The sequence below is a fragment of the Schistosoma haematobium genome, chromosome 3 (assembly GCF_000699445.3).
Source record: "Schistosoma haematobium chromosome 3, whole genome shotgun sequence".
NCBI lineage: Eukaryota > Metazoa > Platyhelminthes > Trematoda > Strigeidida > Schistosomatidae > Schistosoma > Schistosoma haematobium.
In genome coordinates this window covers 45,960,599-46,104,777 of record NC_067198.1, presented here as the reverse complement: position 1 = coordinate 46,104,777, position 144,179 = coordinate 45,960,599, and the positions used below count along the sequence as shown (strand labels likewise).

At 37.4% G+C, this 144,179-nt stretch overlaps 4 protein-coding genes across 5 annotated transcripts; 3 read left to right on the top strand and 1 right to left on the bottom strand.

Moving 5' to 3' along the window:
* The first annotated feature begins 15,738 nt into the window (after nt 1-15,738).
* MS3_00005897 (uncharacterized protein) lies at nt 15,739-50,652 on the top strand. The gene is made up of 13 exons (XM_051213991.1): nt 15,739-15,807; nt 19,481-19,618; nt 20,039-20,292; nt 21,711-22,119; nt 25,566-26,427; nt 30,043-30,873; nt 31,598-31,679; nt 39,682-40,532; nt 40,819-40,947; nt 42,321-42,416; nt 43,119-43,274; nt 45,421-45,507; nt 46,582-50,652. Exons 6-13 carry the CDS (start codon nt 30,157-30,159, stop codon nt 46,972-46,974), a joined length of 2,511 nt encoding a protein of 836 aa, XP_051070011.1. The 5' UTR covers nt 15,739-15,807; nt 19,481-19,618; nt 20,039-20,292; nt 21,711-22,119; nt 25,566-26,427; nt 30,043-30,156; the 3' UTR covers nt 46,975-50,652.
* Nucleotides 50,653-71,499: 20,847 nt separating this feature from the next.
* On the top strand, nt 71,500-84,545 carry MCM9 (DNA helicase mcm9). The gene is made up of 5 exons (XM_012945361.2): nt 71,500-71,543; nt 75,696-76,782; nt 77,907-78,481; nt 80,889-81,143; nt 83,151-84,545. Exons 2-5 carry the CDS (start codon nt 75,759-75,761, stop codon nt 84,057-84,059), a joined length of 2,763 nt encoding a protein of 920 aa, XP_012800815.1. The 5' UTR covers nt 71,500-71,543; nt 75,696-75,758; the 3' UTR covers nt 84,060-84,545.
* Nucleotides 84,546-87,129: 2,584 nt separating this feature from the next.
* LAMC1_29 (Laminin subunit gamma-1) lies at nt 87,130-105,869 on the bottom strand. 2 transcript variants are annotated; one of them, XM_051213987.1, is made up of 8 exons: nt 105,833-105,869; nt 105,634-105,798; nt 103,272-103,768; nt 99,988-100,227; nt 96,381-96,466; nt 94,410-94,501; nt 91,133-91,515; nt 87,130-87,668 (listed from the first exon to the last, which is right to left on the bottom strand). In XM_051213987.1, the coding sequence occupies exons 1-8, from the start codon at nt 105,844-105,846 to the stop codon at nt 87,601-87,603; spliced, it is 1,545 nt and encodes a 514-aa protein (XP_051070009.1). In that variant the 5' UTR covers nt 105,847-105,869; the 3' UTR covers nt 87,130-87,600. The 2 variants fall into 2 exon arrangements, with proteins under 2 accessions (XP_051070009.1, XP_051070010.1); XM_051213988.1 differs by lacking the exons at nt 91,133-91,515; nt 94,410-94,501; nt 96,381-96,466; ... (2 more) ...; nt 105,634-105,798; nt 105,833-105,869 and adding an exon at nt 89,199-90,679.
* Nucleotides 105,870-113,123: 7,254 nt separating this feature from the next.
* MS3_00010679 (uncharacterized protein) lies at nt 113,124-118,386 on the top strand (the record flags this gene model as incomplete). Its single annotated transcript, XM_051219077.1, has 3 exons — nt 113,124-113,331; nt 113,368-113,525; nt 118,177-118,386. 3 exons carry the CDS (start codon nt 113,124-113,126, stop codon nt 118,384-118,386), a joined length of 576 nt encoding a protein of 191 aa, XP_051070008.1.
* Nucleotides 118,387-144,179: the final 25,793 nt, after the last annotated feature.

Genomic DNA, 144,179 nt, shown 5'->3' with positions numbered 1-144,179 from the left:
CAGTGAGTAATGCTCATGTGATTATCAGGGAGAACATAAGTTGTAACCAAGGACAGTACACTTCCAACTCATGTCTATGATGATGGCTTGAAACAGTCAGTGTTGGGCTAAATTCGACATTGATGTTTTCAGTCTGCAGGAGATTTGCTCGACTGCTTATACTGATTATTTGCATGCGTGATTGTGTCGCTAAACCTCCAATTAGACTGACAAAGATTTGCGATACTTACTGGATGAGCAACTGATAGAGAAAAATACTGTAATCATCTGCAATGGATGAAGATACCGAGAAAACAACATTGTTTATTGATAATTATAAGTCAATTTGTTGACCGATTTTGTTTATAGTTTCATCAATTTTATCAGTCATATTACGTGATTGTCAAGTCACGACAATGCTTTATGACGATATCCTAAAACTAGCTATAGTGTTGATTGAGGGTTAGCCAGTGGAAAAATAGGTGATTCGGAATTATCAGAAATTTATAACATTAAAGAATCCGAGCTGTCTAATTATATTATAAATCTCAATTCAAAAATATACGTCTAGTGTTAACTTTAGTAGTAGGTTACGGAGTTTTGATCTTAAATATTTGTTTAGCCAGAGAGTTTAGTTATTATACTAATGTAGTATGATAGTACTTACATAGAGATATAATGCAACGCATCTACGGGCCAGGTTAACATGCAGATTGTTAAGGTGCATAACAAATTAAAAATAGTAAACGTGGCCAAAATGAAAAAAATATTTTTGAAGTTCAGATGACTTATGGAATTTCAGTTAGGAATATGACGAGTTACTAACCTTCCACAAGCTGCTGTCGTTAACCTAGCGATATGTATAAATGTGTAACATAGGCAACTACAAATAAGAAATGTTTTTAAATAACACACTTTCTTAATAGTATGTGGCAGTATAAAAGTATTAAATATTTCTAACAAAAAGCCTTGAGAGTGGCTCGTATTAATTATATACAACCAGACTAACAAAAAAATTTATGTAAGATGAGAAGTGCTCAAATCATAATAAATCAACCAGGAAAGGGAAAACTTAAAACTCGCCTGGAATATTTTCGATGATTAGACTATTCAGTAGACAACATATATAACGCCATTCGTGAGGAGTAGCAATGATCCAAAAGCATCCAGAATAAAATATGCAGTATGGCAATTAATTCCAGGGTGCTTGATTCTGTACACACACATATGCTCATCTAAAAACAGTCAGAATAAATAAACCAATAAGTGACAAGGTTAAAAATGGGTCTAAGAAATATTAAAAGATCGGCTTGTCTGGAAGCTAGGATAAGCTACGTGGATTTAAAATGGCAAACGACTTAAAATTATCCCCTACATCTGCAGGTACTTTTGATCTTTAAGAGTGCACCACCTTTCGTGGGCTACTAATATGTTTTTGAGACATGAATAACCTATTCTAAAGCCGTGCTGCTTTTCAGAAAAATCCGGTTTACGTCGAGATAATTATACAAATCCTTCTCAATAATCTTTCATAAATTTTTGACAATCACGTTGGCCGGGCTTGCCGGTCGATTGTTCTTAGGTTTATGTCTCGTACCTGGTTTGAAGACAGGACTCACTATAGCATTCTTCCAGTCTTATGGTAATCGACCATGGGTTACAGATAAGTTGGAACATATAACTAGGGGATTCGCGACAAAATTTGCTAATCTTTCAAGTAACCTAGGATGCATTTCACTGAGTCCCATGGATTTGCCTATATTGAGCTTATTTGTCAGACCAAAGACACCGAGTTCTTTAATGGTCACATTGTCCAGTGTTTGTGGGAGGGGGTTTGAATGAACTGAATGGGAGGGCATCTCCAAGGTATGTACATTGCTAAATTTGGGAATACCTGAGCTTTACCATGATCGTTCCTCACTAGTGACGCAGTACTACTCTGTCCGCATAGTGCCGGAATATTTCTTCCCTTTGTTCTTTGGTTTATGTACGAGTAATAATAATAATAATTTATTCTCAAATAACAGTTTGTTACATGAGGCATGCCAGTTTACAGGCAAGATCAAATTGATATAAATGACACAATATACATAAGAGTGTAGGGTGTTCTATAAATTCCTTAACATATTTTTCTCCGTATAACTTTCTAGGCTTGAGGAGGGTCGAGGTAGAAATATTTCGAGCTTCCCAGTGATGAGACTTTGTCTCGTTAATAGCCAGTAACCTCCTCACCGAACCACAGTAGGGAGATTCCCAGACCCCTTGGTGTAATCCAAGTGATATCTACCTTCCATAGCTTGTTGAATAGGCTTCAAGCATTTGTGTAACAAAGCCGGAGCCCATATAAATGGATTCGTGCCGTATTCAAAGTGGCTTCAGCATCATTCTCTGTCAATGCCTCATCACCCGAAAATTTACAATTCCAAGGTCCCTCTAGCTAGCATCTAATTTTAGTTTTAGTTCGTTTTCAATTTCTCGTATTTTTGTTACGTCTATGAGTGGCAAGTCTTTAAGGACAAGAACTCATAAACTTCTTAGTTTCTGTTCATTCTGTAGAATTGCGTCTCTTTCACTGAGAAATTTAAATACTGCTTCTAGTAACCAGGTTTGATTCTGTTTCAAGTCCATTTAGCGACCTAGTCAAAAAACCGTTAGCAAGGTGACTTCAGAGACATGTAGAGGCATCAGCTTGCTGAGTAGCTCTTTTATCGATCCAGTGTCATTTTCAAAACGAGTTCTGGGCTCTGAGCTTCCACTCTCCTTGACTCTGTGGAAGACAATTGAGCTGCCATTATGACCAATCTTCAATTTCTTATCTACTGTTTGAGGGATTGGTTTCTGTTTACCGACATCAATTAGTTTGTACCAATTCATCAACTTTTATTACAGTAGCAGTTACAGTCAGTTACAGCAATTACACACAATGTGGGATCCTGGATGATCGTCAATGATTCGGGTGGTCATGTTGTTGTTTTGTCTGCTAGAAATAGACATAGCCTTGTGATTAGATTTTAGGGGGATTTCTTGCTCGCTGCCATTAAGAGGACGGGGACAGGAGAAAATTCTTCTCTTGAGCTTTAATTCGTAACAGATCACTTTATAGGCCGTCCTTTCTTCGTTGGATTATGTAAGTCAGGTAACTCAGCTTATTTGAGGTAACTTCACATCGATTTGTGTATCGACCTAGCGAACACCATTTAACATCTCTCAGTCGCGTTTACTAATACTCCTTTTAGTAACATTCATCATTGCAATGTCTATAGATAGCAAGCTGTTTGCGTCCGAGAAGCACTGCTGATACAACCACACAAAAATATTTTTACTTAACTGTTTGATGGACTCAGGCGTTAGATTCTCGGAAACTTTGTGGTAAAATCCTATGCACTTGTCACACTTCATGCCATTTTTCACAGGTATCAAAAGCCTGAGTGTTAACAATTGATTTTTTGTATTGTCCAGTCCTAAATCAGAAGTTTTCAAAAAGAAACCAGACAGAAACAATACACAGGGATAAGAAAAACTAATGGCCAGGAACAGTGAAAAACTAAATTGTTAGAACCAAAAGTGCAAACAGATATAAAAAGTACCAATGTATTTGAAAGTAAAGATGACAAATTACTTTCGAAAAAAGGATACTCTTGGCGAACACTTTAACTGAATTAAATTCACTCGAAGTGAAAACAGTAGCTGTAAGATCCAAACTATGGTTTGGACTGCTGGACAGCCGTCTGGATGAGTTAGATACGCGCCCTCGTCCGTTTGAAACCAAAACAAAGCAGTTGGGTAAGATGACGGTTCTATAATTTATCACAAATTTAAGTGTACATTATTACCTAAACAAATATAACCACTCAGCTGTCCAACCAATAATTGTTCAATTGATCAAATCTAAATTACAATAAATAAGAAAGTTGATAAAGGATGCAAGAAAATTACCAATCACCACAAATAAATGTTATTCTATCCTGTCTGGATAGATCACGTACAGATCCGTTCAAAAGGTAATAATTGGTCGCTCTATAACACAGAGTGTTTTCAATTCTGGAAGAGTGCTTCAATTCACAACCAAAATTCACAATTCCAGTCAACACAGGTCAAGCAATCAAAAGCAGGGACGAACCAAAATGGCTGCCGCCCAGACTTAGTATAAAGTAAAACAACATAAGTACAGTTCGGGAAGAAACACGGGGGATTAGTAAAGGTGTAGTAAAAACGAAAACTATAATAAATACAAATATTAACAATCCAAATGTAGTCAAAAAGTTAACAATGTACAACTAAGAGGATCAATAGGACAAAGTGCAAGTATATACATGGAGGGATTTTCACAAACACACAAGGCATTCAAAATGGATCTTACAGTAGTCTTTATGCAAAAAAACGATAAAAACAATAAGATTAACTCAGAGGGGCAATATGACACTGATATTTTTTACATAGCGCGTGTGATAAGATGCTTATCTTCAGATTGTAGATTCGCGTAGTGGTCGGCATTCGTTCGAAATGCATGCACCTTCTAACTCATCACCACGACCTAGACAAAGAAGGCTACATCGGTAATCTATGCATACCTTATTTCGAACGAATTTATGCTTCGAGTCTAAATATTTCCACTGCCAGTCTGGTTTTGGGGTTTGTGAAGTAAATGGTGAGCTTAAGAACACCCCCGCTAAAACCGTGCACAACCATCCTTGCATAGAGGGATTTATTTATGAAGATCCTTCGAGACGATAGTTGACATAGAATGAACGATTATACATAAGACAGACAGCACTGGACATCTGGTTTCTCGGATGTTCCACACGCGACTTCCAAGGACGATGTTGCCAAAATGCCGTCCAAGTTGTATTCAGGTTATTAAGCGCGAATTTTGATTGATCGAGTTTAAACACTAGAAATACCAACGGGATTTTATCACGCGTCCAAACAAACACTGAAGTAAAAGTATTCAAAGAAAATGGGGACATGTCTATGACTAGCTTCTGTCGTAGGGAGAAAATAGCTATCTACCACCCATCTTCATAACTCGTATGTATTCACTTGATTTATAAAACCAGTAAAGTTGGGTAAGTACCGAATAATAACAAATTTATCCTAAAGCTTTTCACTGTCTCAGCCAGTGGTTACACGTACGTTTGTTATGGATACGGTAGCGACTAAATTTTTTACAGTGCAGCCTACTCACAGTCAATGCCCACATAATACTGCATTCACCTTAGGCGCATTTTTCAGAAAGGTAATCGTTAACCGTGCAAATTATTTGCTGCAGTTCAGAAATACCGATATTTGCAAATGCATGGACACGTCCTATATAAACCAGGCAATCTGGCATGTAAGTTTCGCTTTTTCACAATCAATCGGATTCAGATTTACTCATAAGTGCGAGTGCATGAGAACCTACTTTCCACTGGCCTTCGATTACATAAGAGATCACTGGATTAACAAAAATTCAATGTGTGCTCTCTATTATTAGCGACATGTACTAAGCCTGAACAACCACACAAACGATCGTGTGGAAAGTGCTAATAAACGCTCGAAAGGGTGTCACAGAAAGGGTGATTCTTTTTACTTCCACATAACTTCCTTTATATAGCCATCAACTAGTTCTTACAGCGTTACGAAAGGGAGAGTGTATTGTGCGTTCTTGTGTTACTGTGTGGCTGTGAAACATGGGGATGATTATCTACGTCTATTGTTAGTAGGTACCTATTACCGGGTTGAGGTCTGCTTAGTTAGTCATCTGGACCATTTACCGAATGTTGCAACCTTGAACTCGGTGTATCAACTTTTAGGCGAAATTCAATAATAATAAATTACTTAGAAATCACACAGGGGTTAATTTTCATCATCATTATGCTGACTTTGCTAAGCCTTTGTTTTAGTATACAAGAGTGAGACTGGATGTTTGGCATCAGTTAGCCTTATTATTCGAAAAAGCATTGACTCACGTATTTTATCCGTTCTCTTTGGTCAAAGATCAGAGCCTATACATATTTTTCTCTCTTAGTGGTTTGCTATTCTCAACTTAACAGCCCTTTCTTCATCTTTGCTTCTGTAGGTTTGTCCATATAATGAGTTTTGAATAATTTCTCTTCACTTGAAAATTCAGTAGGACTCATTTATCACTTATACCTATAATCATTAACATAGAGGACATGTATTAGCTACCTGATTCTCGAATATTTGTTCATTGGATGATAAATAGGAGTGAGTAATTGCCAGTTATTCATGAGATAATGTTAAATGGATGTGCATTTTCCGACATATATCAATCGCTTACCATCCCATCCATCATTTGCGTAACGAATATCGGAATTCATGTAAAAGTGATTATATTGAATTAGTAATTATTTACAACAATATGAGTATAGACTTCCCACTGAGTGTTCAGACACTGGATATCCAATCACGTTTTGTGCGAAAATCACACTTATTTCCCCTTGATTAGTTATATGAACCAACTTCAAAAAACTTCCAAGTCTGCTTAAAAGGAAAATACATGATTGGTAAGTCAGTACAATGAAACTATACAGAAAACCGGATATATCCATATTGATGTACATAACTCCTGTTCCCGTGACTGATCTTTACATTGGGAATCCTTGCATTATAGAGAAGTAGGTATTCATAGGTCTAGAATTTGTTTGAGAAGTCTGTCGCATTCCAAAGATAAAGCGGCTACACTGATTTAATTCAGCTGATTTCAAACAACTGCAACTTATCTTTGAAACTGAGTCTCGTTCCATAGTTCATATAATTTCTTTCAAGCGTCAGCGTTAATGAAAGATCATTCATTTAAGTGGGTATTCTGACTGGCCTTATAAAAGTAATAATTTCTTCCAGTGACTATCATTGCAAAAAAATCAGCAACATGAAAGCTAACACACCATACAACAATAGGTAACTCTGAAGTGTTTGCTTAGTTCCTTGTACATAATTTAGCAAAAAAACGTGGGCTTACAGGGAGTACAAAATTGGTCTCAAACTGTATCTAAACAAGCAAACATTAGATATTGAAACAGACAAACTTCCGGAAAAAATGCCACCAGTCATTTGAAAAAGGGTCCGATAAGGCAACTAATTAATTCGTATTGATTCAGTGTCTTTACATACACGATAATGTCAATATACTCTTGAAAATTCATAGTGCGTCATTCATCACTGACAACTCGAGTTCTGCATTATAACACTATTTAAAAGGACAGTGGTATTGTTTCTTGTTGAGTTAATTAACTGTTTTGATGGTAAATTACGCATCAAAACTAATGTTTACACTTTAATTGAATATACTCCAGTTAAAGTGTTATTGTATTGAGTGTTTCGATTTCGCTTTTGTGTATTTATTGCATCGAAGCATACTTTGTCGACTTTTACTTGATTTATTTAGTTAGGGTTTGAGAATTGTTTTACATATCCTGTTCGTGTCACCATTGTAGTTGATTTTCAAGATGGCAAGCTCTGCTCATAGATGTGGTCAACCATATTGCTTATTCCCCGTGAAGGAAGGGATGCAATGTGATGAGTGTAATAAGTGGTTCCATAAGATGTGCACCCGATTAAGCCCCACTGCATATAAAAGGTGCTGAAAGCCCAATTCTCACTGGCTTTGTATTTTTTGTTGCTCGAGCAAAACATCACTCATCCAGGAAGCAATTAGCCTCCTGGTGTTGGCTAATAAGGAGGTCGACGAGGGCTGTACTGGTAATATTGGTACTGATGGCGAAGATTGCATCAGTGTCGTAAGTGCTGTCACGGTGCAAGCCAAGCATCTAACTGTGAAACCCGCAATTGAACCTTCTACCCCGAAACAATCAATGAGTGACACCTCATCTGATATCGGTGGCCATGTTTCTACAGCAACGACTAATGATCCAGACAAAATAATTAATGTCTCGAGTAGTTCTAATGTAGATGCTACGATTGATGGAAAATGGATGACGCGGAAACACAGAAGAGTAGGAAAGATAGCTAAAACTAATGACCGTTTACTTGATAAGTCCTTGATGGACTCTCAGACCACTCCGCCAAAGTCCCAACGTATAGCCTCGTCAAACCTTGTTATGAGTCACTAGCTCGACTCCTGTGACTCCGTTACAATAAAAACTAATCGTAAGATGCCAGTAGTTAATACACAGGATCTAACGTCACGATAGAAAGCTGTGAACACGGTTTCAAAAGAAGCCAAACCCCTTCCTAGTTTAATTACTTGCAATTTAGAGGAGTCGAAAGACAATGACCCTGCTAAGAGACATGCACACGATCTGCTATTAGTGAAATATGTGATAAGAAATGTGCTACCTGAAGAGGTTTCAGGGGTACATACCACGGAAGTTATACGACTCGGTAAATGGGTTGGGGGCGAGACCCAACCAAGAAGGATCTTGAAGCTGGTTCTCGGGAATTTTGAAGAAAGAGATATAGTATTGAAAAACGCACGAAAAACCCGTGATTCAAATATTCGTATCCAACCAGATCGGCCGCTTGAGGATAGAACCAAGTGGAAGAATGCTCTTACGGAGTTGATGACTCGCAAATTAAATGGCGAAAATAACCTTACCATTAAAGGTTTTCGGGTAGTCAGGTCTTGGAAGCCAATGCTTCCGAGGCCTGTATGGATAGAACGAATGATTACCAAAACACCTTAAGTGTGTGCTACACGAACGCCCGTAGTCTTAGAAATAAAACATCCGAGACAAGTCTGATGATGGATGAATTAAGTCCCGATATAATTGTTGTTACAGAAACTTGGTTCACCAAAGATATAGAATGTTCTCCCATCATCGCAGGCTATATCTGTATTAGAAGTGATAGAGTTTTAAGTCGCAAGGAGGGAGGCATAATGTTATACGTTAGGGATCACTTTCGTATACAATCAACAATATCGGAGGCTCATGTTAGTGGTACATGTGAGGTAGCATGTTGTAAGATTAAATCCAGAGATGGGTTAGTGACTATAAGTGGAACATGCCGTAGTTCGTGTTGTCTTGCTGACGACTTTATCTTAAGACACATCTGTCCTTGGAGTATGGCAGAATGTTGTCTCGTCATTGGGACTTCAGTGCACCGCATATCAACTGGATAGAGCTTACAGCTCCAGGCGGAGGTTTCGATAGAGACCTTTTATCTACCGTTATTCAGTGTGCACTTGTACAATGTATCACAAAACCGACATATATTGATTTCAATCATGATCCGTCACTGCCGGACCTCGCTCTCACCCACCACTGTGAGGATGTCTTCGATATTCAGCACCTTCCCCCACTAGTGAACAGTGATCACGTTGTACTTCACTTTAAGATTAGGACACATGGTATACAATTCGTATCTGCTCCACCCCGTCCCAATTTCTGGCGAGCTAATATTCCGGCAATCAGATACTGTGCTATCTCGACTGATTGGTCGGTCGATGCGGGTGAATCGACCGAAGACGAATGGAATACGTTTAAGGCTACAGTCGAGTCCGAAACGTCGCCCTTTATCCCATGGTCAGCATGTAAGCTATCGCATTGCCCTCCATGGATTAATAAACAAACCCGAAAGCTGTTAAAGCGTGGGAAACACTTCTGGGACTTGTTCTTGTTAACAGGTCATGCACCATTTAAGTGTGAGTACCAAAACTTCCGGAATATTTGTAAGAAAACCATAGCTAAATCCCGTACTACTTACGAATGACAGTTATTATATGATAGCCGTACTTTTCCAAAACGACTGTTTTCGTATGTTAAACGGCGAATGAAACGTAGTGATGGTATTCACCCGTTACTGTTACACTAAAATTCAGATTGACTAGCTGAATCAGATCGGGCAAAAGCTGAGATTTTTTCAAACTATTTTAGCGAAGTCTACTCTACGTTTATTGTAACAAATACTTGTCCCACTCACACCGAGATATCAGCCATTGAATATGTACAGGTGACTGAGGAAACTGTTCTTCCGTTGATAACTAACCTCAAACCTGGTAAGATACCGGGCCCTGACGGGTTACATCCACGGTTGCTGTCATCTCTTGCGGACATTATTTCAAAACCGCTCGCGACACTCTTCAACATGTCCCTTTCACGCGCTCAACTCCCTAGAGATTGGAAGGACGCTATAGTTAGTCCTATATTTTAGGACGGTCAGAGACAGATCGTATCTAACTAACGGCCTGTCAGTCTAACTAGCATTGTCGTTAAGTTACTTGAAAAGGTAATTCGGGTTAGGTTGCTGAGCCCATAGATTCACACAACCTGTTAGCTCCTGAGCAACATGAATTTCGCAACAAGCGTTCATGCTTGACTAACTTACTTATTGCGAGAGAGGATTGGAAAGCAACCCTAGATAACGGTCTGTCTGTCGATGTGATATTCATAGATTTTACCAAAGTATTTTTCAAGGTTTCACACTTAGGTCTTATGCAGAAGCTCACGAGCTTAGGAATAATAGATACTGTACAGGAGTGGATGGGAAACTTTTTATATGACCGCAGACAGAGAGTGAGGGTCAACGGAACGCTATCCGATTGGAAGCCGGTCAAAAGTCGTGTACCTCAAGGCACCATCTTAGGCCCTCTGTTCTTCCTTCTCTACGTTAATGAGTTACCGCTGTTGCTTAGATCGTCTACGTTATTGTTTGCGGATGACGTAAAAATCCGGAGAACAATAAAAAGTGAAACTGATCATCTGGATATCTAAGCTGACTTAGACGATTTGGTTAGATAGACTCGAGGTTGGGGCTTAGAAATCAATTTTAGGAAGAGTGTGATGATGCACATCGGTCACGGTAATAGTTACCGTTACACTATTGAGGGTAAACCTCTTCCATGCGTTCAAGAACATAAAGACTTAGGAGTATTAATAAGTCATGATTTAAAAACAATTACGAATTGCAAAGCAGCCACTGTCAAAGGTTTTCGTGCGTTATGGTCACTTCGTCGAGCGTTCAAATCTTTTGACGAGGAAACGTTTCGAAGTTTATATCTATGGTATTCTAATTATCGTATGAACTAGGAATTCCAGGATTAACGCAATTGAATTAAGAAAACACAGGCACAAACGAATGTATTGTATTTAGAATTCGAAATCAAGCATTCAACCAGTACAAAGGTATCATTAGTTCATTCAAACACCACATCCACCACAGCTTAAATTGGAGTCTAGGTGTTTGTAATCAATCGTACGTCTTCTCAAATTCATCCTGAGTCTGTCTGACATTGTATTGGATAAGGATTCTGTATTATCTAGAATATGCTCATTAGCATTAGAATTAACAATCGAAATTGGAACTGACTCATCTGGTTCCTGAAATTGTATTTGATCTACATGTCGACTGTGTATACTTAAGTCATCGATGTCTAGAATTCGCACCATCGATTTTCCGACATTCTTCAGAACAATACCCGTAGATGGTCGAAGATCATTTCCTCGACAGTATGTAACTTCTGCAGACTCCAAACATCTCATATTCGACCGAAGAATTCTTCCTTTCAATAGCTTCGCTGGAGTCTCCTTCGTCACCGAATGTTTGGCATTTCTATATTGCAATAGAAAGGTATCTACTCCTCTCTCCAGCTCATTAAATGTTGAGGGGGCTATAGAATCAATAGCAGTCTTTAATGTCCTAACAAAATTCTCTGCCTGACCATTAGAACACGGATGTCTGGGAGCAATAAATAGATGTTTACACCCTATACCGTTCAACCAGGTAGTGACCGCATCTGCAGCAAAATGTGAGCCATTATCAGTCACCAACACCAAAGGAACCCCTTCTCGACTAAACACCTTTCTTCATGCTTGTATTGTGAAATCAGAATTTGAAGTTGTAAAAAAAACTTCAGGCCACTTTGAAAAAGAATCAATGACTACTAGTGCGTAGTATTTACCAAGAAATGGTCCACACTAGTCAGCATGAATCCTCTGCCAGGCCTCAGACGATACTGGCCATGGCACCCACTTCGGAGGATGATTTTTCAAGTGATGACATTTCTCACAATTGTTTGCCGTACGACATATATCTGCATTTATCTCTGGCCACCAGCATGTGAGCCTTGCCAAGGACTTCATTTTCTCAACACCTAAATGACCACTATGAAGATCTTCAAGAACAGATTTACGCAATGAAGGAGGAATGACAACACGATCATTTAAACACAGAATACCATCAGCTGTAGTAGATAGCTCATCCCGCTTTGAAAAATAGATAGGAAATCTCCGTTTCAAATTAGCATTCCAACCTTTCCTTATAGCACTGAGTATACATCCAAAATATCTACGAGTTTCTCTAATGACATCTGAACGTCTCACTGGTAAAGGTTGCACTAACAAACAATCCGAAGTATTAATAGGTTTATCTTGTAATGACTGTCGAGAAATGTAATCAACATGTTGAATCTGTTTGGCACTTCTGTGCTGAACCGTATAGTCATATGCACTCAAAGCAATACTCCATCGCTGAACCATAGCTGCTGAGGAACGTGCTAAGGATTTTTCGGGATGATAAATAAACTTTAAAGCTTCATGATCAGTAACAATAGTGAATTTCTTTCCGAATAAATATTTATGAAGTCTTTTAACAGCCCAAAACACAGCTAATGCTTCTCGCTGAGTCTGTGAATAACCTTGTTCAGTAACAGTAAGTTTGAGTGAAACACAAATAACTGGTCTACCTTCCTGTTCCCAAACTGCACCAATTCCCACAGGTGATGCATCAGTAATAAGCACAGAATGTACATTAGGGGAGTACGTTCGAAGAACAGCATCACTTTGAAGAAACTTCAGCAGACTTCGTAAGCATGACTCTTGTTCCTCACTCCATTTGAATGAATTGGATGTTAAAATATTAAATAAACAATTTGCACGACAAGAAAAATTAGGAATAAAACGGGAATAGTATTGAAGAGCACCCACTAGTGAACGTAATTCTGTAAGATTTTTCGGAGACGGTGCATTAGTCAGTGGAGCTAGTCGTTTCATATCTGGTCTAAAACCATTACCATCAACTAGGTATCCAAGGCATTCAAAACTAGATACACAAAATGAACACTTATTTGGATTCACTGTAATATTCTTCTCAATTAAACGACGCAATAAAGCAATAAGTCTCTGGTCATGAACTACCTTATTAGAGCCATGAACAATGAGATCATCTTGATAAACTTCAACACCTTCAAGATCACTAACTACTTTATTCATAACTTCCTGAAATATGGCTGGAGAACAACTTAGACCAAATGGAAGGAAATCGTATTTGAACAGACCAGAAGGAGTGTTAATTGTCGTCAAAATAGATGAAGATTCATCTAAAGGAATTTGAAGATAAGCATCTTTTAGGTCAACTTTCGAGAACACTTTAGAACCATGAAGTCGATTTAGAATATCTTCAGCTTCTACCGTCGTGCATGTTTGCTTCAACAAACGGGAATTCAGAGTTAATCTATAGTCACCACAAATTCTAGGGGTCTTGCCGTCGGACTTCAGTGGCGTAACGATAGGAGTACCCCATGCTGAAGACTGAATTGGTTTAATTATGCTTTTCACACACAAATCGTTTAATGTCTTATGTACTGCTTCTCGAAGACCATAAGGAATTATTCGTCTTTTAAGAAAGACGGGATCACCCTGTACTTGAAGTTTTATAGGCTTAATTTTCATACCTCCACTGCACTTAGCACACATAGCTATCAAATCTCTAAGTAAAGTATCAGAATTTTCTTTAGAAACTAAGAAAGACAACTCCACCTTAAGCCTTTTCAAATTCTTTAAACCCAGTATTGACAGTCCTGTTTCGCTAACTAGAAATTCACAAGGTATGTATGAAGAATTATCATCTCTGATTAGCAATTCACGACATCCTCGTATGGGCAGTCTGTGTCCAGTAATCCCCAGTATTGATACTTCAGTGGGTCGTACAACAACGTTAGGATCTAAAGCTTTCAAGTTCTTGAATGAAATAATGGACTCTATACTGCCTGTGTCCAGAATAAAGTCATGAAATGAACCAAGCGATGTATATAGTCGCTTCTGAATATGAGCATTACCTTTCGAAATAGTAGACAAAGACAAATGATCACTAGAAACATCCGAATTATTGAAATTTAAATTACAAGATTTAGTACAGCTTGAAGCGAAATGGACAGTAGCTTTGCATACTGACTGAATGTGTCCTACCTTACCACATTTAAAACATTTGGCATTACGAAATACACATGAATTGCGAGCATGAAACTTTCCACATGATAAACATTTACCAAACTTCATCTCACCTTTGTGATTTACTTTGTAATTCCTCGTTGAAACACCTTTCATATTTACACGAGAATAGGAATCACTGTTAAATGAACGCAAGTTTGATTGACCCTGAGATTGTAGTTCATCACGACGACTAAGCAAAGTATTAGAAATCTTCATCGACTGGATATCAAGTTCATTGACTGCTTCGTAGTTAATACATGCAGTTCTAGCATCTTGAAAGGAAGAGTTTGGCATTCTTAACAGCTCTCTTTCCAAACTCGGTATGTTAATTCCTGCAATTAATCGATCTCTCAGTTGCACACGAAGTTGATCACCGAAATTACACTTGGCAGCTTGTTTCTGTAATTCAAGGATGAATTCCCGAGCCTTTTGGTCATTTTGACGAACCATCTTATGAAACTTCGCCCTTTCACGGCATTCAAAACTGGTGCATTTTACATGACTTAATAATAGCTCTTTAAGCGTTGCATAAGGGAGTGAGATGGGTTTTTCTGGATATGCCAAAGTTTTTTATAAGCTGTACGCTTCTCTCCCAATGAATGTCAGAAAATGTGCCACAATTTTATCACCTTTAACATCTTTCTTGGTCATGCTCCAGATTTCGAACCTTTCCAAGTAATCCTCAAAAGCTTCAGGAGTTGAATGAATATCTAACTTTTCCATTGCAGGATCCTGCTCGCGACGCCAATATGGTACTCTAATTGTCGTATGAACTAGGAATTCCAGGATTAACGCAATTGAATTAAGAAAACACAGGCACAAACGAATGTATTGTATTTAGAATTCGAAATCAAGCATTCAACCAGTACAAAGGTATCATTAGTTCATTCAAACACCACAACATCCCACCTATGTAAGACCACATTTAGAGTACTGTATTCAAGCAGCTAGCCCCATGTCTGGTAAAAGATACTAACTCCCTTGAGCGTGTCCAGCTTGTGGGAACGAAATTAGTGAAGGGTCTTTCTAGACTCCCTTACGATGAGCGTTTAAAACGCCTAAATCTTTTCCTCTTTTCGTATCGTAGGACGCGAGGTGACCTTATACTGGCATTTCGTACCCTTAATTATGATTTCTGTGGTAATATGTCTCATCTTTTTGCTCCCTCCAGCACTAATAATCTTCGAGGTCATAGCAAGAAGGTTCATAAACCGCGATCTAATAAACTTTAAGTGGGGTCCCGTTTTTCTCATCGAGTAGTCAATGATTGGAATGCCTTACCCGAACAAGTGGTATCAGCCCCATCAGTGAATATTTTCAAGGAGAAACTGGACCTTCACTGGAAAGTAATGTGTCAGGATTAACACAGGTTCACCAACCTACTATCCTTATTACTGGAGACTGAAGACTGACTGATTGGTTAGACAGCATGATATAACTATTACCATAAGAATGGGAATTACTTTGATGCTTTAGGGGTCCTCTAAATATTCAGCCAAACGGCTGAGAATACAATGCAAGTCACTTAAGACTTTATTAAACATATAGTCCCCAGAAATCCATACCCAACTTTGAGGTTGTTGAACTTTTAACACGTTCTGAGCGGCTTCTTTGAAGGTCGTGATGAGAGACGAAAGAAAAAGGGTTAAGGATCAGGAAGGTCAGTACTACTAGAGGGTCCTGATATAACTGTGCTCATGTCCAGTCACTGAGATCTTATGCAAATAGATTATAATCTCTTATGTAAACCTGTGTTCTGTCTCATGATGCTGTTGTGTTTTAAAGGTTGAATTCGGACTAATATTTAGGAATTGACTAGTTACGTGGATGTATTATGCGTCTCAGTATCACTTCACGTTAAGTATCAATGATAGTGGTAATTACGACCGACTTAATACGTTTTAGATTTCTACTTTATGATAACACTACCATCAGTGACCGTTAAAATCAGACTTGGAGCTCACGGTATATTTTTTGGGCTCTGATAAGCTTATGTGTGCCGGAATCTTCTTTTTATTGTGCATTAAGCACTTGATTAATTATTGGATGCGAATAGATTTTTTGGATGGTGCAGTACGTACAAACCGTTTTAGTCCTATATTCGTTTACTTGTACGCAAACATTGGTACAAAGTGGCACCACCATGTATGTGCGCCACACAAAATTTTTGTGAGAGCTGGAATACCTCGCGGTTGTCCAAACAAGTATGTGGTTTTCTTGGGGAGCCACCCCCGAGCCTTTGACTTGGAGATTGATCCTCAAGTCATTGAGACAACGTTAGTATATGTAGTCCCATGGTAGTCGGTGGCCAATAATAGGTTCGTAAAACATTTGTTCCCTCATGAACCTGAGACCCACGTGGACCGTTGGTTAAGAGTCAGGGTTTTCCAACTCTCTTAGGTGGATTCTTCGTACCCACCAAACCGGTTTAAGGTCTGGACATTCACTTTTCGTACTCTGAATTTCGTAAACAACACCCCCGCCGTGAGAAAGAAATGAGTAGGACTTCCTTGCCAGTCGCTATGTACGAGTGAACATATGAGAGCCTCTTGAGAGGAGGCGAACTCTCCCTGCCCTAGGCTGTACTGAAGGGGGCTTTAATCCTAAAAGCTAACCTATGTTCTCTTGTGTCCCTAAATGCCCTGGTATGTCCAAGAGTGGGGTGAGCCCTCCCTCTCGAAATGCTCTCACATGGCCACGCCCACACAGCCTCTGCCAGGGAAGTTCTAATCACTGCCTTCTCGTGGCGGGGGTGTTTTATACGAGATTGAGAGGACGGAAAGCGAATGTCCGGCGCTTTAACCGGATCCCAAACCAACGGTGCACATGGGCTCCAGTATCCTGCGGGAACAAATGGCGTATGAACCAATCGTTGGTCACCGGCTACCATGGGATTGCATCTCCTTACGATGCTCCACTGCCTTGTGGATCAGACCTTCAGGTCGAAGGCTCCGGGTGTGGTCCCCTAATAAAACCACCTGCTCCGGTTTGGGCACCCGGACAGTATCACAGCCCTCACGCATATCAAACGAGATCTGTGTGGCGCATATGTATTTGGTGCCTCCTTGTACCAATATCTATGTGTTCAAATAAAATAACTAATAATAAATGTTCTCTTATGACCATCTGCAAACATTAGTGACACAATATATTGGCTGATTTTTTTCTGTGTTCTGTTACACATATTGGTAGTCTGGATGTTTACTGATGTCAGTGGGAAATCTTTAGTATCCTGTGGTATCAATGTAAGTTCGACTGTAAATAATGGTTGACTTGTATCAGTGTTTTACATAACATGGTTACTGGTATTTTAACGAAGGGTCCTTAATAGACGTCTGTGTTTATGTTATTTGTACGTTTTCTTCGATTGAATGACGCAGAATGCTTCTCAGTAATGTAAGCCTCTTTTTTCTAGCACATCTACCAGTAGTGGTTTCTAAATGGGATCGACTAACAGCACGATGTCATCAGAAATATAGTGCGGATGTTTTTGGCGAAACGTTGCTTAGTTAACCTTGAAATGGACAAGCTAACAGGCTATCGATAAATCTACTCATTGATTGTTGGTATAGGTCATGACCTAAAACATATCATACAGTTTGGCATGTACAATCCATGGTATTGTTGTCTGGGAACACTATGCACTGTTGCGTTAAATCAGTACCAGTGACTTACTCTTTCCAATACTTGTGTCGCTCTAGATAATGCACATGCCACTAGTCTTGCTTTGACTTTGCTTATTTATCCGTGTGATTTTACATGAATACGTGACAATTGGAGTTGATATAGCACTGAATCGAATAATATGTTGTTTACTAGTTAGAACAAGTGCCTGTTTGAAACTGTTTGTGCTTTCAGACCTTTTCTGTGATATTCATTTTTGGAGATGTAATTGACCAGTAAATTCTTGAGTTTAGTAAGTAACCAGTGTATAGAGATGGGATGTCAAGGAAAACTAGCAATCAGAAATGATAGACACTGTATCAAACAAACAATGAGTTGGAGTAAACTCCAGTTTCCATTGCATCCTGTACGTTTAAGTTGTGTTGGTCGCAAGAAGAATGAATTGTGTTCATTACGTATACTTTGAACTGAGTCTTATAACTAGATATCATTTGATGCTTTCGTGATATTGGTTTACTAATATTTCATTAATGTTGAAACTTAAATAGAGCAAGAACAAAGATTGGTGCAGTGCTATCGCAAGACATCTCCTTGATACAGGACATAAAGCTGATATACTGAAGTCCTTCAAGGTGATTAACAAACAATCAAACTCGAACCTTTTGAAATTCGCTGAAGCGTTAGCAATCAAACGTTTAAAACCAGATCTATGTATACAAAAAGAGACAGTAATAAATCTTTCCTTACCCTGGTAACAATAACCCCCACTCTTTCTATTAATTTGCTCCTATTTATTTATTTATTACGTCATTATTCCAACTCTTTCTGAAATATAAATTACATCATATATAACTGATTGATTTCAATTCATATTTTCTTTATTACCATTAATCTATTTTCATGAGTTCTAATCATTCGCTGAGATTTTACAAATATATTCTTCTTTTTAATGTCTCAAATTAACTCGGCGCCCAAATATTGTGAAACTATTCGTTCAAATTTAGACGAAAGTTCTTATTTATTGTTCTAATCACTATTTCAATGTTCCAGAACTTCCCCTCTCTAACTTTATTTATTTATTCGAATCAAACATTTTATGAGCTCATTAACTCTATCTGAATCTTTGCTTGCTACATCATCATACACATGTATTGATCCTTAATCACACTTATGTATAAAGATGTCAATATCTGTAATAATTTGAATTTCAAATAATTTAGGTTGTAAGCAGCTGATGAGAACCTAACGAAATAAAATGAATTCATATTATTCTGCACCAATCTTTGTTCTTGCTCTATTTAAGATAATAAAGGGAACTATGTGTATGAAATGTTGAAACTGTTTCTTACTGGGTTGGGCAGTTTACCAACGGTAAACCGACAAGTGTATCTAAATTTTATCAACTGGCTCATAGGCTACTTACATCTGTGGTACATTTTTCTAACATATCCGACTATTTGAATTGATGGATCGTTTGTGTGAAATGGTTTTTACAAACTCCAAACGAAATTATTACTGGCCTATTAATTTATCTAATGAGTGTATTGCTTAGCTGAGTTATTGTCTATCCACTAGGGACTAAAGTAATTTCTGGTTTTTGCGTACATTGAACTCATCGTTAGTACAAATCATGCTTGAGACCATGCATTATTCTAATCCCTACTTTAAAAGTATTTGCTCACACACTAATTGTCATGCTATACTTTCAGGATCCGAGAAACGTGATAGTAGACGTCCTTTAACTGTTCGAGATGTGAGTTTAATTCGCTTGGCAAAGAATGGGGATTTGGATTCAATCAAACAAATGATAAAGGAAGGAGTAAACATAAACGAGCAAGATGAAACAGGTAAGGAAGTGTATCGATGGAAAAGAGGGAATTGTGTTGTATATCACTGAAAACGTGTGCTTGTGTTTCTGTATGGGACTTAAAGTTATACAGGATAAATTGTGTATTTTATATTGTTGTAAATCAGTGTATAGACAGAATAAAACAAACGTTTAGAGCGGATCAACTTAATTGGCTGTTTTTATTGTCTATTAATCTACGATTTGTGCGTGCTATGGTTAAGGTTATTTGTCCCACAGCTTGACCTTTTAGACGTGGAATTTACCACTTAAAAGTAGAACTCCTTAGTATCTCAATGTAAATAGTTGGCTTTGATCATTAATCTCAGTCCACCGGACTTTTGTTTCGATCACTGATGCATGTTCGTATTTCATTTCATCACAGGGGCTGTTCTTCATGCATTTCCACTTAAATTTGTAGGTTGGACTGTATTGCACGAAGCATGTGTGCGGAACCTTCCACGTATGGTTGATTATTTGCTACGACATGGAGCTGATCCTAGTATCTCAAACATAAGCGGTGAAATGGCACTTCATTGTGCTGCGCGAGTAGGATGTCTGCGTATTGTTCGAGCGCTCATATACTACAACGCCGACCCTTTGGTGTCGAACCATAGGGGTGAGAAACCTTTGGACTTGTGTCATGACCCTGAGGTATCCAGTTTTCTCAAACAAGTATGTTTTGGATGTAATTTTTAAAGGTTACATTTTGTAGAAAGGATTGTGTCGTAGGAATATCAGGAGCTTATCAAGCAGACCAGTTTCTTGAAAGAATTGTACCTTTGAGTATTTTTTAAGACACTCCAAAAACTTATGGTGATACTTTTATGCTATGACAACTTGGGCCGGTATATATCTGTTACAGGCCCTACGTTGATGCTTACTGATTGACATCCTTATTTGTGTAGCCTTTACACTTAAGATGAGGCCAGATCATGGTCACTTAAGGGACTATGTTATCAGGCGAATGCGGAACTACAGTTCGATGATGGCAAGGAGGCAGTTGTGAGGTTGGATTTTTGTATCCATTCGTTGTATCACAGAAAGGTGCATGAGTGTGTTCAACATTTGGAAAATTCATTGTCTCTCAAATTTGAACCTTTATCTTTCGACACGATCGTTGCCTATATTTTGCCAACTTGTTTTCACTTAACGGGATGTACATTTGATAGATGGTTGCTTAATTTGGTTGGTCGTGTCAACCTATTTAATTATGGTCAACTAAACAGTACTTTGTAAATGTGGTAACTGTATTATGTGAATTAAAGTGATTTCCCTCTTTGTCGAGTATAATTTTTATTTCCCGATTGTTTATTTGATCATAGGTATATACGTCATCGCTGTCGTTAATGGAGAACATTGAGTGAGTGGTGGTGATGTTGCATTTAGCGTACTAAGTAAAAGTGTTGCATAGGTTGGTGAGATTATGAACTTTCACTGGCTGTGAGAGGGTTGGTGCATATGTAACGCTTGATCAGCCACTGACTACACCAGTGTTCCATGGAGGTTAGTATATATATAGGATAGAAACAGGTTAGGAGCAACTAAATCGATTTATAAGGTCAACTCATGAAGTCAATGGCTATTAATCTGAGCCATTCAGGCTCCTTGATTGTTGTTCGTGAGACAACTGTAGTCTGTCTATGTTGTTTGTTAACTAGGTGATGAGTTGAAATTAGTTGTAATGATGAATGTGTACACATTTCTCAACATCTTGTAAGTGTTGGACATTCAAGTATTATTTTGTATCCTTCATTCGCTTTTGGTGATTTGCTTGTCTTCCTCTTCGTTTATTGTGACTTATTCTCATCTAAATCTTGAGTTTCAGTTTTGATGCTTTCCGCCTTTGATTTGATTAATTCTTTTCTTAACGTACTTTATGTATTTGGTTTCTACTACTATTAATATTATTATTTCGACTCTGTTTTTCGTCTTTTGAACTTCCTGTCCCTACACTGATGTAAAATTTGGCAACTTAAACCAATAGTCATTCGAGTCAGTTCATACGCCATATACATATAATCTCTTCACTAATTGGTCAAGTTTTACTATTTCCTGGATATACTTTATTGTTATTGTGTTTATATTTTCAGCATACTGAAACTAACCAATCACACATGTTAACATCGTCTGGTTCTGGGAAATCATCACATTCGAAAGTTCGCCAACATGCACACGGTACAAAACATCTGATGTCTTCTTTTTCTGGTACGACAATATCCAGTTCTACTGAATATTATGGTGGTGGGGGTAAAGATAACAGTAGTATAGCAAGTCCATCAAATGTTTGTTCAGACTCAGAAGATGATGGTCATTCGCATTCAGGTTTGAGTGTAACTACCAATACATCTCACCATAATATTAGTCCTATTAATACTAACCAGCAGTTAGATTTGAATTGCTTATCATCTACCGGTCATCATAACCATCCAACATCTAGCCCATCATTGTCGTCTGTACCCAAATCCGTAACTGATGTGCACATCTCTTCAGCAAAGTCATGTGAGTGTTTTTCACGCATGTATGCTTCTACATATCCCCCTCTTATTACAAACTGTTTGGCTTATCCTTTGTTGTAAACTTTATGCAATATTATGGTGTACTATTCCAGTAATTATTCACAGATCTCAATGCTTGTCTGTGTTATATATAGTGAATTTTGCAATAGCTATCAAAATCAACTGACAGACTGCTCAGATTGTATATGAGAATATATAGATTTGCTCATCGTTGTATAGATGCAAGTGTCTCACTTGATTATCAAATGTTATGCTTCACTCACCAATTTTCGAAGTGATTAATGAAGTGGAGGTTTGTGATGTGTAGCTCCAAATATGTTGGTGTTGGAAAAAAACAACGAAATGAGCTCTGTTCAGTGTATTTTTCACTTGATTGTGATTGTGACTATCACCATTATCAGATAATGCCTAATGAATGTATTATGAGTGATAAGTAACTAGGTTCCCCTTAATTATGACCTTACAAAACTGTCTATTTGTTATCCGCTGAGTTTTGTGAAAGGTAGGTGGGGACTTATGTGATTGCCGTGTATACCTTACTAGTTGTTAGCATAGTGGAATGTGATAGACATGTTTATTGCGGGAATTATATGTCTGTGGTGATAAAAGCTCAAGGTAGGGAGAATGCTTCAAAAGAAAGAATAAGATAGTAAAATGTCGAGTATGAATTGATGCTAAGAGTTAAGATGTCGTGGAAAACGAGAGATGAATGCATCTATACTAGTTTGTTGAGATGAAAGGGATGTTTCGTAACCGGCAGGTCTACTATATGAATCAAAAGTCCATCGGCTAGTGGCTTCTTATCACACAATCGGATTGTCATGGTGTCAGATTTGACCTATGTCATCTCTTACGTATTTGTCTAGTTAACGTTACCCAGCAGTCAGCTAAAATTAATGCTTGTTCTACATTTTGGGAATATTGCTTATCTTTATTTTTTAGTGAATGGAATACATTCATTGAGACATTAAATAATAAAGGTTGATTCAGCGAAGAGTTCTCTTTTGGCGAATTCATTTTTCAAAGCTGTACAGTCGCATATATATATATACTTATTTTTCAAGATGATAATAATGACAATAATAGTGATAATAAACTTTTGTTAAATATAATAGCAGTGAGATAGAATAAACAAAGGTATTTAAAAAAAATTTAATACTGGAAATCAATAGTTTTATTGTTAAGGGTTCAAATATTCATCATAAAGATAGATAGGAAAATTATCATTGGGAAAGGATGGCTTAGTGTGATAAGATCAAATGTAATCAGAAGGATCATAGAAGCAGAAATAAACCAGTCGGGGGTAGAAGGTTCATGGAAAAGATGGAAGGGGAAGCAGATGGTTGTAAAGGAAGGAAAGTATGGAGAAGAGAAAAAATGAGACATATTAAGACCATGTAGAGGAAGAGGTTGTACCAATCTACTTTGGACACAATTCTGGTTTGCTCAGATGTATGACTATTGGTTCGGCAATTTTAAGAAGATGCAATATAACTGCTTTTGACAGCCTTCTACTTATCTTGTAGATGACTTTTAACACAGAGTCTGTCTTGATTGAATGACCTGTGTTCACAAGGTTTTCGATTATTGAGCCGTTTCTTCCTCTTCTTAGCCACGCTAGGGAATGTTCTTGAATTCTTTTGTATAAAGTACTCATCGAACGACCTATATACCTGGCTCCATACGAGTAGGTGAATTGGTAAATGCACATCAGATGAGATAATTTATCTTTAAGATTATTGATGGACAACGATCGGCTGGAGAACACGATTCGCAATGTTGCTGCGAATAACGCTCTTTTGAAGACTCAGAAATTCTCTTCTTTAGGACGTTTGTAGTTTTATCACCCTTAAAATCGATGTTCATGTGGTGTTTTCTTTTCGACTAATGTTATTTATGTTTTAGGTGGTTTAGGTTTTATGTTCTCGTCAATAAATATCGAAGGACACCCATTTTTTGATAAGTATTTCCTGCTTCTATGATCCTCCTGATTACATCTGATTTTATCACACTAAGCCATCCTTTCCCAATGATAATTTTCCTATCTATCTTTATGATGAATATTTGAACCCTTAACAATAAAACTATTGGTTTCCAGTATTAAATTTTTTTAAATACCTTTGTTTATTCTATCTCACTGCTATTATATTTAACAAAAGTTTATTATCACTATTATTGTCATTATTATCATCTTGAAAAATAAGTATATATATATATGCGACTGTACAGCTTTGAAAAATGAATTCGCCAAAAGAGAACTCTTCGCTGAATCAACCTTTATTATTTAATGTCTTAATTTGTTCAGCTGACTTAAGTTCAATGTTTTCATTTGCATTAATGTCATATTTCGTGTGGTATGTAAGCAACCAATGAGGATCACGAGATGTTTTGTGTATATATTTCCCCATGTTTGTATGTCATTTGAACATTAGTGTTTACTGTTAACAAATGCTAAGTTATCATCAGTCGTGGCATTTGCCTTCATTAATCTCTTGTCTGTGAAACGCGCATGTGTGCGCGTGCATAAACAAGCAGCCAACTAGTCTAGATGTTTGTACAAATGGGTGACTAGATGAGGTTGTCATTTGTTACCATGTGTTTATGCTTGTCTGTCATTGTTTGTAGTAGGTACGAAGCATGGGTTGGCTATTTGGTGTTTGTGTTGTTGTATTTGCTTGTATATCTGTATATGTCTGTTGCAGTCGACTTATCATTCGTAATGGTAATGGTAGTAGTAGTAGTAGTAGTAGTAAGTAATAGTATATTTCTATCTGGTATGGGTTGTGTGTTGTGTTTAGCAGTCATAGGTACACTAACTCATCTGTCGGTCAGGGGTTTAGAAAGTTTCTTTCGCTTTTATTGTAGTAACAGTCAAGTGTACATACTTGTGATGCACTTGCGCATGCAGGTATGAGCTTACGTAGAGACGATGGCGAGGAGAGGGAGGGGACGATGAAGGTAAACACTCACTACCAGCAGTTGCATACAAACAATTTTTATGTCAATAAATAAGCAAATAAGAGTCTTCGCATTAGTTTTTAAATAGTTTCGGTGTTTTTGCATATGTCTACTGTAGTAGTAACGTTGGTGTGAGCGTGTAAATGACCATATTGTTCATCCTATGGAGTACTTTTTTCATGACAAGTCAAATGTGAAGTTATTTGGAAAAATACGATCATAATTGTTGTTATTGCTATTTTTGTGGTTTCCACATTGAAAATATTTTCACTATAACACTGATCGAGTGTGTGATCACTTACTTACTAGAAGAGACAAAAGGTGGGACATATATATGTGTTTGTGCACGACAGTAGTACATAAATAATACTACCAATAATAACAGTAACATACAAGTTGTTTGTTGAGATAGTTAAACTGCTAATTGTGATCTCTGTCTTTATGTACGTGCTCATGTTTGTCTCTATCTAGTGAAGAAAGATCCCTACGCGTTTGAAGATGATGAGAATGATGAGACGGTGAACAATTCTGGGAACTCACTACTTCATTCTGCGTCTGGTGTTAATAATAGTAACAATACCAATACACAGGCGACAGGACATATTGGAGTTCATTCTGGTTGTGGTGTTAGTGCTGGTGCTCCAGCCAATTTGAATAAGTCAACTTTTTCCAATTCTACCATTTCTTCTTCTTCTACTACTACTATTACCACCACCACCACCACCATTACTACTACTACTTCTGTCAATACAAATACGAATACTAGTCCAAATAGTAATATCAGTCTTGGTAGTATTGATTCACTTTCAAAGCACACACGCCAACTGTCTTCTTCCAATTTGTCAACAACTGTGGAGTGTGGAAATACCACTTTGGATAGTAATAACGATAATACATTGACGACATTGACTGGTACAATCAATAGTGCTCTTACTACAACTACTGCTCCCAATAATAGTAGCAATTACACAACTAGTAACAACAACTGTGCTAGTATTGGTGGGCCTCCACTTCGGCTTCGTTTTGCAAAAGAAGCCGGTCAATATACTTTGATGGAACATCAACAACAACAGATTGATTTATCCCTTTCGAATTGTGATGCAAATCTTGTTCCTTCATCATATGGAATTATTTGCACAACAACTGAAGCATCTCATGTCACTGTCATTAGTAATAGTGACAACGATAACAAGAACATGAATTTTCAAATGGATATTGATAATAATAATAATAGTAGCGATAATGTCAGTAATGAGCATAACTCCAATATGGGTACATCGATGACGATAAAAGTGAGCCAATCACCGTATCAGGTGATGAAGAATTGAATCATGTAAGTCAATTATTATGACAATAATTGTAACTGTTCTTGAGTGCTTATTTTGTTCAACCTACTAACCAGCTGATTAATACTGTGTTGGGTGGATTTGCTGATTAAATTTTGTGGATTGTAGGTTGATATAAAACAGCTAGATGTGTGTGTGTGCAGGGTAGTCAAATGTAGACATTATCTTATTTATTTATTTATTTAATAGTGATGTCATGTTAGTCAGAGTTTTATGCTTGAGATTTCTATGACAATGGGCGTGAATATTTGGTCATAGATTTGTTGTTGAATGTTGTATTTGTCTGGTAAAGAAATAGTTTAACTTCACTGTTTAATTGATGTCGAAATATGAACATGTGGTAGTTGTAATTTCGTGGTAATGAAGTGATTTGAATGGTGGGATGTTGGTGACTAGTGAACTACTTATTAAAGACTGATCTCTCAATAGTTCATTCAGAACGATTGCTGATAACTTTTTCGTCTTCTGTTGTGGTATTAGTTATTGATTGACATGTGAATGTGTGTGTGTGTGTGTGTTAATTTGGCTGTTCTCCTGACTGCTTAATCACCGTTTCCAGTTTGTTACTTTGTTTGTTTTTCTGTCTAATGTGTGAGCTCTGTCGTTGAAGTACTACTATGGGAGTGTTAATGTGTGTATATATATTTGTGTGTGTTTGACCGATTTAGTGTGTTCTGTTTGTCAGTTCAGTTGTTTGTAATTGAGTAACTTTTTCTTATTGACATGCGTACAATGACTGACATTGGTTATGTGAGAATCCGTTTTCGGATTTTCGACATTGTTGAGTTACGAGTTTGTGAACCTGGATGTTGGTCAGGTTATTATTCTAGGTTTAAACATTCACTTTTCAACCGATTTCGGGTATGTTGAAAGCGGATAAATGGTAAAGCCAGCAGTCAAACACACAGCGAAAGTGTGAATCACGAAGCCGAGCTCATGATTATGTACTTTTTGACCGGTGACTTGTATCCCATCTTAATTTTGTAACCATTAATTTATAGTTCATACTTGTACCCCCATCTCCCTATCTTGTTATTGTGAGTTAAAAACAGTAACTGAGCTTAGTTGTTTTGAGGATAGAATAGCAGATGCTAAAACACTCGTTCTGTTATATATCAAGTATCTGTTGTCCGTTTGTCTCGTGACTGCACTTTCTGTAGATAGTAAATTGTCAGAAGTGTATGTAGTAGTGTCCGTGAGTGAGAACGAAAGCCTTAGATCAGGAAATGTATCGTTGCTTTGTATGTATGTACATAAGTATGTGTTTTTGCACAATGTTTGGTTAATTAACAACTCAGTTGTTCTAATTGTCTTTGTTTCACCTGTTGGGTTTTAATAAACTATTTAGATTGAGAATTGTAGGATTGCTTAAATATGAGTGATTGTTTTGGATTGTGTATTGTGAATATTGGAGTTGTACTGTCTGAGTAGTCTAAGTGTCGCGGTGTGCAATTGTGAGCCGACGAACTGGAATTTGCTTATTCTGTAATTTAGTGCAAACACAAGTGATTAATATTGCTCGTTATTTGTGGAGATGAAGAATTTGACAGGAAGTGAAACCTCTGTGACTGCATTCTGTGTCTATTGGTTGTTTCGATCAGTTGGATGTGTATCTACACATGAATATTTCCCTTTATTGCACATTCTACTGTTGTGGTTATTGCTCAGTACTCTAATTGTAAGATGATGAGCAGTGGGGGTATTTATCTAAGGAATATTTTCGACAGTATATTCATCATTGTCACCATGGGTTACTGTTTTCGTCCTGATTCTTCGTATGATTACTATTATTGGGATGCTACTAGTATTTTTAGTAAGAGGGGTATTGTGAAGTGATGTATCAAAGGGCGAATAACCTCAATACTAACAATAACACTGGTAAATTGAGTCAATCAGAAATCGGCCAAATGATAAGTACATTTGATTAAACAGGAAACGGCTTTTATTACTAAGAGATGTGATATACTCTAGTGGTGTCTTGATTTTGTGAGGAATAAATATATGCTGAGGAGTCTCACAACAAGACGAATCGGCCGTCCAGTGCTTCCAGGTTTTCCATGGTGGTCTAGCTTCAATTGACTCGTGATCTCAACTATTGGAATAAATATGTTTATGTATGAATGTGTACACACACGGTCGATTCGGTGTGGTCAATAAACTTCCTTTTTAGTGTCAGTGTTTTCACTGGAGTATATATATTACTACCATTGAAGTAACTACTATGGATTTGATGACCATTTTATTGTGTTAATGAGGTGTGGCAACTTGCATATATGTGCCTGGTCCTATGTTGCAGCTGACTGACCGGTTGAGCTGGTATACGAAAAGTTTGTGTATCAGTATCAACTATCGGACACCTCATGTCACAATAAACATACTATTTCAAGTTCTGACTAGTGTTGCCACTAAGTGTTAATGAATGAATGGGAATGTGATAAGGTTGATAAGAATATGTGACAGCTCATGTTTACCGTCGTTGTCGGGAAAATGATTATACTTTCCTACCCTGATAGAGTTGTGTATATGTGTGTGTTAGGTATTTTAATGGGGTTCTAAATGTAGCATTTCTACAATATTGACTAGAATGAATGTAAGGGAAAGGAGTTTATGTCTTTAAATTGATTGTCTGAGTTGGTAAATATATTTTGTGATCGTTGTTTGTTTTGTAGAGAATTTGTTATGAGATTGTGTGTATTTGTATTTTGTGGTCCTGCAGATTTGGAACGTTGGTGTAGTGATTGAGGTGTTCGACTTTCAGCCACTAAATGACAGTTTCAAACCGTGCTCCACCTATTTGGGTTTGGGCTACTGGATAGTACATTGGCCGTCACTCTAAGAGTGTGTCTCATAATCAAGTACATGGCGAATGAGCTGATGTATAGATGTTAGTCCTACAAAGGAATTCGCTTCCATTTCGTCATGCTATATCAGTCAGTCAATCAGTGCTGTTAGAGGTATGAGGGCGGTTATCACTTCCCGGTTGCCCACACCGTGGAAGGGTTGTTCTGGAGGTACCTGAAAAGGAAATTGGATTAGAGGTGGTCTTAGTGAACTGAGAGCGTGACCGCAGTGCCCAAGGGACAACTGCTTGAGGTCGGTCACACACGACGTTTTTATGGGTAATTTTTGTGTTAGCTCCGTACTTGTTGAGACCTTACCACCGGAGACGGATATCCGTGGGATAAGGTGAGGTGTGCATTTTTAGGGTCGACCTTTTCTAACCCCACCCCTCCTTGTGGGAAGGCAGCATCGCTGTTGTGCTGGTTGTCTGAAGGAAACACCTTACTGCTGCCACACCTCTGTACAATCAGCAGTACGACTTTACCTTCGGACCTTGGGTTTGTTGCCTTTCGTCTTACCACTCTTCAACCGACCTGTCTGACATGGTAGGACCTTGAGGAACGATTGTTCCAGCCAGTATAGCTCGGTTGCTTCATCACGATAGGCGAGCGCGACCACCACTTCAAGGTAGCAACAATGGTCGGGCCACGTTCTATAGTTTAGACAGTTTCCTACTGAATTTTGAAGTATGATGATTATTTTGTTGTTTGTATTCACGTGTGTCTACGGGCTTTTTCTTTTCTGTTAATTCTCTGTGACAGGTGTCTACATCATGCCATTCAGAGTCATCAGGAGGCGAAGAAATCTCGGCACAGAAGGTTCCTCCTTTACGCATAAAATTTGCTTCGGGTACTTCTGGAGATGAGTCATCATCAATGACGTCGTCGTGCATGTCAGTCGGAGCAACTGGTGGTGGATCGGCAATTCATGCTATTAATAATGTGGAGAATAATTGGACTAATGAGTCGAATATGAATGATAAATGCGACGTGAAACCCCGTGTATCTGATGATGGTTTGATGACTGTGAATAACAAAAGTGATGGTAAGGAGGTTGGAGTCACTGTCTCTTCTCTGGTTTCGACGAGTGTCGTTTCATTGAATGCTCCAGTTCCTGACAAAGTTTCATGTTCAAGCGTGGAGAATATCGGCGACGGTAACAGCGGCAGTAGTACTACTACCACCATTACTGCTACCGGCACTACCGAAACTGTGCACGATCAATATTCTAGCTATCATGAGAAGTTATCTAAGTCTTGTGATCATGTTGTTGCAACGAATGTACACCATGACGAATCGAGTACAGAGTTGTCCATATCTTGTACTCCCCCATCAACATGTATCACTAGTGCTGGGATGAACACTAGTGTGAATATTACGAGTGGTGTTAACACTGTTGAGATGAATAGCAATCGTAGTAATGCAAGTAATGCTAATCGGGTGAAGATGGATAATACGCTGGAGACGAGTGAGTGTCATGGAAAGAGTGGCAATAATAATAGTAATAATAATAATAACAACAACAACCACACGCACAATCGAAGTAATAATAATAGTAATAATACGAATAATGGTAATCGAGAAGTGTCAAAAGTGAGTTTACGTGTTTTTGTATGTTTGTTGATGTACGTAGTTGTATTAGTCACTTGAATGTTGTAATTGTGACTGAACGTACTGAAGTGTGGTTCGATGTAGCTATTGATGAGAAAGTAGATGATGGTATTTGATCAGAATAACTTTCGGGAGAAATTTATGCATTCTAAATGTGTAAGTGTTTTAGTTGGTTTTTGGTAGGTTTTGATTATGAATCTGAAGCATAATGCTGGTGTGTTTTCTAAAAAGCTGAGATGAATTGATGTGATTCGGTGCGGGATGAGGGTTACATTAATAATTGGATGCGGCGAACAGTCATCACGCAGATCGTATGATTGCGTCCTTTATTTTCATAGTCCAGCATTGGTCAACAATATATTGATATTGTTGTTGCTTAGGATGGACTGTTGAGTTGTATGGAAGATTTCCGACTTCATCAAAAGTTAAATTTTTAATGCATGTGTGATAAATTCAGACAGACTGTAGTGGTTTGAATGTTGTGTTGATGTGTTGATAACTGTTATCATTGTTCGTGTCCTGTGTTGATTTTGACTGTTAATGGAATGAACCTGTTGTATATTTTGTGGTTGACTGAACTCTCTCTGCCCCCTTCATTCGGTGATGAACTCGATTGAAGGTGAAATTCCACTTTGATTTGTTACATTTAGTATGAATCTGTTTCAATTTGTCTGATTATTTCGTTCTTCATGTATTGATGTTGTAGGATACTCATCGACATCGTAGTGGGCGTACATTACGTTCACATACAGCTGCTCAACGTGAAAAAGAAGAAAAGGAACGTCACAGTAAGCATTTTGTTAGTTCAGTGTTTGTAATGTTTTGATTCCGATTCCTGTTTACTGACAGGAAACAGTTTGTGACGAATTGTAGAAGAAATTGGTGTTGATTTGATGAGGTAGAAAGAGGAGTGTGATGGAAGATTTTTGTATGTGTCATTAGTACTATAAAGTTTGGGACTTATGAATTACCCTGTATTAAGTTGGTGAGACGCGACAGCAAAGAAGTGATCGTCTAGTAACTAGATTATATTCATAGTTTTGCTTTTATTGGTGTTGATTCAGTCAGTCAGTCAATCAGTCAGCTACAATGTAGAACCAGGCACATATATGCATCGGTCCAAGTTGCCATACCTCATTAACACAACAAGATGGACACCGGATTCATAAAAGTAGTTAATTCAGAGGTGGTAATATATAAAAGAAAGATTGCATATAAGGATATAGTACAGGAAGAAAGAATTAGTTCGTAGAAAGAAAGATATGAAGCAATTTTAATCTCTTAGTTTAAGGGAAGATAGAGAGTGTATACACCGACGCCACTGTGACCGATTCTGAGCCTTGTCACCAAGAGTCTCCAACCATTGGTTACGATAGTCACGCGGACCCCAACCAAGTAGTCTGCATTTACCAACATGGCTCAGAATACAAGTTAGTGACTTCAAGCACTGATGCCACGTTTTGGTTTGGCCACCCCTAACTTTCTTCCAACCATCCCAAACACCGGTTAGCATTGTACATCGTGGTAATCGGTGTTCGGATATACGTAACACGTGGCCCAACCATCTCAGTCGATGGAGATTCACAACCTCATCAACTGATTTACCATCATTCCCTAATACCCTGCGTCTAACCTCACTATTACTTACCCAGTGATCCCAACAGACGCCAGCAATATTTCTAAGGCATCTGTGGTCAAATACTAGTAGCTTACGATTGTCTTCTACTCTTAATGGTCATGTTTCGCTGCCGTAAATTAAAACAGAACGGACTGCCGCGCAGTATACTCGTCCTTTTATTGATAGACGGATATCTCGCTTTCGCCACAGGTGAGGTAATTTGGCAAAAGTCAAGCGAGCTTTTTGAATCCGTGCTGAGATTTCGTCAGACACCAACCTATTTGGGCTGATCAGACTTCCAAGATAGGTGAAGTTGTCAACACGTTCGACTACTTCACTCCCTATCCTTAGTTCAGGTGTTGACGCAGACCAGTCCTGAAGCAACAACTTGCATTTAGTGGGGGAGCAACGCATCCCAAAAATCCTGGCATTGTTGCTCAGTGCTACCAAAAGACTCTGCATTTTATCAGCGTCCTCACCAAACAGGACTATATCATCTGCGTATTCTAAGTCGATAAGTGGACCCCCTGGAAGGAGATCAATACTCGAGAATTCAGTAGACGACAATGTTATTTCCATCAATAGGTGTATGATGAAGTTAAACAAAAATGGACAAAGTGGACAGCCTTGAAGGACACCACTTAAGGTTGCAAAAGCAGATGACAGTTCGCCATAAGCTCTGACTCGACTAGTAGTGTTCGAGTAAAGAGCCTTCACAAGGTTTATGTATTTCTGAGGTACGCCTTTCAACGACAGACGCTGCCACAGAATCTCGCGGCCTACAGATTCAAATGCTGCTTTTAAGTCAAAAGAGACCACCATTGTCGGATGACGATAAGTATGCCTATGTTCTAGAACCTGACGAATGGTGAATATGCGATCGATGCAGCCACGACCAGGTCTGAAGCCAGCTTGATTCTCTCGTGTTTGCAGTTCACGAGTCTTAGTTAGGCGTCTGATAATTATCGAGGCTAGTATTTTAGATACTATATTAGTTAAACTAATCCCTCTATGGTTGTCACAGGATGATTTTAACCCTCTCTTATATATTGGGACGATAAGTGATTGTGACCAGTCAGATGGAATAACGTCTAATTGCCAGATCTTAGCTAAAATATTAATCAACCTAATTGCTAAAATTAACTCCGCCTGTAGCTCTTCTAGAGTTACTGCCGGTCCCAAGCCCGGGTAAAGGAGGAGGGTTGGGCATGGGGTTAGCGTCCCCATCCCGTAGAAAACTAACTCGCTAAAAAAACGCTTACCAGAAAAAATAATTCAAACCATTTTAACTCTGCCCTGAGAGTTAGAAGGTCTTCATTTAGAAGAATTATGACGCTTCATGGTGAAAGCCGAATTCCTTCGGAAGCCACGAGGCCGATGCCCCTTCTAACAACCAGAGCAAAAATTTTTATAGGTACATGGAACGTTAGAACAATGTGGGAAACCGGGAAGTCCAGCCAAATAGCAACGGAAATGAGGAGATACAACTTGGCAGTACTGGGAATCAGCGAAACCCACTGGACTCAAGCTGGACAGAAAAGGCTAGCTACGGGAGAGATGCTGCTATACTCCGGTCACGAAGAGGAAAATGCTCCACACACACAGGGAGTTGCTCTAATGCTGTCCAAAGTAGCACGAAATGCACTTGTAGGATGGGAATCCCACGGATCCAGAATCATCAAAGCATCATTCAAAACAAAGAAGGAGGGGATCTTAATGAATATTATCCAATGTTATGCACCCACCAATGATAGCAACGACGACATTAAAGATCAATTCTACGAGCGGCTGCAGTCAATCATAGAGAAATGCTCAAGAAAGGACCTCACCATTCTGATGGGAGATCTAAATGCCAAGGTCGGAATAGACAACACTGGATATGAAGATATTATGGGACAACATGGACTGGGACAGAGAAACGAAAATGGAGAAAGATTTGCAAATCTATGTGCATTCAGCAAATCGGTCATAGGAGGCACAATATTTCCACACAAACGTATACACAAGGCTACATGGATCTCACCGGACCACACTACAGAGAACCAAATAGACCATATTTGCATCAAAAAAAAATTCCGAAGGACAATGGAAGATGTGAGAACCAGGAGAGGAGCTGACGTAGCTTCAGATCACCACCTAGTTGTAGCCAATTTAAAACTGAAGCTAAAAAAGAACTGGACAAGTGGACAAACAGCAATACAAAGGTTCAATACAGCCTTCCTTCGAGATACTGACAAACTCAATGAATTCAAGATAGCTCTCAACAACAGGTTCCAAGCCTTTCAAGATCTACTGAAGGAAGAAGAAACCACCATGGAGGACAACTGGAAAGGCATCAAAGAAACATTGACTTCAACGTGTCAAGAGGTTCTGGGCCTAAAGAAACACCATCATAAGGAATGGATCTCTATAGAAACACTGGACAAGATCAAAGAAAGGAAGAACAAGAAGACAGCAATTAACAACAGCCGAACACGAGCAGAGAAAGTCCAAGCACAAGCTGAATACATAGAAGCAAACAAGCAAGTGAAGAGGAGCATTAGAGCCGACAGGAAGAAATACGTGGAAGAATTAGCAACGACGGCAGAAAAAGCTGCTAGAGAAGGAAATATGAAACAGCTCTACGATACAACGAAGAAACTATCAGGGAAATACAGTAAACCAGAGAGGCCGGTCAAAGACAAAGAAGGCAAGCCAATCACTGAAATTCAACAACAGCGAAACAGATGGGTAGAATACTTCGAGGAACTCCTGAATAGGCCGGCTCCAATGAATCCACCGAACATCGAAGCAGCACACACAGATCTTCCTATAGATGTCAATCCACCAACGACGGAAGAAATTAGAATGGCCGTCAGACAAATCAAGAACGGGAAAGCAGCAGGACCCGACAACATACCAGCTGAAGCACTGAAATCAGACGTCGAAGTAACCACAAGCATGCTTTACCCTCTATTCAAAAAGATTTGGGAGGAGGAACAAGTGCCGATGGACTGGAAAGAAGGACACCTCATCAAGATTCCAAAGAAAGGAGATCTGAGCAAATGTGAAAACTACAGAGGCATTACACTACTGTCAATACCAGGGAAAGTCTTCAACAGGGTGTTGCTGAACCGGATGAAGGATGCAGTAGATGCCCAACTTCGAGATCAACAAGCTGGATTCCGTAAGGATCGGTCGTGCACAGACCAAATTGCAACACTACGGATCATCGTCGAACAATCAGTTGAGTGGAACTCGTCACTATACATCAACTTCATTGATTATGAAAAGGCATTCGACAGTGTAGATAGGAGGACATTATGGAAACTTCTTCGACACTACGGAGTTCCTGAGAAGATTGTCAATATTATCCGGAACTCATACGACGGACTACAGTGCAAAGTAGTGCATGGAGGACAGCTGACAGATGCATTCCAAGTAAGGACTGGAGTCAGACAAGGCTGTTTACTCTCTCCCTTCCTCTTTCTTCTGGTGGTCGACTGGATTATGAAGACCTCGACATCTGAAGGAAAACACGGAATACAATGGACAGCTCAGAACCAATTAGACCATCTGGACTTCGCAGATGACCTAGCCCTCCTATCACGTACACGTGAACAGATTCAGATAAAGATAGCCAATGTAGCAGCAGTCTCTGCATCAGTAGGCCTCAGCATACACAAAGGGAAAACCAAGGTCCTCAAATTCAAAGCGGAGAACAGCAATCCAATCACCCTTGATGGCGAAACTCTGGAAGATGTAGAATCCTTCACATATCTGGGAAGCATCGTCGATAGACATGGAGGTTCAGATGCAGACGTAAAGGCGAGGATTGGCAAAGCAAGGGCCGCATTCCTACAATTGAAGAACATATGGAACTCAAAACAACTTTCAACCAATATCAAAGTGAGAATCTTCAATATGAACGTCAAGGCAATTCTACTGTATGGAGCTGAAACTTGGAGAACTACAACAACCACAATCAAGAAAGTACAAGTATTTATAAATAGCTGTCTACGCAAGATACTCAACATCCATTGGCCGGATACCATCAGCAATAGCCTTCTGTGGGAGAGAACAAACCAACTTCCAGCTGAAGAGGAAATTAGGAAAAGACGATGGAAATGGATAGGACATACATTACGCAAATCGTCAAACTGCATCACGAGGCAAGCTCTAACTTGGAATCCTGAAGGGAAGCGGAAAAGAGGAAGGCCAAAGAACACATTACGTCGGATAATAGAAGCAGATATGAAAAGGATGAATTACAACTGGAAGGAGCTGGAAAGGATTGCCCAGGACAGGGTTGGATGGAGAATGCTGGTGAGCGACCTATGCTCCTTCACGAGGAGTAACAGGTGTAAGTAAGTAAGTAATTGCTAAAATTGGACCACCATCCTTAAAGACCTCTGAAGCCGATCCATCTGGACCAGCTGCCCTTCCTCGTTTCATATTAGCTATAGCCTTTTGAATTTCAGCTAGAGTTGGGGGACCTACTTCAATGTTCCATTCACACTGTCTGGGAATGGAGGGTAGTTGTAGAGTAGCTGAAGGCCAGCTGAACTGTTCTCTGGAATGTTTCACCCATCGTTTTAAACGTCTGGACTGGGAGCAGATGAGAGTGTCGTCTTTTTCCGAAATATTGTGACTTACACTTGACTTATTAATTCCAGTTTCTTTTATTAGTCTGTAGAGCTGTCTTGTGTTCCCTATAGCCGCCGCCTTTTCCATCTCTTTTGCTTTCGTTATCCACCACTGCTCACGGTCATTCCTTATACTTTTGGTTAACCTAGATCTGATTTGTTGTCGCTCTTCATCGTGTTCAGAGCCTGATGGGATGAGTTTACGAGAATCCATCAGTGCAATAGACCTAGAGGAAATCCATTGGTTCTTTGTAACTCTGTGGTTTAAATCACTGATAGATGTCACTGCTGTTTCCACAGCTGTTTGTATATCTTTCCAAGCAACATCTGGGTCAGCCTCGTTTTCAGAACTACCTAATTGTGACCTCAGTTGTTCCTGGAACCTACTTTTGGTTTTCTCGCTAATCAATTCAGTTCTAATGGGTCTTTTTAGTGGGTCTTTTTTGCGTCCAGTGAGGCGCAAGTGGATGCGTGCCCGTATTAGGACGTGGTCGGAGTCCAAGCAGGTACTCCAGAATGAGCGACAATCTTCAACCGACCCTCTCCAAGTATGACTGATGGCAATATGGTCTATTTGAGTTCATCGTTGGTTTGGTGTAGGGGTCGCTATGTTAGACGATGTCTCTCCTTATGCTTAAAATTTGTGTTTGCTAAAAATAAACGATTGTCTGAGCACAGTTGCAGCAGACGATCACCATTGTCTGTTCGTTGTGCCGGAATACTAAAATACCCACCTAAATGCTTTTCTGTTTGGTTTAAACTACCTATCTGGGCATTAAAGTCACCGGCTACGGGTACTATGTCTGAACGTTTAGCTTTCTTAAGAAGTTCAGATAGCTTTCTGTAAAATTCATCTTTCATTTCATGTGAGCTGCAGTCGGTGGGAGCGTAGGCAGAAACGACCAAAAGGCAACGACGTGTGTCCCTATCCTTCCGAGTTCTTGCGGAGCCGTTTAGCCGAACAGCACATAAACGACTGTTAACGGGGATCCACTCTAACAGTGCTTGTTCCGCCCTCATGCTTAGTGCTATTCCTACTCGTGCCAGTCCACGAGAGCTGGCCATCGGGTCACCAGATACACGGAAGGTGTATCTCGTTGGCTCTCCGTTTTGCCGAGGTGAGGTCAAGTGAATGACCGCACTGGGACCCTGTATGCGTGTTTCAGAGACACAGCGTACATCAATGGTACGAGATTCTAGGGTTCTAGCCAAGGAAGCCTGTTGATCGATTTGACATAGGGTGCGTACGTTGAAGGCTCCAATATGTAGTTTGGAGCGAGGTTTCAGTAGATCTGGGACAGTGTTTTGAGCGCTAGAATCGTTGGCTATGGTGACACTTGAGGGGGAAGTCGAAAAATGAAGTTTAAAGGTGAAAGTCGATGTAAGAGGAGTAATAGGAAGTGAAGACGGAGGTTGATTATGAATACAATGGTCTTGAGTGCTGTTGGAGGTATGAGGGCGGTTATCACTTCCCGGTTGCCCACACCGTGGAAGGTTTGTTCTGGAGGTACCTGAAAAGGAAATTGGATTAGAGGTGGTCTTAGTGAACTGAGAGCGTGACCGCAGTGCCCAAGGGACAACTGCTTGAGGTCGGTCACACACGACGTTTTTATGGGTAATTTTTGTGTTAGCTCCGTACTTGTTGAGACCTTACCACCGGAGACGGATATCCGTGGGATAAGGTGAGGTGTGCATTTTTAGGGTCGACCTTTTCTAACCCCACCCCTCCTTGTGGGAAGGCAGCATCGCTGTTGTGCTAGTTGTCTGAAGGAAACACCTTACTGCTGCCACACCTCTGTACAATCAGCAGTACGACTTTACCTTCGGACCTTGGGTTTGTTGCCTTTCGTCTTACCACTCTTCAACTGACTTGTCTGACATGGTAGGACCTTGAGGAACGATTGTTCCAGCCAGTATAGCTCGGTTGCTTCATTACGATAGGCGAGCGCGACCACCACTTCAAGGTAGCAACAATGGTCGTGTTGATTGATTGATGTTTGTAGTGTAATGGATGGATGAATGGTTCAATTTTGTAATAATCTCGAGTTTAATACATGCACATTGGTCTGTTGCCAAAAGGGTTTAATTTCTATTTGATTATGTGAATATGTGAAAAATGTATAACTCAGTCAGTTGGTCAGCCAATCTTTGGTACTATAGGGCATTAGAAAATGCATCGTCATCATCATCACACATAATGACACAAGAATATTGTGAGAATAAATTGCCAAGGTAAAAATAATGTAATTGAAGTGGTGAAATACTACAGAAAGGTAGCTCACATAAAACCGAAAGTGAGTAAGACTTTATTTTTCTTGAACATTTCATTTTGGTGTTTATTGGAAAGAAACAAGTGATTGATGGGAAGCTTGGTAACAGCTTCGATTCTATGTTAGGAAGTCGTACATCGTTTATGGAAGCATTCTGGAGTATAAAACTCATCTGTGAATAGTGATCATAAAGTCAGTGAGATTGTGGTGATGTTTTCTATCAGTTTTGTAGAATGTAATTGATGTACGTTGATGACACTATTTTTTCTCTATTTAGCGGATGACGCTACTCCGATTAAGAAGCGTAAACTTCGTTCTCGTTCGGATACTGTGACAAATCATGAGAATATCAGTCACCAGAGTCGTAGTGGTGGTGGAATTGGGACAGCAAATGCAAATAATTCACCTGTAACAACTGTTCATGCTGGTTCGTCAACTGAATCTTCTAATGTGTCGTTGTCTTCAAATGCTGTTGCAAACATGGATGTGATTGAAGATACACATGGTTGTTCAACTGTGACTGCTTCTTCTCAAAGTGACAGTTATATGGATAATGAAGAGAAGAAGGTGTCTGTCGGGAGCTCTCAGTCTACAGTGCTGACGGATAAAGATAGTACTGATGTGCATATGACTTGTGTTTCTGAAATGGAAGGAGGATATTCTGTTACATCGTCTACCACCACTTCTTCTTCTACTAATACTACTGCTACTACTACCACTCATACTCATACTCCTACTCCTACTAATACTACTACTACTACTACTACCACTACTGACAATGATAACAGCAACAAAATGGAAGTGGATGTGAAACCAGAGATGTGTGGAACTGCTGTGTCAGTTGTGACATTGAATATGGATGGATCGAATGATGTGAATGTCGTGTCATCAGTCTCCGAAGTAGGAGTGACGACGGTGGTAACAACAACAGTAGGTGTAGCAGGAATAGCAACATCAACTCCATCATCATCGTCATTAGCGGAACAGATAAGTGGATGCTATAGTGAAGCAGATTGTGATATGAGTTATTTATTTTGTCCCTCTGCTCCTGGAGATGAAGATCGTAAAGATGTTGAGTTGTTGAAATTTCAAAATCCATATGACAAAGCTGCTGAACTGAACAAGAATGTAAGTGGTTTCAGTCAGTTAGTATTATTGATAATGAATGTTGACTGGTTGGTTGGTTGTTGAATGGGGATACATTTAAGTAGTATTGTATTATCAGTAGTAGTATTTGTAATAGTGTAATGTTTGCTGGGGAAGTGTTAACAGAAATATTGTAATGATTGCTTTGTTTTGAGTGAAATATATTTGGATAAATTTAACTCCTTATGTATGACTTAGCTGTACTAATGAGATTTGTAAATTCTTTGCATGGCTTGTTTTGATGCAATCAACTACACTACTACAACAGTTGCGTGAACTTGTCAATAATCTGGTGAAGGTCCATCCGAAAGCACCTTGTGGTTATCAAGATTACCTGTTGGTTACTCGTAATTACCTATTGGCTAATCAACTCTCATTTGCTACATATGTGAAACGTGTAAGTTTTTTAGTTATTTTCTGCATTGTTTTTTAGTAATGAGTGAATGTTGTGTAGTGATAGTGGCAGTATTGGTTGTATTTAAACGATAATTATTGGCTTTGTAGTAGTTGTAAATACTATTTTGTTTGATGAAGGTGATTTATAATGTTAATTTGTTGAATATGGTGTGATATTTGGCGACTTGAGTTTCTCATTGTCATTCGTAAGTGTTTATTGTTCGATCTAATTTGTTTTTCTACCTGAAGTGTGTATGTTTGTGTTTTTTAAAACTGGTTCATAATAAAGACGGACTACCTGAATTCACCACATCCATGTGTATTTACCAGTTCAACTACTTCTGTGAAACCAGTTATGTAGGGTGTACAATTCGGCAAGTCCGTTATCGTATTGCAGAGGACGGTACGTGTTGGTTGAGCAAAGGACAGATAAGAATAGTTAAGAGTTCTACTCCCGCTGACTTTGTGGACACATGTCATCAAATTAACTTGAATAAAACTTTTAAGGTTATCTACTATATTCCATCAAATTTACCATATGGTTTACGAGTTCGTCTGTTGCATATCACTGAAGCCATCGGAATCCATGTTTATAAACTAAACCTTTACATCCGAAAGAGATTTGTGCAACCATTCTCACCACTTTGTCTATCGGTATAGGAGTGAATTTGTAGCTGAACTTTTTTGTAACCCTTTCCTTCAAAAATATTTGAACTATTTTCCAATTTCTTCCACTTTTGTATTTTTACATATTCTCAACAATCGTCTCTAGATTCTTACATAACTACAATGATACTGACCTTTCATCAAAATATTCTGTTAGTCCCCTCTTTTTGTATATTGTGCATTGCAGTAACTGTTCAAATTTTCGATTGGTTACTTTGATTACTATGATCTCCTTCCTTTCAATTACTCAATATTATTTTATAATTAATGTGTCATTATACAATTATTCTGTAACATAACTACTCAACGAGTACTATTTCATTATTGTAAGTGATATATATTAGTGTAGAGCCATGATGAGAATCTAATTAAAAACAGAGGTTTGTGTGGAGGTCCCAACTACGTTGATGATATGTGACTAATTGATCATTCCAGTGAGCTGTATGACCTGTTGTGTGATTGCACTCACTCATGGATGAGTGTCTACACTGTTAACTATTAGGGTGACCTTGATTGTCAAGTTATGTACTAGAATGAGTAAGTGAAGACTGAAACATTGTGATGTTTTACGATTTAGTGGTTATTCCAGCCATGAATGAGATGTGTAAACATTGAGGCAGTTTATTCTATGAGTCATTTAGGACGTTGTTTGTTTTTTTGTGAGTTGTTTATTAATCGATTTGTTTGTCTTATTTGTTTATCATGTAGTCAGCACCGAGTCATTTGGAAGCGACGTTTGTGGAATTATTCAATGAACAAGAAGAAGAACGCTATGCTCAGGCATTGAAACACCAATCAGAACGAGTAAGTGTTGGTATTTACTGTGTTGGATGCGTATTTTGTGTGTGGGCATGATTAGAAATAGAGTGATTGAAAGTGAAATATTTTGTCAATACTTAGTAGTAGGGATTTAAGCATTGTGTTGTGTGTGTGGATTTGAATGACGACAGAGTTGTTAAAGTAAAAGATATGACATATAGTAAGCGTGACTTGGAGATCGTTGACGACGAGAGCAGTAGGGAATAAACTGTCCACGAAACACGCGTCCTAGATTCCACTGCTAGCCACTGTCCATCATTGCTTACAAAAAGCTTGTGAATTAAAGCAATATCGAGGCATACGCACGGTATGCGCATATGCCAATAACAGGCTGATCAGTTGCAGTCTCAAACCTCAATAGGAAGATATAAGCCAAACAATACCAAGTGAATTTAAACTGTTCACTGTTGTAAAAATGGTTTTGATGAATGTGAAATGTTTTATTTTGTTGTATGGACAAGAGAATAGACTGTATTTGTATGTCAATGATGGGTAAATTGGTACGGAATTAACGTAATGTTGATATTTGTGGATTATTTTGCCAACGTTTTTTCATTTGAATTGTAATTTTCATAATCATTAGTTGATTTCAGATCTGTATGCTTATGGTAATGACAAATGTTTGTATGAAATACACTGAATGTTTATTTCAGCTGACTTTTTCTAGCCTTTTATTATTGTTTGAAGGAACACTTACAACTGGGCGCAGAACAAGCTGTTTTACGTGCTCAAACACGTGGTGCTTTAGCAGTGGCCAATCAATCGAAACCATATTCGTTTTGTTCAATATTATCCTATAATGATTTGACGTATATTCCACCAGTTGGGAAATTAGAGAATCGAGTGAGTAATAGTAGTATATTTGTTTTCTCTTCTTTTTATTTGTTTATGTTTATGTAATTCGAGTTTATGAAACGAATCAGTGATGTGTTGTCATATTAGTCGGAAATGTGAATATGAATATTGGAAGGTGATGAGATGTTGTCAATCCTTTATATTTATCATCTGTTCGTGATATGGTTTATGTTAGTTTTGTATGTATGCAGTGTGTGTGTGTGTGTGTTGTGAAGCCAAGATTTATGTGTTGGTGCTGGGAGTTTGTAAAGAATGTTTTCAAAGTGATCGACTTGTGTTGAGTAGGTTTGTTTAGTTTTCCGTGTATTGTTTTGTAAAGCTGAGTTCGTATGTCACTTGGTTTTTGGAGTTTTCTGTATGTTTCTTAACTTCGTTGTTATCGTTACTACTGTTGACATAATGTATTGTGAGATTGTGGTCTTTTAATGAGATAAAGATCCTTATTCCACTGCAAAACGGAGAACGATTTTGTTGAAATGCTGCTCTCCACTGTTTAAAATATGTGTAGGCGCATATGTTGTGTTTGTCGACTCATATGTACATTTGTGGTGTATGCTACTTATGTCGACAGACGTAATTAGTGTGTTGTAACAACATTCAGATATGAAATGTCTGATAGCAGAAGGTAGGGAAGATTGAACTGAAGAACTGAAGAGAAAGAGAAATATGGAGGAATTGGGAAGTGGAACAATCATGAAGGATGTAGAGGCTGATTGATGGAGTATTCGCAAATGAACTATTTGATATGGTGGAGAAATGTATGGTTTTCACATTTCACGAAAGAACTCTGTAATTTTACATTAGACAATAAATTGGTGTTCCCCACTGTGTAGATGGCTCTCGGTGAACTCAAGGAAGCCGAAGACATTCCATCTAATCGTCTTTTGGAAGAACATTCTAGGATGTCGACGTGTGGCTTCCCGACTGAACAAATGCTAAAAACCACTGCATGCGGATTGGATGATTTTAGTGATTATTTTCTTTTTCACTAAGAACTATGAATACCCGAGTGTTTCGTACCATATTTGATTGGTTGTAAGAAACTGTTCATGTGGAAGATATTGCATCATATATTTTTCTAACTATTATATTGTAATAATGATTATTAGCACCACAGAAGGAATAGCTAAGCACAATAGTGCGCCATAAATTGGGCTACATAAAGCGTATTAAACATTTTTATGAAGCATTCGAGGAGGAAAAATTTGATACCATGATGATGCTGATCGATAATTGAGAACCATCATGGTGTATTTTTTGAGCAGTACATTCGGATTCGTTTATCCGGTTGAATTTTCTGTTTACTAATCTTGTTTCTTGTGAAATTGTGTAATTGTTAATGAGTAGTAGTCGTATTAGTAGTTACAAAGTATGCTTCAATGTGAACAATCGCGAATAGTGTTGTCTTTGTGACTTCTACTTGTTGCTATGAGTGGTTGTTTTGTTTTGAATTTTATCGTCAACTGTGTGTTGTGTTGTTGTGTATGACTGTTGTTGATGTTCTTTGGCTATGTAGTTAGTTGAATTGAGTAATTTTCACAACTGGATTTTGTTGTGTATTATGGTTTTCTAAACGTAATTTTGTTTTGCTGCTGTCCGAGCAAGTTAATTGTTCACTGTATTCGATTGTACATGTTGTGAATGAGAAGAAGAATGCTGATGGTTTGTTGAACGTTGTTTTGTTGAGATTAAATCTTTTGGATTGTTGATATGGGGATCAGCTCACTCCGTGTAGTAGTGCAGTATGAGACATCTGATGGTAGAGAGTATTACCTACCTACTGTACGAGCTAATTCTCCTATGTATTATGAACAACGGTTTGGCTGAAGACAGCGTGCATGAGTGTGCATACTTAGTTGGTGATTTACAGTGTTATTGTAGTTGTATATTTGTAGTGGTGGTGGTGGTGGTGGTGTGGATGTTGCATAAAAGCAACATTGTTTATTTGTTTGAAATTTGCTTGTCGATTGTTTGAACTGTGGGCTTTATCAGTTGTGTGCAATTGAAGCAGATGAAATAGTATTTATGATTGTAAGTTGCTATTCATCATAGGTACCTTTTTACATTGTTGTATTATCTGTTTATATATGTACATATTCTGTAATTTTGTGTGTATGTTTTGGTGTGTTTACAGGAAGAAGAGAATATACGCGATCGTTTCACCCCTCGTACATTTATCGGTTGGCTTCAAGACATTATCGATACATTTCAGAATGAAAAGGTGAGCTGAAGCATCATTTGATAGTCATTTATTTGGGGGTTGTGAAGTTACCTGATAATTCTGAACGTTTTGAAGTCAAACTGATGGTTGGTTGATTAATATGGTTGAAGTTGTTTTGCGGTGAAATAAGAACATGAAGGAATTTGTCAGGTACGATGAATGAATGGGAATATTGATATAAACGACAAAGTCAAGCATCTTGACAATGAAATGAGACTATGTAAATGAGCATTTACCATATAAACAGTGTTAACCTATAAGTAAATAAGGTGTTTTCTTGTAATGATGGACAGTGTCGGAAATCTGATTTTGATACACGACGTGGTACATACTAACTCTCGACCTGCCTACTTAAGCGAAAAAACATGATTGGACGGGAAAGTATTTTGCCCTTACTTACTTACTAACGCCTGTTACTCCTCGTGAAGGGGCATAGGCCGCTCACCAGCATTCTCCATCCAACCCTGTCCTGTGCAATCCTTTCCAGCTCCTTCCAGTTGTTATTCATCCTTTCCATATCTGCTTTTATTTCCCGACGTAATGCGTTCTTTGGCCTTCCTCTTTTCCGCCTCCCTTCAGGATTCCAAGTTAGGGCTTACTTAAGCGAAAATACATGATTGGACGGGAAAGTACTTTGCCCTACCGAATGATATGCACAAATACTCACTTTTATATATCCCGTAGAAAATCAATCCATTTCTTAACGAGTGATATATACTAGTCCTCCATATTAGTTCTGAATATGATTGAATGAGCTTTTGGGTTGGCCACTTCTGATTGGCTCACTATGTCACTTGGCAGATGAAAGGTTAATTCAGTCAGTAAGAATACTTTATGGATGAAATTTCTACACTCTGTTAACTGAGTCTAGGGGTAGAATTTTACGACTCTGTGACTGGGGTGTTACAGATGTCGGATGAAGCTTGGTTGTGTATGTGAAGACGTTGCGGATCGATCGGTGCGTGTGTACTGTAGAGAGTGTAACAACAACACTAAGTGCGTTATTTTATATCTGTTCATGGTGTCCTCCTCTCACTCTCATCTGTGTTTTTGCTTGTACATTTTTGTATTTAGAAGAAATTACTCTGTCGACAACTTCATGAGGCTGAGTCACTAATGATGGTGCAGAAACTTGATTGGGAAATGAAAACGCGTGAAACATTGGCGTCGAATATCGATTGTATTGGTGTTGTGGATGTATTCAAAGACATTCCAGCTAATTATGTTCCACTAATCCCAGTGCCTAATGATTTTCCACTATTCGCTCATGATCCGGTACATCGAACGACAACGACTACTACAACAACAGCTGCGCCGGTGGCGGCGGCGACAACAGCGACGACAATGTCAACCACACCGAGTACTCCGATCCCCATCACCCCTACTACCAACACCAACACACACACTGCCGTCAATCATAGCCCAACGGTATCAGCAACGACAACTACGCTGACTAACAACTCATGATTGATATGATGAAGGGGACTTGTTGTTTTCATTTTCTTAGTGATGACATTTATGCATTTTGTCATACTTCTCCTTTCTTAGCTTTGATTTGATTTTGCCTTCTCATCTCAACAAAAACAGCCGGCAAACTACTGACATTCTACTTCTTCATCCTCCTCATCACATTGACTTTGTGTTTGTGTGTGTCTGTTTGTTTGTGTACATACTTTGTGTGCTGATGGATTGACTAATTTTTTAATGATTTTCTGTTGTCATTATCTTTGTCCTCGTCAGTATTTATGGGATATTAATATGTCTACTGAATGTGTATCTGGTAGATTGATGATGATGAACAGTTCGTGTATATGTGTGTGTGTTGGAGTTTTATTTCTGTGTTGTGGTGAAACTGTCTTTATGATGTAATTTGCCAGTGTCAGTATGACTGGTAACAATAATCTTTGTTAATTTTACTATGATTTGTATAGCTTCTTTATTTATGTATTCAGCCACTTATTTGCGTAATTAATTAAATGCATATGTTTATGTACCTGAATTATGTAAGTAAATATATTTATTTTTTCTTTGGAATAGTGGGGTTTTCCCCTCATCTAAATGATACAGTATGGTGTCCAAGTTTGAAAATGTAGCGGATTTGAAATCCTACGATTTTCTCTCAAATTGTTTTAATATCGCTGTTTATTTGGGTGTTTGTCATCGTTAGACAAAACTGTTGGTACTAAGCCGTGGGAAATGTTTGAGGGTATGCTTGTACGTGACTGTAGTGTCCAGTATCGGTATACACATTTGATTAAGACGTTTGTGCAAGCGTCTGGGATTTTCTAGATGTCCACAAACCAAACTTCTAGACAATAATATTTGGTGTGTTGTTGTGTTTCAGATTGGTGTTTCTCCTTGTTGATATTGTTGTTAAGATGGAATTTATTTTAGGGGGAATGATTTTTCAGTTGACGAGTATAGGAAGAGTGACTTAGAAACGTGCATGTTTTGATAACTAATCATTAAAATTAATATTCAAGACTTTAGAAGGATGTAATAAAATGAAATAGCCGTTCGTTACAATAAAGTGTTAGCTGCATGAAAGAATGATGGATTTCATGTGTCTCCTTTGCCCACAGATTTCACTTTCGAGAAGATGGATTGCTTGTGCTTCTGCAGTGTTTATGTTAATAATTAACGCTGATATCGAGCCAAATCTTTTGGCAGTTCAGATAATTTGAAAGAACATACCAAGTAAGGCGATGTGACTGAAGTTCACAGATTGTTTTAATATTGAAGTGTTGATTGTTTTACGTTAACCTTCCGTAAGCTACTCAGGATTATGTTTGGAGATAGGTGTGGGGAGCGCTTGCTTTGTGTGGTCGATGTAACCTGTTTCATAAGAGCAGGTGAATTTCTAAACAGATTGACGTGACCCAATACGAGGATTTATCCTTGACACATCGACGGATGATGGGACGGTTGGAAAAGACAATTCGAAGCTTGGTGGTATGAAAAGCTTTCCCGGAGATTTCTGTAGGTGATTCATCAAAATTTCCACAGTGATGTTTCCCTTGAACTTGATTTTCATGGAGAGTTCCCAGGAACGGTGTGAGGTCTTGTAGATTGTAATCTAGGTCTGATGTACCGGTCAACAAAGCTGAATGGATAGCCGTTCTTAAGAAATATTTGTCGAGTTTGGCTAGTTTATCGTCTATCATATTATCCGAGCATTTTCACTTAACCGTTGATGATAAAGATTGAATTAGTTTTCTCTTTCTATTTAAAGGGATCCAGCCGTAACTATTGGTATATAATCCATTCCAAGTTGGTTTTCGTTATATCGACCTTCCGTAATGTACCATCTTGTCTTCTATTTAATGAAACATCGAGGAAATGAAATTTTGATTCGAATGTAAATTTGATGTATTTAGGGCAACTACTGAATGTTATTTTATTTATTTATTTTAACACATAGATATTGTACAATGAGGCACCAAATACATATACGCCACACAAATCTCATTCGATATGTGTGAGGGCTGTGACACTGCCCGGGTGCCCAAACGGAACCAGGTGGTTTTCTTAGGGGGCCGCTCCCCGAGCCTTCGACCTGAAGGTCTGATCCACAAGACAGTGGAGCATCGTAAGGAGATGCAGTCTTATGATAGCCGGTGACCAACGGTTGGTTCATACACCATTTGTTCCGTCGGGATACTGGAGCCCATGTGCACCGTTGGTTTGGGAGCCGGTTAAAGCGCCGGACATTCTCTCTTCTTCCTCTCATTTTCGTAAACTACACCCCCGCTACGAGAAGGCAGTGAGTAGGACTTCCCTGGCAGAGGTTGTGTGCGTGTGTTCATGTGAGAGCATGTCGAGATGGAGGGATCACCCCACTCTTGGCCATACCAGGTCATTTGGGGGCCTTATCTAGGGATTCTCATCAGCCCTACTGGTCTGGTGTGTGACGAAATCTCAGCATGGATACAGAAGGCTCAACTATTGAATGAGAGAGAAAGAGAGTCCTGTTTGCATTACATATAATTGTCATGTTGTACGTGATATTGTCTAGTCATATGTGTCCGTATTTATTTACACTGTGAAGTTGCTTTTTTCATAGATCATAATTTCTTGTTAGAAATTGGGTGTATGATTATTAAAGTAATAGATATGTAGCTAATCTAGTTCTACATGTTTTAATGTATTAAAAGTTTTCATAATGTATCTGTATTACCGTACTGCAAGCATCTATAAAAGCTGTCTGTGTTTGTGTGTAAACTAAGTAATGATGTCGGTAATATGTTTATTGGAGTGAGTGTCCGAATTATAGTCTTCATAACAGATTGACCACCGGATATTTATATATCATCGTTTAACAGTTAGAAACTAAACAGAGATATTATTCCATAAAGTGAAATGAAGTTATGTCAAATATATGCCATAATTTCTGAAATCCATCAGTTGATTGATAAAAATGACAATGCTCATATATTGACAACAAACCTAATATATTAGACTATATCATAGTAGAATTCATTATATTTATGGTTAGCGTTTTTTTAGCTAGTTAGTTTTCTACAGGATTGGGTCGCTAACCCCATGCCCAATCCTCCTCCTTTACCCGGGCTTGGGACCGGCAGTCGCACTAGAAGAGCTACAGGCGGAGTTAGAATTCATTACACACAATGGGAATTAGTACAAGTTATAAGTGTATACTTTTTTATTTTGTTTTAACGTAAACAATTTAATGTATTCCCCCATGTGGTTTTATTTAATTTTACTCATATTCTAAACATCACATGTAACAATTCCATTCTATAGTCATATGACTTTAATTTGTCCATGTGTTTACATTTTAGTTGCTATGTCTATTATGATAGTTTTGTTTTATATATATCTCTCTGTTCATTGTGTGTCCATCTGTCTATATTTTCTTTTGTTGTTGTTGTTGTTGTTGGAATTATTGCTAAGATAGTAATTATTATTTTCGATAAAATCTAAAATTGATATTGTTTATGAATTTTAAGTTGGATTGATCACTTTATTTTTTCCACTTACTTATGCCTTTTACTCCCAATGAAACATAAGCCACCTGAAGTCCCTCTGGGGCTACTGCCAGTCCCAAGCCCGGATAAGGGAGGAGGGTTGGACTATGGGGTTGGCGACCTTATCCCGTAGAAAACTAACTCGCTAACAAAACGCCAACCAGGAAAAAACGCTATTTTTTCCGCAATGATCTATAATGACAACATAACCTGATGTCTAGAAAGTTTTCTTCATTTTTTCTCATAACATTTGTATATATTGTTTACTGAAATGTTAGATGATTAAAAATTAGTAAGAACCTTTACGGAACACTAGCATATGAGATTGATCTATTTCATGTTTGGTGCTATCCTTATAGAAAAAGTTTTATTTATTTATTATTATTTAAATACATGAATATTGGTACAGAGGGGCACTGAATATATATGCGCCACATGAGTCACTTGATTTGTGTGAGGGTTGTGATACTGTCCGGGTGCCCAAACCGAAGCAGGTGGTTTGCTTAGGGAACCACACCACTGAGCCTTCGACCTAAAGATCTAATCCACTACGCAGTGGAGCAACGTCAGCAGATACAGTCCCATGGTAGTTGGTGACCAATAATTGGTTCATACACCATTTGTTCCTTCAGGATCCTGGAGCCCATGTGCACCATTAGTTTGGAATGAGGGTTTTCCAACTTGCCTAGGTGGACTCTCCGTGTCCACCAATCTGGTTACCGTACCGGAAATTCGCTGTTCTTCCTCTCAATTTCGTAAACAAAAGTAATGCCGCAAGAAGGCAATGATTAGGACTAGGACGAAACGGCCGTCCAGTGCTTCCAAATTTTCCATGGTGATCTAGCTTCAATTAACTCATGAATCCAACTATTAAATTACTATAATATCCACAAAAAACCCCTTTTAGTGAATTATTAAATTCACTATTTATATTTATTACATAGAATATAGTTCATGTGATTGTTTTTCTTTTTATACCACATATTTGTTTTAAATTAACCTTCAAGAGTGAAATTTAAAGTTCAAGGTCATCTTGACTTATATTTTATTTATATTGAATATTATATCTCAATCTAAATGAGAATGATTAATGATGTTTAAAAGGAATGTGATTATTTTGTGATATTAACGTGTAAAATAATTCAATTCCTTATAACAGTTTGTTTAGATTATGTTTAGTCAATATATGTGTAGGTGTAACGTCTAATTTGTGTAATATGTACATTATTTCACCTTTTTTTTCTTTCAATATATTTACAAATAATCCTTCAGGATTGGGTTTCATCGATACATGAGTTAATGATAAGGAGTGAAGTAGTTGAGCGAGTCAACCGGCTTCACTTATCTAGGGAGTCTTATCAGCCCTAGTGGTCTGGTGTGTGACGAAATCTCAACACGGATACAGAAGGCTCGACTAGCTTTTGACGATTTGCGTCATTGATGAAATAGGCGAGATATACGTCTACCAACCGAAGGATGGGTTTACTGTGCAGCAGTTCATTCCGTCCTACTTTATGGCAGTGAAAGATGGCCGGTAAGAGTAGATAGAGGATATTCGTAGGTTACTAGTATTTGATCATAGGTGTCTTCGAAATATTGCTCGTACATCGTGGGACCATCGAGTAAGTAATGCAGTTGTTAGGAAACGGGTACTAGGTAAGGATGGCAAATCAATTGATGACGTAGTGAAACTTCATCAGTTGAAATGGCTGGGACACGTGTTACGTATGCCCAACGACCGACTGCCTTGACGTGCGATGTTCAGTGGTATAGGAGTAGGTTGGAAGAAAGCTAGGGGCGGCCAGACCAAAACATGGCACAAGTCCATGAAGTCACTGACAAGTGGACTGATCCATGGTGGTAGATGTAGACTACCTGGTTGGGATCCGCGAGACGATAGCAGCCGATGGTTAGAGACCTTGAATGGCATGGCTCAAAATCGTTTGCAGTGGCGCAGGTGCATCCAATCTTTGTGTTCTCCCAAATTATAATCTTCTGAATTCTTCATGCACCTTCTTTTTTTCTTTCCAAATTTATTTCACTGGACTATACTCTTTAAATAACATCTTCAAACCCTAATCTTTCCGATTACTGCTTACTCTCACTATGGGATTTGAATCGACAACTGCATCTCTGTGCTAATGTGGTATGGCAACTCGAACTGATATACGTACGTACAAAGTTCTATGTTGTTGCTAACTGACTGACTGACAAATAATCCTGGTTCGTAATTTATCCTTGCGTACATACTCTTGTTTTTATTACAATTCAATAGTCACAAGATAGACAAATATCTTCATTATAAAATCTTAGGTTAAGATAAGTTACAAGGATGATATCAGGTCAGCTTTTATAATGTTATATAAAAGAATTCAATCGCATATACCAAGGTTTATTAAGGCTGAGGCTATGAGAAAGCTGAAGACCCCTTTATGTATTCTAATAATCTCGTTTTATCATCCAATGTGATCAGTTCCACTTTACTTTCCTCCTAATCTATGTTTTCTGTTACCTTTTGTTTGTCTAGTTCACCTTCTATTTTTCATCTATAAATGATTTTAACAAATATACATGTGATCAGATTGTTCAAAATGTATTGAGCTTATATGTCATTACATAGTTCTGATAACAATTGTCTTTTCATTCCTTTTTCTAAATTTACCAAAGGGGCTAATTGTTTTAAAGTTATTTTATTGCTTTTATTCAGATCGTAGTAAATCCTTTTAAAATTGAGACAGTTCATTGTCTAGTAGGATGTGTTCAATTATTCAAACTGATTAAGATCATGAATCAATTGATGTTAGACCACCGTTGGAAACCTGGAAGCACTGGACGGCCGTTTCGTCCTAGTATGGGACTCCTCAGCAGTGCGCATCCACGGTCCCGCTCCACCGCGAGATTTGAACCCAGGACCTATCGGTCTCGCGCCAGGCGCTTAACCAACTAGACCACTGAGCCGGCATCCAATGGTGTTAGTGTCTAACATCAACCAATCTACGAAATTGCGCGACCAACTTTCATTGTACTGAGGTGGACCGATAGGTCCTGGGGTCGAATCTCGCGGTGGAGCGGGACCGTGGATGCGCACTGCTGAGGAGTCCCATACTAGGACGAAACGGCCGTCCAGTGCTTCCAGGTTTCCAACGGTGGTCTAACATCAATTGATTCATGATCTTAATCAAAAAAACTTAACAATCTCCACAACCCCCATACTGATATTCAAACTGAGTATATATATGTCTTAAGATATTAGTTTAGGAAATGGTAGCGTGTGTCAGTTAGTCATCAGCAGCAAAGAGACTGATACAGCTATTCATTGGCTAAAGTCACCATATCACATTAGCTCAATGAGATGAAATTGGGAGGATGTGTGGCAAAACACATCAGAGTGCTTCCAGGTTTCCCATGGTGATCTAGCCTCATGAATTCAACCGTTAATATATATATGTATAATACTGATAATATTGGACTGACCAGACTTCATGTTCGATTATTTTTATCAATCTGTATAGCTGTTTGAGACATAGACTGTAAATAAGATAATAATTTAGATTAGTGTTGATAATTATCTCAATTATAGACAGACTATTTGGATGTTGTTTCATTTTTTTTCAGTTCAATATTCAAGGTTACCATTCCTGTTAGACGATGTTGGCATGTTAAAGGGTATGAAGAGAAATTGTTACATTCATAGAACAAATTATGTTATTTTTAAATTTATATGAAAATAATTCAACTGAAATGCTATGTCGTAGAATCTTATAGTCAGTCAATTAGTCAGCTACAATGTAGGACCAGGCATTGGTCCAAGTTGTCACACCTTATTAGCACAGCAAGATGAACAACGGAATCATAGAAGTAGCTACTTCAATGGTACTAATCTATAAAAGATAGATTGTGTATAAGGATATAGTATAGGAAGGAAGAATTAGTTCGCATAAAGAAAAGTGTAAAGCAATTTTAATCTCATAGTTTAAGAGAAGACATAGAGTGTATAGACCTAAGCCATTGTGATCGATTCTCAGTCACGTCACCCAGAGTCTTCAACCATTAGTTACGATAGTCGCGTGAGCACACAATCAAGTAGTTTGCATCTACCAACATGGCTCATACAAGAAGTTAGTGAATTCAAGGATTGAATTTTATAGACAATAAACTCTTTATTAATGCGCATTACAGAGAGTGTTTGTTATGTCTTGAACTGTTTATCTATTTTGTCACAATTTGTAAAAGGCACATAATTGTGTTACATATAGCTCCGTGTTAACGTCCCAACATGTGATGCGAATTTGAAATGCCACACGAAGCACCAGTACTCTTAAGGTTTCAGCTAGGCGAGTTGACTAATGCCGACTAGCAAGCAAACTAGATCTAGGTTTTCCTACCGACTACCTCTTACCAACTAACATGAAACACTACCATTAAGTATTCTGCTATCTAATCTGTAAATAGGAGTCCAACCTTTCTTTGCTTGAATTGAAAATTACAGTTCTGAAACCTATCACTTAATTTCAGTTTCCACTTACTGACGGGAAAATGTTTCTTGATAATAATATCATTGAATTGTCCACACTTACAATTGAATAGCAATCAAATTCGTATATGATAGTTATTATTACACAATACATGAATTCATTTCACAAAACCCGGCATATGTTAACCAACTGAGACTTGATTTGTCTACTTTGTAGTGGCTGTGGTTCGTTAACCAATCACCCTCGTAACCGTTGTCATATAATCCTCAACGGTTTTTGAAATCAGAAGGCAAAGAGAAGCAGCGACTACAGCTTTATTATCAGATAACTCAGACCACAAAGCAGAGAGGCGAATGATTGAGTCAGCGAGTCGAGAGTGTATATAGGATTAAATGTATATATTTCATACAAGCATAACAATAATAAAGGTACAATAAATTGTTATAGTGCAGATGTCTTTGTCCGCTAAATAAGTTAACAAAAGGGCTTAACCCGAATTAAATGTGACCAAACTCAGTTGCACAAGAGCTGCTATAACTTTGATCAGCTTAATAGATTAAATGTGCAAATCATTTTGTTGTTTGCGTAAATATGTCCAGATTAATAAAAATGGGGTGTTCTCTGTTCGATTTGAAATATTAGACATTCTAATGTAGATTAATGAGAAGCTCCTCATCATGTTTACAGTGTTCTCTCATTGTTAATCAGAAATATAGTCAGTAAAATCATCTGGTACTTGTGGAAATCATTCCATAAAATGTGTTTGTGCTTCTTTTATGCACATGAACTAACTTCATAAGTAAATCAGTTGCATTAATCATTCATAAATAATGTGAGAATAATGTTGTTAAATGTACACTTCATCTCGGGCTAACAAATATACACAATGGCATCGGTTAATTGATAGCCAAATAACTGACACTTGGTAAATTACGAGTCTCTTATAGAATCATGTTTTGTCAATGGGCTAATCAAGCAATGACTAACACTGTTAATTGTCTTTGAAATCAATATTTTCACCTTAACAGATATCTATGATTGATCACTACCACGGAGCATGAAATTATATAACAGCACAGTTTTTTTAACAGTTTAGCTGATCAAGCAAAGATGTGTAGTGGCTAGCAGTGGAATCCAGGACACATGTTTCGTCCTATATGGGATTCGTCAACTGGATATACCTGCATCCAAGTGTTGATGCTCACTCTGGGACTCGAACCCAGTACAGTTCACTTCAAACGCCATCGCGTTTGCAGTTCTTAGTAACAATGGGAAGATACAAGTAGAACAACATCAAGTGACTTTAGCTAAACAGTTGAAATTGCATAAACAATGCAGATCAGTGCAGTGACTAACAACAGTTTCAAGAACGCAAGATGAACTTAATTACCGAGTCACATTATTTTATAAATTTACCACAATATGCATCATGTGAAGATGTTTTACAGAATACACTTTCATACATTTGATACTTTCAAGCTTGATAATAAAGAAAACTTATATTATTATTTCCCTGTACTAGACAATGGATAGAATAATCCTTTTTCTAATTGATTCTTTTATAGACGACACTGTATTGAACGAGAACACAAATGGATACAATCGAATGTATGTGAATATAAAATTACAGAACATCTTAGTAAAATCTGAGAACCATACAGTAGGTAGTTCATTTATAAAATAGCAGTCAATCATCTCAGACTTCATTGTTATTTCGTTTCCACACCAAGCATTCTCTGTTCTCATTCTCTTTTCTTTGATCTTCTTAACGTACTGCCTCCAGGTATTTGACTTTCGATTGATGACACATACTACTTATATCTGTCGACATCACTAGCATACACCACAAACACACTCATCGTTTCTGATATTTTAAAGATGCTATTACTATCATACATTCTTCAATTATACAGAATTACCTTATTAAAGGTTGTTAAAAACTATAGAGAGACTATGATTTATAGACATGCCAATCAGGATAACAGGTTTTGGATTTTAGCGCAAGATTCATTCACTTATTTGTCTAAATAACATTTTGGCATTTTAACGGAGGTCAGTTCATGATGAAATATAATTCCTAACCTTAACCATCAACTGGTAATGATAATCCTTATTCTTAATATTGTCTTATAACCCTCATTTAGTCCTAGATAGTAGGATGTTTTCAAGGTCACTTTGGTGTTGCTCAAAGATCATCCATAAATTATAGTCTCATCTAAATCAGAAGGGGTTTGTAGACGGCCGTCCAGTGCCTCAAGGTTTTCCATGGTAGTCTAGCTTCAATTGATTCATGATTTCATCTGAATCACTCAATGCCTTTGTTCCGAATATGTTGGAATTGTTAATTTTAAGAAATGACCAAATTAATATTCTTGCATATATTTTCCTAACTTACTTACTTACTTACGCCTGTTACTCCCAATGGAGCATAGGCCACCGACCAGCATTCTCCAACCCACTCTTTCCTGGGCCTTCTTTTCTAGTCCCATCCAATTCTTGTTCATTTGTCTCATGTCTGTTTCCGATTCCCGGCGTAATGTGTTCTTTGGTCTTCCTCTTTTCCTTTCGCCTTGAAGATTCCATGTGAGGGCTTGCCTTGTGACGCAGTTGGGTGCTTTCCTCAATGTGTGTCCTATCCACTTCCAGCACTTCTTCCTAATTTCTTCCTCCGCTGGGATCTTGTTTGTTCTTTCCCACAGTTGGTTGTTGCTGATAGTGTCCGGCCAACGGATCTGAAGTATTTTGCGTAGACAACTGTTAATAAACACCTATATTTTCTGGATGATGGCTTTCGTAGTTCTCCAGGTTTCCGCCCCATACAGTAGAACTGTCTTGACATTTGTATTGAAAATCCTGACTTTGGTGTTGGTTGACAGTTGCTTTGAGTTCCAGATGTTCCTCAGTTGTAAATATGCTGCTCTTGCTTTGCCGATCCGCGCCTTCACATCTGTATCAAACCTACCATGTTCATCAATTATGCTGCCCAAATACGTAAAGGTTTTTACATCTTCCAAATCTTCTCCGTCAATTGTGATTGGATTGGTGCATTCTGTGTTGTATCGGAGAATCCTGCCTTTCCCTTTGTGTATATTGAGACCTACTGCTGCTGAGGCTGCTGCCACACTGTTCGCCTTCTCCTGCATTTGTTGTTGCGTTTGGGATAGAAGGGCCAGATCATCTGCGAAGTCTAGATCGTCCAACTGCATCCTAGATGTCCGTTGTATCCCGCGCTTCCCTTCAGACGTTGACGTCTGCATGATCCAGTCGATCACCAGGAGAAAGAGAAAGGGTGAGAGTAAGCAATCTTGCCATATTTTCCTAAGGTAACACACAAATAAGTGTACATTGAATTTAGAAACCAGCAATGAAAGTCTATTTAAAAGTGTTTCCAAAAATAATAAGTTTTTAGTACCTAAATTTAAATTTTGAAATATAATAACACTACTGTGTCGTATTCAAACTAACGTCAGATAATTGATTCCGTTGTAGTGACCTACTTTTATCAAGAGAACGCGATAGGTTTAATGGAAACAATTATTATTATAACCAATTGTACCAGGGATTGTTTAACTGTAATTGTTTGTTTAATCGTAATAAAGACATTCTTCCTACCGTTGATTGTGACCTTGCACGAACTTACGTTTGCTCAGTGATTCCTCTTGTACTCCTTTCGCACGATCTCGGTATTCTTTCGATACCACGATATTGCCAACAAATATATCTCGCTACAACCTCCAAATCGCCTTCTGATATCTGGTACGCAACCTTCTTATGGTGGTGATCATAATCAACCGCGGTCGAATTCAATCGTAATTCTTTTAGGAATAAATTATTCTTGATGAATAATTTCGGTTAAACTTGATTTTTACTGTTAGTTTGCATTTGTTGGACATCGATGTTAGTTGATTTTGATTTATGATAATAATATATGGAGAGAGTGAATGATTGATTGATTGGGTAAAACTTATCACTTGTTGTTTAAAATGTATTGTGAAAGGTAAATCCGGTTTAATGGTCTAGAGGTTGGATATTCGTGCACGAACCCGAAGGCTCTGGGTTCGAGTCCTCTCTGCCAACAAAAACTAAGCAAATCTGGTTATCATGAGAAAGGTTTCATCGATGATCATTTAAATGAGTCGCATTTCACAAATTTACAATAATTCATGGTGAGAATTTTCGTGCATATACTGACTCGGAGATAAGTATGAAATATGATTGAGGATGATCAATTGCAGTCTTAAACTGGTTAAGCTGATAATATTAAAAGTGATAATTTACCATTTTGTATTACAAAATAAGCAAAGTGAAATGTTTAGATTAGTCGTATACGAAATTTTTATCGTTCCGTTTAACTTGTCTTTGGTTATGACTCATTTCACACTATCTATAGTGAAATCTCATGATAAGCACACCTTGTGAAATCGAGAGAATCTGGCAACAACCTAATGAAATTGAGTTTAGTCTATATTAACAAGACGAGACTGACATACATATTTTTTTTAACTACATACATCACCTTACAAATATTCAAACGTGTGGTGAAAACGAAACAAATAGAGTTTCCCATGTGTTGACAATGAACGGTAAAGTGTATGTATAAGACAGCATCAAATTGAAAACTACATTTTTTAAAATAATTATTGTGAAAAAACAATATAATGAGCTGAACAAATAAAGCTTTAATGAATTCAATATGAAAGTGTGAAATGTATCGAAATGCAGATCCCGTGTATACTATATTGAGAAGCACTTCCTTATATGTCCTTGTTCCCGAAACTTCTTCGACATTGTGGTGGTCGGTATTCGATATATTCCTTAAACTTCATATACAGTTCGTCTTGATAACCGTTCTATATAACGTCCCAACGGTATATTAATCAGAAGGCAAATACGAAGTGTTGATTACGTTTATTGCGAGACCACACACATATATCCAAATGTACAGATGCGTTAAACAAGCATAGAAGAGTTGTGCCGAAAGGCAAGCAAGCGAGCAGGAGCCATAGCAAGAGCGAGACGAGAGTGTGTGAGTGAATGAGTGAGCGTGTTGGATATGAATAACATGGACATATATATAGCATGTGAAATGAATGAGTAATCGAATAAAATAATCAGTTAATAGTAAGATTAGAAGAGTGAATAAATACGTAGGCCGTAAGCAATATTCAAGCATACGTATTTCATACAAGCACAAAATAATAAGGGTACAATAAGTTGTTATAGTGCGGATGACTTTGTCCTCTAAATGAGTTAGCAAAAGGGCTTAACTGCGTTAGATGAAACTAAACTCATTTGCACGTGAGTCGCTATAACATCTACATCTCACTGGTAATGTAGATAGGTTTTCCCCTTCTATTATACAATATAAGGAAAGTCTAACATCAAATTTATTTTTGATAACATTTTAATAATCTAGTCAAGTTTTAAATCATAACTAATTGCATTATAATTAACAGAAAAGGTATTCAGTAATCTACAGTTTGATATATATGTCGTAGTGGATTATCTTCGCGATAATTTCAAGGCATCATGTGCCACTCGTCTTGATGACTGTTATTAGCTAACACCCAACGATGTATAACTTCGAGAAGACAACGCAAAGCACCGATAAAAGTTTATTATTGAAAAGTACAAATCACTAAGTCACAAACACTAAGCGAATTCTGGCAGAAATAGGAATGCAAGTGTATCTAAGAGAGTGAATACAGAGGTGAACTAAGAGTTGAATGAAGAATCGAAAGAAGAGTCGAGAGAATTTATAAAATTCAAGTACATACATATGTGAAAGTTAATGATTCATCGAGTGATTTGAACAAATAACATTTAAGCTAGTGAGAGATCTATGCTTGAGCCGTAATATGTGATCAAGCATACATGTTCATATGGTCATTATAATAATAATGAGACCAAGATTTACAACTTGTTATTGTTTGAATGACACAGTCTGTCAAATAAGTCGGTTGAATGGCTTGAAAAAAATCAATCAAACAAACTTAAGTGTGAGGTGTTGGAAGCTAATAGATCTAGTATACGGTAGTTAATTCGCCATGATGTGACTGCTTCATCTATGTGACCCGTTTGGGGGCTGGTACTACGTCAAGCTCAAATAGGTCATTCTAGCTTTTCAACATACCAATCTATTCATTTTTCTCAAGCCTTGTTTTTACCCTGTTACTTGTCCTCTTACTAATTCCTAGGTTCAAATCCCATGGGGCGGGATCGTGGATGCGCACTTTTGAGGAGTCCCATGCTAGGACGAAACGGTCGTCCAGTGCTTCTAGGTTTTCCATGGTGATCTAGCTTCAATCGCCTCATGAATTCAATTATTAAATTATTATAATATCCAACAATTCCTCTCTGATTACCGATATGATCGATAAAATCCAAAATTTGTATCCAAAGTGATCACGTAATGAGGTTATCAATGTGTTCTGTAAACATCTCCATCAAATATTTTAGAGTTCTATTATCATGATGGTTGATAATTGAGAATGAGAAGTATATGTGTGCTGTAGTGCATTTGCGAGCGATAATCAATGTGTTATGCCATATGAGTACGGAAACGGGAAAGAAAATCAGTGTCAAAATATTTTTAAACAATTTATTTTATTCATATTTATTTGAACATATAAATATTGGTACAAGAGGGCACTAACTATATATGCGCCACACAAAACAATGAGAATTTGAGGAGAAGAAAGAAAAAAAAGGGTGAGGAGCGTAAAAAAATAATAACGTACAGATTAGTGTAAGGTAGTGTAATAATAATAATGGAGGAAACGAAAAGGTACAATCAGAAGAAATCTTTCAGTTAAGGAAGATACAACCATTTTTTTACGAAGAAAGTAAAAGAAGGTTACAGCAGGATCTCCACTGGCTTCTATTCTGAGCCATATGTGATAATATCTCTAGCCACTGTGTCGCACTATCTTTAGGACCCCAACCACGGAGTCGTGAAGGTCTAATACAAGCCAGCTCTCTGCAGCTTTCTTTCATACCACGACACCATGTCATGCACTGACCACCTCTCCGCTTCTTCCAACCAGTCCCAGCGTCGGCAACTAACGCACGACGTGGAATTCTCTGGCACGACATTCATAGAACATATCCAAGCCACCGAAGTCGGTGTTTCAAGATGGTGACACCGATTACATTACCGTCCCTGTGCCCGAACAGACGATGCCGAACCTCTGCATTACTGACATGGTGTTGCCACTGAATGTCAGCAATCCTTCGGAGACAGCGATGATCGAACACAGAGAGTCGTCTAACGTCCTCAACTCGGAGAGGTCAGGTTTCACAAGCATAGAGCAGAACTGCTCTCACCGGCCTTATACAGCCAGACTGACATCACGAAGGTGCCAAAGATGGCTCAGATTGGCATAAAACGCCCTGGCTTTCACTACACGCCACCACCAGCACTTATGCAGCTACCTAGATACACGAACTTCTCGACTACTTCCATCTGTTCACCATCCAGGATGAGTACAGGATTAGAACCCTGCCAGTCTTGTAGAAGTACTTTGCACTTCGAAGGTGCAAAGCACATACCATACTTTTGGACCCTGGTTGCCAACTGATTAGGTGTGGATTGCATGCCTTGGGCATTATCGCACAGTAAGACAATATCATCCTCGTACTCACGGTCGAGGAGTCTTTCTCCAGGCAACAGATCCACACCACCATTACTTACATTCATCAGAGCTGTTTCCAGAATGTCGTCGATGGTAAAGTTGAAGAGGAATGGTGAGATTGGGCAACCCTGTCTAACCCCACTGCTCGAATGGAACAATGGAGAAGGATGGTTGTATGCCCTCACTCTGCCTGAGATGTTTATATATAGGGCCTTTAGGATGTTAATAAACTTCTCAGGCACACCCTTCTTCAATAAACAATCCCAGAGAACTGTCCTATCTAACGAATCGAAGGCAGCCCTGATGTCAAGAAACACTACGATTGTTGGCCTTTGAAAAGTATGGCGGTGTTCTAACATTTGGCGGAGGGTGAAGATATGATCAATACATCCTCGACCAGAACGAAAACCAGCCTGCTCCTCGCGAGTCAATCTTTCTCGGGTTTTGAACAAACTACGAAGAATGACGGAAGCCAATAGCTTGGACGCAATCGGAAGTAGACTTATTCCCCGATAGTTGTTACAGGAACGACGTGAGCCCTTTTTAAAGATAGGGACAACTATCGACTCATTCCATGACGTTGGTACACTCTCTAGTTCCCAAACCTTGGTAAACAACGTCGTCAATTCCTTAGCCAGGAAGTCAACACCATCTTTAAAAAGAGCTGGAGGTAAGTCACCTGGGCCAGGTGATTTGTAACGCTTCAAGAGTTGGAGTTCCTTGCGGACTTCCACCTCATTTGGTGGATCAGTCGTCACCGGCCATGGAGGGCAGGACAGTCTGACCGATTTTGCCGGAGCAGTAGGCCAGTTGAACTGTCCTTCGAAAAATTCTGCCCATCGTCCAGGACGACGATGGGTGTTGGTGATTGGCATCTCGTCATCCTCGTAGATTGTTTCGCTCACACCAGACTTCTTGCTGCCAGTGGCTCGCATGAGTTGAAAGAGCTTCCGGTAGTTACCAAATGCAGCTGCTGCTTCCAGCTCATTAGCACGCTTCGACCACCAGGCTTCTCGGTCCTTACGCAAGCTTTGCCCAATTTCCTTACGTAACATCCTTCGTTTATGGTCAAACTCACGGTCACTTGGAGTAGACCGACGGGCTTCAATGAGTTGTAAGGAACCTGCAGAAACCCAGTGCTTATAAGCGGGACGTTTCGCGAACCCACAACTGACTGTACCCGCCATTTTCATGGCGTCATGCAATTGCAACCAATGTCCATCTATACTTTTCGGTGGAATGGTAGCTAGCCTAGAGGCTAGCTCGTTTCTATACTTACTAGCAACAGAAGTTGCAACCAACTTGCTAACATCAATCAGTTGGTGGCGGTCACTCCGTTGTCCACTGAAAAGTAAGGTAAGATTGGCGCAGACCAAGGCATGGTCAGAGTCCAGATAGGTACTCCAAAAGGAGCGGCAGTCTTGTACACAACCACGCCAGCGGTAGCTGATCGCGATGTGACCAATCTGAGTCCAGGCTTGAGATGCAGAGGGAGGACGCCAGGTGGCACATCGGCGATGACTGTGCTGGAAGTTATTGCTCACCAGAAACAGGTTGTGATCTGTGCACAGTTGCAGTAGACGGTCCTCGTTATCTGTCTTTTGACCGACAAGTCCCCATCGGCCACCTAAACGATTCTCTTCTGTGCCTAGACGCCTGACCTGAGCATTCAAGTCTCCGACAATACTACAATATCTGTCGAACGCACTTTCTGGAGAACAGTTGACTGGTGGTAGAATTCATTCTTGATTGCATCCGGGCTGCAATCTGTCGGGGCATAGGCGGAGATGGTAAAAGACATCGTTTCTCACGCCGATTTCTTCTCACTTTGATGGAACTTTCTAATCTAACAGCACATAACTGACTGTTAATGGGGATCCAATCGACTAGTGCTGCCTCAGCTCTAGCGCTTAGTACGACACCAACGCCAGCAAGACCAGACGGAGATGCCACAGTGTCCCCGGATAAACGCACGTAAAGCAAGCCTTTTGAAGCGACAGATGGAGAGAGAATTTGTAGTACTTCACCAGAGTCTTGAATATGGGTCTCGGATAGACAACAAACATCGACATTAAGACTTCCTAAAGACATAGCCAGCCCTATCTGTCATCCGACCTGCATAAGCGTGCGAACGTTGAAGGCAGTCAGTTTGAATGGTGCACATGGTTTCAGGAAAACTGTTTCAGCACTCGTATTTGGTGGTAACATACACTTTTCAACTGGACAGTGACTCGAGAGCGTTTAGATACAGTCGAATTTCCACCATAGACGAGCTGCTGTCTAAGTCAAAAAATAAGTATGAACAGAGTGTGAATAAAAGAGGGTGAATAATGACGTAGTAAATAATAATAATAATAATAATAATTTGATTGTTAGCCGAAGCGAGAAAAGTAGTTTCCATAGATTTAGACAGTCGATCATTTGTGTGTGGGCTGTGATACTGCCCGGGTGCCCAAACCGAAACAGGTGGTTATCTTAGGGGGCCACACCCGGAGCCTTTGACCTAAAGGTCTAACCCACAAGGCAGTGGAGCATCGTGAGGAGATGCAGTCCCATGGTAGCCGGTGACCGAAAATTGGTTCACACGCCACTTGTTCCTGCAGGATACTGGAGCTCATGTGCACCATTGATTTGGAATCCGGTTAAAGCGCCGGACATTCGCTTTACGTCCTCTCATTTTCGTGAACAATACCCTCGCCACGAGGAGGCAATGAGTAGGACTTGCCTGGCAGAGGCTGTATACGCGTGGCCATGTGAGAGCATTTCGAGAGGGAGGGCTCACCCCGCTCTCGGCCATACCAGGGCATTTAAACAATATTTTCGCAATCAATGACAGTACCTATGCAAATTATGCTAGAAAATGAAAGAACTTCGAATAATAACAAAAACTGATTACAGAATGAGTTCCTATTAACTATCTTCACAGGCTATATAGGAATCTTTGGCGAGTCTGTCCAGTCTTACCAAGAGAATAATATATTTTTACAAAGACGAATAGGTACGTTTGGCTGAGCCATGTAACCTCGATGGCGATATCCCTCTGAGCGTTTTTGATCTTCCCTATTTTTATCGATCATTACATGTTCAGTGTATATCTCTTAATTTGGTGTAGATTTAACCTCGAGGATCGGGCAGTAAGAAAGTAGTGTTATTCAACTTGCCCTATAGAGTCTCAATGTGCGGTACTTATTTTTGGATGGGTGTATCAAGCCATAACACTTTTAGTTTTGGAAATTTTAAAAGCAAACAGATTCAAGTGAACTACTGAGTCGGAACAAGATATTTTAGGATTACTTGAAGAGACATTGAAAACGAAGTGAGATAGTTTTCGACGTATTAAACCAGAATTATTTTCTTTGGGCCTCATTTTTCAAGTGTGACACTGATTCTCCAAATCACTGTGGTCCACTTGAATATCATTCATGGTTTTATCTACAATGAGCTAAGAAGCCGATTAAAGAGCCTTGAGGCCGTCGAGTTAGAAGAAATTATACCACCTTTTTAGGAGTCCCATACATCAGCACGTTACAGCCGGTGTAGTGTGTTATGTTGAGAACTGTATCACGAGATGTTAAGCCAGCCAGTTTCTTTTGGTTTTTCTGGTGTAGCGTTTAACTATCTTGATTGACGTATGCGCTTAGGCCATCAGAGCTAGTCAAATGGAAATAGAGGTTGAGATTCTCCCCATCCAGGCACTCAGTAATCAGTTACAACTTAGCTAATTAAGCCAGCTTTAAATTATTATGCAGATGTTTAGATGTTCTTGCCCTGATTCAACTAGTCAGAGTTCTTCTGGAGAGTGTGACTTCCTGAACCACGACTTGATAGTTCTTGTGACCTCAGTAGGCACGTAGAAAATTTCATGTAGTAATTTAGACTGAAGTGATGGGCCAAGGTTCATGGGCATGTGGAGTTTTATGATACAGTTGAAACATGTGTTTGTGATTGGAATTTCAGGAAATGCAGATGAGAGAAATGAGCTAGGCAGAAACAGGTTTGAAAATAATTAGCTTATAAAGATCCGATCATGAAGGCCCATCAAAGAGCCCAATGAAAGCTGAAGAATAGAGAGTTTCTGTGATGAATTTGCACGCTCAATGGTCCATGCAAAATAATCTTTGGATGCGTGTGGGTTCATGAGAGTAAATATACCCCTATATACGCATTGCATACATCAGTATTTGGTTGTTTCACTGTACAGGTAACACTATTTCTATCACTCTCTGTAATGACGTATATTATGTTCAACATTTTAGGTTCTCTTGAAGTTATAATGATCCATATTTCTAAAAGCTCCTGAAATCTGACGATTAGCTAGTAGGGTTCCTAATAATTAGTTCGATTTCTTATAGGTAATTTCACTTTTCGGCGGGTACCATGTTGAACTACATGTCTCTGACTGCTCCTGTGTGAATCGGTTGAATTTGTTCTACCACAATCAAACTGAAATGGGTATGCTCTTTATTAGGAGCGGTTACAGTTGTCGATCAGTAAATGTTTGTGTGACTCTTGCACTTCCTATACAACACTTATCGCTTGAGTGGTCGCTTTCCTAACAAACTGAATTGAGCTATCTTTGAGTAAAATATTTTTCTTTACTTGAGAAGAATACTCTTTCAGTTTGACTAGTAATAAGTCCATATTATTAGCAATTTAGTTATCTGATGTCGCAGAGCTGGATTATGCAAGGTAATTGTGCTAATTAATGATCTCGACTGTTACTGGAATTATTGTTTACGTATTTTTATCCATTTCACCTTAAACTTTTTTTGAAAGTATTTATTCTGTCCGCTTTAATGCACTGTTGTACTCATCCATATGCATTTACTGATAAGATCTCGCATTTCGGCATAACGCTGGCGGACAACATGACAATAAATCTGTAAACCATAACCGTATCAGGATTGAACCTTCGTGAGACAGGTCTAGCTGTGCTGATCCACTGCTCTCTTCCTAGTTGCTTCACCCACCATGTTGTCGACTACCACGAGGGTGAAACGGCACAGAAACGATAGTTGTATCGCGTGCACCTTACTTGCTCAAACCATTGACAAAGCATTTGAATGTTATTTCTGTAGTGGTTAGGTTCATTGATGTAGTGATATTACAGTACCTTGGATGTACTACGGGCTTATGTTGAGTTACCCTTATCCTCGGTTGTGGTATATTTGCCCAAAGTACAAAGAACATACACCGACGGAACGAACGCACAAAAGCACCAGTCTCCATTGAAAATAACCGTCGAGATCCCCACCAGTATACCGAGTTCGTCCAACATAGGCTCATTCACGCAAGGGACCATAAGGAGCATGGAGCGAGCCCACACACTAGTGAATTTATCGACCGTTGCTAATATCCCGGTACTGACTAAGAAGTATGGAGCAGTGGGTGAACGTTGGGAAAGAAGTTGGGAAAAGCATATCTCATGGAACGCTAAAATTGATGGACGAATACCTTAGACAAAATCCAGCTGAAGTGGCTAAAGCCCTCTCAATGGATAGCTTTAAAAGAAGACTTGACAAACACGTACTCGCCCACGGATTACTATCTCCCTCTTAGAATAGCTGTGTCTGACGCATATTTAATTATTTATCAGAGTTATCACTGCTGTATATCAGTATCTACTTCCTATCTTTCTTATTTTCATCTCCGTTTCCCCTCTTACTCATTGACTTCCGTCTTCTTAAACACTACCAGTTAAGTGAACCGTTTATCATTCTTGAAATAGTCGCCTTCATTCGGCACTCGAATTAACACATTTTTATTTCCATATTCCAAAGAATCAAACTACTCCCTGGCAGTGTAATGGCTGGTGGTATCCAGAATCCCTTCTTCACTGAGATAAACGCATTAGCTCAAACTTTAAGACATAAATCAAAAATAATTACAAAACTGATTTGACTTGATGTAGTCGAGTGGCTAGAACACCACACATCGGACATTTGCAAGTATCTGGAACTGTACCCGATCGACAAGAAGCGAGCGCAAGAAAATCGATTGTGATAAAAATATTGGATACTGATCGAAATGCAGTTTTGGGATTCAGATTTGTGTAGTAAGGACAAAATACCTGAGCCTTATGTTATTCCTCTTCCTAATTTGCTTCTCTGAGTATTCATTCTTCCCTTAAATGAGTCCATTGAAAGTACGGACAACATTGATTCAGGTAACAGGTTCCAAGGATCGAGGATTCGGTATGGAAACCCGTATGCCACGGGCATTTTGTTCGTTCGTGGCTTTTCTACTCGTCTGCTTTGTCCTCTGAGATATTCCGAACTAGCGGGGGGGGAATGGAGGATACACTAAATCCAAAATCATTTCTTAATATTCCACAACATCAAAATCAGATCACACCTTAATTTGCGGTAGGGTAGAGTTAAGGGGTTTAGCTTTTCAAGCCGCTCTTTGTGTGGTAAATCCGGAGATCTGGGATTGCACTGATAGCTTCCCTCTGTACGTTTTCCAGGATGTCTGAGTCATTTTTTAAACAGAGGCTTGCAGGGCTAAACACGGTTTTCAAGTTTAGTGCTCACTAAGGTTGTGTATTCTGTGGTGAACGTGGTGGCATCTAGGCTGGTGAATATCCATCTTAAGGCCCATATAGTTCTAAACCCCTAAGCTGCAACATCGTGGAAGTGGACTGCGGTTTTAAGATCATGTCTCACTGTCACCCTATGATCCTTGTGGGACCGGAGTACGAATGCAGGCTCTTCTCGTATATTGTACTTATTTACCTCAGTATTCTTGGTGTGCATATAGACACACTTAGTCAAGTTGATAGGCACCAGCGACTCTTTAGACCGGCTAACCACAATATTAAAGTTTGTCTGAAGCGAATATTCATCTGTTTCTCTTGTTATTCCTTGCCAGTTTTTTATATCATCAGCGTGTGACAACATTGAGGACACTGTAGTGTCAGTGGGCCCTGACCACCCATTCATCAATGCTGAAAACGAGACAATTGGGCAAATAGATGTTCAACACTTAACGTGTAGAAAAACGCAACGATGGAGAAGGTGGAAACAGGAATTAAATTAATTGGAGTTGATCGAATGGCATGGCTCGGCCATTCAGGCGTGGTCCCTGCAGAATGTTACCTCACATCTTTTATCCATATTAAATATATAGTTCTTTCTCTAGCCTAAGCTTCTTCTTCATTATGTATTGGTAATTGCCACGATGCAATGTGTTGGTGTAGATGATTATGTACATTCCACGTAAGATCTTATAGATTGGGCAGTTATATCACGACAAGCCTACAATTTTCGTATTAGGTCTATTATTAGAGCAGTACTAATATCATAGTAGACCACAATTCTACAGTTCCACCTGGAGACCAGTACTTAGTGATGTATCACAAGGTTCTGTCCCAGGTTCTTAACGTTTTATACTGTGTGGAAAATCACCTCACAAGTATAGTAGAGTTGTTGAATTATGGTCTACTATGATATTAGTACTGCTCTAATAATAGACCTAATACGAAAATTGTAGGCTTGTCGTGATATAACTGCCCAATCTATAAGATCTCACGTGGAAGTTACATTATCGTCTACACCAGCTCACTGTATCGTGACAATTACCAATACATAATGAAGAAGAAGCTTAGGCTAGAGAAAGAACTATATATTTAATATGGATAAAAGATGTGAGGTAACATTCCGCAGGGACCACGCCTGAATGGCCGAGCCATGTCATTCTATAAACTCCAATTAATTCAATTCCTCGTTCGCGCCTTCTCCATCGTTAGGTATTTCTCCGCGTTAAATACTGAATATCTTTTTCCCGAGTAGTCTTGTGTTCAGCTTTGAGGATTGTGTTGTTATTGTCAGATGCCACTACAGAACACATGCGATTTACTACTACTTTCTATGTCTATGTAGACAACATTCACTGATTCCCTATTGTCTAAAACCTCTGTGCATTACTCCTTTGTTACAAGATTTGTTGTGCAGGCTAAGCCTTTTCTGATATCATGTTGTTCGTTGTTTAACAAGTTGCTGATTCCCACAAATGTCATTGTGGTCTTTTTGACCATTCTTTCCAGTATTTCAACTACTACACTGGTGAGGCTGACAGTTTTGTAATCTGGTGAAAGTTGTTTTGATCCTGTTTTACGTATGAGAGTAGCGATTGCATCCTTCTGGTCCGTAGGTAACACCTTGGTGAAGTGACATATTGAATACCACAATCAGTGGACTGCAATATGTTATGTAATTAGTCTCAAGAGTTTATGGCGTTGTTCATCCGGTCCTGTTGACTTTCCCCTGTCTAAAGTGTTAAGGGCCTTAAGCAGATTGTCTCGATCATAGTTCATGAATAGCAGGCGGTTTGTTGATTTTGTATTTGGGTCTAGTACTTCGTCTAAAAGAGGCTCCTAGCTGAAAACTCTTCCTAAATAATTTGCCATGGCCTCTAATTTTCCCGATTTTCATCTATTATTTCAGATCCACCCTCTTTTTAAATTAGGTTTGGAATCCAATAGTGCGCCCTTGTTCTGTAATTTATATGCGAGAAAATTTTTTGAAGCTGGTTGAATACAGATTGGGTCAACGGCATTTCCCGTTTACTCTGAAGTTCTTGAATTTTATTTATAAATTTATTTGTTACTGGCATGTGGCGTCACATCGTTCTTGCAGTGTCGAGGCTGATAGAGATGACTCAACATTTCTTTTTTTTATTTAAGTAAATGTCTGAAATCGCGGTCTGGATTCCATAAGTGAACTAATGAACTAATGAAATTATCTGCCAGAACATACAGTATGAATAATTTGTATTTGTACATGCAGAGGGGTGCCAAATAAACGAAGGTCACTTGAAGTTATTCGCTCCTTATCAAAAACTGTTTATTGAACTTATCGTTTTAGTGACTCGACTTTGACACTGGAATTAATTCGCGTCAATTACGAAAGTGCCAGAAGCACAAGGTCATGTGACTTAAGGTATATCAGCTGCTTCACAAATATGATTCTCAAAGTGCGCTACTCAAGCCACTTCCATACTTATTACCTTTTTTGCCTGTATTTATAAATAAATAGGAAAAGTACAAGTAGATGAGAGTTATAGTCTTGCCGAATTTACAGTTTCTAATTCATGCGTTACAACGTATGAAGTGATTGAGGATGGGAAGTGTAGAATGTACTACTTTATTTTTGCATATCTTCACTGGAGATCGTTATCTAGTTCCTAGAATATTTACAGGGATGTAATGATTCCCAGAGATCAAAACTGTTAAAGTTAAGATACATAGCGCCTTTGTTAACGAAACTTAGTCAACTAATACACACTAATCAGTTTATGTATTCAAACGCATTTGGTCTACTAATTCCACCTGATTGTCCTGATATTAATTAGAGGGTAACTTCAGTCTTCAATAATGATCATAGTGGATCAGCTATACTGGTTGGAACAACCGTTCCTCAAGGTCCTACCATGTCAGACAGGTCGGTTGAAGAGCAGTAAGAATAAAAGCAACAAACCCAATGTCCGAAGGCAAAGTCGTACTGATGACTGTACAGAGGTTTGACAGCAGTAAGGTGTTTCCTTCAGACAACCAGCATAACCGATGTCTTCCCATAAGGAGGGATGAAGTTAGAAAAGGTCAACCCTGAAAGTGCACACCTCACCTTATCCCACGGATATCCGTCTCCGGTGGTAAGGTCTCAACAAGTACGAAGCTACCACGAAAATTCCCTACAAAAAGGTCGTGTGTGACCGACCTCAAGCAGTTGTCCCTTGGGCACTGCGGTCACGCTCTCAGGTCACTAAGACCACCTCTAATCCAATTTCCTTTTCAGGTACCTCCAGAACAACCCTTCCACGGTGTGGGCAACCGGGAAGTGATAACCGCCCTCATACCTCTAACAGCACTCAATACCACCACAAAGTCAAAAACGTTTTAGCGTCGACATGACTAAAAGCCCTACGTATTGACCATATAGTTCGAAAACCTTTGGCGGCTATTGCACGGCAGTGTGCAATAGTCTTTAAGTCTTGGCTAACGATGACTCCCAAGTCATTGTGTGTCTGGACAACAGGTAGCTCAGTGTTATTCATCGTGTATGTATCTGTACCTTGATGTGTGTTAGTCCTTGCAGGTTTTTTACTAGTGAAAGTCCAACATCCTAAGTGTTCTCTGATAGAGCTGATACCACTTGTTCGGATAGGGTGTTCCCGACCATTGATCACTCGATAAAAGAGACAAGATTCTATTTGGTCGCGGCTTTTGTACCTTCGTGTGGCCTCGAAGATGATCATTTCTAAAGGGAGAAAAATAAAATAAAGTAACGCCCTAATCATTATTTAAGATGCAGAATACCAATTTAGTGTCACCTGGCGCTTCTCGACTAGATAAAAGGCCTAAGTGTTTTTTAAGCGCTCAACGTAGGAGAGTTTGAAAATATTCATCACTTGGTTCCCTCATGTTGAATACACTCGTGTGATAGCATCCTTAATAAAACATGGACTAGCTGTTTATGTGCAATCCTCTAATTAAGGTCTCAAGTGGGTTATTAAACCCGAAACATCTCCAAAGCATTTTAACCCTCGGTGAAGTGATCATAACATTCGAAAACCTTTGGCAACTGCTGCATAGCAATACAAGGTTGCTTTCAAGTCCTGATTTGTTGTTGCTCCCGAGTCTTTTTGTTTCTGCACTCATGAAAGCTATGTGCTGTTGACGGTACGCTGGTACCTATGGCTTTCCAGTGTACACGAACACACTTTCTAATATTAAACTCCAAACCCTAACTTTAGAACCATCTCGGCAATTCTTTTGGTTCAGCTTGGAGACCAAGATTATTTATTCTCCAGATTTTTATATCATCTGCAGACAACCGTGTCTACAACTTAAGCAGTATTAGTAATTCGTTGACGTGGTGAAGAAAAGTTCCTTATCCACTCTTGTATGAAACCTGTTATTGCAAAGATGGAGAGCTTCTGTATAAACCCTAAGTGAGACATCTTATCAAATACCTTTCTAAAATCTATTGAATGTCACATTAACAAACTGACCTTGGACTTCTGTCCAGTATCCTCTCTAGTTTAACTGATGATCGATTTCTTAACAGGTTCACGTAGTTTTTAGCCAATTAATGCATGCTAGGTCCCCCAACTCTATCAGAAGTTCAAAAGGCTATAGTTAATCCGAAACGAGGAAGGGCAGCTGGTCCAAATGGATCGGCTTCAGAGGTCTTTAGGGATGGTGGTCCAATTTTAGCGATTAGGTTGACTAATATTTTAGCTAAGATCTGGGAGTTAGACGTTATTCCATCTGACTGGTCACAATCACTTATCGTCCCAATATATAAGAGAGGGTTAAAATCATCCTGTGACAACCATAGAGGGATTAGTTTAACTAATATAGTATCTAAAATACTAGCCTCGATAATTATCAGACGCCTAACTAAGACTCGTGAACTGCAAACACGAGAGAATCAAGCTGGCTTCAGACCTGGTCGTGGCTGCATCGACCACATATTCACCATTCGTCAGGTTCTAGAACATAGGCATACTTATCGTCATCGGACAATGGTGGTCTCTTTTGACTTAAAAGCAGCATTTGAATCTGTAGGCCGCGAGATTCTGTGGCAGCGTCTGTCGTTGAAAGGCGTACCTCAGAAATACATAAACCTTGTGAAGGCTCTTTACTCGAACACTACTAGTCGAGTCAGAGCTTATGGCGAACTGTCATCTGCTTTTGCAACCTTAAGTGGTGTCCTTCAAGGCTGTCCACTTTGTCCATTTTTGTTTAACTTCATCATACACCTATTGATGGAAATAACATTGTCGTCTACTGAATTCTCGAGTATTGATCTCCTTCCAGGGGGTCCACTTATCTACTTAGAATACGCAGATGATATAGTCCTGTTTGGTGAAGACGCTGATAAAATGCAGAGTCTTCTGGTAGCACTGAGCAACAATGCCAGGATTTTTGGGATGCGTTGCTCCCCCACTAAATGCAAGTTGTTGCTTCAGGACTAGTCTGCGTCAACACCTGAACTAAGGATAGGGGGTGAAGTAGTCGAACGTGTTGACAACTTCACCTATCTTGGAAGTCTGATCAGCCCAAATAGGTTAGTGTCTGACGAAATCTCAGCACGGATTCAAAAAGCTCGCTTGACTTTTGCCAAATTACCTCACCTGTGGCGAAAGCGAGATATCCGTCTATCAATAAAAGGACGAGTATACTGCGCGGCAGTCCATTCTGTTTTAATTTACGGCAGCGAAACATGACCATTAAGAGTAGAAGACAATCGTAAGCTACTAGTATTTGACCACAGATGCCTTAGAAATATTGCTGGCGTCTGTTGGGATCACTGGGTAAGTAATAGTGAGGTTAGACGCAGGGTATTAGGGAATGATGGTAAATCAGTTGATGAGGTTGTGAATCTTCATTGACTGAGATGGTTGGGCCACGTGTTACGTATATCCGAACACCGATTACCACGACGTGCAATGCTAACCGATGTTCGGGATGGTTGGAAGAAAGTTAGGGGTGGCCAAACCAAAACGTGGCATCAGTGCTTGAAGTCACTAACTTGTATTCTGAGCCATGTTGGTAAATGCAGACTACTTGGTTGGGGTCCGCGTGACTATCGTAACCAATGGTTGGAGACTCTTGGTGACAAGGCTCAGAATCGGTCACAGTGGCGTCGGTGTATACACTCTCTATCTTCCCTTAAACTAAGAGATTAAAATTGCTTCATATCTTTCTTTCTACGAACTAATTCTTTCTTCCTGTACTATATCCTTATATGCAATCTTTCTTTTATATATTACCACCTCTGAATTAACTACTTTTATGAATCCGGTGTCCATCTTGTTGTGTTAATGAGGTATGGCAACTTGGACCGATGCATATATGTGCCTGGTCCTACGTTGTAGCTGACTGACTGACTGAACTAATGCATAAGGTTCTCAATCGTTCCAGATTGCATGTAAATGTTCTTGATACAATGAAGTTTTTGTTGTGGATTTTCTAGAGATAAAGTGTTAATTAATAAAGATGATTGAAAGATTACATCTCTATTTTAGTATTGTTTACACGGCCTTATTCTTCAAAATTTGACTAGTTATTCATTGCCATTTTTCAGGTTGACCATACGTGTTAATTCATCAGTTTAAATAAATGACTTCATAAACTTGTCACGAATAATATGACAATGAAGAGTGAATCTATTATTTCACTTTTTTCAGAATATTTACTACGTGAACATCGAAGTGATATTTGTAAACTTTCGTTACTATTACCATCTGAACCACATCAGTCAATTATTGTACATTTTAATAATTTATGCGAATTTAACAGTATCTTTTCAGAATTAATCCTATCCAAACCTGAAGAAACATTGAATTTATTAAACAAGAGTGTTTACCAAGTCATACAATCCAAAAAAGTAGATAATCCTAAACAATTGCTTGATAATATACAACAAAATATACATATTCGTTTAACAGCATTACCTATCATACCGGAAGTATATAAAAATCATATACCAACATCAATAGATACTGGAAAATTTATTGCACTTAGAGCTATTGTAAGTCGTGTCGGTCCTGTACAAGTGATACAAAGTAAAGTACAGTATTATTGCATAAAATGTGGTTATACATTTAGTGTATATGCTAATTTTGAAAATTTCTATGCTATTAAACCACCACGTTATTGTCCAAATCGTCAGCAATCTTGTAATTCTATGAATTTAAAATGTGTGTCGTCAAACTCACAATTTTATGCAAAAAACTATCAAGAAATTCGTGTACATGAACAGTTTGATTGTCTTACAGTCGGTGTTATGCGACGTTCTATGTGTGTTTGTATTGAAGATGATTTATTAGAATGTGTTAAACCCGGGGATGAAGTAGTTATTAATGGAGTTGTAACACGTAGATGGCGATGTACTAAAGAAGGCAGTCCATGTGAAACTTTTACATATCTTAAAGCAAATTATATTGAAAATCTAACCGAACTTAAAGCTGGTGGTGGACCTAGTCATATTTCACATGAACGAGCATTAGAATTCAAAGTATTTTGGAATAAATATACCAATTTTAGTTCAGCTTTAGAAGGTAGAAATATACTTCTACGTAGTATTTGTCCAGAAGTTTATGGAATGTATCTTATCAAACTTTCACTAGCTTTAATGCTTGCAAGTGCACCTGAATGGCATTCTACATCGGGTAAGATTTGACAATACCATATACACACTATGTACACACGTTAGATGTGTATCTTCGTTAGAATATGGATAATGTTTTAGATTTTTTTGAGTTTAATTTAAAGTCCACATTGCAATCATTATCTGCTTTGAGTATTTCTCACCATACATTTAAAAAGTGGGAACAGTATGTCCAGTGTCAATTAAGTAGAGTTCAGTTGAAGCTTTTGTGTGTATATTACATACATCGTGAGGATAAAATGAAGTAAACAAGTGAATGTTTAATACTCAACTGTGTTATGCTTATTTTGATTTCTATATTTCCTCTAAAGTTCAGAAGCGACTACTACTACAAGCAAGTACACTCAACCTATGCATACTATAGTATTTTTTTCTGAGGAAGTACATAAATTGTTCGTATCTGACTTCAAAGAACCTAAGTTCATTTAAAAATAGAACTACCTAGTGGCCCCGTTTCATTGTATATTGAATATAAAACTCATACTTCTCACGAATGTGAGCTTATCTAATCCTAAATATCTTTCAAAATGAATAGTGTGTTCGTTCAGTTCGTTGTTATTCACAAAAAGGTCATAAAAATATGTCGATGGAATGGTTTTTCTAAAAAAATACTAGTGATTGGTGTTATTTAGCATAGTTGTTTTCTACGCGATAGAGTTGCTAACCTCATGCCCATCCTCCTTGTTTACCCGGTTTCGGACTATCATTAACCCTATAAGGGCTACAAGCAAAGTTATAAAAAATATTGCCCAAGATAAACTTATTTAGAACAATGCATAAGTTCTCGAATTAAGATCGTATTTTTCAAGGAATCATGATGCATCTTCAGATACTAGCCTAAAATAGGTTATCACCATATTAAACAGTTCAAAATCGCAGATTATTAGCTTCTATTGATTTTACATCTAATTTAGGTGTCATTAAATGCTTATCTGTACGACGTTCAGTCATACTAGGTGATAAAAGTTGAAAACAACTGAAGTTTTCATCGATAGGTAATTTGTGAGACAAAAAAATATCAGGTTCATTTGTTTATGTATTAAATATCATAGTTTCTCTAAACTGTTTTGTAGTAACTGCTTTCATTTTATGAATGCTATAACTTGGTAATTTTTTTTTCTGTAGGTGAAACTACAAGTGTAGATGAACTCTCTACACATATTCGAGGTAATCCACATATTCTACTCATAGGTGATCCTGGTACCGCGAAATCAGTTCTTCTTCGTGGATGTACATCACTTTGTGATCGAGCTGTTTTAACTACTGCAACCGGTACTACAGCAGCTGGTTTAACTGCTACAGCTATACGTGATTCAACTGGTTGGACACTGGATGCTGGTGCTTTAGTATTAGCCGATGGTGGTTTGTGTGCTATAGATGAATTTACTGCACTACACGGTGTTCATCGTGCTGCTGTACATGAAGCAATGGAACAACAAACAATCAGTCTAGCTAAAGCTGGTCTTATGGCTCGATTGAATTGTCGTTGTTCTGTCTTAGCTGCAGCAAATCCATCACCGAATTCTATTCTACATGGTAATGAAGATTATGGTTTACCAACTCCATTGCTAAGTCGTTTTGATTTAATCTGGAGATTAGTTGATCCAGTTGACTCTTTAGAATGGGATCGTCGAATTGCTAACTTTATTTTGGATTTAGATCAACCAACTAGTTTTTCAACGAATCAGGAAATAACAAAAGTAATGAATTTTATTCATGTCATCAGGAATATAAATTAAGAAGATGCTAATCAATTTGTTTGATAGATAATATACCCACTTATACATATGTTTATTACATTTCAGTTTATGGAATCTCAACAGAGCCATGTATACCTGCAGAACAACATTTTGTTGAGATTTATTCATGAAATCGTTCTAACCTTTGATTACTAATAGGTTAAACTCATACATTAAAACTTTGAGCTATAGCTAATTAGTTTAATAGTTTAACTTTTAATAACTAAATCACTGTTTTGTATTTCAATTTAGAAGTTTAAGTTGTAAATGTCATTTGTTCTTGTAGTGTAAATATCTCCGGAATTCGGTACATGGTTGATGGGTTGAAAAATATTTAAATAATCGTCTATGAAACAGAAAAGCGATTAGCTTTATCAGGACCCCATTAGTGAATTTGAAATTACAAAGATTTTCATAAAGATTAGCTTTTCATTTTAAGGTAGTGTATCTTTACATGTAAACCTTATTAGTGTTTATTAGTCTACGAATATTTTATTCATTGTTGAGTAATCAATTAAATGGGACTTGTCATTATACATCAACTTTCTTGACTATGAGAAAGAGTTTGATAACGTTGTTTGGATAGCCTTATAGAACATGTTCAGGGAAATTTATTTGTAATATAAATTTGGAACACTTGTAATCAGTCGAATTCACTGTTTCTAGGTCACTATTAAGTCAGCAGAAATTGATATACGTGTGTTTCATGCACATTTTTCTCAATATCAGTCTATTGTTACTTACTTACTAAGTACAAATTTATGCTGGAACTCTCGATAAATGTGCTGTGCATGTAAGGAGGGAAGGCGACAATAGTACTATTAGGGACTCGAACTCACGGACTGCTGGATGGATGTCATATGTGATCACGGGGCTATTTCAGCTGTGATTTGGACTTTTATTAATTCCTCTGTTGACAGAAGGTCCCTTTATGACCAAATTTATAACATATATTACATCGGTGAGTTCTGTAACGACAAGTTCTGGCAATATGCCATTCATAGAAAAAACAGCATTTTGTAAAAGGTTTCGTTATTTGAGCTTATTGGTGATTGCTGACGGTAATATTTTGTCTGCTTTATTTGATAGAATGGATATTACAGTGAATTGAAGTTTTTCTCTTAGTTTCTACCATAGTAGTGTCATTTTTTAAATTTAGCGGGCATCCACAATCATCATTTATTATTTGTGATGTCATTTTGGTATTTTTTTAGTACGGGATAATGATTGACAGCTGAATTTCCCTTGGGGTCACACAGGGTATGTTCGCGATATATATTTAACATTCGCATGGAATTTAGGTGGCAACAGAAGATGCTTGAACCTATTAATGAATGTTCATATTCGTCTACAACTAGATACAGCATCCGACATCACACTCATTTCTAGAAAGATGTCGAAATTGATGAGTTATCCTTTCGTACCACCTACGAACATACAGCTTGTAATACATCTGGAGATATTCTAAAACTCGTCATAATGATTGAATGTATTGTTAAATTTGGAGATTATTTTTTTCTAGGGAAATTTTTATTCAACAAATAGACATAATTTAGATCTTATCTGTATTGATTGGTTTGACAAACTAAATCTCTGGAATATTCCATTAAATATGTTATGTACATTAAATGATTCCTGTATTCGCAACAACTCGCCCGTAATAAATGCAACATTTAACGCCAAAACGTTAACAGAGCGGATCTTTTTGTAAGACATTCAAATGTGTTCGCGAACACCTTGGAGCGTTGTACTATTGACAAAGCTAAATTGTATTTACAACAGGGAGCAAAGCCAGTCTTCCTTCCGAAATGACAAGTACCATACGCCTCCGTTAATAACTCTAGGAGTTATAAAAACTTGAAGTTATACAATCAGTTACTCTTTCATCATACTTACTCCTGTCACCCCTTGTGGAGGAACGTAGGCCGCCGACCAAGACAGCTATTGTTGTAGTTCAAATGGTCAATGGAACTATCCATCTATATTCTGATTACTCTACTGTACTACACAATGCCTTACAAGATCATATATATCCCTTTCCATCGCCAGTTTTTTCCTGACATCGGGCAATACGCATAGATGACATTAAGCAACATATAGTATCTTTAACATGAACTTACGTGATTGTTTAAAGCGATATGTAGTATGAATGCAACTGCCATGGGTTTTGGATGATGTTAAATAGCATTTCGAACTATAGAGTGAACATCAACCCATAAGTTCACACCGACATATGTAGGTCAGACTAGTACTCTAACTTTTCGTTTCGGTATTATGTTCTAATCTATTTTATTGTTTCGACATTGCATCGTAGTTTATTTGTGTATTTGTTTGTAATTTTTTCTCTATCCTTTTTCACTACGACAAGCATCATCTTTGGTCTAAAAATGATTTAAAAGAGTATTTTGTATGGATTCGTGATCGTTTCACACCACAATTGTCCATGGAAGCAGCTAATCTACTTCAACGTTATTATGTCTGGCAAAGAAGTCAAATGTCGAATTTTTGTAATGATTCATTGGCCGGTGCATTCAGTAGAAGAACCTTACGTTTATTGGAAAGTCTTGTTAGATTAACCAAAGCACATGCTCGATTGATGTGTCGAAATGAGGCTACTGTTGAAGTAAGATTTATTATTATTAATACTATTATCATGTTGTAAATGGAGGGTAGCTATGAAGTACTTTTATTGATATTATCTTTTGACTCTTCTGTGAGGATTATTAATTATTTTCGAATGGTTCTGTTGTTGTGTGTGTGTGTCAACTAATACGCGAAAGTAAATCCACTGTTATATATCTCATTCTATGTGAGGCTTACAGCTTACTGGTTCGAAATAACTAAGTGAAAGACTGGGTAAGAATCAAAGTCTCTGAAGAAATAACTTTGAAAAATTAGTGTGTCCACAGGTCATTAGTTTAAAACTCACTCTGTCTAGGTTGGCTTGGACATCTGGGAAGTATCACTTATTAGCTTTCATATAGCTTAATTATAATTAAAATCTGTGAGTACATAAACCTCTACTTAGTAAGGATGTTACATATTAGTCATAGTTTTCAGAACAGTTTACATTTGTGGACTTCTATGTTAGATTCCGATATGCATAATGAATGGTAACTTTTGGGATCCGTTTATGGACCAGTACTATGCGTATACTTTTTATCGTATAATTATTAAGTAACTAAACTATGCATATTCGTGTTCCTCTTATCATAAGCTTTATTTTGACTTATAAACTATTATTATACGACTTACTATTCTTGAATTATGCCCTGTCTATTAATTACTACCCCCCTCATTCACAGCCACATTTGGCTAATTCCTGTACAAATGTTGTTTCATATTTTATGGTATGGTGTGGTCTGTCTGGTTGCTATATAAAGTCAGTATGTTTGAAATAAACGATTCATATGGCAGAGGCTGAGATTGATGTTCTGGACTTAACTGGCTGGGCTAAGCGGAAAGCAGGACCAATAAGGACTCTAGGCTGTTCGCTGTTTGTATATTCAAGCTTCACGATGAAACCACCCCGTCCTAACCCAGAGAATACAACACCTACAAACTACTCGGAAACTTCAACTCTTCATTGTTACAAAGAACTACATATAATAATAATAATAATAATAATAATAAGTATTCTTTTCAATCAGTGTATTGTAGAAGTTGGTTTTACAATTAATTTTGATAAACGTATTTTGGACGATCAGCAAAGTACCTACTCGTTGATAAATGATTTAATGTAATACAATGTGTTCAGTTGATGGAAATTATTGACAAGGGTGATTTAAAAACACTAATTCCCTTCTAACTGAACTATTATGACTGGCAAAAAGAAAGGATTTTTTGTTTTTGGCAAAATTCAGCATGAAGAAAACAAAAAAAAAATGAATATGATGATCAGTGTCATCAGTGAACTTATTCACTAACTGAATTCAATCCTAAGACGCTTAATTCTTATCCTATAAATCATAGATAGGTCGATAATTTCAAGCTGCGAGGGACCATGAATTAACAGTCATCGTCACCATCATTATAGATGATAAGATTCCATCAATTATGTATAAAAGAAAGACAGTGCAAGATGATTCTCTACGAATTGACTCGATTAAGGAACTTGACTTCTAACCAAAATAAGTTGTGGGTTTAAGCTCCAGTAAATCTAGTTAAAAATCGGTTAGTAATCCCAAATTCTTACTCTTTCCTTTATAATAAATATGGCAAAAATAAATTTGTTGATTGTTTTCTCATTCAATGTATTTAACCTAATAATACTCATTATGTATTGTTAGTTTTAATCTTCCCATTCATTTTTAGGAATGCAATTGATCAATCTCTTATTGGCATATATGTATACTGTACGGATTGTCTTGATATTGCCTTAAGTCACAAGTTTTATAGGCAAAGATAGATGGTGGCTATCAGTGGAATCCAGGACTCTCGTTTCGTCCTATGTAGGTATATCCAACTGACGAGTCCCAAATAAGACGAAACGCGCGTCTTGCATCTCATTGCTAAGCATAATCTACCTTTGCCTACACTATTCAATATGATTGTTATATTGTTTACCTTGATAATATTCTTTATTCATAACTTGATTTTATGTCTCTTTTTTATTCGATTCTTTTTTTAGGATGCTATTGTTGTGATCTATCTAGTTGATTGTTCTCTTTATTCCACTAGTTCTATCAATGATAATCAGTCTCATTTAAATAATAGTTCATTATCAAAATTTATTTCACCTGAATTGATTGTTTCAATGAATATACCAGAGAATGCTAGTGTTGATTATTTACAAATTGAGAAATTAGTAATGTCTACTTTAAATAATAATAATAATAATAATAATAATAATAATAATAATAATAATAATTGTAGCAAGAATATTGACAATGATAATGGTAATGTTTATCTAAATAGATTTAAACAAGATCATTCTAATACTTATAGAAAGGTTCAATTAGAACCTCTACTTAGTTCAACTCAACTTATAACTAATAATAATGATAGTTTGAAGAAATACACTCAAGAAGATAGTAGACAACGTCAGAGTCTTCCATCTTATAAACGAACATTTCATCATGATAATAATAATGCATGTTCCCCTTCATCAGTTATTCAAAATAATAATAATAATAATAATGATGATGATGATTTGTCAATGATTCCATCGACTAAAAGTTTCAAATGGACTCCATTAAATAATTCTATCGACATTGATGACAATACTACTACTACTACTGATATCAATACTACTGACAATCAAATATTCAATAATAATAATATAAACATGAATAAACCTTTATGGAATAAACATTTATCTTCTAATTCATTCAATATTTCAAATAATGATTTATCAATGTCTATGGATACATTCAATAATACAATACAGAATATTCAATATTCAATGGATAATAAAGATAAGAATAATAATGATGATGATGATGATATTTTCACATTTGGTTTTAATATGCTAATGACGAATAGTGAGAATATTTTGAAGAAACATTTAAAAAGTGAAGATTTTGAAATTGATTTATAAAATGTAAATATGATCTGATCCTTCAATTGGTAATTATATTTTTGTACACATAATTTAAATAGATTTTGTAGAAGATATTAATTATATTTATTATTAACAGAGTGAATTGATAGCTGGTTAGTGATGATAAAAAAAACACAAGTACTCAATTTCAAAAGACCAGATTGCATATTCAAATGATCGATTCGATCAAGTAGATAGATTGACATTCGCGAATATCCGGCGCTTTAACCGGATTCCAAATCAATGGTGCACATGGGCTCCAGTATCCTGCGGGAACAAATGGCGTATGAACCAATTGTTGGTCACAGGCTAACATGAGACTGAATCTCCTGACGTTGCTTCACTGCCTTGTGGATCAGACCTTCAGGTCGAAGGCTCGGGGTGTGGCCCCCTAAAAAAACCACCTGTTTCGGTTTGGGCACCCGGGTAGTATCACAGCCCTCACACATATCAAATGTGATCTGTTTGGCGCATATGTATTCGGTGCCTCCTTGTACCAATATCTATGTGTTAAAATAAATAAATAAGATGGATTGAATGGTAAGATCATATGACTTTCATTCAGTAGCCCATGTGTTGAAGTCCCACTCCAACAATAGAGTCGGTGCATCCACTATTTGTGTTCTCCCAAATTATAATCTTCTGAATTCTTCATGTCCCTTTCTGTTTTCTCTTTCCAAATTTATTTAACTAGATTATACTCTTTGGATGACATCTTCAAACCCTAATGTTTCCGATTACTGCTAATACTTTCAATACTTCTACCTCTATGGGATTTGAATCGACAATTGTATCTCTGTGTTAATGTGGTATGGCAACTCGAACTGATGTACCTACGTACGAAGTTCTACGTTGTTGATTGACTGACCAGCCTTATTTATATTTATTTATTTCAACATATAAACATTGGCACAAGGACGGACCAAATAGATATGCGCCACACAAGTCACTTGATTTGTGTTTGGGCTATGATACTGCCCGGATGCCAGAACCGAAACAGGTGGTTTCATTAGGGGGCCACACACGGAGACTTCGACCTAAAGATCTAATCTACAACACAGTGGAACGTCAGGAGACACAGTCCCATGGTAGTCGATGACCAATGATTGATTCATACACCATTTTTTCCTTCAGGATACTGGAGCCCATGTGGACCATTAGTTTGGAACCAGAGATTTCCGACTCTTCTATATGGATCCTACGTAGCCAATAATCCGGTTAAAACGCCCGGCTTTCGCTTTTCGTCCTCTCAATTTCGTAAACAACAGTAATACCGTGAGTAGGCAATGAGTAGGACATCCCTGGCAGTGGTTGTATGCACGCGGCCATGTAAGAACATCTGGAGAGGGAGAACTGACTCTCTCCACTCTCGGCCGTAGCAGGGTATTTGGGGGCTAGTGGTAATAATGTCACCTGCCTCCTTCCACACACAACACGTTTCTCGAGAGTTCCAGCGCATAAATTTGTACTTGGTACGTAAGTAACAATTTACTGATATTGAGAAGACTGTGCATGAAACACATGCGTATCAATTTCTTCTGATTTAATAGTCACCTCAAAACACAATCCTATAAATTTGTCACTTTTATATGAGATTTAAGAAATTTACACTTTTGAAACCAGCTTGTATCACATTATTTAATTACGAAAGAACTGATGTTATTTCGAGCAAACAGTTAGTGATATTAACTTTCATAAAACGAAAGTGTAAATCAAGGCTCTGCGTATAAACTCTTATTTAATATATCGAGTTACCCAGCCTATATCCTAGTTATCAATGTTTCAGTGGTGTAAGTAATGTTGTCACATTTGTATGCTTGTTCGTTCAACCTAACATGGTTTGCATGAGTGATCGTGTCCGTTCTCTTGCGAGGTTATCTTATATATAAAAAGATTTCGATCAAGATTTGTGATTTAACATCAGTATATACTTCAAAGCTACATTATTGTTCCTGTTCGGATCACGTTGACCGAAAAACACCTCAACTTCCATAGGTCCTGTTTCTCGAGCACAACTTAGGTACAGTTGTTTTGTAGGAATGATTGTGATTCAAGTTGAAATAACCTTTATTTATCTGTTAATTACATTTCTCCATAACGTTTTGAGTTTCCTTGGAAAAGTGTAGCAGTCGGATTAAATAGACAACTAAAACACTGTAGTCCACCAAATTTTCAGATTCGAGTCATAAAATTTGACTAAATTCCACCTTGATCTCAATAACTTGACAGTGATATCTCTGAATGTGGTTGACATGCGACGCAAGTTTGCATCAAAGGTTGGACATTGTGTCGAAATATTCAATATTAGAATGTAAAAGTTTATTGAACTGCACAGGAACCATGTTTATAATTTCGTTGAGAATACTTGTAGATTTTTAGCTCCAACGTCATGCTGAAAGTTGTTGAAAGCTGTTTAAATATTTAGTGGTCAGTTGACTGTTAGACGGTTTGTGTTTAGTCATTATAACTTACAGTGTGTCGTGACATCGCATTACTTCATTAACCACTTTTCGCTAAACTCATGGATCTAATAACAGTGTTTTCAACTGATCTTAAGTTTTCCGAAGTTATCTTTTAGATACATTTCCCTGAACATCTGTGAAACTTCTGTCAACGGGATCGTGTGAACTATTCTCAATAAATTACAATGTAGAAATATCATCTAACAAGAGGAAAGCAAGTTTAAGTAATGATTGAGATCATGAATTGATCAATGTTAGATCACTATTAAAAATCTGGAAACGCCGGACGGCCATTTCGTCCTAGTATGTGGCTTCTCAGCAGTGCGTATCTATGATCCAGCATGCGGGATCCGAATTCAGAATATTCGGTCTCACGCACGAACTCTTAAACTCTAGACCACTGAGCTGGATTCGAGTCGCGCGTGCTGGATTGTGGATGCGCGCTGCCAAAGAGTCACATACTAGAACGGAACGGCCGTCCAGTGCTTTCAGGTTTTCAATAGTGGTCTAAAATTGATCGATGTCATTCGAAACTCAACAATTTCCACAACCCTATACCGATAATTTTAAGTAACCTTTGTTGTGAGGGATTCTTATGTGGTTGACTAACAATATATTGAGTAGATTGTAAATCTTAATCCACTAAGTTGGCAGAGATAAATATATTCAACCATCGCCTGTCTGAATATCAAATGTTGGCTGGCGTTGGAGTAGTCTCGGGAAATGTTGCTGATATTCAAGCTAACACATAGCATCAGTTCATAACTTGATGACTATCGATCTCTGTGCTAATACAATGTATGAACTTGGATTATTGCAGATACATGCCAGATCCTACATTGATGATGACTAACGTAACGTTTAGAAAAAAAATGTCTTCATACTAACAAGAAAATTAAAACAGAAAAATGTTTTCGAAACTATCTCTTTTAGAATTGAATAAGGAGAAAAAAGTGTTCAGTGCATCGATCATTTGATCTAAGTAGTCTGTTCTGTCTTTTTTTTGTTTCCTTGTTATTGTTGTTGTCTTGAGATTCTTCAAAGAACCATACAAAATAAATGGTGTAAATAATAGATTAGGAGTTCAAAGTATGAGTTGAATTTGATTGATTTATCTCATTTCGTTTCTTAGTAAAACTATCATCTGAAATGTTGAAAAAAAATTTATACATCCATTTAGAGTAATGAATTGCAAGCAATTTATTATTACTGTTCTTACTTTTCTATCATTTATCTTGATAATTTTATCTCATTATGGTGATATGATATGACAACTTGGATTAAAGTACATATATATAACAGATTTTAAGTTGCTTATGATTAACGGAATTAATTAAACTCATATTCTGTAAACTGTCTTCTCATGGTGCTGTTTAAGAAACTGAGAGGACGAAAAGCGAAAGTCAGGCATTTTAACCGTATTGATGACTACGTAGGATCCATGTGGAAGAGTTGGAAAACCCTGATTCCAAACCATTGGTGCACATGGTTTCCAGTATCCTGCGGGAACAAATGGTGTATGAACCAATCGTTGGTCACCGACTACCATGGGACTGTGTCTCCTGACGTTCCACTGTGTTGTAGATTAAATCTTTAGGTCGAGGGCTCCGTGTGTGTGGCCCCCTAATCAAAACCACCTGTTTCGGTTCTGGCATTCGGGCAGTATCATAGCCCAAACACAAATCAAGTGACTTATGTGGCGCATATGTATTCGCTGCCCCTTTGTACCAATATTTATATGTTCAAATAAATAAGTAGACTAAAAACTAGACTGACATTTGAACAAATCAGTAATGGATTTAGTTCGAATAAATATGACTTATAATTCATATTAATCGTGACTGCAAATAGATAAGATTCACAAAATTGATTGAATAGCATAGTTATACGGTTACATTTCGATAATAAAATTCTTTTTACATACAGCTGTTTAGTCTGTATGCGCTAAAATATGTTATATTTGGTTTGCTTAACTGTAACTGCGGTGTGTGCTACTGATGTCGACAATTATAAGTAGTATGTATCACCAATCGAAAGTGCAATGTCTGGTAGAAGTAGGTTGAGAAAATCAAAGAGAACGAGGACAGAGAGTGATTGGTATGAAACTTAAAGAACAACATAGTCTGAGACAATTAATATTTATTTTGCAAATGAAGTATCTACTGTATGGTTCTTAGATTTTACTAAGATATTCTGTAATACTGTATTAAAATACATTTCGTTTTCCCCACTGGTATTCACATTCACTACAATACTACCATTTTATTTGGATGCATACGCTTTAAAGCTGTCTTTTACTGTGTTGAGGTGAAATACATGAAAACTTAGTTTGATGTGTATCTAAACAAGATTCTACAATTATCTATTACTAATTATACAATATGGCTAGATTGATAGTTACCATTTAAGAATTTCATTGTAACTGAAGGTCAGGATCTGTTTATATTTAATTACTAAATTCCAGTTGTGAGATAGTAATCATGTTGTCAAAGACAAACGCTTTTTAGCTGGAATATCCATTCTATTGAACTTAATATCACCAAGAAGTTTTGTAATTTCTTGGAATAAACAAGATGGTTGTCAACTATGTAGTCATACCTACTGTTTCAATTTAATTCATAATTCATAGTTATTACAAGGAGAATAGTTTATTAAAATCTTCCTGTGTACTTACTTACATACTCTGTACCCCTTGTGGAGGAGTATATGCCGTCCACCAGCACACTTCATCCAAACCTATCCTGAGCAATCCTTCCTAGTTGCTACTCATCCTTTTCATATCTGCTTCCGTTTCCCGACGTAGTGTTCTTTTGCTTTCCGCTTTTCCTCTTCCCTTCAGGATTCCAAGTTATCGCTTGTCTCGTGATGCAGTTGGGTGATTTCCGTAATGCATGTCCTATTCACTTGCAACGTCTTTTCCTAATTTCCTCTTCAGCTGGAAGCTGGTTTGTCCTCTTCCACAGAAGGCTGCTGCTGATGGTATCCGGCCAAAGGATCTTGAGTATCTTGCATAGACAATTCTTTATAAATACTTGCACTGTTTTGATGATGGTTGTAGTAGTTCTCCGCGTTACAGCTTCGTACAATAGAACTTTCTTCACGTTGGTTGACAGACAGTTGTTTTGAGTCCCATATGTTCTTCAATTGTATTAATGTGACCCTTGCTTTGTCAACCCTCGACTTTACGTCTGCATCTGATCCTCCTTGTTCATTGATGATGATTTCCAGGTACGTGAAACCTCTCATATTTTCTAGGGCTTCTCTATCAAGTGTGATTGGGTTGGTATTCTCCATGTTGTATTTGAGCATGTTGGTTTTTCTTTGTGTATACTGAGGCCTGATGCAGAGCCTCCTGCTACATTAGTTCTCCTCATCTACATTTGCTCGTGTGTGTAAGATAAAAGTGTCAGGTCATCTGCGAAGTTCAAATCTAGTTGATTCAGTGTTTTCCTTCAGATGTCGAGTTCTTCATAATCCAGTCAACCACCAGAAGAAAGAGGGAGAGTAGGCAGCTTTGTCTGACTCCGGTCCTTACTTGGAATGTATCTGTCAGCTATCCTCCATACACAATTTTGCACTTATAGTCTATCGTATGAATTCCGATTATTGTTAACAATCTTCTCTCAAGTACTTCATAGTATCGAAGATGTATAAAAATTACAAATACACAAAACTCCGCCTACAGCTTTTCTACGAGTTCCTGCCGGTCCCAAACGCGGGTAAAGAACGAGGGTTGGGCATGGGGTTACTGACCTTATCCCGTAGAAAACTAACTCGCTAAAAAAACGCGGCGAGAATATAATTTATGGACGACCTTTGAACGAATCTCAAGTGACCTTGGGAAATAATAGCCAATCAGTAAACAGTAAGTATAGAGTAAAAATATATTATACAAAACCAAGGAAATAAAGTGGCTACACTTTTTATACGTGGTTCAAAAACTAGTCAAGGTTAGAAAGAGGCTCAGAGGTTCTAAAATCCCGATGCATGCAGTAGGGGAAATCATTCACATGGTTACGGAATAGTCGGCCTCTGGAGCCATGATAAAGTCTCAAAAAATCTTTCAACCTCGACTACATAGTTCCAGTATTGTTTATGTGCACTCCGGTTGTTGAGTACACAAAATGCCACTTGTAGATAACGACACGATGTACATAACCAAGCCTGTGTAGGAGGCTGTACTCTCTTCAAACATCCGTATATATTGTAGTATCTGACTGCAGCCAGTGTCACTGGTGCTCTTATTATCCAGTTCGCGATAATTGTCATAATTTACCTTAGTTCGGAATTATATGTGGGGTTTTCATCACAAACTGACATCAGCTATAATGCCAGAAATTTATTTAGCCAAATGCACGAAAAACTTTCGCGTTAAAATCCGAGATCTATTATCTTATACCACAAATTATAGTCTCGCTGTTTCATTTCTTATAGCCGCTCAATTACCACATTTTGTACAAAATTCCCTATGAATCGATCGTACATTAGCATGAAGCACTGAAGTTGGTGCCGTAACCTTGAAATCTCTAAAACGCTTCTGATCGGCTTGTCCATAAATTAGAGTCTCGCCAAAAACGCTAATCCACACAAATAATATAACTGACTTACATGTTACTTCTCGAAAATGATCTTTATCAAATGTTGGTAAATTATAATGTGTATCTTTCCATTTAATTAAATCAATCATATCAGTGGAATTATATTGTGCAGCTATAATCATATTTAAATAATGCGGTTCCATTAATTTAGATTTTGATATTGAATACCATAATTTTAATTGATTATAAATAATAGTTTCATTTATTTGAGCATAATTTAAACCATTTTCAGAAGCTAATTTAGCTAAATCATATTTATTTGTATTGAATATATAAAATTTAGCTAATAATTCATAGGCTTCAGATAATTTCTCTGTATTATTATTATGTAATAATTTTGTATATTCAATAATAGTTATGTAATTTTGTTCAGCTTCATCTAGTTTAGATAAACTAAACAAGAAAAGAAACAAATAAGAACGAAAGAGAATAGTAATAATATTTAATTTATTTCTAAATCTGAAAACATTGAACGACTGTTTCGTCCTATTGTGGAACTCCTTAGCAGTGCACATCCACGATCATGCCCCGCGAGATTCGAATCCAGGATCTATCGGTCTCGTGTGCGAACACTTCACCTCTAGACCAATGAGCTGGTTGGCATCCAACGGTGTTAATGTCTAACTTCAACCAATCCAATGCTACCCAGGTTTTTCTATGGTGGTCTAGCTTCAATTGACTTATGAATTCAACTATAAAATTACTAAAATCTCTACAAAACCCCTTCTGATAATAATCATCGTATGCTCACTAATGATTGGATTCAAGAGGTATTTTCTGGAGTTCTAGTGAGAAGCAGTGACCATTGGAGTTCAACCGGGTCTATTGTGAGGTGGTAACTCACTGAAGACAATGGTAGACAGTGACGCGATTTCGTGGATTGGTTGAATGTCGGTTCAGTGATCCAGAGGTTAAGCGTTCGCGCGCGAGATCGGAGGTCCTGGGTTCGAGTAGTGAGTGCGGGATTGTTAATGCTCATTGCTGAGAAGTCCCATACTGGGATGAAACTTTCGTTCAATGCTTCCAAGTTTTCCATGGTGGTCTAGCTTCAACTGATTCGTGAATTCAATCATAGAATTACTTCGAAGTTTTTGAATTTTTCCATTGTTTATGTTAAAGATTTGTCTTTTTTAATAGCTTTGCATCTCATCAGCTTGTTTCGAAATTACTATTACGTCATATGCTAGGAATTTTAAGTAGGATTGCAAAATAGCTACTAGTGGATATACATGGTTCACATTCTGTTTTATATGGAACTATTCAACCGAATGCATTTGCAGCTTCAGTGTTGATATTCACGCTGGGACTCGAACTCAGTACTTTCCACTTCGATCGGCTGTTGTTTTATGTACCTTGTCCAGACAGCCGATTGCTTTTTCGGCTGGAATGGATTTTTAATTCGTTTTTAAGGATTGTTTCAGTCCTCCTCTTAATTATATGGGCTAAGAATATGCGATGGATGAGTCATAAGTGGAGCAAAACTCGTGTCCTGAATTCCACCACTAGCCATTATCCAACTCTGCTAAGTAATGATATTTATTTAAAAACACATTATTGATGCTAAGTGATACATAGTCTAGAGGATAACTGAACAATTAACATAACATCAGGAATCACTGGTTCCTTCAATAATACATGTACATTTTACTGACGAGTGCAAAGTAGCACAAAATCTGGTTTCAAAATTTCCTGAGGAAATGAAAGTTATTCAATTCTGTGTGGGCTAGAACGAGGGGGTATTATGGTCTTTTAGATATGATTATATACTAATCTATACATCATTTTTTCAGTAATTACGCGAACTGGGCTATTTTGGATGCTAATGATAGATATAATCAGACAAACCTTCGGCCAAATAGCACTTAAACACTTACTACATTTAGTTAGTCATAGCCTAGTTGTTTGCCTTTATACAGGTGCTAAAAGATCACATTTATGGGACGATGACTGATAACTCCTGCTTCATAACAAAATGCTTGCATATTCAACTATGATTATAGACATGTTCGTAGCCTGTAATACGATCATCCATCAGGCGTAGCCTCATACATTTTTCTTTTCATTTCCGAAATGTAAAAGGCGTATGAAATTAATGTGACTTGATTTATCATAATATCATTTGGACAGAATGGTATATGGTGAAATCGTACTGATAAACTTTGTTTCTACGAAATAATCCTTTTTTCCTATACCATATCCTTATATGCAATCTTTCTTTTATATATTACCACCATTGACTTAACTACTTCTAAGAATTCGGTGTTCACCTTGTTGTGCTAATGTGTTATGGCAACTTGGACCGATGCACATATGTACCTGGTCCTACGTTGTAGTAGTTGAAACTGTCCATTCAATATATCACATTGGTGATCTTCACGTTTTTGGTTCAAATATAACCAAGATTTAGACACACACTGACAGGCAAACACAGATATAGGGAAAAGTTATATTAAATTATTGATTCGATGCAAACGTACTAACAAAAGGTCTAGAATTTTGATATTTTTGAAAATATTACGGTAAGCTATTCGGATATTTTGAATTATGATCAATGAGATGCTTGGTAACTCATAGGATTCGATAGTTTTACAAGCTGAAAATATCCTTTAATTAGTGGTTCATTTAAATAAGTGATTTGTAAAGGTTTGTCCGAACTAAATGAAAATGACACTACTTATTGACCAGTCAATGAAAACGTCTCAGTTCTGCAGGAGGTGTCACTGGTAGCGTGAATTTCTCAGTGGTAGCATCTTATAAAAAGAAGCTGGGTAACCCGGGTTTGAATCTAACAAAGACCATAATTTCCCTTAAGATTGTAGGGTTGCAATTTTAGTGAGTGTCAGTTAACACTAAACGTCGAACCACCGCTTACTGTTGAGTACCTCCAACTATCTAAAATCATAATTTTGTATAGTTTGCTAGTAACTTTCATCATGGATTGATTTCTGCTGGGAAGTTGTTACAGGTCACAGAGTGCACCTCAACTCTCTTGGTCTAGTCAGCCAGTCATTAGTAGTGCATATGTACCATTGTACACCCACTCGAACCCATAATCTTACGGTAAGTTTTATGTTAATCTTACATTAATGCCAATTTCGCTCAGTTTGGAACATAAATAAAACATTATCTAATACCATCGGTTAATAATTGTCTTGTTTCCAAAATGATTAATTTCCTGAAGCTGCAGTTTCTCATTAGTGCCCTAAAAAAATTCCAGTCTGAAGTACAAGAATAGAGTTGCTTTATCGTTACCATATAAATGAATAAAAAAACAAAAGCTGAATTACTTTTCATTTATACTCCCCAGTAGTTTACGTGCTTCAATCTTCTCCAAAATATCATTGGATCTTTCAGCTATATCGAAATATTGTTCTGCAAGCTATAAAAATTTCGAAAAACTTAGTTATCTTTTTTTATGATTATCAATAATTATGTTCACAGTTGAAATCACAAGTTGATCTAAGCTAGGCTGTCATTGAAGCTTGGAAGCATTGAACGATTGTTTCGTCTTAGTATGAGACTCTTCAGTAGTGCTCATCCACGAAAAATACAATCTCCACAAATCTCCATACAAATAATTATGTATTAAGCAGTATAATTACTAAGCAAGTTGATTTGTTAATGAATGAAATGGGGACAATCCTTATTCCATTTACAATATTTTAGATCAGCGTTTATTCTATTGAAATGAGATTTGACTAAAATATATTTGTACTATCACATTAATCAACAACAATTACAATTGTAAGTCCACTTTTTAGCACCTTGTCAGCCTCATGAATAGAAGTAAACAAGAGTTGGTTGTGAATACAAAGTATAACTATTTGGTGTAATGATAACAGTTCTTTACATACAGCTTTAATTATCTTATATATATTACAGTGATGAAGTCGTTTAATAGTTTGTACTGATTAGTCAGACAATAGATCAAATTATCTAATGAGATTCATTAGATTATTTGTTAACATGAATCGAAAGGTAAAATAGAAAGTTACTTCATATAAATCGGTCACATTGGACACCTATAGTGACAGGACTATTGATTAGATCACCTATACAATGTAGGTTGATGAAATGAATATATGGACAACTTTATACGAATTGTTTCAGGACTTATGTAAGAATTAACTATGTGGGTTCCATAATAATTATAATAAAAGATCACAGAAATATTGTACGAGTGGAAACAATCGGCAGACAAAGCTGAACCTAACTTTTGTGTTTGTTAGCATAAGCTAGAAACATGTGTCTTCAGATTTGGAAAGAACTGGTGTCCTTTCATGCTTGATCATTACTCGTGGCACTCAGCGTGATAGTTATAGACGTTACCGCCGAGTTACTCAGGTTTTAATCAACCTTTTAAAACTAAAAGGTATCAATTAGTTTTTAAAACTCAAGTTCCCAGTGAAAACAAGAGTAAATTCATCGATTCTACTGCAATCTATTCTAATGCATATCAGTATATATAAAACACTCATAAATTGATAAACTTTCACCTGCATGTTACGTTGTATTCAAGACTCTCAGTAATTTTTTAAATGAATAAAAATTGTATCTAAATCACGACTCAGTTGTTTCAACAGTTTGCACTAAAAAAGACCTGACATAAAGAACATTGATCGCTACCCAGTGATCAATCAATTGTGAAGACCATAAACATTCAGTTAGATACTATTATAACTGATAATGTATAGAAAATTGAAGTGATATGATTTTACATAGATTCCAACAAGTCATCAACTCACTTGGAATAAACTCTATGTATCATACTATTGCGTAATCCGTGTTCTTCTTTATGTGTGGTGTAACAACGACTAATGACTTCAACTGCATAAAATCTCATGATAGTGCATATCATGTGAAGTTACATTGATTAGTGATCACAGCACTGAAGAGATTCGACAAAAATAAGATTAATCATTGCTTATTGATCAATTAATTATAAATATTTCAGTGGTTATGTCTCTAACTGTCTAGTTGGGTGATGTGAGTTCGAATCTCACAAGGAATATCAGTTTCTTAGTTATTTTAAGTACCTACTACAATAGAGCCTCGATATAGTGTCCGAGTGACTACCTCCAACCACCTAAAAACAATGATTATAGTGCGTAGATTGATAAGAATACATTTACTTATCGAAATTGAAATGAACAAAATAAGTTTAGTACCAAGTTACTTTAGAAATCATGATTGATATAAACAAATTAAAACTTGTTAATCATAAGAGAAATGATCATATTTTAATTTTAAATTCATACTTTATGAGCCATTTCATATTCTTCATGGACCTGATATACTTGACTAATTTGTTTATTACATAATCCTATAAGTTTTTGATTTTCCGCTAAAAGCAAAAAAAGAATGAATGGAACATGTCAATTGTTGTAATTTTGTGGAGATTTGTAATTATACATTTTGTAGTTGAGGTTATGAGTCAATTGAAGCTAGACCATTATGGAAAACCTGAAAGGATTGGACGGCCGTTTCGTTCTATTGTAGGACATGTCATCCAGACCACTGTCAGTCAGTCAGTAACAACGTAGAACTTCGTACGTACGTACATCAGTTGGAGTTGCCACACCACATTAGCACAGAGATGCAGTGGTCGATTCAAACCCCATAGTAGTAAAGGTAATAAGAGTATAAGCAGTAATCGGGAAGATTAGTGTTTGGAGATGTTACTTAAAGAGTATAATACAGTGAAATAAATTTGAGAGCTGGCATCTAACGGTGTTGAATTCTAACCTCTACCAGTTCACGAAATTGAGGGATACATCCACTTTTTTTTAGTGAGTTACTATCTCGCGAAACTCCTCCTGTAGTTTTTCTAGAGTTACTGCCGGTTCCAAGCCCCGGTAAAGGAGGAGGGTTGGGCATGGGGTTAGCGACCCCATCCCGTAGAAAACCAACTCGCTAAAAAAACGCTAACCAGAAAAAATAATTCAAACCATTTAAACTCTGCCCTAGGAGTTAGAACGTCTTCATTTAGAAGAAATATGACACCTCATGGTGAATGCCGAGTTCCTTCGGAAGCCACGAGGCCGATGCCCCTTCTAACAACCACAGCAACAACTTTTATGTGTACATGGAACATCCGGACAGTATGGAAGACTGGGAAGACCAGTCAAATAGCAACGGAAATGAGGAGATACAACTTGGCAGTACTGGTAATCAGTGAAACCCATTGAACTCAAGCTGTACAACAAAGGCTAAATACGGAAGAGTTGCTGCTGTACTCCGGTCACGAAGAGGAAAATGCTCCGCACACAGGGAGTTGCTCTAATGGTGTCCAAAGTAGTACGAAATGCACTTGTAGGATGGGAATCTCACGGATCCAGAATCATCAAAGCATCATCCGAAACAAAGAAGGAGGGGATGACAATGAATATTATCCAGTGTTATGCACCCACCAATGATAGCAACGACGACATTAAAAATCAATTCCACGAGCGGCTGCAAACAGTCATGGACAAGTGCCCAAGAAATGACCTCACTATTCTGAAGGGAGATCTAAACGCCAAAGTCGGAATAGACAACACCGTATATGAAGATATCATGGGACGACACAGACTGGAAGAGAGAAACGAAAATGGAGAAAGATTTGCAAATCTGTGTGCATTCAACAAATTGGTCATAGGCGGCACAATATTTCCACACAAAGCTACATGGATCTCACCGGACCACACTACAGAGAACCAGATAGATCATATTTGCATCAGTAAGAAATTCCGAAGGACAATGGAAGATGTGAGAACCAGGAGAGGAGATGACATAGCTTCAGATCACCACCTAGTTGTGGCTGGAAAGGATTGTCCAGGACAGGATTGGATGGAGAATGCTGGTGAGCGGCCTGTGCTCGTTCACGAGGAGTAACAGGCGTAAGTAAGTAAGTACTATCTTGTGAGGTGGGATCGTGGATGCGCACTGTTGAGGAGTCCCACAGTAGGACGATACAGCCGTCCAGTACTTCCAGGTTTTCCATGGTGGTTTAGCTTTGATTGACTCATGATCTTAACTACTAAAATCACTATGATATCCAAAAAACTCCTTCTGATATACATTTTCTTTTGAAAATTAATAAGATGATTTCATATTACCAAAGTGAAAATCGCTATTCGGATGTTTGATAGAAAGTATCATTGTGAGTTCATTATTTCGATACTCAACTAGATAAATAGAGGGTCTAATTCAGCAAACTCTTCACCGTATCTCTAAATACCATTCGATCTGATTCGATTTTAGTATTTTTCTTTTTTCTCTCGCTTAAATAGTTTTCATATTTTAAATTATAGAGTTGTCTTAGCTAGACCACTATTTAAAACCAGAAAGTAATAGCAGTTGTTTTGTCCTAGTATTGGACTCCTAAGAGTACGAATCTATGATACCACTAGGGATATGTGCCCAAACGCCTTAACTCCTAGACCACTGAGTCGATATTTAATGGTGGACATGTCTAACTTCAACCAACTTAAGTAGCTATTTATCAATCTCTCATTTCCTGATGTTGATAAATGACTCATATCCCACATAGTAGATTTGCACTGGTAACAGCTTCTCACTAGAACTCTAAAGGTTGCATCTTAAAACTAGTCACCAGAGAGTGAAAAGAAGTGTTCTTGGTTGAAAACAAACACCACATCTATTTAATGACATTTAATTACCAATAACGAACAGGTACATATGCGTTCATTCATATTTTGCACTGTGAATACCATGAAGTTAGATATTAAAACCGTTGGATGCCGGTTCAGTAGTCTAGAGGTTAAGCGTTCGCGCTCGAGACTGAAGGCCTTGGGTAGGAATCCCGCGAACAGGATCGTGGATGCGCACTGCTGAAAAGTCCCACAATATAACAAAATGGCCATCCAGTGCTTCACAGGTTTTCCATGGTAGTCTAACTTCAATTGACTCATGCTCCCAACTATTAAAAGTTACTACTATAATATCCCCAAAAGCCCCTTCTAATGCACTACTGAAGATTTCTTCTCTAAAAGAATCAATCTCTCTAATCTATGATGAAATATACCGTTAAATTTCTTTAAAAAAAATTTATTCAATTGGTTTGCATTCAGTCAATCAGCAGCAACGTAGAACTTCGTACGTACGTACGTACATCAGTTCGGGTTACCATTCCACATTAGCACAAAGATACAATTGTTGATTCAAATCCCATAGTGGTAGAGGTATTGAAAGTACTAGCAGTAATCGGAAACATTAGGGTTTGAAGATGTTATTCAAGGAGTATAATCTAGTGAAATAAATTTGGAAAGAGAAAACAGAAAGGGACATGAAGAATTCAGAAGACTATAATTTGGGAGAACACAAAGAGTGGATGCACCTGAGCCATTGCGAACGATTTTATGCCATGTCATTCAAGGTCTCTAACCATCGGTTGCTATCGTCTATACCTACCAACATGGCTCAGTCCACTTTTCAATGACTTCATGGATTTTCGCCATGTTTTGCTCTGGCTGCCCCTAGCTTTCTTCCAACCTACAGTATCCTATATTGTAAAACATCGCACGTCGGGGAAGTCGGTGGTTGGGTATACGTAACACATGTCCCAGCCATCTCAACTGATGAAGTCCCACTACTTCGTTGATTGGTTTGACATCCTTACCTAATACGCGTTTCCTAACAACTACATTACTTACTCGAATGTTGCAGAATATACGAGCAATGCTTCGAAGACACCTATGATCGAATATTAGTAACTTACGAATATCCTCTACTCTTACCGGCCATGTGTCACTGACATAAAGTAGGACGGAACGAATTGCTGCACAGTAAACATGTCCTTTGGTTGATAGACGTATATCTCGCCTACGCCCATACATTCGTTAATTAAAGAATAATTAAACTTACATTTTTCAGCATATTTCAATGCTTCATTTAAATTTAACAATAATTCATCCATTTGATATTCTTTATTTGGTTGATAAATTGTTAAAATGATTCGACAGATTTGTTCATAACATACAATATACAATGGTATATTGGTTTGTTGTTTTTCAAATGGATTTATAGATGGTTGTAAAATATTTTTATGTTTTTCTAATTTTTTTTGTAATTGTTTATATAGTTCTAATGATTGGGGGTATTTTCCTGAAGGTAAGTGAGGGCAAGGAGAATTTTGTTTGTTTGTGTTTTTTTTCAAGAAGAAAAAAACAAAAAAAAAGAAACAGTTTAGGGTGTAATAACAAGTTTGTAAGATTTATTAGAAGATCAAATTTGTTCTAATGTGTGGAATTGTAAATTTTAAGGGGTATTTATTGAACATTTGGGAGTTTATTACTTACTTACTTACAGCTGTTACCCCTCGTAGAGAAGCATATGCCACACACTAGCATTCTCTGTCCAATCCTGTATTGGGCAATTTTTTCCAGTTGTTATTCATTCTTTTCATATCTGTTTCGATTTTTCCACTTAGTGTGTTCTTCGGCGTTCCTCTTCCCCGCTTCCATTCAGGGTTTCAAGTTAGGGCTTACCTCGTGATGCAGTTTGATGATTTGCGTAAATTATGTCCGATCCACTCCTAGTGTCTTTCTAATTTCCTCTTCAGCTGGAAGCTGGTTTATCCTCTCACACAGTAGGCTGTTGCTGATGGTATCCGGACAACAGATATTAAGTATCTTGCGTAGACAGTTGTTTATACATACTTGTACTGTTTTGATGGTGGTTGTAATAGTTCTCCACGTTTCAGCTTCGTACAGTAGGACCGTTTTGACGTTCGTATCAAAGATTCTGACTTTGACATTGGCTGAATATAAGTTTATTATTATTTAGTAATTGAACACAGCAATACTGCAACTGTTTTTTATCATATATACACAGTAGTGAAGACGAAGTTTAGTCTTTTGAGAGTTAGTGTTTAACTTACATATTATTATTCATAATGTGTTTTTGTAAATTAAGTCATTATATATGTTATGTTTTAATATATAGAATATATAACGGCCGCACAATACTGGCTAAATTAGAAAAGATTTACCTATTTTAATACTGCCAGTTCCCTTTCTTACATAATTAACGGCAACCAGCATATAATTCATCACTACTAACATGGGATGGTGATGAATTTTAGGGAAACATGACATTTGGAGTAGAACGACTAGAGCAAAACATAATAATACTATTTTGTATAAATTTGTAAAGGTTTGTACATTCTCATTGTTGGCGTTAAGGACTACAAATGACTAGTCTTTATTGACCACAATATAGATATTAAGTTGGGTTTTCTTAGAAAATGTGGTTTGTAGCTATCAGTAGAATTCATTAAACTGGTCTTTCAAAATTAGTTCTGTCTATGTACATTTTTATTTACTAACTCACTTACCAGGTAGAAGCATTTTTTTTTAATTTAACACATAGATATTGATACATGGAGGCACCAAATAGATATACGCCACATAAATCATTCGATTCATTTGAGGGCTGTGATACTGCCCACGTGCCCAGACCGAAGCAGGTGGTTTTATTAGGGGACCACACCCGGAGCCTTCGACCTAAAGGTCTGATCCACAAGGCAGTGGAGCATCGTAAGGAGATGCAGTCCCATGGTAGCCGGTGACCAACAATCGGTTCATACGCCATTCGTTCCTTCAGAATACTGGAGCCCATGTGCACCATTGGTTTGAAATCAGGGTTTTACAATTCCCCTAGGTGGACTCTCCATGTCCACCAACCCGGTCAAACGCCGGACATTCGCTTTTCCTCCTCTCAATTTCGTAAACAACGCCTCCGCCACAGGGAGGCAATGAGTAGGACTTCCCTGGCAGAGGCTATATACACGTGGCCATGTGAGAGCATTTCGAGTGGGAGAGCGGACTCTCCCTACTCTCGGCCGTACCAGGGCATTCGGGGGCTCGGATACTTGGGTCGAGATGCACTCTATGTGTGATGACTAGTAATACCACACGATATCCCAAACCGAATCAGACTTAGCAGGGTTCTGACCTGAAGCTTATTGGCTGGAAATCAAATGTCTAAATCATAGAAGCATCTATCGACAATTCAAAATACGCGTTTTATCCCATCTAAACTAAGTCAGCTAGATGCTCCATATTTCAATGTTGATCTTCACATGAAGACAAACTCAATACCTTCTGCTGCCGAATCCAAATAGCCATGAATCTGTTCAACAATTATGAAACTATTGGTAAACATTTGCATTTTCTTTTTAGGGAGTCTGAAAACTACAATTGATCAATTTCTGTAGACTAATGAGCTCTAGCATAATACCTTAGTAATGGATTTCAGTAAAGTTTGTTTGTTACTAGCATAAGTATCCACATTGACTATTGAACATAACGTTAAAATATTTAAAGGTGATGTAAGAAAAAGTGCTAAATAGTTGAATGTCTAATACTTTAATCTAAAAATACCAATTTAAGTTTCTTCATTTTGTGTCAAACGTTTACAATAGTAAATTCCTAATTATTCATAGTTTGCATTTAGATTACTATATTAGACAATCGTAAAGTAATTAACAGATATGAAGGTTGAAGTTTAGAATTTTATCTATTTACTGATTGATTATTTATTTATTCAACTTTTCATATTCAGAATGAGAGATTTTGAAAATTGTAGTAATTTAATAGCTGAATTCATTAGTCGATTTAAGCTAAACCGCCCTGAAAGTCTAGGATGGCTAATTCGTTCTAGTATGGGACTACTCAGAAATGAGCATCTACAGTCCTTCACGAGAGATTCTTGCCTAGGACCTTCGGTCTCGAACACGAACGCTTAGTTTCTAGACCAGTGAACCGGCATCCAACGGTGTTAATGCCTAACTTCAACCAATCCACGATATTGCGCGACCGTCCACTATTGTCTTCAGTGAGTAACTGACTGACAACAGACACAGTTTGACTCCATTGGTCACATTTACTCACTAGAACTTCAAGTTAGACATTAACATCATTGAATGCCAGCTCAGTGATCCAGGGGTTGAGCATTCACGCGCAACATCGGGGGTCCTGAGTTCGAATCCCGTGTGCGGGATCGTGTATACGCACTACTGAGAAGTCCTACACTAGGATGAAACGGTCGTTTAGTGCTTCCAGGTTATTAATCTATCAATATATATATATATATATATATATATATATATATATATATATATATATATATATATATATATACTTTACCTGTTTCAAATAAATATGTAGCATTATGATAGATTGCTTCAAATAACCTCTTTTTAAGTGTTTGTTTTATTTCAGTTAAGTTATCCAATCGTATTTTATCAATATTATTCATTTGTAATTTAGTTGTTATCACATTCTTTATAGCAAGATAACCTTTATTTACAATTTTTAAACATTTTTGTAAATAAATATCTAATAACCACTGATCATTGATATTTGATTGAAATAATCCTGCCAAGTATAAATTCTCTTTATATACTTCTTCAATTTGATTAGAATGGTTAAAATTCTCTGCATTCATTAAATGTGTCATCATTTCACAAAGTAATTGATGTCGTTCAGTCAATGGTTGAATAGTCCAATATGGTGATGAAATCCCTGCATTAATACGTCGTTTCTCTTCATAATCAATTAAATTGAATAGTTCTGAATATGTTTTATGATAACCATTTTGTAGAATATTAAGTAATAGATTTTCATGAAATTTTAAACGATACCTTGAATGAAAAATTAATATACAAATTTATGAGTGGAAAATAAGTTTTTATTAGGTTTTAAGGTTGCATATACAAGTTAATAATCTAAAACAAGGACGGTATTTCGGATGAAATCAAAACAAACACAACTCCGCCTGGAGCCTCTCTTGGGCTACTGCCAGTCCTAAGCCCGGATAAAGAAGGAGGGTTGGGCATGGGGTTAGCGACCCCATTCTGTAGAAAACTAACTCACTAAAAAACGCTGACCGAAGAGGTAGAACAAACATGAATTTAGAATTATTTGCAAAACAAATCAAAATTATTGACGTTGAAACAACTAAAATGGACATTAACTTCAATAGATTTATCGATTGGTTGATATCAACTTTACAAAGAAATGTATTAATCTAAACTAAATTTTCATTGAGATCACAAACAAACCCAAGTTCGAGAACCATATGAAACCACAAGGCACTGAACAGCGCTTTCGTCCTGGGAACGAACTTCCCAAAAATACAAATCGATAACGGAATCAGGAATCGGACCCAGGTTCGACAGGTCTTGTTCACGAACTGTCAGCCGCTATACCACTGATCTAGTTGTGTACATCTCTGACTTTAGCTAATTTATAATATCGCCCAGCCATCTTTAAATGATGTTGTACGGTAACTATCTCAAACACAATACCTTTAGACTCCACTGGTTGAGGTTTCCCATTATAACTCCAAGACGACTCTCGCGAAACTAGTCAATAGTGAGCATTTTATGATTGTTATTTTAAGGAGGTGGAACGGTTGTCTAGTGCTTCTTTGTTTTCAATGATCTTCCAACCTAGGTTGGCTGGTGATTCCAATAACTTTCAACAATCTTCACTAACATCTATACTGATAATTTAACACTGACACATGAGCTATTAAAAAGTATCCAATATCAGGGAGTTTCAGACTAAAATAAGACAATTACACAGTTCTTAATGAGGTTTTAATAATTTCAAGGTTGTATTACTGGTTTCCTCAGTGAGAGGAAGCAATATGTGAAGGCAAAAAATACTCTAGGTTCCTACAAATCTGCGTTTAGTTGAGTTTCTAACGGAAAATCTTAGACTCCTTTTTCTTAACTCATGTAAATAATTAACACAAAATGGAAACGTCATCTGGTCTATCTTTTTTTATCTGATTCACAACTAAAGGAATGTTTATACTCGACGTTGTTAGTTATAAGAACTTAAGAGTCGCAGTAGGCAATAACGTTTGACTCACCTGTAACTGTAAAATGAGCGCTTCCAAAAACTTACGGATCTTATCCATAGTTTAGCAAGTATTTCTGGACATGAGCGGTGATATATACAAAATATAATATTTGACGCATTTGAGAATACATTTGAAATATGGTATTTACGTACTAGGGCCTCGTTCCAAACCAAAAGGAGGTATGCTAGAATGGTTCGACTGGAGAGAGACTAAACTGTTGTAAGGTTTTCCTCACTTTTGTATGAAAACAAAGTGAAACGCTTTAACTAAATCGCCTTATTTTAGCATAGTTCAAGAGATAATTTGAAACCAGTTTATTATTTACTCAGCAGCGATCTTGCTATTACTGTGTTTCTAAATATTTCTTCTATCTGGAGCCAATCATCTGACGGTACATTCTAATAAAGTTGTGTAGGATATGGTTTACGTGCAGATAAATTACCTAAATAAGTCCTTAGAAAGTCTCAAATAGAGGATTAGAGTGACTATATTTTGTCGAGGATTATAATGCATTTCCGAAGTATAAGTCAATAAAATTAGTTTTAAAACAGCATAACACATAGATTATCGCCCTTCATTAATCGCACACTGCAAAACTGATTGTTCTAATTGTTCACTCACACGGAATTTTCTTACCAGTTTATGTCTGATCTTGTGAGTTGTGGGAGAATGCAAGGATCTATGTTATTGTTTTGCAAGATTTCTGTGACCTGTTTTCGATCCATAAGCTGTATGCAATGGGCATTTTCGCTTTCCTTGTTATTGATGTGTTCACTTGAAAGATCATGTGAAGCTTTATTACTAAAACCTGTGTCAGAATGAATAAATTTCTAACCTATCGGAGGTCATTTGAAATATCACCACTTGTGATTTGTAGTTACGGAATATATTGGTACGACCAAACAAGAGTCACCAAAATTAGCATTAAGATGATTGAAGTAGTATATGATCCTCTCAGTGTGATCATATTTCATCCTTTGTTTCAACGGATGATAATGTATCTTTTTTCAGTGCTTCAAATTTTAACGTAATCTATTTTGGACAGATACAAACTCCTCCAGAGATATAGAAAGCCAGAAATGATCTGAAAGTTTTGATAACTTATGGTCCGAAGTCTTACACTAGACCTGACTAAAATTGCCATTTGAGCAAACATTGCACATGTTACGTTAAAATTCATTTCTAGCCAGTATAAGAGTAGAATATTCAGCCTAGTTCCTAATAGCGTTATCAGGCTTTCTTTGGAGTATGGAGATATAGTTTTCCTTTTTTACTTCAAAATGATGAGAATATTGTGGAGCGTATCCTAAGGTGAACCAGAAAATCAATCCTAGTGGTCAAATCCAAGCATTGAAGTAAGAGCTTTAAATAACTGGATCTTTATAAAGTATGGTATCAGAGACTCATGGAAGATCTCCAGCTGTACTAAAAATCCATAAAGACGTCTACACATAATCTTAAACACTCATTCGATCTCAGTTTCAACACATGTCCTGGGGACGATAACCAGGTATTTGAGGTATAACATGGCAAGCTGTACTGTAAGCTTTCTTTGAAATCTTCGCGGATAGATAAGTACTGAAATTTATGGAGATTACTAACTTTAATGATCTGTTTCAGATGACTGAAGGTCTACTCAAGTATTTTTGGAATGGTGTGAACAACAACTATCTTCGGAGTCGCACCTCGCATTCAGCATCTAACATGGATTACCCTTTCATCGCATCAAAGTACTATGGATGCTCTAGAGACCGTATAACACAAAGAACGTTATTACAGAAATAAATTAGCAGAATTGGATACGGAGGAGAGATGCGACCACTACGCCATGTCCCAGTCCATGGCGTACGATTAATTGATGTGCATTCGTTGTCCTTGAACTTGACAAGAATTGGTGAACTCACAGACATAACCAGACTGCCGGATGATTTTGCTGGGGCCCAGTGACACTTCACTGACCCTACAATGCTCCCTCTGCTAGATTTAACGACCGTTTTAATCGATATCAACATGCTAGGGATAATTGCGCGACGGAGGTAGCCAAACAATGATTGAGAATCCTCCGACTACTGAGGGGCTAAATGACAAATGGTAAGAAGGAGGCTACAGCTAATCGCAAAATGCCGACTAATAATAAATCTTTGATTGTTAGATATGTCAATGTGCTCAAACGTATGACCTACAGGTTGGCTGAATATCAAGCAATTAACATTGACGGTGAATAAAAGAACTATAACATTTTAAGGTTCCATGAAGTATTGTTGGATTGCACTGCGCTGAAATACAATCAAGTTCCCCAGATGAGCAACGTTCGGTTCGCCGAAGCGATAATAATACAACAATAGTAGTGTGATAAGCGTGTTATCAATTGATGCTAATGTTTGTACCGCAATTGATGTGGAATTTCAGTCTATTTCGTCGTCTACTGTTCATAAGTGTCGAATTCCACTTATGTCTACACTTAGCAGATTAATTGAAAGTACACAAGTATGACCGCAAAGATTAGTCGTGATTTTATCTCACGAGGTTACTGATCAATTTGTACTCAGAGTTTGAAAAACTGATGATTAGTTTTACAAATTGTAAGGGTCGTAGACTACGGATCGGTGGTGAAAGTAGCACGATGAAGTTGTCTCTACAAGGTGATAAGCGATGCGTGCTGTATATAAGTTTAATAATTGAGTCGAGAAGTATTAAAGAGAACATAAGAAACCAAGTGTTACTCTAAAATTATGTCAGTGATATCGAAACAAAATCTCCGGTTTGCACGAGATTCACTTAACTGCATAAAGTGATGATTCGCGCAAATATTTGTGTCTTCAGACCACCAACTGAACCGGACAGGTTTTAATTCGTCGAGCATTTGAACAGCCGAATGATGTTCTGAAAGCATCTGTTAGATAACAGCCACGAGGAAATAACATTTCACAAGATACAGAAAGCACGACGTCAAAGTTGAATAAATAGAGTAGTTCGGATGTGTCATAATGTCACATTGAAATCACATCATTCGTACACATACTGACAGTTGCGCTGGACATTCTGTTGAGTATTATTAATGTAGCAGTTGAAGGCGTAAGATTTGAGAAATGGGAAATGGCTTTGAATAGAGTTCGCTCTGTGACCTGGTCCACAAGAGCACATGAACTTTGGAATACACGTTGATTTTGCTCAATTCGGGATTTTATCTTTGACTCATCCACGAATAATTGGATAGCTAGAAAATACAATGCGAAGCCTAGCCATTTAAGCTATCTGACGTAAACACAACGACGTTTCAGAAATGTATTAGTTAGACTAGGTACATGAAACGGAGACCTTTGGCACACGTGCCTGTTCGTGGCAAGAAATTGATTGATTAACGTCGGTTACTTTTGGATTTGGTGAGGGTCGGTAAATTGTCCATTATTCTGCCACCCATTTAGAGTAGAATTTGGTCAGAAACGAGTGTCGCTACACAGTTTCTATAAGAGGTGTATTTGATTCATATTATCAGTTTGTTAATCTCAGAAAAACAGGTTGAGTGAGTATATATACACCGTATAGGCGGACTAATCAGAAGAATACGACAAAATATACTGTGTTTTAAAGATCATATTGGAAATTCTTTTCCACTTGTTCTGTTTTTGCTTTCTTTTGTGATGGATGGGTACGTGTCATAAGGACGTCAGATTACAATATAATACTGGCCTCACCATTTAGCTATTTTTGTACTTCAGTATTCCACAACCATGAGAGTTTGAGTGACTACAAGCTGGATGTTATTCGTACTGATGCTGGCCTCCTGAGTCCAATTGAATTTTAAGTTTCTAAATATAGTGAAAATAACCATAATTTATTCTCAGATATCAATAAGTTACACGAGGTACGTCAATTTACAGGCAAGATCAAGTTGTTGTTAATGCCACAGAATTTACCGCAGTTAAGTATTGTGCTAAGTTGGTATGTTACAAGATGCAATGGTCATCCGTTGCGACGAGCGACAGGAGATTAAAAAATTAATGGAAGTAAAATTCAGAGCTGTGTATAACAGAATGTGAGGCGAAAAACGTTTATTCGGTCGGTTAAAACGTCAAATTTAACCGGTTATTTTGCGCTCCTTGATAGGATTTCTGGGTAACAAAGTTAACTGGCATATACGAAACAGAGGTGGTGGTATTGACTATGATCACTCGATACTCAAGGATGAGCGAAAAACAGCATAATATTCACACTCAAAAGTTAACACAGATAGAAGGTCAGTAATTGTAAACGCAGGGATAGTTGATCGGTTTAGCTTGGCTTGGTCATGCAGGCGTGGTTACTTTATGTAATCTCCTGCTTTTGTGCCGAATGTATTACTTTCGTCCCAGTGCGAACGTGTTCTTCAGAAGTTCTAGACTTCATACTACTTGCCGTCATATAGGACGAGTCAGTACAGACTATGATGTGACCTCTGCATAAAATTTTGTAGATTGAGCAGTCACATCATGAAAAATATACGACTTTACAATTAGGTCTACCATTAAAACAGTAAAGATTAATAAACTAATATCGAAGTAGACCATAATTCCACAGAGGGCTAAAAAGAAGGACGACAGGCAAAACAGACAATACCCATGGCTAGTAGAGTTCACACCTTAGTGAATAAATAACACGTAGAAATTTATATTCGATTAGACTTTGCAACTAATTATGACTTTCATAGTATCATTCTAAGTCATTATTACACAAAACTTTATACTAATATAAAGATTTACTCTGAGTCCTATTACATAAATTTACATGTATACACCCGAGTGCGCTAAAAAATTAAAATCAATGTTTTACCAAAGAGGTAGATATTCACTACACTCTTAATATTGTGGTTCAACTGCCCCCGAATGCCCCGGTACGGCCGAGAGTGGGAAGAGTCCGCTCTCCCCTCGAAACGCTCTCACGTGGCCACGCGTATATAGCCTCTGCCAGGGAAGTCCTACTCATTGCCTCCCCGTGGCGGGGGTGTTGTTTACGAAAAGCGAATGTCCGGCGCTTTAACCGGATTCCAAACCATTGGTGCATATGGGCTCCAGTATCCTGAGGGAACGAATGGCGTATGAACCAGTTGTTGGTCAACGGCTTCCATGGGACTTCATCTCCTTACGATGCTCCACTGCCTTGTGGAGAAGACCCTCAGGTTAAAGGATCGGGGAGTGGCCGCCTAAGAAAACCACCTGTTTTGGTTTGGGCACGTGGGCAGTATCACAGCCGTCACACATACCGAATGAGTCTTGTGTGGCGCATATGTATTGTGGTTGAACCCTTTCAAGAATTGTTCACTTCTTTTCCCTTTCACGTTTTTCCTCCTTAAAAATACTACTCTTAAGCACCAGAAGCTTGTGATTAAGACAATATCTTGCGGAACACTTCACTAAGTTAACTTTTCCATATTCGTTTCATTTTCACCAAGTATATATGCCTCATGCATTTTAATATTTAATTGCCCTTTGCACTTAATTGAGACTCATCATTTCAAACTATTACTGCCCAAACACTTATTCCACCGTAAAATCTTACCAAAAATAACGGTTTGCTTTCGGTTTTGTGGTGTACTTTGAATTCCTGGAGAGTTGCCGTGGTGTCTGTTAGGCAACACTTGCCGTCTGTTTTCTCCTCTTGTTAGAATATGACACATCTAGATGGGTTTTTTTACGGAGCTCGTGGATTTTGTCTAGATAAAGAGACCTACGAAACACGATTTGTCAAATTATACATAGCGGTTTTATCCAGGCCTCTTTGAATTCGATATTCTCTTTGCTTTCCGCTCAAGTGGGGCAGTCAATTTATTATTTGCTCGTGCTTCGATTTTTCTGTCAATAGATTGAGAATAATGTAACCATCCTAGGCTCAGGACGGTCGATTCAAGGTTGATATAGACATAAATTTGGTAGTCATGACATTTAACAGACTCCCAAACATAAAATTAGCTCGTTGGAAAAAAGATCACTTCCACGGATCTACTTGAACACTCCTCAACGGAACATAAGACTGCTTCTAAAATGAATTTACCACAAGATTTTTCACCAGTCAATTTCACTGTTTATAAATTACCCCATCTCGAATAACATCTCCATATATTCTCTCAATCTTAGTGAACTAATAGGAAAACTAGTGTTTGAAAATTGCAGGAAATTGCGTACGATGAAGGCTTTAGATGTTAGACTGGAGAACAGTGAACGTATCTAACATGGTCACTCCAAAGTTAATTAGTTATAGTGATGATGCCATCGAAATGTCCAGTATTTAGACTACTTATTTATCAGTCTTATAGACTTTATACACGGGAAACATATAACCTATTTCGACAGCGTCGACAGACACCTTTGAAGAATATAAAAGCCGAATGGCAGAACATATTTAAGAGCGGCCTCTCTCAGTACATCAGCCGACTCACATATAAAATCCAAGACACTTGGGTCCTTACCCTTAACATAGGTCAAGTATATATAAAGCCACTTGTAGTAAATTTACAGCTAGGAGCAATTAAAATATTTCCAGGTGACAAGTGACTGAACTGTTAATGAGAAAATACAAAATTCATGCACTTTAAAAATCATGTAAAATGGAACACATTGTTAAGCTTTTTTGGTTCATTTAGTTAAAAAGTGTTGAATGTGCAGAGATACATGTCGTTTATGTTCCACCCAATTTCCATCCTAAAGAAGTCAGGGCTATAAAGCCATTGACAGCTCTGCTCTTTGTAGCCTCTTCTTATGGCGTGATTCAAATTTAATGTCTATTTGGACAGTAGGCTGATGCAACGTAGTACACATAATGTAACCTAACTATTCGGGTGAAGATGCCACAGGTATTCTGAGTTTGACAACGCTTTAATAAGTAACACCTAATATGAAGCGCACCCACCAAGAGAAATCAAAAGACAGAAGCGAGGAGGTTCGAAGATATATTTAGTAGGCTATCAATATATCGAGGACCGTATGATCTAGTCTGGCTAGCTATTGCAGGGTTTGTTGAGCACGGCGTTCCCACTCGTGATCTGTTGCGGATGCATGACCGAGAGCCTTCAGCTAGGTGAGCCCATTAAAACTAATGTGGTCAGCATGCAATTTCGAAAACTTAGAGATATTTATTTTGGGGATTTATTTACCGCTACGCGGGTAACCAGATATGATCTAGCGAGAGTACTTGACCAAATACTCTCGGGTATTTAGTAAAGCTGATTAGGTCAGCATAACTGTCGGAAACTTATATAGCCATCTGTTTGCCACTAAAATCCTAATCGGTAATTATTAAGTTGGCAAGATTTTACCAGATCGTCACAGAATCAATTTACAACGACTTACTCCATTCATATCTCAAAAATGCTTTTGATTTTTCCAGTACAATGCGTGTTCGAATCACGTCGGGCTCACCAAATAATTGTGGTGGACCAGACAATGCATAAACTTGAAAAGTATCAACAAAGTTATTAAATATCAATAGTAATATTATTATATACCAGTTAATTGTTACAAATACAATAAAAAATGGGACTTAACTTAAGTTCACCAAATTGATGCGTGTTCACCTTTAGTATGGTACAGTAAATCCACAATTATAAATGCTTTGTAATTCCAATCGTGTTGATGAACTCTCCAGTAGTGTAATTCAATGTAAGATATGGTATATTCCCACTCACAGTCTATAAATAGAAGTAATATTTGATTTAGATTTCAGTTAACTCAATCACGAACGAAAATAGAACGAGGAATGTGTGAGAAGCAGTGTATTTGTTAGCCAGCAACAGTATGTCACGCTGTCAGTACCACAACGGAGTGTTCAAGGTCATCCACTTAAACAGCACGTACAGTCATTTAATGACGAATGTGCATACAGCGAGAAATTGACACAATAAATACAAATAACATTAAAAACTATTTACCAAAATAGGCTTGTCAGGCTTATCTCCACAATACAACACTGTACAAAATGATTTTAGAAATTATGTTTACCGAAAAACTTTAATAAAGATTAAATTACTGCAAATAAATCGTTAAATGCCAATTAAAAATCGGTGACTTTTGATTTACCGGCTAAATATCATCAACTGAGAACTATTTGTTTTAGCCACTTTCTTTGATAACACTCATTTATGACACTCTTTTAAAATGAAGGAATCCGCGGAAAGTCAGAATCACAGAGCAAGACTTTGTCATTTAAAATTGTGGCCGAATTTTAGTGGATATGGCTTCAGTCTGAGAACAGACTCTTTCAAACATGAACACAAAGTTGAAAATGTTGAACCTCTTTCACCCAGTGAATCAGGAGGTCTACTCAATGAAGATATAATTTTAATGGTGAATAACAAAACTGTAGGCAAGTAAAAATACAGAATTATTGTTTATCAAGTAGATCGTCTCTCACATACGGATGTCGTGAAGGTTATCAAAGAACGATCCGACGTCGAATTGCTGGTTGCGCAACCGAAGGACTTGGCATATTTTCGAAAATTCCCTGATGTAATCAGTGCTGCAATTAAGAATCCCATACGGTGTGAAACTTCGGTAGAGGTAATCTACACTTTTTAAACTTTCATACACGTCTAAACCTTTGCATTTTGATTGAGTTCGTATAGTTGTGATATAAAATAAAAGGGATCTAAACTTCAGTCTTCAGTAATAAGCATAGTAGGCTGGTGAACCTGTGTTATCCTGACAGATTGCTTTCCAGTGAAGGTCCAGTTTCTCCTTGAAAGTATTCACTGATGGGGCTGATACCACTTGTTCGTTAAGGCGTTCCAATCATTGACTACTCGATGAAAAAAACGGGACCCCACTTTAAGTTTATTAGATCGCGGTTTATGAACCTTCTTGCTATGACCGCGGAGATTATTAGTGCTGGAGGGAGCAAAAAGATAAGACATATTAACACCCGAATCATAATTAAAGACACGAAATGTCAGTATAAGGTCACCCCGCGTCCTACGATACGACAAGGGGAAAGGATTTAGGCGTTTTAAACTCTCATCGTACGGGAGTTTAGAAAGACCCTTCACTAATTTCGTTCCCACACACTGGACACACTCAAGTGAGTTAGTATCCTTTACCAGACACGGGCTAGCTGCTTGAATACAGTACTCTAAATGTGGTTTTACATGGGTGGGATATAAAATTCGAAACATTTCCTCGTCAGAAGATTTGAACGCTCGGCGAAGTGACCATAACGCACGAAAACCTTTGACAGTGGCTGCGTTGCAATGCGTAGTTGTTTTTAAGTCATGACTTATTATTACTCCTAAGTCTTTATGCTCTTGAACTCAAGGAAGAGGTTTGCCCTCAATAGTGTAACGGTAACTATTATTATTGTGACCGATGTGCATTAGCACACTCTTCCTAAAATTGATTTCTTAGCCCCCACCTCGAGTCTATCTAACTAAATCGTCTAAGTCAGCTTGAAGATCCAGATGATCAGTCGCACTTTTTATTGTTCTCCGGATTTTTACGTCATCCGCAAACAATAATGTAGACGACCTGAGCAACAGCGGTAACTCATTAACGTAGAGAGGGAAGAACAGAGGGCCTAAGATGGTGCCTTGAGGTACACGACTTTTGACCGGCTTCCAATCGGATAGCGTTCCGTTGACCCTCACTCTCTGTCTGCGGTCATATAAAAAGTTTCCCATCCACTCCTGTACAGTATCTATTATTCCTAAGCTCGTGAGCTTCTGCATAAGACCTAAGTGTGAAACCTTGTCAAATGCTTTGCTAAAATTTATGAATATCACATCGACAGACAGACCGTTATCTAGGGTTGCTGTTCAATCCTCCCTCGCAATAAGTTAGTCAAGCATGAACGCTTGTTGCGAAATTCATGTTGCTCAGAAGCTAACAGATTGTGTAAATCTATGGGGCTTAGCAACCTCACCTGAATTATCTTCTCAAGTAACTTAACGACTATGCTAGTTAGACTGACAGGCCGGTAGTTAGATACTATCTGTCTCTGACCGTCCTTAAATATAGGACTGACTATAGCGTCTTTCCAATCTTTAGGGAGTTGAGCGAGTGGAAGGGACATATTGAAGTGTGTCGCAAGCGGTTTTGAAATAATGTCCGCAAGAGATGACAGCAACCGTGGATGTAACCCGTCAGGGCCCGGTATCTTACCAGGTTTGAGGTTAGTTATCAACGGAAGAACAGTTTCCTCAGTCACCTGTACAGATTCAATGGTTGGTATCTCGATATGAGTGGGACAAGTATTTGTTACAATAAACGTAGAGTAGACTTCGCTAAAATAGTCTGAAAAAGTCTCAGCTTTTGCCCGATCTGATTCAGCTAGTCAATCTGAATTTTAGTGTAACAGTAACGGGTGAATAGCATCACTACGTTTCATTCGCCGTTTAACATACGAAAACAGTCGTTTTGGAAAAGTACGGCTATCATATACTATTTGTCGTTCGTAAGTGGTACGGGATTTGGCCATAGTTTTCTTACAAATATTCCGGAATCTTTGGTACTCACACTTAAATGGTTCATGACCTGTCAACAAGAATAGGTCCCAGAAGTGTTTCCCACGCTTTAACAGCTTCCAGGTTTGTTTATTAATCCATGGACGGCAATGTGATAGCTTACATGCTGACCATGGGATAAAGGGCGACGTTTCGGACTCGAATGTAGCCTTAAACTTATTCCATTCGTCTTCGATCGATCCATCCGCATCGACCGGTCAATCAGTCGAGATAGCACAGTTTCTGATTGCCGGAACATTAGCTCGCTAGAAATTGGGACGGGGTGGGGCTGATACAATTTGTATACCACGTGTCCTAAACTTAAAGTGAAGTACAAGGTGATCACTGTTCACTAGTGGAGAAAGGTGCTGAATATCAAAGACATCCTCACAGTGGCGGGTGAAGGCAAGATCCAGCAGTGACAGATCATGTTTCAAATCAATATGTGTCGGTTTTGTGATACATTCTACAAGTGCACATTGAATAACGGTTGATAAAAGGTCTCTATCGAAACTTCCGCCTGGAGCTGTAAGCTCTATCCAGTTGATATGCGGTGCACTGAAGTCCCAATGACGAGACAACATTCTGCCATACTCCAAGGACAGATGTGTCTTAAGATAAAGTCGTCAGCAAGACAACACGAACTACGGCATGTTCCACTTATAGTCACTAACCCATCTCTGGATTTAATCTTACAACATGCTACCTCACATGTACCACTAACATGAGCCTCCGATATTGTTGATTGTATACGAAAGTGATCCCTAACGTATAACATTATGCCTCCCTCCTTGCGACTTAAAACTCTATCACTTCTAATACAGATATAGCCTGCAATGATGGGAGAACATTCTATATCTATGGTGAACCAAGTTTCTGTAACAACAATTATATCGGGACTTAATTCATCCATCATCAGACTTGTCTCGGATGTTTTATTTCTAAGACTACGGGCGTTCGTGTAGCACACACTTAAGGTGTTTTGGTAATCATTCGTTCTATCCATACAGGCCTCGGAAGCATTGGCTTCCAAGACCTGACTACCCGAAAACCTTTAATGGTAAGGTTATTTTCGCCATTTAATTTGCGAGTCATCAACTCCGTAAGAGCATTCTTCCACTTGGTTCTATCCTCAAGCGGCCAATCTGGTCATGTACGAATATTTAAATCACGGGATTTTCGTGCGTTTTTCAATACTATATCTCTTTCTTCAAAATTCCCGAGAACCAGCTTCAAGATCCTTCTTGGTTGGGTCTCGCCCCCAACCCATTTACCGAGTCGTATAACTTCCGTGGTATGTACCCCTGAAACCTCTTCAGGTAGTACATTTCTTATCACATATTTCACTAATAGCAGATCGTGTGCATGTCTTTTAGCAAAGTCATTGTCTTTTGACTTCTCCAGATTACAAATAATTGAACTAGGAAGGGGTTTGGCCTCTTTTGAAATCGTGTTCACGGCTTTCGATCGTGATCTTAAAGCCTGCATATCAACCACTGGCATCTTACGATTAGTTTTTATTGCAACAGAGTCTTGGAAGTCGAGCGAGTGACTCACAACAATGTTTGACGAGGCTATACGTTGGGACTTTGGCGGAGTGGTCTGAGAGTCCATCAAGGACTTATCAAGTAAACGGTCATTAGTTTTAGCTATCTTTCCTACTCTTCTGTGTTTCCGCGTCATCCATTTTCCATCAGTCGTAGCATCTACATTAGAACTACTCGAGACAGTTAGTGTTTTATCTGGGTCACCGGTTACTGTTGTAGAAACATGGCCGCCGATATCTGATGAAGTGTTACTCATTGATTGTTTCGGGGTAGACGGCTTGATTGCGGGTTTCACGATTAGATGCTTGGCTTGCGCCGTGACAGCACTTACGACACTGACGCAATCTTCACCATCAGTACCAATGTTACTAGTACAGCCCTCGTCGACCTCCTTATTAGCCAACACCAGGAGGCTAATTGCTTCCTGGATGAGTAATGTTTTGCTCGGGCAACAAAGATACAAAGCCAATGAGAGTTCGGATTTTAGCACCTTTTATATGCAGTGGGGCTTAATCGGGTGCACATCTTATGGAACAACCTATTACACTGATCACATTGCATCCCTTTCTCCACGAGGAATAAGCAATACGGCTGACCACATCTATGAGCAGAGCTTGCCATCTTGAAAATCAACTACAATGGTGACACAAACAGGATATGTAAAACAATTCTCAGACCCTAACTAAATAAATCAAGTAAAAGTCGATCAAATGTGCTTCGATGCAATAAATACACAAAAGCGAAATCGAAACACTCAATACAATAACACTTTAACTGGAGTAGGATCAATTAAAGTGTAAACATTAGTTTTGATGCGTAATTTACCATCAAAACAGTTAATTAACTCAACGAGAAGCAATACCAGTGCTTTTTTAGGTAGCGCGCCTTGACGACATTTAGTTTTTATCCAGTAAACGTTTCTCTGTGATTGTTTGTAGAGGCACGTCACTTGAATAGTGCATATACTGAACTTCAGTTTAACTTTCGTTTTACTCTAGCAAATCTATCCCACGAAATGTGGTATACATTAGTGATAGTTGAATAAATAAGGGTTGTAAATACTTTGAGTACTCCACAGTTTATCGAATTATGAAATATTCTTTTAAGAAGTCATCACATTAGTATCTTGATATTTCATTTGATTGACCCATTGTTCAATATTTTATTTAGGACTTAAATAAACTTACTAATGCTGAAAAACACTTAGTCAAAGCAGATTCAGATACAATGAATGAAATTTATCAACGTAAACGTTCTCTCTTAAAGGCAAATGAATTAACGAGTCGTCTACAACGCCATGGTTGTTTTGGTGACGGCACTGTTGAAAATGGAGTTAGGACATGTGTAAACTATGGTTATGCGAATGGTGTGGAGCACTAAACGTAGTTCCAACCGAATATAATACTGAAAATAGGTAAGTAATCCGACATGTGGTTGTTTTAATTGCTGTTCTGAAAGACATATTAACTGTTTTATCTGCTCGGTTAATGTATTGTTAGTTATCATCTGCCAAATAACTTCACAAATGATAAGCCACGTCTGGTGTGAGTGCTACAATCAGGGAGTCTACATTTAGTAAAACAGGTTGGACTAACAGATAACGACACTATGGACCAATAGAATGCTATGGTTTGACAGCCTTCAGCTTCCCGTCATTCTATTCGCTTGCCATCTTCTTTTAAACTTCAAAGTAGCTGGTGGTTAGGTATGCTTAACATGTTTTCTAAACTCTATAAATGTTCATCGACCTATCAACCATTTTGATACTTTCCCGTTGTATAATTCTTTTAATCTCAACGTTACTAACTTGGTAGCACTTTTACGGGACTAGTGAAAAAATATTCGCAAAATTTAGATGTCTTTCTTTTTAATGCGTTACAACGAAACTTGTATATCAAGAATAAGTTCATCATGGAGAGAATTCTCAGCCCCAAAGGATGGTTTTAGTATGATATTTTGAGCCAGATCCTTCAGTGTTAAATCGTTCATCATTATTTTGAGAATTATCTTTAGCCCTTACTTCCATTTAAATTAGATGGTAATGATGCCATTCAGACTAACGTAAATCAGTCAGCTCACAGAACTCAAAGGATTTATTTACTCGAGTATGGCACACAGGTAGTTATGGATATCAGCCAGTCATAATAACCATCTAATGAAATCAAAGTGGTGTAAGGTTCAAAAGTGTAGTTAAGTAATAATGACAGATTCACTTATGAAGCAGTAAATTAGTTACAAGTGAACTCTCTTACCGGTAACTAAGCTAATATTTTGATCAGGTACTCATATTTGAGCAACCAAACACTATCATCACCCCAAATATATTTTATTTCAAAGCTGTGTTATTTGCTAGGGTCAAAGAGGGTTGTAAATTAGTATGAAAAATGAGAATTAGGATTTAGAGTTAGATTCCAAGGTTTGGAATGAGTAGTTTTTTGGGTTCTAACTATGTATGTATATACTGAGATAGATAATTGTTATATCTAAGTTCAATTTAAGGTTTGTTATCGTAACCGGTAGTTAAATCATAAACCATATTTGTAATTGTTTGCAATATACTTGAATTAAAACTATTCTCATGCTCTATTCAGTAATATGGTCTAGATTTCATTATGTGAAAGAAGTTTACTTGATGCGATGCTTAAGTTAACTGAAATGAAATGTAAATTAAGGAATTAATTGTATTACTCGTTCTTGTCAAACTGGGTATTCACTATTGTATATGTAGCTTGATATTACCATCTGTTAGTGCGATGCTGAGTAAAATATATAAAAATACATAAGTTGAACACATTTCCCTGATGAGAATCATTCGAAACTTTATCTAATGCATCATAACTTTATCATCTATTGACATTCTAATGTTACATAGAAATGTTATGGTTATAAACAAAAGACTTGATACACACCTTTTCTGGCGAATTCTAGATGGATATATTCAAAACTAGGCAAAAAGTCATAGTAAACAGGAGAATATGAAAAAATCTAGTATTGAATAAACTAATACAGATTTATGCCTATGTACACAATAAAAATATTGATCTTATAGAGTAGGGGAGATAAAAACGTACATGACTAGCCATTATTACTAAGCGAAAAAGTCAATCGAATAAGAAGAAATGTCAGTGAATCAGTAACAAGTTATGATTTTTGTTATTAGCGAAGTTACTTTATTACGCCAACATCTATGGAAGCAACTAGAGGTTTAGAAACCATTCCTTTTCGTACATATAAATGAAGTTGGAAACAGTTTACAGAAATGGCTTTTACATAAAGGAATGGGATTTACTAATTAACAGAATATGAAGAGGAAAAACATTCATGTAAAGAAACAATTTCAAAATAAAGAATAAACAGTGAGTGTACTGAAAACAAGCCGGTGTTGTGAAAAATGGTTTATGAAACTGATGTATGAGTGAGAATGATAATGATTGGTTGTTTGCTCAGTCAGATTTGTAGGTAGTCTGACGAACGTTAGATGAGCTATATATTCTCCTATCCTTATGATTATGATTGATTATTGTTAGATTGTATCGTATTGTTGTTGGTTTTTGGTGTGGAAATATATTTATATCCTATTCAGATTAATCACGCGTTCTTGATCTGAGTTGTGTTGAAGTCCTGTAGAATAGGCTTACTTACTTACTTACTTACTTACTTACTTACTTACTTACGCCTGTTACTCCCCGTGGAGCAGCACTCTCTATCCAACGCTGTCCTGAGCAATCTTTTCTAGCTCATTCCAGTTGTTATTCATCCTTTTCATATCTGATCCTATTTCCCGACGTAATATGTTCTTTGGTCTTCCTTTATTTCCACTTCTTTTCAGTATTTCAAGTTAGGACTTGCCTCGTGATGCAGTATGGTGATTTCCATAATGTATATCCTATGTATTTCCATCGTCTTTTCCTAATGTCGCCTTCAGCTGGAAGCTGGTTTGTTCTCTCTCACAGAACGCTGTTACTGGTGGTATCTGACCAATAGATGTTGAGTATCTTGCGTAGAGAACTTCATATATATGTTTGTACTCTCTTGATGATGGTCGTGGTAATTCTCCAAGTTTCAGCTCCATACAGTTGGACTGTCTTGACGTTCGTATTGTAGATTGTGACTTTATTATTGGTTGACAGACAGTTGTTTTGAGTTCCAGATGTTCTTCAATTGTAGGAATGCTGTCATTGCTTTAACGATCCTTGCCTTTACGTCTGCATCTGATCCTCTTTGTTTATCGATGATGCTTCCCAGGTACATAAAGGAGTCGACATCTTCCGGAGTTTCGCCATCAAGTGTGATTGGGTTGGTGTTCTTGTAGAATAGACACTGCGGGAGAATCTAGTGTAGACATTCATCTAATGTAATTTAGTGTCTCATTCGTGTTGACGAGGAAACTCCGACGTTAATTTTCATAAAAATACTGATATGTCAAGTAGGTGGTTGTTGAGACATAAAGAATTCTATACAGCTTGTATTCTTCCGGTTTAAGAATTCCTAAAAATATGTACGTATTTTCTTATCTGGTGTTAGTTTGGGCCGAAGGAAAGCTATAAGTGGTCAAACAACGTAGTGACATAAGTCTATTATATCATATACTACTAGTCTAAGTTATATTGGTAGAATCACATTACCTAATTGGGATCCACAAGACTATCGTGGCCAACGGTTATATAATTTGGGTGGTATTTCTCAAAATCGGCCGCAACGGCTCAGATTCATTCACTTGTTGTATTCTTGTAAATCTTACTTTTTCAATTATTCGACATGTTTTAATCTGCAAATATTTTCTATCTTGTATGATTGTGCTGTTTGTATTTAATATTTATAATAATCAACATTTTTACTACTTCTACTACCATGGGAATTGTCTTACGCTGACGAGGTGCAGCAACATGAGAAGATAAGTAATTTTTTTAATAGTTCAATGTTCCTTTTAACTGACCAACTAACTTACTATAACTTCATTTACATTTCTTTCCTGTGACATGTCCGAATTTCTTTTCAGTTAATAATGAAGGTTACTTTCATTCAAAAAACCCTCGAATTTGTTGCGGACGATTCGAGAACTAATTAAAATATTACTAGAATCCTTTAGTAATTGATTAGAATAAATGATAATGAAAAATTCAGTATAGTGAAAATTCACATGTTCACATTTAGTAAAAAGAACGAATAAAGCGAACTCATAGCAGAGCGCCGTCCGTGTCGGTTGAGCCAAGGATAGATAACAATGGTTAAGAGTTCTATTCCTGCTAACTTTTTGGACACAGTTCACCAATTTAACTTGAATAAAGCTTTTAAGGTTATCTAATATATTTCATCAAATCTACCACATGGTTCACGAGTTCGTCTGTTGCATATCACTGAAACTATCGAAATCCATATTCATAAACCAAGCCTTTACATCCGAAAGAGATTTGTACGATCATTCTCACCGATTTGTCCATCGGTATAGGAGTGAATTTGTAGCTGAACTGTTTTGTAACCCTTTCCTTCAAAAATATTTGAACTATTTTCTAATTTCTTCCACGTTTATACTATTACATATTCTCAACAATCGTCTGTAAATTCTTACATAACTACAATGATACTGACCTTTCATCAAAATATTCTGTTAGTCCCTACTTTTTATATATTATTCATATATATCAGTCAGTCAGATACAACATAGGACCAGGGACATATATACATCAGTCCAAGTTGCCATACCTCATTAGCACAACAAGATGAACACCGAATTCATAGAAGTAGTTGATTCAGTCGTGGTCATAATATATAAAAGAAAGATTGCATATAAGGGCATAGTACATGAAGAAATAATTAGTTCGTAGAAAGAAAGGTATAAAGCGATTTTAATCTCATGGTTTAAAGGAATACGAAGAGTGTATACACCTACGTTATTGTGATCGATTCTGAGCCATGTCACCAAGAGTCTCCAACCATTGGTTATGATAGTCACTCGAACCCCAATCAATTAGTGTACATCTACCAACATTTTTCAGACTAGAAATTAGTGACTTCAAGCATTGATGCTACGTTTTTGTTTGGGCGCCACTAACTATCTTACAACCATCCCCTACACTAGTCAGCATTGCGCGCCGTGGTACAGTAAAGTATCATATAGTATAGTATAGTATAGTATAGTATAGTATAGTATAGAGCCTTGATGCGAAACTAATTGAACAGAAATTCCTTCGCTTTTTTTCGTTATTTCAAATAAACATTTCGCCTAATATAATATTTCAATGATAAGTTCTCACTGTTATTTCATCTCTTAATTGATTTCACAGATACTTCATTTTGATTTATGAAGAAAATAGTCACGAATGGCACCAAATTCAAACGCACACACAAACATACATATAAATCTATTGGAGATAGTTTATATATATATACTACTGTTTACTACTAATTAATTTTCTTAGTATACATGTTTGATATTATATTTCAGTTACATATCAACATAGATATCTTATATGTATATCTTCTTGGAAATTTAGTTCATTCCAAGTATTATCCAGTTCTGTTGTAATTTCAGTTATATATTCACTTCAACTGGTTCCATATTATCATTACATTAGATGTATACAGATGCCCAAATCACGAAAAAAAAAGAAAGAAAACAACTATCTTATATGTTTACATCTATATAGTACACAAAGTACATTCTCATGCAGAGATATATATACATATCAATAGTATTGAAAGAAGTAATATATTAAAGATTTTCATTTAATATTAAGTATTTTGTTTTAAATTAGTTTCAGAATGTATTTTTCACTACTGTCTGTACTTTTGCTGTACACAAATTACATTACATAAACATAATATTTGTGTTCTTGAATGCTGATTGATTAATCCAAATATGAAATGGGAATATACGTTTAAACAGTCAAAGATATAACATTTTCCGTCATTTATAACTTAATATAGTTTCTAAGTGTTATTTATTTATTTGATTACCAAATTTTGGCACAAGGGGGCACGGAATACATATACGCCACACAAGTCACTTGATTTGTGTGTGAGCTATCATACCGTCCGAATGCTTAAACCGAAGCACGTGGTTTTCTTAGGGGGGCACGCTCAAAGCCTTCGACCTAAAGGTCTGATCCACGAGGTAGTGGAGCAACGTCTGGAGATGCAGTCCCATGGTAGACGGTGACCAATGATTGATTCATACACCATTTGTTGCTTTAGGATACTGGTGGCCATGTGCACAATTGGTTTGGAATCAGGGTTTTCCAACTCTCCTAGGTGGATCGTTCGTATCCACCAAAACGGTTAAAGCGCCTGATATTTGCTTTCATTGCTTTCAATCTCGTGAACAACACACCCTCCATGAGAAGGCAGTGAGTAGGACTTCCCTGGTAGTGGTTGTAAACGCATGGACATTTAAGATCATTTGGAGAGGGGGAGCTGACTCTCTCCACTCTTGGCCGTATCAGGGCATTTGTGAGCTTCTAAGTGTCGACTCAACATATGCTAATTTGCCCGGGCAGAACTCGTGTTTCTTAACTACCATCCACTATCATCAAGAAGCCTTTTTCCCGATATAAAGTGATCTAATTTAGTAACCAAAAGCGTTAGAATGAGAAATCAAGATAACCTTTATTTAAACAAATAAGTACTTATCACCCACTTGTGTGTGACAACTGGTTGTTGGAATGTTTTCGGAGCCCCTTTAGGGCTACCACCGGTCCCAAGTCCGGATAAGGGAGGAGGGTTGAGCATGGGGTTAGCGACCCAATGCCGTAGAAAACTAACTCACTAAAAAACGCTAACCAGAAAAAAATATTCAAACCACTTAAACTCTGCCCTGGGAATCAGAAGGTCTTCATTTAGAAGAATTATGACACCTTATGGTGAAAACCGAGTTCCTTCGGAAGCCACGAGGCTGATGCCGTTTCTGACAACCTGAGCAACCATTTATTTAGGTACATGGAATGCTCGTACAATGTGGGACACCGAGAGAGCCAAATTGCTGCAGAAATGAGGAGATACAACCTGGTGGTGCTTGGCACCAGTGAAACACATTGAACGCAGGTTGGACAACAACGACTAGCTTCAGGGGAGCTTCTGTTATACTCTGGCCATGAAGAAGAAAATGCACCACATACACAAGGAGTTGCATTGATGCTGTCCAAACAAGCACAAAATGCATTTATAGGATGGGAATCTCATGGACCAAGGATCATCAAAGCCTCATTCAAAACAAAGAAAGAGGGCATTTTGATTAACGTCATCCAAAGCTATGCGCCTACCAACGACTACAATGAAGTAGTTAAAGACCAATTCTACGATAGGCTGCAGTCAATCGTAGAGAAGTGCCTAACAAAGGACTTGACCATTCTGATGGGAGACCTAAATGCCAATGTTGGAATGGACAACACCGGATATCAAGACTACATGGGACGACATGGACTGGGAGAAAGGAACAAACATGGTGAGAGATTTGCAAACTTATGTGTCTTCCATAAAGTGGTCATAGGCAGAACTATATTCCCACATAAGTGCATTAACAAAATCACATGGACTTCACCGGGTCGCACCACGCAAAACCAAATCGACCATATCTGCATCAACAAAAAGTTCAGGAGGACGATGGAGGATGTGAGAACCAAGAGAGGAGCTGATATAGCATCAGATCATCACTTGCTGGTCGCCAAGATGAAAGTGAAACTCAAGGAGCACCGGACAATGGGGTGGACAACAGCATAAAAGTTTAATACGGCCTTTCTTTAAGATACAAACTCAACTAATTCAAGATAGTCCTCAGCAATAGATTCCAGGCCTTTCATGATCTACTCAATCGACAGAGAACTACTATGGAGAGCAACTAAAAAGGTATAAAAGAGGAAATTACTTCAACATGTCATGCGGTTCTGGGCCACAAGAAGCACTACTATAAGGAATGGGTCACTGTTGATACACTGGATAAGATTCAAGAAAGGAGGAACAAGAAAGCAGCAATCAATACCAGCCGAAAAACAGCAGAAAAAGCCAAGACACAAGCTGAATACACAGAAGTAAACAAGCAGGTAAAGAGGAGCATCAGAACCGACAAACGTAAATATGTGGAAGATTTGGCAATGACGGCGGAAAAGGCTGCAAGAGAAGGAAGCATGAGACAATTGTATGACACAACAAAGAGACTCGCTGGAAATCATCCTAAACCAGAACGATCAGTGAAAAGCAAGGAGGGCAAAGTAATCACCAACATTGAAGAACAACGAAACAGATGGGTAGAACACTTCAAAGAACTCTTGAGTCGTCCAGCCCCACTGAACCCACCCAATATCGAAGAGTAACCCATGGACCTCCCAATCGATGTTGGCCCACCAACAATTGAAGAAATCAGCATGGCCATCAAACAAATCAAGAGTGGCAGAACAGCAGAACCGGACAACATCCTAGCAGAGGCATTGAAGGCAGATGTAGCAGTAATTGTTAAGACACTCCACATTCTCTTCAATAAGATTTGGGATGAAGAGCAAGTACCAACAACTGGAAAAAAGGACACCTGATCAAGACACCAAAGAAAGGCGATCTCAGCAACTGTGATAAGTACAAGGGCATCACTCTTCTCTCAATACCAGGAAGTCTTCAACATGGTATTGTTAAACAGAATGTATAAGGTAATGATACCGCCATTTAAAGAACAGTGAATAATCGACCGGACCAATGACTCATAAAACCCGTACGAGTAGTCTGGAGTCTTTAGTCCAGAAATAAATTCCAACAGTTACCATTCATTATTCTCATCGGGATATAACATGTTCAAACGATAACATGAATTAAATACTAAGAACTTTTAACAGAAAACTTCAAATGCTCACTAGTTAAGTAGTAAATTAATTCATCAATAAAAGCCATAAATTAAAAGTATTATTGTTTGGACGTGCTAAAAACTGTGATTAGTACAATTTCGATTCAGTTCTGAGTAAGTGGTCAAACTTAAAATGTTAACTTCATTATGAAGTCTTGGAGTTTTTTTTTTGAGCAACTCTAAACAATACAATTACCAAACATCTCTTGGATACAAAATATCAGGTCGATATATTGCAATCTTTCAAGATGATTAATAAACAGCAAAACTTTAGTCTTCTGAAGTTTACAGAAGTCTTTTCTATCAGGCATCAAAAACTTGACTTATGTGTTCGAAAAGAGATAGTTATTAATCTTTCCTTGTATTGATGACAAATATTCTTTTGTTGCATCCTAAAACATTTTTTGAAAACTCTTTCTTGCGTTTTTTTTTTACATTTTTTCTTAATTTCGAATATCTTCCAGATAAGGATACTTATTTTACTAACTAAGCTTCCTATCAACGTTTACTCATTATGTAATCATCACTTGTTTTTAGCTATTTTGAACTGTTATCATAATCTATGTTGTGGAATTTTCTTTTACATAAGGTAATACATATTTACAGTATTCAGTCTATTCAATTTATTTACACCCTTACCATACTCTACTAATGTGTCTTCAACGTAACTTTCAACTAAACTCTTTTATGTAAGTAATTTAAACCCATTCAAACATTTTGAAATTTGCCGAAGCAATAGCAATCAAACGTTTAAAACCAGATCTTTATCAAACAGACTAAAAGAATTTAGCAGCGCTATCGCAAGACATCTCCTTGACACAGGACACAACGTCGATATACTGAAGTCCTTCAAGGTGATCAACAAACAATCAAATTCAAACCTTTTGAAATTCGCGGAAGCAATAGCAATCAAACGTTTAAAACCAGATCTTTGTATGTAAAAAGAGACAGTAATAAATCTTTCTTTACCCTGGTAACATTAACCCCCTCTTTTTTATTTATTACGTCATTCCAACTCTTTCTGAATTTTATAATTACATCATTCATAACTGATCAATTTCAATTCATATCTCTCTTTATTACCATTAATCTATTTCCAGTTACTTCATTGCATAATAATCTAATGTGTCTTAATTCCATGATTTCTAATCACTGTTTCAATGTTCTGGAACCTTCCCTCCCAAACTCTATATATTCGAAACAAAGATTTTATGACCTCATTAACCCCAACGAAATCTTTGCTACATTATGTTACATATATTCATCCTTCATCGCCCTCTGTTGTATAAGTATGTCAATATCTATAATAATGTTGAATTTCAAATATTTTAGGTTGTAAGCAGCTGACGAGACCCAAACGAAATAAAATGAATTCATGCTTTTCTGTTAGAATCTTTGTTTTTTTTTCTCTTTTCAAAATGATAAAGGGAACTATCTGTATGACATGTGCAATCATTGAACTGTTAGCTAACTTTGAATTCCTTTTAGGCAAAACATTAAGAATGCTGCTAAGATATGCATTTAAAAAAACATATGCTTTATACAGGCAGTAATGAATTTAATACCCAAAGCCTTCTGTAGGACAAGACAAACCAGGTTCTAGATGAAGAGGAAATTAGAAAAAGACGTTGTAAGGGGATAGGACATACATTACGGAAATTACCAAACTGTATCACGAGGCAAGCCCTAATTTGGAATCCTGAAGGGAAGTGGAAAAGAGGAAGGCCGAAGAAAACATTCCATCAGGAAATGAGAGCAGACATGAAAAGGATGAATAACAAGTGGAAAGGATTGCTCAGAACAGGGTTGAATAGAGAGTGCTGGTGAGCGGCCTATGCTGCTTCACGAGGAGTAACAGGCGTATGTAAGTAAGTACTATTGAAAGTAATGACGATCGTGAAAAATGCGGAAGTATTTGTATCATCATTTAGTTGAGATGTAAAGAATTAATATTAAAAGGATAATGTTTGTGTAATAAATAACGATAGTGAACCATAAAAATAACTGATTTAGAATATTTAGGTTAAATTTCAATTTGTTATATCTAGAGCTAATCCATTGGGGTTTCCCCGCGTGGGTTTCAATCCCATTCCCATCGCCAGTTGTTATATCTGCAGCTTATATTCTTGATATGCCGTGTGTAACTTGAACGCTAAAACATTTCTAAGTCTCAAATGAGAAGACAGAAGACAAGTGAAAGGAATTTTATTCCAGACAGTGTCAATTATAATACAAAACTGTCGGGTACTTATAGTTTTTAATAAAAACGAAATCATCATTATAGCTATCCAATCCGCACACAGGGGGTTATTAGCATTGTCCAATCGGGGAGCTGCACGTAGAGATTATAGAATATTCTTCCAACAGATGATTAATTGGAATATCTTCAGCTCTTTCTGAGCTTCTTACAGCTTCCTTGAGTTCACCCGTGGACCGTCCTCACACAATAGAGTTCAGATATTTTTATGGTATCACTTTCAGGTCAGTATTTGTAAGTTTTTCTTTTAAAACATACAAACCATATAAGAATTATTGCTGAAAATAGTTGACAGTTTTCTTATATTCTTATTAATCAGTTCAAGCACAGTAACGCTTGACGAAGGTCAGAGATTGTAAAGAAAACATTAGTCCCGCTAAATGCTCTATGTGAGCTGAATAATGAATGGTTAAATAGTGCCAAGTAGACGATAAAATTACATCTATCGTATTTTGTATTCTAAGGCCATGAGAATGAAACATTTATTTAAATGCAGAAATGAATGGTAGCTAGCAGTGAAATTCAGGACTCGTGTTTCATCTCATTCAAGAATCGTCAGCTGGATGTTTCTGAATCGTAGAGTTGATATTCAATTCGGCAATCTCATAGCAATCCACACATGATGCACACATGTCAAGAAGAGACAGAACACTGGCAATCCTAAACACTAATAGGAAGATTCAAACAACCAATATATGTAATCAGAAGCTGAGAACGTTTAATCTTTTGATGTGAACTATTCTTATTCACTCTGTTATCTTTTATTTAGTCACAGCAACATAAGAGTTCGTTTTTACTTCAGTTTACATAATCCTTAGTACTATTAGTTTATTGATTGTTCCCAATAAATATGTTGTCATTATACTAACCTAGCAATGCTCTGAACCGATCATAGAAAAATGATAAGTCAGAGATGATGGAGGTGAATGTTATTAATTAAAATTTACATTAGGTTCCTTAGGAAATAGATGTGCTCAACTGGTTAAAAATTTGACTTGGTTTTCTAAGGAGCAAATATATATTTATGCATATATTCTTTCAAGTTAACAAACGAACTGGGAGAAAGGAAAGAGAATGTTGACAGATTTGTAAATTTATGTGCCTTTAACAAAACAGTTATAGATAGGTCTCACCGAAATACACTACAGAGTACTAAATCGATCGTACTTGTATCACTAAAAATTTCAGAAGATTCAAGGAAGACGTGAAAACAAAAGAAGGGCTGACATGGCTACAGATCACCACCTGATTGTGGTCAAGATGAAACGGAAGTTAAAGACACACTGAACAACTGGGGGAACAGCATTACAAAGGTTCCATACAGACTTTTTTCAACGTACTCACAAACTCAACCAATTCAAGATAACTCTCAACAAAAGGTTCCAAGCCTTACAGCATCTACTGAAAGAAGAAGAAACTACTATGGAGAACAGTTGGGAAGGAATCAAAGAGGCAATCACTTCGAAATGTCAGGAGGTTCTAGGTCGTAAGAATCATCATCACAAGAAGTGGGTGTCAATGGAAACCCTGGACAAGATTTAAGAAAGTCAGAACAAGAAGCCAGCGATTAACAACAGCTGAACAAGAACAGAGAAAGTCAAATTTCAGGCCGAATACACAGATGCAAACGAGCAGTTGAAAAAAGAGGATTAAATCCGAAACGCAGAAATTCATAAAAGACCTGGGAACGATAGTGAAAAAAGCTGGAAGAGAAGGAAATATGAGACAGTTATATGACATAACGAAGGGACTGGTAAGAAGATATAGTAAGCCTTAGCGACCAATTAAAAACAAAAAAGGTTTGACAATCACTGAGATTCAAGGACAGGGGAAGAGATGGGTGGGACACTTTGAGGAACTATTAAATAGACCAGCTCCACTGAGTCCACCGGATATCGAAGCAGCAGCCACTGCCATTCCTATGGATTTTACTGCATCAACGATCTAAGATTTTCAGAAAAATGATATAAAGACCACAGAATATAACACAGTCAACATTAAACAGAACACACTTGACGGAGAAGCTCTGGAAGAGGTAGAATGTTTACGTATCTGCGCAGCACCAACGCTGAACAAGGAAGATCAAATGTATATGTAAAAGCAAATATTGGCAAAGTAAGGACAGCATTCCGACAGTTGAAGAACACGTGGAACTCATAACAACTGTCAACCAACCTCGATGTCAGAGTCTTCAATGAGAATGTCAAGACAGTTCTATGTATGAAGCTGAAGCATGGAGAGCCACTACAGCCATCATTAAAACAGTGCATGTATTTGTAAACAATTATCTACAGAAGATGCTCATTTCCTTTTAGCCGGAGACCATCAGCAACAACCTCTTATAACAGAGAATAAACCAGCTTCCAGATGAAGAGAAAATTAGGGAGAGACTCTGGAATTAAATAGGGTATAATTTACGAAAATCACCCATCTTCTTCTTGAGGTAAGCCTTAACTTGAAATCCAGAAGGGAAGAGAAAAAGAAATAGACCAAAAATTATTGCATCGAGAATTGGAGTCAGATATCGGAGGAATGAATATCAACTGGAAACAACTGGAAAAGATTGATCAGGACAGAGTTGGCTGGAGAACCTTAGTCGGTGGCTTATGCGTCCGTGAGGGGTCATAGAAGAAAATAACTAAGTTCACTCATAGTTTACTCATTCACCTAGCTGACTGAGCTCGCTTATGGCAAACGTATATTCAAGTATCAGACGCAGTTGACTGCCCAATGCTACATTTTTTCGTCCAATCCTAAACACTTCTTTTACAGTTTTGGAAAAATGTCAATAAAATATAGTAATCTTTATCAGTTGAATTCATAAGTGGATTAAAGCTAGAACGCTATGGAAAACCTCAAAGTACTGGACAGCCATTTCATCCTAGTATGGGACTCTCCACGCCTAACTTTAACTAATCCACGAAACTGCACCACCGTGTTGACAAAACGGCCATCCTGTGCTTCCAGGTTTTTCATGATGTTCTAGTTTTAATTGACTCATGAATTCAACTATTAAATTGCTAAAATCTCTCGAAAATTCCCTTCTGGTAGTAATATTTCCTTTCATCAATTCATACGTCCTTGTAAATCTACACTAATTTATACATTTTACATTCAGATATATACATTACAATAACTCTCATGTACTTTTGATCGAATTCAATACATCCTTGCAATTATTGGATAGTTATGTTAATTAGAAAAGGTGTATTTTACATATTTACATTTAAATTTTTCTAAGCATGTACATGCTTAAGTGAAGTGAACTGATGAATGAAGTATGGTAACTAACTAACTAACTAACTAACTAACTAACTAACTAACTAACTAACTAACTAACTAACTAACTAACTAACTAACTAACTAACTAACTAACAAAACGTTTTCTTCTCTTTCTATCTTCTTCATTCTATATTCATTTGATTCAAACTAAACCTATTTACTTGGAATATAAAGCAGTTCACAACTTATCAATTAGCATTTCATACTTTACACCAAGTTAAATAACTATCAAAAACTAAAGAGTATTGACAACTTATCCGTCCTACTATGATACTGATTACTTACAACGTTGTAAATCTTCATCGACTGAGATGGTTAAGTCATTTGTTACGTATGCCTAAACATCGATTATCACGACGCGCAATACTGACTAGTGTTGGAAATAGTTGGAAGAAAGTTAGGGGCACCCAAACAAAAACGTGGCATCGATGTTTGAAGTCACTAACTTCTTGTCTGAGCCATGTTAGTGGATGAAGATTACTTAAGTGAGGTCCACGTGACTATCGCAACCAATGGTTGAGGACTCTTAGTGACATGACTCAGGATCGACCATAATGGCGTAAGTGCATACACTCTATCTTTCCTTAAACCGTGATATTAAAATCGCTTTATACCTTTCTTTCTTCGAAATAATTATTGCTTCTTGTATTATATCTTCATGCGCAATCTTCCTTTTATAAATTATTACCATTGAAGTAAATACTTTTATGAATTTGATGTTCATCTTGTTGTGCTAATGAGGTATGGCAACTTGGACTGATGTATTTATGTGCCTGGTCCTATGTTGTAGCTGACTTAGTGACTTATGAGAACCAGCTGCCTTACTGAGGATTAAACACAGGATATTCAGGCCACTTTTTTAATCCCTAACTTTTATACGACTGATTCAGTGTCTATTAGTGGTTATTTGGAAGTTTGCTGAGTTTGGAATGTTAGACAACCAAATTCTAATAACATCAGTGGGTGAATTCCTTAAATCTGATACTTTTGAACTTCACTGGTCACGGCTACCCATTAAAGCTTCATGAATAGCATTTTTCAAACTAGTCGCTGATGATCACATGACTAAAATTACTATGAACGGGTTTATGTAGATATTAGATTTTAGACGCTTGCTGTGAAAGAAACAGATACTGAGTTGGTTAATCCATACTGTTTAAAATTGCATCCTAGGATAAGACAGCTGTCGAAAATCCCTAATTTACAGTAGTTATCTAATTAAGATCAGTCAGTGGTATAAATTATGAATATTCTACAATCTCATAAACCCACCTATACTAATAAACAAACATTTTCAGCCATTTTCCATGTTTATTCAGTGGGTAAGAGCTTGATATTGGAGTGTAATTCTGTAAAGCTATTCAAAAGCACCCGGTGTGCACATGTCAATGTAACACAGGCCGATATCCTTGCTGAAAATGCGAATACCATACAATTTAGATCATAGATTGACAAGATGAATGAAAACTACGCTGTAATAGGCTGCATTCACTTGATTACAAATCAAAGAATAATTAGAATCCATGATATCATGCTTATTGAACTGTGAAAATTTTATAAATAACCATGATAAAATACTTCAGTGTTACTAATCTTACATGTTTATTAGTCTGATTTCTAATGAGCATTCAAAACGTCATGGAAATAAACACTGATTAATGTTTATACAAAAACTCCGCCTGGAGTCCCTCCGGGGGCTACTGCCGGTCTCAAGCCCGGATAAAGGAGGAGGGTTTTGCATGGGGTTAGCGACCCTATCCCGTAGAGAACTAACTCGCTGAAAAAACGCCAACCAGGAAAAAAAATGTTTATACAACCATCCCTTTCACATTTTCATAGCTTTCTTTTATCTTCTCCAGAAGATATTACGAATATTGTCGGATGAAAAGATAGGGATTATTAGTTCGAATCCCTTTAAGATTCACTATTTATAAAAGACAAGATTTAACTATATTTTAAAAAGTTAGAAATTGTTTGGTAAATCATTTATGCCTACCAAAATACAACTATGGAGCAAAAGTGAGAGAAAGGAGCTGGTTATACATTTTTTCTCATTTTTTACAAAGTTCGATATGAGATTTTCACTGAAATGTTGGGTAAGTTTTATAGTCGTAAGCTCAATACAGCTACTCTGTAGGAGAAGATGAATTCATGAATACATACTGAAATGTCGAAATCATGTAAATTTTCCCTTAGTTGAGAAACTAACATTATTCGAGAAGAAAATGATAAACAATGACTGACTTCTGAATTAATGGTTCAGTTGTGGAGCTTTCATTGTTTTTCTGAATAATATAATCAGCACAAACTTCAGATAGTAGTGAAGCGTTCGAATTTCTCCACAGATAACTCACAGTTTGTCACTTCGACCTAGATCTTGACTGGTTTTTGTTGACCTATAACCTGTCGTTGCCGTCCTCCTTATTTTTATCATATCTCCCTCCGATTTGATTCTTGGCCAAACATTTGTCCTTGGTTATTCCAACTGGTTGATAGATAATCAATCGACATCAAGGTCGATAGAACAAGCTATAAATAAAATGTGAAGAAATTCTAACCCTTCACTTTTATCTGAAGTTTTTGCTGATGATGTTGTTCAGAAGAACAATGAAAAAACCACAACTAAACCATCCAGTTCAAAAAACAATACTCCATCTAAATCTTTCAAATGAGGTAAATATCGTCCCAACTACCTCAGTAAATAACCTCATTGAGAATTTTTTCCACAACTCCAGCTAGTCTATGATGTAAGAGAATGTTAGTTATAGCTCTGTTTAATTGTGGCTTCAGAAAAAGAATTCACATACTAGACATTTTCATTTGTTATTTTAAAGGTTTGTTGAGAACTATGTCCGTTGAAAGTAGCAGAATTCACTACTATCAATTCCTACTATTCATATCAATCATTATCAGTAGTGTGAATAGAAAATTCACTCATTAACCGGAAAAAAAACAGTGACCAGTGGAGCTAATCCATGTCGGATAGAGACTGGTATCTAACTCAGTACAATGAAAGATGGCCGCGAAATTTCATGGATTGGTTGAAGTTAGACATTAACATCGTTGGATTCTCACTCACTGGTCTAGAGATTAAGCGTTCACGCGCGAGACTGAAGGTCTTGCATTTGAATCCCACGAGCCAGGATCATAGATGCGCACTGCTGAGGAATTCCTCAATAGAACGAAACAGTCATCCAATGCTTCCAAGTTTTCAATGTTGGTCTAAAATTAATCAATTCATGATCTCAATCAAAAACACTAATAGTCTCCAGAACTCATCTTGTTGCACATCTTTTCATTTTACTTGTACATTAATCAATTCATTGATTATATTTTTGTTACTTTCAATAATTTATGCAGAATTGAATCAAGCACATATCACATACACATTTGTACTACTGAAATATGCAAATCAGTTTTATTTAAGAAAAAAAAAGAAGTCAATAATCGAATAACACGAACTTACTTGGTTACTTAATAAAACAAAATGAGTTAAACTGTTTCATTCACTTTGTGTTATTGTCTACTTATATCTTCCGATTGTTGTTTAAGACTGTAATTGATTAGTCTCTTATGGATGGTATATGTGTGTCCTGAGTAGATTTGCCTTGATATTGTCTTAAGTCACAAGCATTATAAACAGTGAGGATAGTGGTTAGTATTCGAATAAAGGATGCGCATGCTGTTCTATTTGAAAATAGTCACTTGGATTTAGCTACATTCTAGATTTGGTGTTCACTAAAAACTCGAAACCAGTACCGTTCGCTTGAAACGGTATCGCTTTATCTACTTAGCTACTGAGAGATAAGATTTATTCCTGGTGTTACATGTTGAAATGATTATATCGTGCAAAAAAAAAACACAAAAGCAAACGTACTCCTACGAAATAAATGGTGGCCAGCATTTATGTTACGCAGGTGAAAAGACTAAGAACGGAAAGAAAGCTGTTATTGTAAACCAGATAAACTTATGCGAAAGCTATTGGTATATATATCCTTTAGAAATGTAAGTTAAAACCTTGATTAAGTGTATCACAGGTTTCATCCAAAAGCGTACCATGTTTCTCATCTCTTATCTGGTTCTCAGCCTTCAGATAGTAAATGAACACAAACATGCCATATATCTGGATTTACGAGGTCTATCTTTAAAATTTTACTATCTCTATGGAAAACAATATAGATTAAAGTTGCACTGTGGTGTATGCTACTTATGTTTTCAGATATAAGTAGTGTGTAACACAAGTCGATAGTGCAATGTTTGGCAGTAGAAGATCGAGAAGATTAAAATCAAGAGAAGAGGGAAGGAAACTAAATGCAATCAAGATAAAAACAGGAATGAATGTGCAATGGAACTTGTGTGTGATTTTGCATTGTTAAATAAATTAGTCTTCCTCACCTACATCTGCTGCTCAGGCACGGATTGGCAAAACAAGAACAGCATATTTACAATTGAGGAACATATGGAACTCAAAACAGCTGTCAACCAACACCAAAGTCAGAATTTTCAATACAAATGTCAAAACAGTTCTACTGTATGAGGGAAGCATTGGAGGTGGATAGGAAACACATTGAAGAATGCACCCATCTGCGTCACAAGGCAAGCCCTCACTTGGAATCTTCAAGGTTAAAGGAAAAGAGGAAGATCAAACAACTGATTACGCCAAGAAGTGGAGACAGACATGATATGAATGAACAAGAATTGGATATAACTGGAAAGTAAGGCACAGGACAGAGTGTGTTGAAGAATGCTGGTCAGCAGCCTATACTGCATTGGGAGTAACGGGGATAAGTAAGTCCCCACCTAAATCTTCGTTCACTACGGTACAACCAATATTTATTGAGCCAAGTTTTCTCACTAATCTATTTCAGAAAAATTGTTTAGTGATTCGAATCATTCTTCTTGGGTATGTGTTAGGATAATGAAAACTCCGTTTACTTATTTGTACAGTTTAAAGGAATCTGTTTAGAAATACAACGTCAATTAAACTGTCATAAACCATATTAATTAATGTCTAAATGTTATTAATAAATTTCTAAGCAAGAAATAATGAAAGACTATTTTAAAAATTATATATGAAATACATTTGAGTCATATAGCCTCATTGTTAAACAAAAAAAGGGATAATTTACCATGTCACAGATGACTGAAACAATTGTCTACTCAAGATACTTATTGTCCTTTGATCTGATATCATCAGGAACAACTTACTATGACAGGGAATGAACCAGCTTCCAGATGAAGAGGAAATAATAGAGAGAATCTGGAATTGAATAGGGTATAATTTACAGAAATTATCCATCTGCATCTTGAGGTAAGCCTTAACTTGGAATCCTGAATGGAAGCGAAAAAGAGGCAGACCAAAAATATTACATCAGGAATATGAGGTAGATATCGAAGGAATGAATATCAACTGGAAACAACTGGAAAGGAGTGTCCAGGACAAAGGTGAATGGAGAAGGCTTGTGGTCGGCCTATGCTATTTCATAAGAGGTAAGAGGTATAAATAAGTAAGTAAGTTGTCTAAACTTTTGAATATCAAAATGATGACAGAAATCCTCATTGTAAAGTAACAAACGAATTAGCTTTTTTCAAATGACATAAAATAAATGTGTTCTCAATTGACATGGTAACGTTTGAACAAACTTCTCAACGGATCAACTTTAAACGTTTCAAACGAAATCAAATAAACTTTCTGTCATCAGCATCAATATCCATTCACACAATCGATAATGGAGAAGATTTGTAGCTCAGCTGGATGATTTTGATGGAGTTTTTTTTTTCTGAGCTACTAAACCATCCAGCTCAGAGCACAAAACTCCATCAAAAACACAATCGATAGTTTGCACAAATTTTCATCTTGTCAACATGTCAATCAAGACATTAAAAGTTTAAATAAATGAAAAGTTCTTTTTAAATCACTGAAATAGTATACAATGATTTATGATTATAACTTTGCTTGAAGCCCCTCTACAGTTATTGCCGATCCCAAATCTGAATAAAGGATGACGATTGGGCATAGGGTTAGCGAACCCATCCCGTAAGAAATTGACTCGCTAAAAAAACGATAACCAAATTTATGATTATCAAGTTGATTCAAGATAAATTTATATGAATGTTATTAAGAATAAAGTGTGCATTGTGTGTCTACAAATTCATGCATAATTTATATAAAGGAGAGTAAAATACAGGTACACCTTGCTGACGAGTGCCAAGTAGCACGAAACCCGGGTCCAGGGTTTCCTGTCGACTATCTCCAACTATCATCTAAACTGGATAAATATTTCACTATGCATTAATCATATACTTATTCCAGTTACTCCACGTAGAGGAGCATAGGCCTCTCATCAGTACTCTCCACCCAACTTTGTCCTGGGCAATTCTTTCCAACTCTTTACAGTTGTTATTCATCCTTTTTATATCTGATTCTATTTCCCGACGTAATATGTTCTTAGGTCTTCCTTTTATTTCCACTTCCCTTCAGTATTTCAAGTTAGGACTTGCCTCGTGATGCAGTATGGTGATTTCCATAATGTATATCCTATGCATTTCTACCGTCTTTTCCTAATGTCGCCTTCAGCTGGAAGCTGGTTTGTTCTCACCCACAGAAGGCTGTTATTGATGGTATCTGGCCAATAGATGTTGAGTATCTTTCGTAGAGAACTTCATATATATATTTGTACTCTCTTGATGATAGTCGTGGTAATTCTCCAAGTTTCAGCTCCATACAGTAGGACTGTTTTGCCGTTCGTGTTGAAGATTGTGACTTTATTATTGGTTGACAGACAGTTGTTTTGAGTTCCAGATGTTCTTCACTTGTAGGAATGCTGTCATTGCTTTAACGATCCTTGCCTTTACGTCTGCATCTGATCGTCCTTGTTCATCGATGATGCTCCCAAGGTATATGAAGGATTCTACATCTTCCAGGGTTCCTCCATCAAATGTGAATGGATCGGTGTTCTGCGTGTTGTATTTGGGAACCTTGGTTTTCCCCTTGTGTATATTGAGGCCTACTGATGCAGAGACTGCTGTTATATTGGCTGTCTTTATCTGTATCTGTTCGTGTGTATGGGATAGGAGTGCTAGTTCATCTGCGAACTCCAAATCGTCTAATTGGTTTCTGAGCTTTGCATAGTTCAGTTAATTTTCAAGAGCGATCCATTTGAATATTTGGGTTGCCTGTTCCTTCCATCTAGATATTTAAACAAGTTATTTTTTTACTTGTTTGTTGCATAACCTCTTGATTTCCAGCCAAACAAGTTGATGAAGCCTAGTAGGCCCTTCTGGAGAGAAACAGGCCACATCAAAGCACGGCACAACCACCGGGGCTAGAATAGCCGTTTTTACAACCAGTTGGAGTTTACCCCATGAGGGGCGATCCAGTGCATTACGTGCACCACTTTTACCGCTTTTTGGCTCTTTTCCACCCAAGAGTAATTGTGCTGCGGTTCTTTGTAAAGTTCGTAACCGATTTGAGGGTATCAGTCGAGTAGGTGATTAGCCTGATCTCTACCACCAGGGTTACAGCTGACGTTAGTTCATGAGTCATTCGTCCCACCATCCAGGAGGCAAGATGCGGACGTGTGGGTCGAATTTTATCTCCCACCCTATTCATGTACGTTTGTGAATTGTTTATGACCTTTTGCTGTACAAGTTAATAAAAACGTACAATCGGAGACATCGTGATAGCTAACAATATGCATTGAAATGAATGAATATTGTCCAGATGTTGATTCCTGAACTTCTAATTTCTAGCTGGTGATCACTCAATATTTGTCATCAGGATCGACCAAGAAATAAGAAACGAAAACTTTCTGAAATACTTTTTGCTGAGAATTCTATATTTTACCAAATATAGAATATTGAATAAAGCCATCAAACTACTATGAAGCTATTTTTCTGAATTATCCGGTATTACATATACTATGTTGAGATTTTATTTAATTCAGCAGGAAACCGTGGATCTAGGTTTTCTCCTAACTGGAGCTCATCAATAAGAAGAGCTTCGTAGTATAGGACTTCTCAGTAGTGCTCATTGATGATCCCACTGGTGGAATTCGAACCCAGGACTCTTCGTCTATTGTGTGTGTGCGCGACCAGTTTAGTTGAAAACATTCTCTTCCTTTATAATATCTAACTCATGATCAGACTACTATACTCATGTGAAAAAATTTCTCTTTAATAAATATGTACTTTTAACAATAATCATCACATGTTTGTACTTTAGATAAATGAATTCATCATCATCATCATAATAATGCACAAATAGTATCTTATGTCTATAATGATCACTTAATCTTATTTCCAATAAACTCATAATTGAAATTAAACTTGTGTTTATTTAATGTTGGTGTTATATCCCGATAAGAATAATGAATGGTAACGTTTGCGATCCATTTATGGACCAATACTATGCGTATATTTTTATCGTATAATTGTTATGTAACTAAACTGGTCATTTTCATGTCGGTCATATTATAAGCTTTAATTTGACCCATAAACTATTATTATGCGTTTTACCATTCTTGAGTTATACCCAGTATATTAATTACTACCTCCCTCATTCACAGCCACATCTGGTTAATTCTTGTACTAATGTTGTTACCTATTTTATGGTACGATGTAGTCTGTCTGGTTGATATATAAACCGAGTATGTTTGAAATAAATGATTCATATTGCAGAGGCTGACATTGATGTGCTGGACTTAACTGGCTGGGCTAGGCGGAAAGCAGGACCAATCAGGACTCTAGGTTGCTCGCATGGGTTTTACTCGTCATTGGTCCGATAGATAATTCGTTGCTCTCTAATAGGCGTTGTTGTTGCGTTATACAATAAACAGGGCACGCAGATTCACAAGTTATAACAGTTGGATATTTATCTACTCTGAGGAAGTGTCTTTCATAAAGTTACGAAACATCGCCAGAAATATAACTTTTTCTATTCATAAGGATAATAACAAGAAATGTATATGTATTATTAACTGTTTACCTAATGCTCATTCAATTTAAAACTATCAAGTCTAACCTTTATATTGATACTTATAAACAAAGAAACATTTACAATTTATAAGCAAAAATGAATGGTGGGTAGTAATGGAATACAAAACGTGAATCCTGTTCTATTTGGGACTCGTCAGTTGGAAGTAACTGTATCTCAGAAATGATGTTCATTCCAGGACTCGAGCTCAGTAACGTTAGCTTCAAACGCCATAGAGTTATTCACTTAGCTAGTGAGCCCTGATAACCAATTACTTGTGCACGTAGATCCAGCTGATGAGTCCCAAACAGAATGAAATGCGCGTCCTGGATTCTACTATTAGCCACCAAGTATTATAAGCACAAACTAGTGGCTATCTGGACTCAGTAAAAAAGTGAATAACGTGATATCGTTTTAAGTAAACTCTACTGGGTTTGAGTTTGTAGTGAAGATCAATTCTGGAATGTTGGTAAATCCGATTGACGAGTCCCGATTATGATGGACCAATAGCATTTAAGATTTTCCTAGGTGGGAAATACGACATGAAGATGACAAAAGCGCTTTTGGAGCGAAAACAAACAAATTTAAATGTTCTAAATGAAATTACAAAATTAGGTCCATATCCAAGTGAATTTGAGGGATCTGACATCCTCAACACCTACTTACTTACTTATGCCTGTTACTCCTAATGGCTCGTGACTTCCGAAAGAACTCAGCTTTCATTATGAGGCGTCATAATTCTTCTGAATGAAGACCTTCTGACTCCTAGGGCAGAGTTTAAACGGCTCGAGTAATTTTTTCTGGTTAGCGTTTTTTTAGCGAGTTAGTTTTCTACGGGATAGGGTCGCTAAGCCTATACTCAACCCTCCTCCTTTATCCGTGCTTGGTACCGGCAGTAGCCCTCCGAAGGGACTTCAGGCCGAGTTGTCCCCAACACATAGACCGACAAATCATACTCGGAATCTTTTGAGAATGGATGCTCACTATAGTATTCGAATCCATACCATCCAACTATTCGAGCCATCTACTTAAAGTTTGTGCTAATGTTATCGTTCAGACTAACAATGAAAGTTTCACAACTAAACTATTCAGCTTATCAACAAATGACAACTATACTATATGAAGTGAATCGCATGTATAATTTCTGAATAAATGAATTTATAATTTACTTCCAAAATGATACAGTTTTGTTTGTTTGTTAGTTGGTTGGTTGATGTTTTGCACATGGATTCTAAAATATTTTTTTAAAATTTTTATTCGATCAATATGTTTACACTTATGTATCTTATATGAAACTGATTGAACAAATAGAATTCATTTATTATTACTCATCTGCTTCATTTCTCTCCCCTTCTCTCCCTTCCTCCTTCCCTCCCTCCCTTTTTTTTCTCTCTCTCTCTCGGTCATAGTTACTATTGATTATTGAACTCATATCATCAAGAGTAACCATATCGTTTTGTTTTAAAGAATGTAATTGCGCAATTGTCTATACATAACTAAGTGAATTGGAAACTTAAAACCTGAATTGCTAGAATACACTCATATATACATATATTGGCTTGAGATGAGAGTATAATTCAATGTATATCCAATTAAATCTGTCATCTCAATATAAAACTATTGGTTCCTGTTATGTAATTGTGTTTGTAGTCTCTTAGATAAAATTTTAAAAAAAGACCAACATCATTTAAACAGATTATTATTAAGATATATATTTGGTTTTTAAAGTTAATTAAAACAAGTGTATATTATCAGAAAGGTGTTTTTTTTGGTGAAGATTGTAAAGCAAGACCATCCTGGAGAACTTCGAAGCATTGAACGACCGTTTTGTTCTAGTGTGAGATTCTAAACTAGTGCACATCGACGATTCAAACCCAGAAGGTCCGAGTCCTACAAGCGGAATCGTAGATGCATATTGCTGAAGAAACTCATTCTTGGACGAAACAGTCATCCAGTGCTTTTAGGTTTCCATTAGTAGTTGAACATTGATTCATTCATGATATCAATTTAAAGTCAACAATCTCCATAACCCTATAGTGATAATTAGGAATTCATTAAAAATGTTTATGACGTCAATTCTCGAAAGCAACTGACAGTATTTGTAATTCTAACTAACTTATTTACTGATAGCTAAGGATATTTGAACTGGGTTAATGTCAATTTTAATTCAAGAAGAAAGTTGAAGTTCCATGTATGACAATATGATCAGGATGTGTCATTGGTTAAGCACATAAATCGACTATTCACACACTCCCAACACAACTATTAGTTTCTTGGTAGAAACTTTCCCAGTAATTGAGATCATGAATCGATTGATGCTGGGCCACCATAGAAAACCTGTGAGCACTGGACGGCCGTTTTATCGTAGTATGGGACTCCTCAGCATTGCATATCCACGACCCCGCTTAAGGATTCGAACCAGGGGCCTTCGGTTCCGCACGCGAATGCTTAACCCCTAGACTACTGAGCCGGCATCCATCGGCGTTATTGCATAACTTCAACTAATCCAAGAAATTTCACCAACATCCACCATTGTCTTTAGCGAGTTACTATCTTACAATAGACCTGGTTGAACTTCACTGGATACGGTTTGTCATTAGAACTGCAGGAAATACCTCTTCAAGTCAGTTACTAGTGAGGATATGATGATTATTATCAGAAAGGGGTTTGGTGGAGATTGTAGTAATTTATTAGTTGAATGTTGCTCATTAACACAATATTGGATGGATTATTGAAATTGTGTAAATAGTAGTGAAACATATTTAATATAAGCTATCGGAGGATGTGAAATAATGTCCTATTCTAAACTATGATTATCATATGTTAAATTAAACTTA

Excerpts from the sequence above, each read along its gene's own strand:
- MS3_00005897 (XM_051213991.1), top strand. The coding sequence starts at position 30,157 with ATGACGTCGTCGTGCATGTCAGTCGGAGCAACTGGTGGTGGATCGGCA. Across the intron at positions 40,948-42,320 it reads TTGCTACATATGTGAAACGT|TCAGCACCGAGTCATTTGGA; the intron begins GTAAGTTTTTTA and ends TTTATCATGTAG. Across the intron at positions 42,417-43,118 it reads TGAAACACCAATCAGAACGA|GAACACTTACAACTGGGCGC; the intron begins GTAAGTGTTGGT and ends TATTGTTTGAAG.
- MCM9 (XM_012945361.2), top strand. The coding sequence starts at position 75,759 with ATGACAATGAAGAGTGAATCTATTATTTCACTTTTTTCAGAATATTTA. Across the intron at positions 76,783-77,906 it reads TGAATGGCATTCTACATCGG|GTGAAACTACAAGTGTAGAT; the intron begins GTAAGATTTGAC and ends TTTTTTCTGTAG. Across the intron at positions 81,144-83,150 it reads GAAATGAGGCTACTGTTGAA|GATGCTATTGTTGTGATCTA; the intron begins GTAAGATTTATT and ends TTCTTTTTTTAG.
- LAMC1_29 (XM_051213987.1), bottom strand. Across the intron at positions 94,502-96,380 it reads AATATGAAATGGCTCATAAA|CTTGCAGAACAATATTTCGA; the intron begins GTATGAATTTAA and ends AAATTTTTATAG. Across the intron at positions 91,516-94,409 it reads CTGGGGAGTATAAATGAAAA|TTTATCTAAACTAGATGAAG; the intron begins GTAATTCAGCTT and ends TTTCTTGTTTAG.